The sequence below is a fragment of the Onychomys torridus genome, chromosome 1 (genome assembly GCF_903995425.1).
Source record: "Onychomys torridus chromosome 1, mOncTor1.1, whole genome shotgun sequence".
In the NCBI taxonomy this organism is placed as follows: domain Eukaryota; kingdom Metazoa; phylum Chordata; class Mammalia; order Rodentia; family Cricetidae; genus Onychomys; species Onychomys torridus.
The window spans coordinates 118,761,040-118,900,374 of NC_050443.1; the positions used below are offsets into that span (position 1 = coordinate 118,761,040).

Below are 139,335 nucleotides of genomic sequence, written 5' to 3' on the forward strand. Positions count from 1 at the left end.
CCAGGGCCCCCCAGCTGCCCCAGGACCCCCCAGCTGCCCCAGGGCCTCCCAGCTGCCCCAGGACCCCCCAGCTGCCCCAGGGCCTCCCAGCTGCCCCAGGGCCCCCCAGCTGCCCCAGGACCCCCCAGCTGCCCCAGGACCATTCACTGAAGAATCTACATTCATTTTACACACTACATGCCTCCTGTGTTTGGTTCAGATCTGGATTTACTATGTTCTCTCTGTCCTACTCATCTGTGTCTGCGCAGAGGGCATACCCAGCTGTAGCCAGGCCTCTTCTATGGCCTCCTGCTCTTGCTCAGCACTTGTGTCTTTAACTTGTCCTTGGGCTTTTTCGGTATGAGCCCAATCTGTGGGGGTAGCCTGAGCTGCCTGTGCCTTTCCTTGGTTTTATTGCAATTCTTGGACCCAGGAGCTGCTTCTAGGTATCCCCTGAGAGTTCACTGACCCATCTGTCTCGAGGCCCAGTGTCCAAGAGTCTGGTAACCAAAGCTCTATCCCCATCTTCCACCAGCCCTGAGGAGAAAGGAGTGGGAAGCCAAACCCCTCCCTCCGACCTTCCTATTCAAAGCCAGACAGTGGGCCCCAGGGAGGGATAGTTCCTGGAAGCCAGCTGCTCCAGAGTGGATTTGAGGGAGGAACAGTCTGTTCTTCCCAACTCTGGACTGACCAGAGCCTTTCCCTTCCTGGGCCCTCCTCTCCTTCATAGCCCCCAGGACCTGAGGAACTCTGGCTTTTTTCCTGAAAGGTCCCTTCCAAACTGTGTTTGTAAACTTACTGACACGAAACTTATCTCATCCAAGTAACTCTTTAACCTTTTCAAAAGAGACTTTGGATCTGTTGATATTGCCAGAGGGTCTCAAGCCCCACCTCCCCCAGCAGGGACTAAAAGCCAGTGCTCAGGGCAACCTTGGCTGAGGCAGGACACATAAAACACTGAGAAAGATTTCTAAACAAAACAAACAGAAACCCAGGCTTCCTGACTGTTGGAGTCTCACAGTAAAGCAGGCTTCCAGGCTGCCGTCCAGACTTGCTGCCAAGAAACCAACTCCAGGGCCCTGCCTGCTGTTCCAACTCTCCAGGGCAGGAAACCATCTCTTCTGTGCACATACCAATGAGTCCACCCTGCCAGGGCCCTGTGCCAGCCCTGCTGGAATATGCTTCAGTATGGCATAAGACACTTCATACTGAGTAGAATAGTGACTGTAGACTGTGCTTTACCTTGGGTGACTACATTTTACAAAGCAGCGTTAGGCTTCACTCAGAGTGCAGAGGCAGGACAATTTCACACACACACCCTGTCCAGCATCAGTCATGATGTACAGACTGATTAAAACTTATTCATACAAGTTAAGGAGTACCACCCATGACCTCACCAAAACAGAGACTATGGGACATATTAAAAGCATCTCAGAAAAGCCAGGCTTGTTGACTTACTAAACATACCAGACCAACCAAAGGATGACACTCTCTCACCTAGCTCATGGAAAATGGGGAACATGTAACATTGGGGTGGTGGTAGCCCCATCAGCCAGTCACTCAACCACCCAATTGCTGCACCAAGGAGCGGACAGGCAGAGAACTTCAGTGTACCCTCTATTGCAGGTATGCCTATCTCTTGAACTGCCATGTTGACCTGGGTTGGTCCTGAGTTTTCTGTCAACTTACTATGTACCAGCTCAGCTCTGCACCTGGGCTCTGTTGCCTACAGCAGCTCTCTGAGTTCTTTAAAATCTTACCTAACCAGCCAGACATGGTGGTGCACTCTAGAGGCAAAGGCAGGAGGAGCTCTGTGAGTTCAAGGCCAGCCTAGTCTACCTAGTGAGTTCCATGACAGCCAGAGCTATCAGTGAGACCCTATCTCAAAAAATTTAAAAAAAAATTTTTTTTAAAGGAAAAAAAATCTAACCACTGGAACCTTCCTTAGCATTCACGTCAGCTCTCTACCTCTGCCTTCAGGAAGGTGTCTTTGAACTGTGATCTGTATATAGTTGTATACAGTGTAATACATGACCTAGGTTAATATTAGTAAATAAGATTATAAACCAAGCAGTGGTGGTGCACACCTTTAATCCCAGCACTTGAGAGGCAGAGTTAGGCAGATCTCAGGGAGTTCAAAGTCAGCCTGGTCTACAAAGTGAGTTCTAGGACAGCCAGGGCTGTTACACAGAGAAACACAACTCTCCCTTCCCCCCACCCCCGCAAAAAAAAAAAATTAAATAAAGGCTGGGCATGGTGGCACATAACTTTAATCTCACCATTCAGGCAGCAGAGGCAGGTGGAACTCTGTGAGATAGAGGCCAGCTTAGTCTACCGGTGAGTTCCAGGCAAGTCATGGCTACATAGTGAGACCCTGCCTAAAAACAAACAAGCTAATGAATAAATAAATTGGAATAAAGGAACTGTGACCATCATGGTCACACTACTGTCAAGAGAAATCTGGACTACTCTAAATTGTAGCCAATAAAACCAACTAACATAGTTTGTGAACTTTTTTTTTTTTTCAATAAACTCCAACGTCATGGAAAAACATAAAATATGTTCATGTTTCTGATATGTGCTTATTTTGGATCTTAGGAAAGGGGTTTATATTCAAACACAGACATTTCAATTGCTGTCACTGTATGTCCTACAGAATTAATCTAATGCATGAACTATTTTGTTTCCATGCTGGGATGCTAGAGGACAAACATGTTCCCCATATCAGTTGATAGACAATTACATGTTTACATGGTTGGGCTTGCCCGGCGGACTGCCTAACTATTTCCGGTGTAGAATAGCCATCTCTGGGTCAGACATCTTGCGGGACCGGGACTCTGGCCTTACGTGGTTGCGTAAAGTGCGCACGCAGCCATGTAATCTATGCGCATGCGTGAAGTGCCCTCAGGAGTCCCTATACGCATGCGCGGCCCCAACCTTTAAAAAGCCGGCGCCATCTTGCATGACTCTCTCAGGCTCTCAGTCTCTCTCCTCCTCCCCCCCTCCTCCCCCCCCCTTCTCTCCTCACCCACGTGTGTTTCATCCAGGCCTGTCACCTCTATCCTCTTTAATAAAACTCTCCCGTGGTCTTGTCGTGTTCGGGATGTGTTCCTAGCGCCAAATAACTAACATCAGTTTCTCTCTACACCTGACCTGGGCAGCCCCAAGAGCCTCTTGAGGCTTCAGTCTGTTGAGGGAGCTAGAGAGAGGCATACCCACCTGAGGCTTAGGTCTTCACAGTATGGGTGATTCAGCACAAAGTCTAATTGTTTGCCAGAACAAGAGGCTGAGCTTGGAATGGCAGATAAAGATAAATGGCTGTTGGGGAGTCCTCATCATTTTTGGAGAAGCCAGGAGAGTTCTTCCTATCTGGAACAGTGCAGAGATGGTCATGCCCTGTGGCTCCCTTAATCCCTAGATGGGCTTTTTGCTAGATATAAGAACATAGCTAATAGTTGTCTTGTTTTAACAAAAGAAAAGAGCCAGGGGGTGGTGGCGCACGCCTTTAATCCCAGCACTCGGGAGGCAGAGGCAGGTGGATTTCTGTGAGTTCGAGGCCAGCCTGGTCTACCGAGCGAGATCCAGGAAAGGCGCAAAGCTACACAGAGAAACCCTGTCTCCAACCCCCCCCCCAAAAAAAAAAGAAAAGAAAAGGATAAAAGTTTTCTTTACTAACTTTACATACACCTTGTGGGGAAGTTCATGACATAGAACTGTTTTTTTTCTGAGATATTTTGGGTAGATTTGTTTATTTGTTTGGTTTTTTTCAGTAGAAGTCAGACACACTGAGCTGGGATTCAGATCAGTTCCTTTGCTCAGCCATCATCAGAGAAGCATCCTTTTGCAATAGCTGGGAACTAACAGAGACCTACAACTGGACAATACAGAGAGTGAGATTCTGGAACATTCAGTCCTAACTGGGATGTCTTCAACAAACTCCTTCCCTCAGGGCTCAGGAATCTCTGTGGAAGAGGAGCCCGCAGAGAGATTGAAGAGCCAGAGGGCATGGAGGACACCGGGAGGGAATCAGCGTAGCCACAGCAGGACTGACGCACACGTGAACTCACCGAGGAGGCTGCACAGCGTCAAGCCAGATGGAGCCCCAGCACTGAGACAGGAAGTGGACATGAACTCCCATCCCCAACCAAAAAGCTATGTCCACTTGGCATCCACTTTCAAATGAGAAATCAGTTTTCTCCAGTGGAGTCTCACTGGATGTATTAACCACACTTAAGGGGAGGTCCCATGCAGTGCGCATGCACACACACCACAGGAAGAATGTCCACCCTGTTTGCCCAGACCCATAGGCAGTAGATGGCCAACACAAGAACTCAATGGTAGTAGACTTCATCTCAGATTGCCTGTGTGTGTGTGTGTGTGTGTGTGTGTGTGTGCGCGCATTTTTGACCTACTGATCTTTTGCTTATATAATATGATTTATGAATTTGTGTTTTTGTGGGTTTTATTTGTGTGTACATTTATTTTTTAAAATTTGGCCTTTCGCCAGGCAGTGGGGGTGCACACCTTTAATCCTAGCATTTGGGAGGCAGAGGCAGGTGGATCTCTGTGAGTTCAAGGCCAGCCTGGTCTACAGAGTGAGTTCCAGATCTTAGGATTCTGCCCCCACTCCAGCTGCATGACTGCACATGTGCAGTTCAGGAGCTAAGCAAGGGGTCTTTTGTCTTACATCATCAGTGTATACTGGTGATTACATGCGCATGGCATGGTCACGCAATCAGCGCATGCATGGTGTAGCTCCCTAAACCCACCTGTGCATGTTCACGGGAACCCTTAAAAAGCTGGTCACAGACTCCTCCTCCTTCTCTCTGTTCTCTCTTGCCCCCACTCTCTCTCTCTCTCTCTCTCTCTCTCTCTCTCTCTCTCTCTCTCTCTGTTCTCTGCATGGGCTTCTTCCCCAGGCCTGGTTCTTTGTCGTCCCACCCCCACCCCTCCACTCCACCCCAATCCCCAATCCCCACCCCCACCCCCGCCGCTGCCCCCCCACCTTCCTCCTAATAAGGGTCTGATAATGGGTTTTGTCTGGGCTCAGGACCTTTCCATACAGTAACCAGCGCCACTTATCATTTTTAAAAAACAACACCAGAACAGTTAACAGGGCTGTTACACAGAGAATCAATCTCTCTCTCTCTCTCTCTCTCTCTCTCTCTCTCTCTCTCTCTCTCGGGGTTTTTTGTTTGTTTGTTTGTTTGTTTTCTAAACAGGGAGAAAAGGAAAATAGAAACCATGATCAGAAAATATTGTAAGAAAAACATTTTCTCCAACATAAATACATAAATAAGGGGGCTGGAGAGATGGCTCAGAGGTTAAGAGCACTGCTTGCTATTCCAAAGACCCTGAGTTTAATTCCCAGCCACCACATGATGGCTCACAACCATCTGTAATGAGATCTGGTGCCCTCTTCTGGCCTGCAGGGATACGTGCAGACAGAACACTGTATACATAATAAATAAATAAATCTTTAAAAAAAAACATTAAAAAATACATAAATAATATAAAAGTGGAAATCACAGGACGGTTCTCTCCTACCATGTGGGTCATGGGGATCTGTCAGGCCTAAGTGCCCTGACCTTTTGAGCCATCTGGCCAGCCTATGAGAGGGAGAGATTAGAATAAATAACCAAAGTATGATGTGCTCACAAATTATTATTATTTTTATTTTTTAAAAGGCAGAATTGCTGTGGATATCGCTCTGTGTAAATAAAGTTCTGATTGGCCAGTGGCCAGGCAGGAAGTATAGGCGGGACAAGAGAGAAGAGAATTCTGGGAAGTAGAAGGCTGGGGAGAGACACCGCCAGCCGCCGCCATGAAAAGCAACATGTAAAGACACTGGTAAGCCACAAGCCATGTGGCAAAGTATAGACTAACAGAAATGGGTTAATTTAAGTTAGAAAAGGTAGATAACAAGCAGCCTGCCACGGCCATACAGTTTGTAAACAATATAAGTTTTTGTGTGCTTTCTTGGTTGGGTCTGAGCGACTGTGGGACTGGCGGGTAAGAGAGATTTGTCCTGACTGGGCCAGGCAGGAAAACTCTAACTACACAGAATCCAGGATGACTTTGAACTTCTGGCCTCCTGCCCCTACCTCCCAAATGTTAGAATTAAATGTGTGTACTGCCACACCCTCTTTATGCTGTTTTGGTGATCCTACCAAAGGCCTGGTGCATGCTAGGCACACCTTGAGACAAAGAACCGTAAGTCTGTGAAGGAAAGACAAAGATAAACTCGTCTGTGCATAAGGGTGGTGAGGTCTAGGGCCGGCATCAAGAGATGGGGGTGAAGACGGTTAGGACAAGGCATGTGTTCACTTCAGGTTCCAGGCAGTTTGGTCAACTCAGTTAGTTAGCTAGCATAGGTTAGTGGCCACAGCAGTTTTCTGCTTCAATGTGAGAACATATGTTTCCCTAGAGACTCACTCTGTGGCTTCTTGCCTGTGAGGAAGGAGGCCAAACAGCCCTTTCTGAAGTCCCAGCCCTGGAGAGGCCTAGGCCGCAAACAACTGCAGCTCCCCTGTGGGAGCTACCACCTCCCCCACTGCAAGGGCTGGTCCGCTGTGGACCCCAGCCCACTCCATGCTAACAGGGAGTCTGCCACGGTCTTGGAACTGTCAGAAAATGAGAATCTCCAATGAGAGACAAAAGATGTGGCTCCCCCAACCCCAGGAAGAAGGTCACCTGCCTGCAGTGTCACAGTCCAGACTGACCCTTCAGTTGGTGTTAACCTCTTCTTCGGCCTGAGGAACTCTGCCTGCTGTTCAGGGTGGCTGAGCAGAGGAGGGTTCCACCGACAAGACACCCAGAAAGGGTCTCCCCCACCTTCCACCTTAAAGCAACTTTCTCTCTGTGAAAAAACTATCCCCCTAAACTGGGACCTGGAGTGGCCTCCCCAAGTATTTCCCCATCTCTCAGTCCTGAGCTGCTCACTGGACTGTCAGGCCACTCTAAAGTTTATTTGGAGTGTTAGAATACTGCTCAGGACAGAGACCCCGCCACAAGTGGCCTGTTGGGGGGTCACTGCTTCTCTTGAGAGGCTGCCCGCTACAAACTTACAAAGCTGAGGTTTTCCTTCCCCCAGCCTCCCTCCGAAGGGAAACTGGCACTGAGCAGAACCTTGGCAGCACCCCCACTTGGGACTCACGAATTTCTATACTGTGCTGAAACAATTCTAGGACCAAGGGCAGAAGCTGGGTCTGGGCAAATAGGATGGACATTCTTCTCGAGGGTGTGTGTGTGTGTGTGTGTGTGTGTGTGTGTGTGTGTGTGTGTGTGTGTTGTGTGTTGTGTGTGCAGGCGTTGCCTCCCGTATTCTGGGCCCTTCTTTCTCTGTAAAGTCAGAGCTCCAGAGGCCCTCACTCCAGACCTTGCTCTTATTCCTCACCTTCCCAGCTCCGGTGGTGTACTCCCCACAATTCCAGGCCTCTTCCTACCCCTCCCCCCTCTTCGGGGATCTCCCTCCCCCAGGCCTTCATTCGCTGGCTCCCCTCCCCCCATTCTTTGGGAACTCCCTCCCCCGGGCCCCGTTCGCTCGGTCCCCTCCCCAGCCGGCTCTACCCAGCAGTCCCTGTCATTTCTCGGAAGAGAGGAGGCGGGAAGCTGGGAAGCAGCCAGTCTTCTCTGTCCTCCCACGTCCCCACATGCCCGGGTGCATCACAGTTCTCCAGCTCTAGCTCCTCACCCACCCGCCCTTATCCAAACGGGCCTGCTCCCTGTGTGCCCCCTTCCTCTCTCTCCAAGTGTTCCCCAGACATTCCCACGAACCCCTTCTTTGACCTCCAGCGCTACTGGCTGAAGGCCCACGTACTCCCACCCCCCTGCCCTCGGGCTCCCCGGACCCTGTCCCTTCCTGCAGCCTAGAGACTAGGGCCTCTGTATTCGAGGATACTGTGGACATTGCCTCCCGATATTGTGCTCCAAGCACCAAGCACATCAGAAAATGCCACTCATGGGCTGGAGAGATGGCTCAGCGATTAAGAGCACTGACTGCTCTTCCAGAGGTCCTGAGTTCAATTTCAGCAACCACAAGGTGTCTCACAACCACCTGTAATGAGATCTAATGCTCTCTTCTGACCTGCTGGGACGCATGCAGGCAGAATACTGTATACAAAATAAATAAATAAATCTTAGAAAGAAAGAAAGAAAGAAAGAAAGAAAGAAAGAAAGAAAGAAAGAAAGAAAGAAAGAAAGAAAGAAAGAAAGAAAGAAAGAAAGAAAGAAAGAAAGAAAAAGAAAATGCCACTCACTGCCAACAGCCCTCCGGAGCACTCAGGCAGCCCAGGACTTCCTAGGCGCAGCCTGACCCAGATTCCGACCCGGGACAAAGCCCTGAGCACTCTGAGACCCAAACAGCGAGCCTGTGGCGCCACCTGGTGACCGTTCTAACAACACGCGCCTCATGGACAAGAGGGGTGGGGCCCAGGGACGGGTGGGGCCCAGGGACCGGAGCAGGAGGGGAAGTGGGGGATGGGGTGAGGGGTGCGTAGGAGTAGGTGAGGAGGGTGGGCTTCCCCAGAAGCTATCCCTTTCATTTCGGCAGGACCCCAGGCGCCCGCATTTCTTCCAGATGTCCGCCTTAGTTTTCTTCCAGATGTCAAGCATTCCTGGTTATACTGAAGCCAAAAAGCCAGCACAGTCATTGGAGGAAGGTGGAATTATGACATGAAAGAGAGGTCCGAGTCCTGTTGGCCCTAGGGTCTGGAGCAGGATGTACGGAACATAGGGATGGAGAGGATGGGAATCACAAAGGCTGTTTGAGCACAAGTCCCCGAAACGCACTCATCCCGGGGAAAATATACCCACCTCCACAAGAGTTAGAGACAAAACAGAGAATTGGGGCCAATGGCAGGTTCCAGGACAGAAAAGGCCTAAAGATGAGCCTGGAAAATCCCAAAACGCCATAAAGTCAAGAACTCAGACAAACAAAGCCCATAAAGATAGGTTATGTCATAGCAACACAGGAACCAGACAAAAGAGCCCTCTTGTGGTCAAAGCTGAACAATTTGAGCAACTAGAAGAGCAGAGTGGGTGTTGGAATACCCAAAAGCATGAAATGAATGTCCAGGAGTTCAGTCTGCACCACCAAATGGACGAATAGGAGCAGCTCTCACGAAGAATCCTTTAAACCTCGACTCTCCCTCCGCCTTTCCCAGAGCTCGGCAGACATGGTTGTTCTAAAGAGACACAACAAACACACTTCTTCCATGCTCTGTGTCAGTACCAGCGGTGGAGCCACAGAGCAGCAGGGCAGTGAGGACCCCCTGGGAGGTGATCTGGGGACATTGCCTTTGGAGTCTCCCTTCCCAAGCCCCCAGTCTCGGGATTTCCCCGCCCTGAAGAAAACAGCAGGAAGCTATGGATGGGGCAGAGCCCTTGACCAGTCTTGTGCCTTACCACCTGGGACATCAGAGACAGCCTGTTATCACCTGAGGAGGTGTTCTGTAAGACTCTGACAGATATCTGGGGCGGAGGAGAACACTGGGGGAAATATGAGAAAACAGGCAATATGCCAGAGCAGGACCTTCCGTTTAACTAGTGTATCAGCCTGGGGAGATAGTGCAGAGAGTGACAGCGTTGAGTGTGCAAACATTAGGACCTCACTTCCTGGCCCTAAAAGTCGGGCCATGTGGGCCTGTAACCTGAGCACTGAGGGGGGAGGCAGAAACAGAACAGCTGGGTTTGCTGGATAGCCACACTAGCCTAAACCCAGAAGCCTCCAGATTTAGACAGAGATCTTGTCTCAAGATGACAGGACAGAAATGATAGAGAAGGACACTTGATATCTTCCCCTGGCCTCTAAGTCCACGAATACATGCACTTACACACACACACACACACACACACACACACACACACTCCCCCCATGGAGTAATATATTAATATTACAGTAAAAAATACATCACAGAAAAGCAAAATTATGGCTTGAAACTATGTATTATATGTTCTGAATTTCTATAAATGTATATACTGTTCTAAAAAATTATTATTTGGGGGGGTCTATGACTCCTAGGCTGGCCTTGAACTCACTGTCTTCTTCCCTTAGCCTCTTATGCTGAGGTTAAAAGTGTGTACTATACTTTGCCTTGATTCTATTTTATTGTTCTTTGAGACAAGATTTCTCTGTGTAGTCTTGGAACTCACTCTGTAGATCAAGCTGGCCTCAAACTCACAGAAATCCACTTGCCTCGGCCTCTTGAGTGCTGGGATTAAAGACATTCGCCACCACACCTGGCTTTTGATTCCATTTTTTATTGTTTTGAGACAAGGCTTTTTTTTTTTTTTTTTTTTTTTGAGACAGGGCTTGCTGACCTGGAATTCGCTCTGTAGACTAGGCTGATCTTGAACACACAGACATCCATCTGCCTCTGCCTCCCAAGTTCTAAGATTAAAAGCACACTACTGGGGCTGGAGAGATGATTCAGTGGTTAAGAGCACTGGCTGTTCTACCAGAGGTCTTGAGTTCAATTCCCAGCAACCACATAGTGGCTCACAACAATCTGTAATGAGATCTGGTGCCCTCTTCTGGCATAAAGGTATATATACAGATGGGGCACTCATACATAAAATAAAAATTTGTTTGTTTGTTTGGTTGGTTGGTTGGTTTTCAAAACAGGATTTCTCTGTGTAGCTTTTCCAGCCTATCCAGGAACTTGCTCTGTAGACTAGGCTCCAGGTTGGCCTTTAACTCACAGAGATCTGCCTGGCTCTGCCTCTGAGTGCTGGGATTAAAGGCGTGTGCCACCACTGCTATTTTTTCAAACTGCTACACAGCTGGATGTTGTATTTGTTTACTGGGCCCCCAGAAACATTTGGAAGACCCTTCCAATTCAGAGGGCCCTGATACTGATTGACAAGGAGATTCTGAAAGCCTTGGGGACCTGGTAATACCACCACTGAAGTGGGGCTTCACCTCCAAAGATAAGGAGAATGATGGTGATAGTGAGCAGTAGTTAAAGAAACACAGAACCAGGCATGGTGGCGCACACTCAGGAGTGTGCTCTAGGCTAGCCAGGGTTACAGGGAGACAGAGAAGGAGAAGAGGAGCAGGAGGAGGGGGAAAAGGAAGAACTACTCACAGCAGAGGGGGCTGGGGTGAACATTTAGCAGATAGTCTTGCAAGCATGAGGACCTGAGTGGGATCCACTCTAACGGACGTAGCAAAAGCTGGGCATGCCATGCTTATAATCCTAGCTCCAGGGAGGTGGAGACAGGCAGCACTCAATGGCCAGCCACTCCAGACTTCCAGGTGAGTCCCAGGCTAGTGAAAGACTCTCTCTAAAACCAAGGTGGATAGCACCTGAGGAATGACAGCCGAAAGCTGTCTCTAGTCTCTCTACACGTGCACCTAAATGTGCACACACACACACACACTCACAATGCCACAAACATCTTTGCTGCTACCTAGTTTGTAACAGTGTCCAGAGGTACAAAATCAAAAGGCAGTTGTTAAAGTTCACTCTATACAAGCGAGTCAGAGTTATGGTGGGGAACAGGAGGAACTGAAACAAATGTGGTTCACAATTGTAACCTCAGCATGGGAGGAAGCCTATGAGTTCAAGCCCAGAATTGGTGAAAGAGACACGACACCCTCCCCCCACCACCACCACCCCCACCGCCAAATGAACCTTTTTTCTCTCTTTCTTTTCTTCCTTCCTTCCTTCCTTACTTTTTTTTTTTTTTCAAAATTTATGTATAGTGTTCTGCCTGCATGTATGCCTTCAGGCCAGAAGATGGTTGTGAGCCACCATGTGGTTGCTGGGAATTGAACTCAGGATCTCTGAAAAGCAGCCAGTGCTCTTAACCACTGAGCCATCCCTCCAGCCCCAACCTAGTTTCTGTATTCACTTACAGAAATTCAGTAAGTGGAAACTTGCTGGACAGCTAGGACATTCATAACCAAGTACTGAAGAGCTCTGGCCTTAGGGCAAGGGGACAGACCCCAAGAAGTTCAAGACCAGAGAACAGGCAGACACTCCCACAACTGCTGAGTCAAGTTTCTGGAGACTCACTGACCAACGTGTGGTCCTGGGCAGTAGCAATTCCAGTGGATCTCCAAAATTTGAGTCAGAAGAACATGAACCAGACAAAAGTGACCCCATCTAAGCCAGAATGCACTTGGTTTATCTCAAGCTATTATCAATGACATTGCACATATTCTGCACACCCAGCATCCATAACCAGTTATGAAGTGTAGATGTAACCATCTTGTTAAATAAGAAACACAGAGCCAATTGCACATTTAAAAGCCAAGAAGAGGTCAGAGCAATAGCTGAGAGCTGAAAACCTTACCCTTCACTGCTGCTCTGTCTTTCCTCTCCACAAGAGAGCTACTTCCTGGGTCCTGTCTTTTATATAGACTTTTTGTTCTGCCTTCTCATTGGTTGTAAACCCAGCCACATGACCTCCTTGTCACTACCTGTAGAACAGACCTCCAGGTCTTCCATGGTTGGTATTGAGATTAAAGGTGTGTGTCGCCATGCTGGCTGTATCCTTGAACACACAGAGATCCTGCCTAGCTCTGCCTCCCAAGTGCTGGAATTAAAGGTGTGCACCACCACTGCCCAGCTTCTGCTCTGGCTTGCTCTGACCCCAAGGCAACTTTATTAATGTACAAATAAAACCACATTTCAGTACAAATAAAATATCACTATAGTGAAGTAGTACTACCTTAATGGTTTTGCCTATTCATAGTCTGCCAGAAAACTTTGTAGGGAAAAGAAACTAGGGTTACCCAGGACATCATGGCAATTACAACCCACAATGCCTGCAGCCAGGGTAAGTTGGAGCCATACTTAGAGAAAGAAATGAACTGCTCACCGCTCTGGAGGCCAGAAGTCTGAAATCAGGGTGCAAGTATGGCCAGGTCCAGGATCACACTTCCTTCCTTGCTGTCCAGAGATTCCACATTGCTCTGTTCTTAAGAGGGAACTGAGCTCCCTTATAAGAGAACCAGGACCCCTCCATGACTTCACCTAACTCTAGCTATTGCCTCCAAATACCGCTTCATACCATCACACTGGAAGCTAGGACCCCAGCATATGAAGCGGGGACTCTGTGCCTATAAGAGCCAAGTCGGACCATCCCAAGAAGGAATGACTACGCTGCTTGTGTTAATCTGAGCCTGGGAAGGGGAAATAGGCAGACCTTCCAGGGAATTTGGCTCTGAATCGGTGGATTCCTAGAAACCTGAAATCCACCTGTCAAAGGGGCTCATGAAGGACAGGGTATTCATGAGCTCTCAACTAGGCCCAAATCTCAGAAGGGATAGGGGGTTCCTGGACCCATGCTGTGTTTACTCCCCTATGGCCCAGGCATAAAGGAAGAACCTTGTGTGGATTCCCCAGCCCAGGCAGAAGCTGTTGAAATACCTACACCTGGAAACCGGGATAGTACAAGTGTACTGCATCCTGTTGAGATGCTCATACCTGGAAACCGGTACAGTACAAGTATACTACATCCTGTTGAGATGCCTATACCTGGAAACCGGGACAGTACAAGTGTACTGCATCCTGTTGAGATGCCTATACCTGGAAACCGGGACAGTACAAGTGTACTGCCTCCTGTTGAGATGCCCATACCTGGAAACCGGGACAGTACAAGTGTACTGCCTCCTGGAGCATGTGTTCCCATAAAAGACTTGCACTTCACCCATGTTTGGCCTATGGAGAAAACAGTACTTCTTAGAGAATTGAAGATTTGTTATTGTAATGTGATCAGACCATAACTCTTGCAACTGCCTTTCCTGATTAGTTTCAGCACACTTACAACAACATACCTCTACCCTCACCTCCACCCCACAGCTGTACTGATGTGCAAGTGCCCTTTCTCCATACTTGTTATAAAAGTGTGAGGGTGGAAAAGTGAGGATGAAGACATTACTTTCATGGCTCTATCTCCCAGGACCAATGCTCTAGCCCAGAATCGTCTCCTAGTCCATAGGGACCTTCATCACCTTTCCTTCCTGTCACAGTCAGTGACACAATGGTGACTAACTTGGTGGACAGAAAGTAGATGCTACTATCTTAGTAGAATTCACGTGCCGAAGAGTGGATGCCACGGAGCCGGGATGCACTGCCTCTGGAATTCCAGGGTGGAGGCTGGAATGAGAACGGCCCCCATCGGCTCATAGGTTTGAATGCTTGGTCCTCAGTTGGTGACACTGTTTGGGAAGGATCAGGAGGCAGGGCCTCGTTAGAAGAGATGTATCAGGGGTTGGAGAGATGGCTCAGAGGTTAAGAGAACTGGCTGCTCTTCCAGAGGTCCTGAGTTCAATTCCCAAAAACCACATGGTTGGTCACAATCATCTATAATGAGATTTGGTGCCCTCTTCTGGTGGGTAAGCATACATGCCAGAACATTGTATACATAATAAATAAATAAATCTTAAAAAAAAAAAAAAAAAAATCCGGGCGGTGATGGTGCACGCCTTTAATCCCAGCACTTGGGAGGCAGAGGCAGGTGAATCTCTGTGAGTTTAAGGCCGTCCTGGTCTCCAAAGCGAGTTCCAGGAAAGGCGCAAAGCTACACAGAGAAACTCTGTCTCGAAAAACAAAAAACAAAAAAAGAGGCGTGTCACTGGGGGGTGATCTTTGAGGTTCTAAAAGCCTATGCTATTCCTAATTCTCTCTGTGTGTCCAACTTACATGTCTTAGCTACTGCTCCAGTGCCATACCTGCCTGCTTGTTGCCATACTCCTCAACATGGTGATCATGGACTCTAGCCCTTTGGAACCATGAGTCTCAATAAATGTTTTCTTTTAATTTGCTTTAGTCATGGTGTGTCTTCAAAGCAATAGAAAAGTAACTAAGACACTAGGGTCCAGTGCATCCAGTCTCTTCAAACATAAGACAGCATGCCTAGTACATCCCTGTTATCTGAGAGAGTTTTTACCAACCTGCTAAAATTCCTTCCCAGGGAGAGATATAATACATGTCTTTCTCCTAAGGTCCCAGTGATAAACCCAGGCACAATTCCTCCCAAGTTCACTCTGGAGAACCAATGAGCTCATTGGACTTCCTTATAGAGTGTAGGTGAGGGGTTGCTTACAGAGATGCGGATGCTCCTCACTCAACAGGCCATGCCTGAAAAGATTACCCAGCAGGGATAAGAGCTTCCCAAAGCAGCACAGATGGAGAGACCCCACCACCACCATCTCGTTGTCCCCAGCCTATATACTCTAGCTCCTCCTCAAGATCACAGTAATTAAGGTAGAGTTACATCCACTAGATGGTAGAGAACAGCTGGATCCTCAAGGGAGAGTTTCATGATCCTCTCCACCCCTCTATAGGGGTACAAACTGTCAACAAGCCAACTGGGATGATCTTTTGCAAATGGCTCAGTTGAATTTGAAGTTTATTGGCTCAGATGTCAGTCTCTCATGACAGGGTGCTCACTGCAACCCCTTGTTGAGGAATATTATTTTAAGGTGTATTACTTTTGTTTATGTTGCATTTGTTTAATTCTGTAAAGCTATGACAGTTTGCCTGTCTAAAACACCCGATGGTCTAATCAAGAACTGAATGGCCAATAGCAAAACAGGAGAAAGAACAGGCCGGGCTGGCAGGCAGAGAGAATATATAGAAGGAGAGATCTAGGAGGAGAAGTAGCCAGAGGAGGAGGAGGACATCAGGGACCAGCCACCCAGCTACACAGCAAGCCCCAGAGTAAGAGTAAGATTTACAGAAGTAAGAGAATGGGAAAAGCCCAGAGATGAAAGATAGATGGGATAATTTAAGTTAAGGAAAGCTGGCCAGAAACAAGTCAAACTAAGGCCGGGCATTTGTAATTAAGAATAAGCCTCCATGCATGATTTATTTGGGAGCTGATTGTGGGCCCCTCCAAAAAACAAAAACAACCAACTACCCCTCTAACTGAATAACCCCAAACAAAAGAAGGCTTTGCAGTTATGAACACTTACTGCTCTTACACAGGACCAGAGTTTAATTCCCAGCACCCACCTGGTAGCTCACAACCATCTGTAACTCCAGTTCAAACAGACTGCAATGCACTCTTCTGGCTGCAGAGGGTACTGCATGCAAGTGGTACATATACATACATGCAGGCAAAAACTCATACATGTAAACTAAAAATAAATAAAACCGTTAGTTGGAGCGAGGGACAGTAAGTCCAGACTGTTGACAAACTAACCCAATGGAGCCTCTGGCTAGCCCTTCAGATGATTATTGCATTTGGCAAAGTATTACCCTCATCAGAAGAGAACTATTCTGGTTCCAACTGGTGCCCTAGATACTGAGCATCTCTCTTAAGCCACTGTTAGAACATCTGACCCACTAAATCCTGGAGTGGAGCTCATGGTAGCGTCCCTCACTGATGAAATGTGATATATGGTGCTGGCTCGAGGGAGCCCTGGAGGTCCAAGTAGGCAACTCCAGGAAGCAGACCACATTGTTAGGTCCCTCTGAAGCTACCCATACTGATGGCTCAGCGGGAAGTCCCATGTAAACACTGACCCAGGCACCATTTCAGCCAAGCAGACAGGAGACACTGAGAAGAACGTGGATGGCACAGCCCATCTGTGGCATTATCACTTCTCCCCAGCACCCTGCCTCTTATCCAGGAGGGAAAAAAGCCAAGTACTGGGGCAGCGTGAATACATGTTAGACCCAACCTCATGTGCTGGTTATTTTTTTTTTTTTTTTCAACTTTACACAAACTGGAGTCAGCTGGGAAGAGGGGCCCTCAACTGTTGAACTGACTTGCGAATGTGTCTACAGGGCATTTTCTTAATTGCTAATTGATGCAGGAAGGCCCAGCCCACTGTGGGTGGTGCTAACCTCGGGCAAGGTGGGCCTGGGCTGTATAAGAAAAGTAGCTAAGCAAGCCAGTAAGCAGTGTTCCTCCATGGTCTCTGCTTCAGTTCCTGCTTCTAGGTTCCTGTTTGAGCCTGCCCTCGCTTTCCTTAATGATAGACTGTATCCTGTCAACTGAAATAAATCCTTTCCTCCCCAAGCTGCTTCCTGTCCTAATGCTTTATCACAGGAACAGAGAAGCAAACTAATACACACCAGAACCTGGATTTCCCGTCATAGGCTCATTCAGTTATGGCTACTGCTGAGTGCCCAGTTGCCAGCAGCAGAGAATGGCAGCAACCCTTCCATCCTGAAGCGGGCAGAGCTTTGCTCTCCCTGGGATGGTTGCTTACTCTGGTTGTGGATGCACCCTCCCTGGCAGCCTAAGGACTTCTGCCCAAATGGCAATTTATGGACTCAGAGGAAGACCTAGTCCACACAGCATGTCTCTCCAGAGAACTCACTGCCTGGCCATGTTCCCACAGAACAGTAAAATGGCTCCAAAAAGCTGTTTTGGTGCCAGCAGAGTGGCCACACTGTGGGGCTGGGATGTACCCAGGATAGGCCTGATGCTCTGGATCAGTGTCCACACTACACAGACAGGGTCCATGGGTCCAGAGGTCAGGAGAAGAAATAGTGTAATGATCTCGTTTCCTGTCTCTACAACTTTGGCTCTACTGGTCTAGCAATCTCAAATCCCAAGGGACCAAGCAATTCATCTTGGTTCATCCAAGACTCCCCTGGGGTTAAAGCTAAAAGTACTTGGTCTTTTGAGCCCCTTTCAGTCCTGGGCAAATGCAAGAGTGTTCTACCAGGGGACATATCGTACAAAAGGCTGTCGTGGAGGAGATCCATAGAGAGAATGGTCTGTGTGTCGTCCAGGATGCTAGGTCCTGTCAAGGGGAGATCAGGGCCATGTTATAGACAAGATGAGAGATTCAGAAGGCAGGGATTTCTCGAGGGTGTCCCTTAGCACCCGTAAGTCCCATAGGAAACAACTACAGAAACCTAGCTCCATCATGTACAAACAAAACTGTTGAAAAGCACAGACCTTTTGGGAATGCAAACTTAGGTTTTCCCCCACACCAGGGAAAGAAGCTCAGCCTTTTCTGAGGGCAAAGGTATCAGGATGCCCCCTCTAAAAGGGCAGCTGTCAATGCCACTACAGCCCATGACTGAATGGTAAGTGCTCTCCCTTAGCCTCCGGTGAGCCTCCATCTTCCTTCTCCGGTTCCCCTCCCATCTAACTCATGCATTCACAGTGGCTACTGTGTTTCTGTTTGTAGCATTTACCTCTTGGTAAGGGAGTATGACTCAGCTACAGGAATGAACAGCACCCAAAGGTGAACTTGAAATTTTGATCCGGTTCCTCTAGCGATGCAGCTGATTTGGGTTAGGATATTTAATTGTGGTTTTGCTTTGGTTAAACACAGTTGTAGGAGCTGGAGAGATGGCTCGGCAGTTAAGAGCTCTGGTTGCTCTGCAGATGACTCAGGTTGAGTTCCCAGCACTCACATGGCCGCTAATCTCCTGGCAGTCATCCAGGAGATCCAACACCCTTTGCTGGCCTCTGTGGGCACCAGGCCCACAGATGGTGCACCAGGCTTGCACACAGGCTAAACACCCATACACATAAAACAATTAAAAACTTTTCAAGTAAACTTTGTTGTTGTTTTTTTTTTTTTTAAGAGTTCATGCACACTCTCATCATCAAGAGGGCTGTTGTCTTTTTGTCAGCTTGGCTAGACTGGAACACTTCCCTCCGTGGTTGGTTGGGGTGAGATGTGGTCACAGCTAGATGTGTTAGCAAGAGGAACAGCTGACTAGCTGGTCAAAGATTGCCTACTCAATTGCTCTGCCACCACCCTTTACCCTACTTGCTGGATTCCAGATGAACAGAGGAAATTCCCTAGCTGGGGACCAACGAAGGGTCCCACACACTTCTTTGCCAGTACCTGCTTTCCAACATCTGCTTTCTTTAAAGCATTGCTTATTTTGTGTCTGCCAGTAAAACATACTTCCATCCACGGAAGCAGAGACCTTATCTCTTGTTCACTAGTCTTCCAGCTGTAACAATACTGAGTAATGTCTCTTAGCTGGATGACTGTGGAGATACAAAAGCAGCTACAACATGTGACATGGAAGGGGTGTGTGCATGTGTGTGAAAACAGACCGCTGTTTGAGATGTGCAGGCAATAGAAACAGAATAAGGGGCGAGCTGATGAGAACAGCAGCTGATGGTTGGAAGAAAGTTTTTTGGTTTTGTTTTTTTTAAAAAAAACTACTTCCTAAAGATAGAAATGTAACCAATTTGTTTTTATGTCCCAAGGATATACAGTGATGGTAGGGCAATGTTAGAACAAAAGACAAGCCAGGGAAGCATGGTGACACACGCCTTTAATCCCAGCACTCCGGAGGCAGAGGCAGGCAGATAGATGTCTAAGAGCTCCAGGCCAGCTAAGGCAACACAGGGAGACCCTGTCTCAAAACAAAACAAACAACAACAAAGAAAGACAAAAAAAAAAAAAAAAAAAAAAAGCAAAGCAACCTCCCAAACGGGACCAGTGGGTTGACAGTGATGCATGTGGTGTGGGGTAGCTCCACTGCTGAGCTGGAGGCCACCCCTTAGAACAGGCACAGGAAGGTGTTCAGTCATCTCCGCTGGGGCGCAACCACCCCAGGGTGAGAAGGTCTCTAAGTGACTCCATCTTTCCACTGAAGGCCATGACATCCAGGAGGAGGGGAGACTGTTCAAATGCCCAGTCCACGTTCCCAACCCACGAGTTCTGCAGGCTCACAGCAGCTTCTGCTACACCAGCTGAAGTACTGTGGTCAATGGGCTGGAACCTCAAGAAGAACCGACTGGTGGCAAGGTGGAAGAGGGGCGGTAGTCGGGAGGGTTCAGATGCGCCAGCAAGAAAGCAAACCGAGTGCACAACTGAAGCAATCTCGACAGGACCACCCTCCATCCACCTGTCCTCCATCACAGCTAAACGAGAACATCCCAGCCTAGTTCAAGTCCGACTGAGACCTAAGCTGAGCTCCTCTTTGGTCCACAAGCTTTCTCTGCGTGCTCATTATCCCCCAAGGTTTTCCCAGACACATAGCCGTCTTCCCGCAGCACCCCTCACCCCGCTATGGCCTCCATGGTGACAGCGACCTCTTACATCCCTCTCCCTGAACGTCCCTGGTGTCCCTCACCGCGGATTCGGTACCCGCAACCCCCGCATCCCCGGGCGCGCGGCCGGCGCAGACCAGGTGAGTGCGCGCGTCGTGAGGACCACTGGCACACCCTAACGCGCCGCCCCGCCTCCGAGCATCACGGATTGGTTGTACGCAGGCTGGCCGCGGCCGATTGGCTCTAGCCACGCGGCCGCCGGTCCCGTTTCACGGTGGGTAGCACCGCAGCGTGGATGCTGCTCGGTCCCGCGGTGGCCAGAGGAGCTTAAGCAGCCGGGAGGGGCGGGCGGGGGAGCGCCTCAAAGAGCCGCTCCCGCCGCCCACCCCGACCGCGACCCGAACAGCCCGGGCGTCGCGACCGAATCCTGTAGCCCCGGCAGCGGACAAAGGGCCATGCGAGGCTGCAGGCGCTGAGCGGAGCAGGGTGGGCCGGGGGATGTGGGGCGGGGCAGGCGGGGCCGGGGGGCCGCAGCGACGCCTCTGACTGTGGCGTCGCGATGCCGTGGTTCCCGGTGAAGAAGGTCCGCAAGCAGATGAAGCTGCTGCTGCTGTTGCTGCTGCTCACCTGCGCCGCGTGGCTCACGTACGTGCACCGGAGCCTGGTGCGCCCGGGCCGCGCGCTGCGCCAGCGGCTGGGCTACGGGCGAGGTACGCGAGGGCGCGCGGCGTGAGGGCCCGGGCCTCCCAAGGCGCGGGGGTCTGACTGCCCAGAGCCCCCGCTGCCGAGCTCCTCCCAGCTCCGCTATATTGGGGGTGGGGTCGCGGCTCTGTTCGGCGGGACTCCGGATGACGTCGGCAGTAACGCCGGGGACCCTCTTGGGGCGCATCCCTAACCTTTTCTGACCCTGGAATCTGGTTTAGACCCAGTGGTGATGGAGTTAACAGTGGGCTATTGCGGGCACCAGTGCCCTCAGCCAAGAGGCCTGGCAGGCCCTTGCCTACTTAGCAGGGCCTCAGTTTCCTTGTCTGCTGGTGGGGGGCGGGGTAAGGGTGGCATTGAGGGATCCAGCTGCCTAGAGTGGCCAACACAGTTGGAAACCCTGGTACACCTGTGACTGTGGACTGAGATGCCGATGTGCTAGGGACCAGTGCTAACTTGAGTAAATGCTTGTAGTCTGCACATTTAAGTAAGAGTGGGTAGAGGATGTACAAAGCAACTCAGGCCGGGCGAGCCCCGTGGGCTAGAAGCAGGGGAGAACCTCTGGAGATGGTAGCCATTGACCCACACTTCGGTGGAAAAGTTCCAGAGCAGGGTGGGCATCAATAACAGCTAGGTAGAAAAAGACCAGGGGATGGATCTGAGAAGCCCAACCAAGCTGGATAGAGCTCAGCAAGGCTGCCTCTGATCCTTGTGAAGGAGGAAGGTAGCAAGTGTCTGTCCTCTGAAAGACTCAGAGCAGTGACACTGACTTGTGACACTCTGGTCCACTCCACCTAATGGATCCCAAACTCCCTGTTCAGCCCTGCTCCTGTCTCTAACCTGCAGAAGGTCCTCTGCCTCCTCATGCACCTGGCCACCTGTTTCCATACATCTTCCACCAGATCCTGGGCCAAGGATCTGAGACAGATCCCAGCCCCAAAGAAAGTCTATGGGTCATCCCAGTCCATGTACCTTATAACTGTGACAGCTTCAAGATATCCTGGCACATCTCTATCTGTCCCTAAGAGAACCCTTGTCTCAGCTGTGAGCTGATAGGTCTGGACCCAGAGCTGACCTAGTACCCAAAAAACCCACCCCCTATCAGCTCCCCTTGTGGGTTTCTCAACAGCCACAGGCCTCCCTTCCTCCTGACTAACTTCTTGAGCAATGTGATCCTGAGACCAACCAGAAAGGGGTGAAGACAGGGAGGCCCACTGCTGAAGCTTGGATCATTAGGGCAGCTGGCTCTGATTCCTCCTAGGTGGGTAGGATCTCTTCTGGCTCCTGGAAGATCAGTGCTGCCCAGTGCTACTGCTAGAAGCCGCCTGGGCTGCACAGATGGGGCCCCTGACCACATGGACTTTTTACTCTGGGCTGAAGCCCCATCTCCTGTCTGGCCACCTGGGATCCCACCAGGAACTACAAGGCTATGAGAAGCTGAGCAGCTGCATGTGTCTAAGGCTTCCCTGACCATGCAGACAGTCTTCAGTGCAGGCAACATTCAGTGGGTGTCCAGCAGCCTGTGCTTCCAGATTTCTCCAAGTGTGATTGGGGCAGAAGCCTGTCTGCACACCCTCTGTGCTGAGGCTTAGCTCCCGCAAGATGGTGTTAGTGGCCTGGGCTGAAACCCCACTACGGAAAGCTCCCAATGTACGCCAGATGCCTGGACTTAGCTTGATGGGCTGTGGGTATCCAGGCCAGGCTCTGGGAATTTGACCAAGCGAGTCTCAGTTGTTCACTTCCTGGCTGGTCAGGAAAGGATCGAGAACGTGGAGCAAGTGAGAGGTACCACAGGAATTTCAAGAGAAGAGACCACAGGCAGCCCCTCACCTAGAGACAGTTCAGGCCCGTCTGTACCTGGACAAGAGCCTAGCTTCTGAGCTCTGCGCTGAGGGGCCGATGTGGATGCAAAGCCTAGTTTGAAACAGGAAGGGTTCCTGGATCCGGTGTCTCTCACTGGGAGCACCAGGAGAGACAGGACTTCGAGAAAGTGAAACTTCCTGCCTTTGAAGACTCAAGTCCAGAAGAGTGGACACCTAGGAATGACGTGGGTTTGAAGCTTAGGGAGAAGGTTCAGGAAGTGGGACGAAACAAGGTACAGGGGTGTTCTACCCCAAACTGGAGGGGGCAATTGTGGACATGTCTTCATATAGATCTGGGGAGAGTCAGGAGGCAGGCACCCTAGCATGTGGGCAAGGCATTGAGGATACTAGGCCATCTGCAATTCCTCCCAAGGCCAAGCCATTCAGAAGATCACCAGGTGGAGCGGGGCGTGTGTAGTTATAGCCTGAGAGTGTGTAGGGCCCTGCTTCCAGCAGTCATCCAGGACCGGACAAGAGCTGTGAGGGACTCTTGCTTTGCACTTCCCACTCTAGGTGGGTTCTAGAAGGGCCCCAAAGTGAAGGAGCAAGGGCTTCAGCAATTCTTCCTGCCCCCACCCCTCCCAACAACAAAGATGCTGACCTTAGAGAGAGTCTGGGACCTGACACACTTCACATGCTATCTGCAGATAGTGAGAAGCTGACTGGTGTGACAGACAGCAGGGGTGTCCGAGGGGTATCATCCACGCAGAGGGCAGAGGACTCCAGTGAAAGTCATGAAGAGGAGCAGGTGGTAAGCAGTGACCAGAAAAGAAAAACTATGCACAAGAGGCCACTCTCTTGGTTGGATAGCTAGAGCCAAGGTTGTATGTGAGCTTCAGCACCCCAGCCTGGATGCTGTGTCTGGGTAGCAATCGATCTGCTTATGGTGTGCCTCCTGTCAGTACATCATACCTGCCTGGGCAAGCTTGCTGAGGGTGTCTGTGTGGAGAGTACTTAGGTGATGTGCGAAAGGGGGACCATGAAGTTCTGCTTTGCTGTGTGTGTGTGTGTGTGTGTGTGTGTGTGTGTGTGTGTGTACCTAGATGGACTGTGCATTTGTGACACTTCCTGCCTTTAGAACTCTTAACATGGCTACCTTTTCCTGCAGCCTGAGGGGCGGGTCCCAAACATGCTGTTTCCTGGAGGAGCTAGGAGGCCACCACCGCTGAACCTCACTCACCAGACACCTCCATGGCGGGAAGAGGTGAGCTCTGTGGGGTTGGGTGGGGCTGGGCTGGGCTGGGAGGAGGGGTGAAGCAGGCTGCATAACAGCTCAAGTCCCCTCTGGCCCCTAGTTCAAGGGACAGGTGAACCTGCACGTATTTGAGGACTGGTGTGGGGGTGCCGTGGGCCACTTGAGAAGGAACCTGCACTTCCCGCTGTTTCCTCATGTGAGTACCGCGGGAGAGGATGGGTGTGCAAAGTGGGCACGGCGTGTAAGGAGCTGTGAGTCAGTGGTCGCTACTCTACCGGCAGACTCGCACTACTGTGGCAAAGTTAGCTGTGTCCCCTAAGTGGAAGAACTACGGACTCCGGATTTTTGGCTTCATCCACCCAGCCAGAGATGGTGAGCAGGTGAGGTATGCCAGGGGCAAGATGCCTTGACCAGTCCAGCTTACTGATCCTCTGTCCTGTGGCCTAGGAGACATCCAGTTCTCTGTGGCTTCGGATGACAACTCTGAGTTCTGGCTGAGCTTGGACGAGAGCCCAGCAGCTGCTCAGCTTGTAGCCTTTGTGGGCAAGGTAGGTTCTGCCCTCTTACCTTGCTCTCTCTGCACCATATCTGTCTTCCCTGGGGCTCCTGCAGCCTCTTGAAAATACAGACTGAATGTGTCAGGTGCCCACAAGGAAAATGTGACCACTCTTCTACCCCTTCCGTGTATCTCCCCTAGACTGGCTCTGAGTGGACAGCACCTGGAGAATTCACCAAGTTCAGTTCCCAGGTGTCTAAGCCGCGGCGGTGAGTGAAGGGTGCATGCATCGTGTGTGTGTGTGTGTGTGTGTGTGTGTGTGTGTGTGTGTGTGTGTGTGTGCACGCGCGCGCATATATGTTGGCATGTGAGAGGGGGCTGGGTGTCACCCTTGCCCATATTACACAAGCATCCTCCTCCTGAGGGACCATCCCAGAGGGATATGAGAGTCTTCCTTCACTCTCCGGGCTCTTCATCCATTTGGTGGGAGACAACCCCGACTCCTTATGTCCACAGGCTCATGGCCTCCCGAAGATACTACTTCGAACTGCTTCACAAGCAAGACGACAAGGGTTCAGACCATGTGGAAGTGGGTGTGAGTGTGGCCTGCCCTCTGGAGGAGCTCCAAAGACAACAGCTCTCCTCCCATCCACTTCCCATGTCCTTATTGGACAGGCACTGCAGGGTGGTCCACAACCCAAAGGGATTTCCAGTCTAGGAAATAAAGCAGATATTCAGGGACACGGGCCAGGGTCAAGAGGGCACCTTGTGGCTGCTGGATGCTCAGAGTGGCTGCACCAAAAAATGGCCCTTCACCAGGAGACGTGGGGGAGAGAGTGTACAGCAGGAAGCACAGCATGTAAATGCTGTACCTGGAGAACTGGCCCCCATCTTTTAGCATCTTCTGAGACTCCAGAAGTCTGGTAGCCAGGCCAGGCCTGAGCTGTAATGCTGCGCTGAACTGCTCAGACTGTCCTGTGAGAGGGGCAGTGAGGTTTGCCTGCCAGGAGTCCCTCTGGCCTCTGTGGAACAATGGGAAGCCAAGAAGTAGGACATTGGAAAGTGTATTGCTATCTTTTTATTGCCATGATTATCACTGTAACAAAGTACTCGACAAGAAGCAACTTAAGGAAGGGTTTGCTTTAGCTCACAGTTTGAGGGTGCAGCCCATCCCAGAGTGGGGGGAAGGGGTCCTGGCAGCAGTGTGAGGTAGCTGCTTAGATTGCATCTGCAGTCTGGACCAGAGAGAGATGAATGCTGGTGCTCAGCTCACTTTCTCCTTTCTATTCAGTTTTGGACCACAGTCCATGGAATGGTACTGCCCACATTTTAGGGTAGGTCTTCTCCCCCAATTAACCTATCTAGAAAATCCCTCACCGACATGCCCAGAGTTTGCCTCCAGTGATTTTAGATCCTGTCAGGTTGAAAATCAGTATCAACCATCACAGGGAAGAAAGACATGTAGCTGGGAGGTAGGGAGAAGGGTTCCTCAGCAAGATGGAAGAGCCCGGAGGATGAGGTACAGTGACCGGTAGGAGTGGGCGTTCTCAGCCTCAGCACCATGGATATTACATGTCACCCCCAACTCAGTAGAGTAGAGGCTCAGGGTTTTGATGGTCCTAGGGAAGCAGAGGTATTGGTACAAAGGTCTAGGACAAGCTGGCAACTGAAGTGCAGAGTCAGCCCCCCAGGAGCCCCAGATTAACAGAGGAACATATCTGCAAGGAGACTCAGGAGCAGCCATGGAGCTGGGCTATGGGGAAGCCATCTGGCCGCAGATCCTAGGTCTGGGGCTGAGGAAGAGTCCAGCAGAGACCTCAGGAAGGCAACATGCAAAACCAGAGGGAAAATGGGATCATAAGTTATATTCAGCAATCCTTGGAGGAAAGGGGGAGGGAAGGAACGAAGTTGGATGGGGTCTGGATCTGTCCCTTGAACCCCTCAACCTTTTGGGCCTTCTGTCAGAGGCCCCCTCCCTCCCTCTCTACCCACCAAGCTTCTTACATCCTTTGAGGAATTTTGCTCTCTAATCCCTCACCCTCGAACTAAGGAAAACCACCTACCACGACCCAACCTCTTTCCTATCCCCACACCCCCAGTGGCGAGCTTTCCTGCCTGGTCTGAAGTTCGAGATCATTGGCTCTGCTCACATTTCCCTGTACACAGGTGCGGGCTGGGTCCTTCCTCAGGGGAATGGCTGGGTTCTGAGGGCTCAGCATGGGGATGGTGAAGGGTAGGTTGAAGCTCCAGACATCCTTCTACTCTCAGATGAGTCATCTCTGAAGATGGACCACGTGACCCATGTGCCTCAGTCTCCCGCCAGCTATGTAGGGGGATACCCAGCACACGAGGAACCCAGTGCTGACATGCTGCGGCCAGACCCCAGGGACACCTTCTTCCTCAGTGAGAGGAGGCTCCAGAGGAGGGTGAGGATGGAGTGGGGTGAGGCCCAGGCCACCAAGTGACTGACCACCCTCTTCTTCTAGCTCCTCGGATGGAACCTCTGAGCCTGGAGAATGTACTGGAGCCCTGTGCCTATGCGCCTACCTATGTCCTCAAGGATTTTCCCATAGCCAGATACCAAGGACTACAGTTTGTAAGTGCCCAGTGAGAGAGACTTCTTAAAGCAGCCCTTTCCCCCAAGCCCTACCCACTGAGCTCTTGCCCTACTTGCAGGTGTACCTGTCCTTCATCTATCCCAATGACCACACCCGTCTCACTCACATGGAGACAGAGAACAAATGCTTCTACCGTGAGTCCCCACTATACCTGGAAAGGTAGGTTGGGGTGGGGGGTCGTCCTGCGGGAATGAGGAGGAGGGGCCTCCATGAGGAAGGTCTCTGATGCCCTTTCTCCTCCAGGTTTGGGTTCTATAAATACATGAAGATGGACAAGGAGGAAGATGAGGAAGAAGAAGTTCAGCGTAGAGCCTTCCTCTTCCTCAACCCAGATGGTGAGTGCCCTACTCCTGCTGTCCACCCAGCCCATCTGCCAGATACTCGCTTACCAGACACTCTCTACAGACTTCCTGGATGATGAGGATGAGCAGGAACTGTTAGCCAGTCTGGAGCCCACTGACGCATCCCTACGGCAGAGCCACAGGACCCCCACCCCAACAGCCTCCACGGGGACTACAGCCACCTCTGCCCCTCCTACAACCAGTCCTCTGGATGAGCAGACCCCCAGACACTCCCGGGCACTGAATTGGGCCCCACGCCCCCTGCCCCTCTTCTTGGGGAGAGCTCCACCTCCCCGAACTGTGGAGAAGTCTCCCTCAAAGGTGTATGTGACCAGAGTACGACCTGGAGAGCGGGCTTCCCCAAAGGCACTGAGAGACTCGCCCTGGCCACCCTTCCCTGGTGTCTTCCTACGTCCCAAACCTCTGCCCAGAGTGCAGCTGCGGATGCCCCCACATCCACCGCGGACCCAGGGCTATAGGACCAGTGGCCCCAAGATCACAGAACTAAAGCCCCCAGTCAGGGCACAGACCACCCAGGGAGGCCAAGAGGGCCAGTTGCATGGACAGGGACTCATGGTGCCCACAGTGGACTTGAACTCCTCAGTGGAAACACAGCCTGTGACCTCCTTCCTGAGCTTGTCTCAGGTGTCCAGGACACAGCTGCCTGGAGAGGGTGAAGAAGGAGAGGATGATGGGGCCCCTGGTGATGAGGCCACATCAGAAGATAGTGAGGAAGAGGAGGAGCAGGCCGCTGGGCGGCCACTGGGCCGCTGGCGTGAGGATGCCATTGACTGGCAGCGCACATTCAGTGTGGGTGCCATGGACTTCGAGCTGCTGCGCTCTGACTGGAATGACCTGCGCTGCAACGTATCCGGGAACCTGCAGCTTCCTGAGGCTGAGGCGGTGGATGTGGTGGCTCAGTACATGGAGCGACTTAATGCACGCCATGGCGGGTATGGGGCAGGTTGCTGCTTGGAAAGAGGGCATGCTGTTCCCCACAGGAATCTCAGGCCTTCCTCGGCCCTCACCGGTTCTCTGATCCCCTTTCCCTCTCCAGTGATGAGTGTCTGACTGTTCTGCTTTGCCCAGGTTGAAGGGCTCTCTGGAGCCCCACTCAAGACTGGCTCCATACCCCTTCACTGCCAAGCTCCAAATCCGTCACCCTGGACCTAGACTCTAGGATGAATCCAGACTACAGGGAACAGTTGTCAGGATTAGCCGGGTCAAGGGCAGACAGTCTTTTCAGGCACAAGAGACACAGAAGGGTCAAGGTCAGGACCGCCAAACATCTTGTAGAGCGCTGAAGGGTCTGGGGACTCTAACTCAAGGGGGAGGTCCCAGAGACCCTGCCCACTGACCCTCTTGGCCCCCTAGGTCTTAGGAATCCAAGCTGTTTCTACCCCATTTTGAAGGAGAATAGGGCCCTAATTTATCTTTGAGGGAATTCTTATGAGAGTCTGTTCTGTACATTGTCAGCCTTGAGGAAAGGTAGAACCTTCTGTGGACCTCGATGAACACAGGGGCATCAAGACAGGGTGTCTAGCATGGATAGAAAGAGCCAGGCTCAACAGGAAGTTTTGGACGGGTTAGGGATTGTACTGCTATTCCAGAGGACAAGAGCATGATAGTCCTCAAATAGGGCAGTGATGAGGTGGCCTAAGACTCTGCCCTCATTGGTGGTACAGGACGGTCCCAGGTGGTTCAGAGGACAGGTTTCCTGAAAGCAGTTTGTAAGGACAGTCCCATGGCCTCTTTAGGGAACTGTCCACCGTGAGTGGTCAAGGCGTGACCTTGTTTTGCACATCTGGGTGCTAGGGTGTGGGTAGCCCCAAGGAGTAACCTAGAGTGTTTGGTTGTGAGGGCAGAGGTTCCTGACCTGGGGTGGGGGGAAGCAGTGAGTCACACCTATGAGTCTGGGCCCATCTGAAGTCACACTGCCTGGTTCCTATAGAGAAGCACTAGCTGTCACCGGGAGGTAGGAAGCAGAATGAATAGCCTGAGAACTCTTGCCTGAGACAAAATAGAGAAGTCTGCTGGAGGTGCAGGGTGGCAGGGGAGGACCAACATCCTCCTGATGGCTCCATAGGAAGCTGGCCATAGCAGGAGAGGACTGAAACAGCACCCCAGGACAAAGGAAATCAGGCAAAGGAAGTCATCTAGGAGAACACGACAATCCTGGGCTCACAGCACCTCCTAGTGTAGCCTTCTCTACTTCCTGCTGGTCTGGGGAAGTGAGATGTGGGATGGTCAACTTGCCTCTGGGATGAAAGCAGCAGGTTGCAGGTGTTATGCAGTCTGAGGAGTGTAGCTACGTGGTTCTCGGGGTGAAGTGGGGGGCGTGCAGGTATGTTAAGTAGAATTGCGGCCCTTGGCTAATCAGCCCTGCCTCGCAGGCGCTTCTCGCTTCTGCGCATCGTGAACGTGGAGAAGCGCCGCGACTCTGCACGAGGAAGCCGCTTCCTCCTGGAATTGGAATTGCAAGAGCGCGGAGGAGGCCGCCAGCGCCTATCAGAATATGTCTTCCTGCGACTGCCTGGAGCACGTGTCGGGGACGAGGATGGAGAAAGTCCTGAGCCCCCTCCTGCCCCCTCCATCCGCTCAGACAGTCGCCCAGAGCTCTGCCGGCCCTTGCATCTGGCCTGGCGTCAGGATGTCATGGTTCACTTTATTGTGCCAGGTATGTGCGCCTCAGTGGTGGCGGGGGCATGCAAATGCCAAGGGTATGGGTGACTGGAAAGGGTCTTCCAAATGAGAAACCATGCTGTTCAGTCATGCTGGCTCCGTGGCACCCTCTCTTCCAGTGAAGAATCAGGCTCGCTGGGTAGTGCAGTTCCTGGCAGATATGACGGCGCTGCACGTGCATACTGGGGACTCGCACTTCAACATCATCTTAGTGGACTTTGAGAGCGAGGACATGGATGTGGAGAGGGCCTTACGTGTGGCTCAGCTACCTCGGTAATGATGATCACTACCACCACCTAGTGAGGCCAAAGATCTTTTCTTTTGTGGGAGGTGGGTTGTGATGATTCCTGTGATTCCTTCACTTCCTCAGGTACCTGTACCTGAGACGAACTGGAAACTTCGAACGCTCTGCGGGCCTGCAAGCTGGAGTGGACGCAGTAGAGGTCTGTCAAGGGCTTCGGGGAGAGGAATGAGGGTGCTGAGCTCACCTCGGGGAGGTGGGCAGGGCTCAGACCTCCCAACCTGCAGGATCCCAGTAGCATCGTTTTCCTCTGTGACCTGCACATCCACTTCCCACCTAACATCCTGGACAGCATCCGAAAGCACTGTGTGGAGGGCAAGCTGGCCTTCGCCCCTGTGGTCATGCGTCTGGGCTGCGGGAGTTCACCGTGGAACCCACATGGTAAGGATCTAAGTGTTCCCTCCAGGTTCTCACAACCACCAGGGCAAAATCTAAGCCTAACCTCCTGGGTAAGAGGACCCAGAAGTGCAGGGTCATGCAGAGTTCATAAGACCCTTTCCTCTGTGGACCTGTGAGTTCGTGGGTTATGATCACATACCAAGCCCCTTAAGAGACTCCAAAATAAGGAGGCTTCTTGGAATTCCTCCTGGGGTCCTTCAGTCTTCCCTGGGAGAAAATGTTAAGGACTGCGGTCTGGTGATCATCCTCCCTGCTCCAAGGTTACTGGGAAGTGAATGGATTTGGCCTCTTTGGGATCTATAAGTCAGACTTCGACAGAGTGGGAGGCATGAACACTGAGGAGTTCCGTGACCAGTGGGGAGGCGAGGACTGGGAACTTCTGGACAGGTGACTGCCCTCCCTACACTGAGACGCCTCATCTTCCCCCAAACCCCTCCCATCTGCCCCACGCCCGAGAACCCTCCCCACCCCCAGGCTCCTGCAGTGTCTGGGCAGCCCTGAGTCACCTGAACCAGGGCTCTGACTTCCCACCCACCCATCCCAGGGTCCTGCAGGCAGGGCTGGAGGTGGAGAGGCTTCGGCTGCGGCACTTTTATCACCACTACCACTCAAAGCGGGGCATGTGGGCCACACGCAGCCGCAAAGGTGCCCGCACACCGCGATCCTGAAGACCTGGCTGAGGCAGCGGCTAGAAGCTGCACCCTGAGCCTGATTCAGGCTCTGCTACCACCTGTGCTGGCCCCATAAAGCCTCCTCCGTGACTCCAGATAGGCAGCCTTCAATGGCAGGGCTGGTACCTTGGTCCCCACACTCCCTGATGATTTCTGTGAAATTTTCCGTAGCAATGACATTGTTTTCAGAATTTACAAGAGTTCTGTCTGTTCTGTTTTTTATTCAGAATGAAATGAAATATTTTTTTTAGTTCTGACTTGTTCTCTGTGACTGTTCTCTTGTGAGGCAGAGCCCTGGTTAGCAGGGGTGGCTGTGAGCAATGCAGCCCCCCCCCTCCCCGCCCCATACCCACTTCCTGCCTTTAGCGGCTGTGTTTCCACCTGGTTTCTGTGGAGTCTGGCTACTCAGAACAGACATTGCATGAGACCTTCCCACACAGGAACTGTTGCTGAACCAGCATATGTGGAGACACCAAGTCTCCTGTATGACCTCGATCTGTCATTCTGCAGGGGAGGACCCACTCAGCCAGAGCAGACACACTGAAACCCCCAGTTACCCACATTGCCTTCTCTAGATCTAGTTCAGAAGAAGTGCCCCTGCTTACAGATGTTTTACAAGAAAAGCATTGGGTTTAAGAATAGATGTGCTAGGAGCTGGAGAGACAGCTCAGTGGTGAAGAACACTTGTTGCTCTTGCAGAAGACCTGGGTTCAGTTTCCAGCACCAACATGGTGGCTCACAATTATCCCCAACCCAGTTCCAGGGGATCCAACACCCTCTTAATATCTCAGGTCACCTGGTACACACATATGTATGTGAAGGCAAAACACTCATATATAGCCAGGCAGTGGTGGCACACTCCTTTAACCCAGCACTTGGGAGGCAGAGCCAGGCGGATCTCTGTGAGTTCAAGGCCAGCCTGGTCTACAGAGAAAAATCCAGGACTGAACCAAAACTACACAGAGAAACCGTGTCCTGAAAAGAAAACAAAACAAAAAAAACAAAAAAAAAAACCACAAAACTTTATATATATATATAAGGATCTTAAAAACACACACATTAAAAGAAGAAGGTGTGGTGGCATATACCTTTAATCTCAGAAGCTGGGAGAAAGACTGTCATATCTCTGTGGCTCAGATACATAGTGAGACCCTATCAAAAAATAAAATAAAAAAGGCAGCATGCTACCAAGGCTGGCAAGATGAGTCAGTAGCCAAATCTGGTGACCCAAGGACCCACATAATAGAGAGAACTAACTCCTACAAGTTGTCCCCCGACCTCCACAGGCATGCCATGGCACATGCACCCAGAAATACATAATTTTTTTAAAAGTACTGCAAGTTAAAAGAACTTCCTCTCAAAAAATAAAATAAAATGATGTGGGCTGGGCTGGAGAGCTGGCTCAGCGCTAACATTTGCTGTTCTTGCAGAGGATAGTATTCAGTTCCCAGCTCACATGGTACCTCACAACCATTCAGGACTCTGGTTCCAAGATATCCAACACCCTCTTCCTATCTCCTTACACACCAGGCATGTATACACATGTGGTACAATACATACATACAGGCTGGCAAGACACTCATCCACACATACATGCACAGTCGTAAACACATACACACAAAATGTGAGCTGGGGAAACAGCTCAGCACTTAGCACTGCTGCTCTTCCAGAGAAGCTGACTTATGTTCCTGGCATCCACATCAGGCAGGTCACAATTTCCTGTAACTTTCAGATCCAGGGATCCAACATTCTCCTCTGGTCTCTGTGAACACTAGTACACAGATGGCATACACACATACACAGATATATACACATACGCATAAATAAAAATAAAATTATTTTAAGGCCGGGTGGTGGTGGCACATGCCTTTAACCCCAGCACTTGGGAGGCAGAACCTGGTGGATCTCTGTGAGTTTGAGGCCAGCCTGGTCTATAGAGAACCAAAACTACACAGAGAAACCCTGTCTCGAAAAGACAAACAAACAAAAAATAATTTTAAATTAAAACAACAAAAACTAGGTGTGATCATGCACACATGCAAGCCCCACCACTCAGGAGACTATGCAGGAAGGTCTCAAGTTTGAGGCCAACATGGACTATTTAGCAAGACTTTGTCAAAGCGGGGTGGAGAATATATGATACCAAGAAAGAAACATTCTTTTTTCTTTCTTTTTTTTTCAGATTTTTATTTATGTACATTGGTATTTTGCCTGCATGTATACCTGTATGAGGTGTTGGGTACCCTAGAACTGGAGTTACAGACAGTTGTAAGCTGCCATATGGTTGCTGGGAATTGAACTCAGTTCCTCTGGAAGAACAGCCAGTGCTCTTAACCGCTGAGAGATCTCTCCAGCCCCAAAGGAAACATTCATAAAAGATAAGGAAAGGAAAAAGGAGCCATAAGTAAAAGCAAAATGAAGAGGATTAATATCAGAAGCCCAAGTCAGCAGGCTACGCTCACACCATAAATTCACATTAACACATTAAGGAGTTCTCTCTCTCTCTCTCTCTCTCTCTCTCTCTCTCTCTCTCTCTCTCCTTCCCTCCTTCTTCCCCTCCCTCCTCCCTCCCTAACCCCCTTGGGTCTCTCTACATAACCCTGGCTGTCCTAGTTCTCACCATATAGACCAGGCTGGCCTCTAACTCACAGAGATCCACCTTCCTCTGCCTCCCAGTGCTGGGGGATCAAAGGTGTGTGCTACCACCGCCCTGATATGTTAAGGTGTTTTCGATGAGCACCAGCCAAAGGACAGGACTTGTCCTTGGTGGACTTACATCCTAGCACAGTACTGGGTGGTGCTGTTGGGTGCTACACCTATAGACACACTAGTATAATGTCTCACATCAGAGTGCCAGTTAATGACAAGTACTATAATGAATAAGGCCAGAAAAGAAAGTAATACATCTGAACGGTGCTACATTTGTAGAGGGCAGGAGAAGCAAGCCTGCAGAGGTCTTCCTGGAGAACAAGCAGATATTTGAGGGGAATTTAGAAAATTGATGATGGAAACAAAGGAAATAGAAATTATTAATAGCACTTAGGTAGAAAAATTTTTTAAAGGTAAATAAGAAGCTGGGCAGTGGTGGTGCATATCTTTAATCCCAGTACTCAGGAGACAGAGGCAAGCAGATCTCTGTGAGTTCAAGGCCAGCCTGGTCTAGAGAGTGAGTTCCAGGACAGCCAAACTGTTACACAAAGAAACCCTGTTTCAAAAAAGAAAAAAAAAGTTAAATAAGATCTTTGCAGAAATAAAGGCACTTTAGCATTTTGGATATAGCTGAGTGGTAGAACACTTCACTGGTATACAAAAATCCCTGGATGGATTTGTTCCCCAGAACCCACCCAGAACTATTAATAATAATAATAATAATAATAATAATAATAATAATAATAATAATGAAGAAGAACATACAGAATGAAATGCTAAATAACACAGATGAAAGAGAGCCAGGCATAGTGGTACACGGTTGTAATCCCAGGATTCGGAGGCTGAGGCAGGATGATGGGCACAAGTTAGAAGCCAGCCTGTTCTACAGAGTGAGTTCTAGCCAGCCAGAACTATGAAATGAGATCCTGCCCCAGACAGAGAAAAGAACAACAAAAGTGACTCATGAAAAGACAGTAGCTGGCAAAGCTCAAATAGAGAAGCCGTAAGAGGTGAAAAGGGGGAAATATGTGATAAAACAAAAGAAAACTTTCCCAAAGTAGAGGCCAGAGTCGAAGGAAGCCCCAGCCAAGAGTGATCAGTACATACGCAAAGGAAGCTGCCGGATTTCCAGTGAGACCGCCAGGACACAAAGCAGGCTGGTGGAAGGTTCTGCTAACCTGGAGGTAGCCAGCTGGGGAACTCAGCAAGATCTCTGATAAATCCCATCTATAGGAGTGGGCCTCAAGTGGTCGGGCGTGGTAGTGCACGCCTTTAGTCCCAGCTCTCTGGAGACAAAGGCAGATGGATCTCTGTGAGTTTAAGGCCAGCCTGGTCTACATGGTAAGTTCCAGGACAGCCGGGGTAGGTAAAGAGGCCCTGTCTCAAAAAAAAAAAAAAGAAAAGAAAAGAAAAGAAAAGGGGGTTCGGGGAGCCTCAGGCAAGTACTAGGGCTAGCCAAGAACTCCATAGAGGCAGTAGCCTTAGAAGAGAACTAACAGAACCAAAGAAACAGTCTTCAAGACAGAATAAAACCCCCGCCACTAAGCGAAACAGACTGTCCCCTTGGAGGAAGTGTCCAGGAAGTGGTCCAGACAGAGGTGACTCTCAAGAACTCTACCAAGACCCTCATTCTGCCAGTGAACAACACCCCATCACCCATGTTCTGCTGCTCCTCAAAGTTAGAAATGTTTCTAGATGCTGCATGTGATGGTGCATGTCTTCATTCCCAGCACTCAGGAAGCAGAGGCAGGAAGATCTCTGTGAGTTCAAAGCCAGCCTGGTCTACATAGAGAGTTCTAAACCAGTCAGAGCTACACAGAGAAACCCTGAAACTCTAGCTAAAAAAGAGAGGCAGAGACGGATTCTGGCTTGCTTTACAGTTTATGTGATTAACAGAAACCCATTGAGCCTTATGGAGCCTCAGTTTCACCATCTATAAATGGAGGTAGTCATAGCCCCACTCTTCTGGAGTTCCTGTGAGGATTAAGGGCAGAGTATGAACTAAGACTTCATCACCCTGCCTGGTACATCATCACTGGGGTCAGCATTCGCCACACTCTAGGGACAACTCACTGCCATGCAGCAGTGCTTCCCATCACCACACCTTCTGCAGGATGCCACCCCCGTCCTTTCTCTCCTAATTCCTTCTCTACAAAGGCTACCTACACACACACACACACACACACACACACACACACACACACACAGGCACGCATGTGCGCACATAGGCACAGGACCTCCCATTTTTACCTTATTGCTGTGCTGCTGTCTTTGGTCCTGGGTTCTGCTTTGGTACTTTTGCTCTGCCACGGACTGGCCATTACCCTGCATGGCCCTCCTACCACAAATCCAGGAGGGAATACTAAGGGAGAAGTCCTGGGTGTCATGGCACAGGAGTCTCCTTCAGAAGTGCCTGGTACACAGGGTAAGGTGAACTTGACCAGTGAATGGATTAATGGGGATGGACTGACAGGCAGGTGGACGTGTTCTCACATGTGTTGGTGACCTGGCACTCGTCAGCTACCTTCCACCCCTGGGGTGTAAGTCTGGGATTGGAGCATGGGCAATGATGGTGAAACCAGGATAACCGTGGGCCCAGGATGGGATAGGGGCCATAATGTCTGAGGACGTATAGAGTGGCATCCATGGGACAAGTCTTTTGTGAAAGAGGTGGTCTTTGGGCAGGCACGATGACGCTCAGGCTTCTGGACATCACCAGCACAAGGATGTGCACCACAGGTCTCTCAGGTCAGGCTACTGCACCCAGCCAGTTCATCAACTCATCCCAAAGCAATGCTGGCCTGCCCTCACCCTGCCCCTCGGGCTTCATGAGCACCAGGAACCTCCTTAACCTGTCTGTGCCCCAGCATACTCCTAACATTTGTGTTTGGAAGAGTCTGCTGTTACGATCCTAACACACTCCTAGGCATTTAACTTCCACTCCTTAGTAAACCCGTCCCTCACCCCTGTATTAGTCAGGCTCCCGCCATAGGCTCACTCTCTGTGTCCCTCCCCCAGACTTCCTCACGTGCCCACCCACATGTAGCAAGCAAAATTCTCCCACTCCTTCCCTCCCCGAAGTTTGCACTCCTCTCTGGGAGGTAACAGCCACTGGGAGGGTGGCAGAGAGGGTGACTGACAGAGAGGGTGACTGACAGAGAGGGTGGCAGCCCACCAACTGCTTTACTCTTCACGATCCTGAGTTCCAGGTTCTAGGCCTGATTATAGCAGAAATTCAACCATCCATCTCTATGCTCCCTGAGTAAACTTTCTTTATGCATCAGACCACCTCCTCCTGGAAGCCCTGCTGCATCCTTCCCATCCTCTCTCCAAGAAAAGGAAGAGGGACACTCACTGAAGTTGAGGGGAAACTGGTCACAGGGGTCAGATACAGATCTAAACACGGGGCTCAGAGGAACAGACTCAGTGAGTATTACTGATCCTCTGAGTGATACAGCCAGTAAAGGAGTCCAAGCTTTTTAGGGACACTGAGCCCCAGAGGTGGATACAGCTCTCAGTCCCCATGTCCTTAAGGAGGCTGGTCAAGCTGGGCGGTGGTGACGCACACCTTTAATCCCAGCACTCCGGAGGCAGAGGCAGGCAGATCTATGTGAGTTCGAGGCTAGCCTGGGCTACCAAGTGAGTTCCAGGAAAGGCGCAAAGCTACACAGAGAAACCTTGTCTCGAAAAACCAAAAAAAAAAAAAAAAAAAAGAAAGAAAGAAAGAAAGAAAGAAAAGAAAAGAAAGAAAGGAGGCTGGTCATAGCTGTGGCACCTACAGCTCTCTGCCAAGTGAACCCCCAGAGCTGACTCTGGCTTGCCATTCATGCTCACCAGGTACCTCCTTATCTGGCTACAGCCAGACCTAAGCCCCCTGCAGCCATGTGTAATTATGGCCCTCCTCTTTGCACTCTCCCGGAGCCCTCTGTCCCCTCTGCCCCCCAGCCTGGCTGCTATAGGGCTCTGGGTGGACCTAACATACAGGGCGGGCCTCTTCAGACCAGGCGTGTGCCTCCAGGCCGCACGGCGCCGCACAAACTTGTCTCCCAGGATTTTTCCACACGAAACACGTCTCCCAGGGAAGCAACCGGTCTGATGAGATGGGTGTGCAATGTTCCCACCCCACCCTCGGGTGCCCCCACGGAACCATCTCCAAGCAGAAGCTGTTGCCCACAGGAGCTGGGCCCTGATGGAGCCCACCACCGGCTCTCGGACCCGGATGGAGCCCAGGAGGAGCTGTCCTACAGCCATGACCTCTAGAATGAGCCAAGGGGCCAGTGGGATCCAGGCCAGCAGCAAGGTAGGTTGCCTAGCCCTTGCCTCCACCCATGACCAGTAGACCCAAGCCAGACTATCCTGGAGGGGCTTCACTCTCCACACGATCTCCCCAACAACCTCTGGCCTCTGACTCCCATCCTCCAGCCCTTCCTACTCACTGTGAGCTTGTCCCTGATTCTATTTTCTCTGAAGCACTCTCCACTTCCAAGCTTCTGCTCCTAGCCATCCGCTGTTAAAGCAAATGTCTTTAAGACACCAGGACCCAAGACTAAGGGCCTGGTGTGGGAGAGAGAGCTCAGGCTGAGCCCAGGGACTAGGTTCTGGGAAAAGACAGAGCCTCAGGATAGAGTCCCAGGAATGCTTAAGAAGCACATGGAGCACATACTTGTCCCCATACTCCAGTTCTCCTAGCTTTTCCCTTTAACCCTCCAATCTACCTGGATGCCAAGCCTAACTCGCAAGCTAGCCTACCTGATAGGGGTTCTTGGGAGACCTTCTAGGGACAAGCTCTGATGCCCCTCACTTCCAGCCCTCCCCCCAAGCTCCTGGCCCCCCAGCCTGGCAAGTGCTGACATGAGCCTAGGCCCCTCTGAGTCAACCCCTTGGGGCGGCTCCGCCTGCCTGCCCTGACTCATATGTTGGGAACGGGCCTCCCACCCCAGGCCTGGGGGGCAGAAGCTAGGGAGAGGTGCCAGAGAGGGCCAGGCAGCCCTTCTGAAGCCTCTGTAGAGGTGGAGGCTGGGTGAGTTTCTAGGTCTACAGGTCATGGGGTGGCCATTTGTCTACCTCACTGGGCAGTCTTACTGAGTTGTAAGGCCCAGATTTAGAGCCTTCATGGGGCTGCTTTTGACCTTAAAACTCCAGCACCCAAGTTCTTTATCATCTACCAGGACTCTATAAACATGAAACTATCTCTGGATGCCAACCCTGCCTGGACCTCACCAAGCCCAGGCCCAGCTGTCTTGGAGGCTGCCTGGTCTTTGATGCTCTAGAACTCCCAACCCCCAGGCTGGGACACTCCTCATATGGCTTGGAGTGACAGGCCCCCACAGGCTTCCTGTCCTATTCTCGTACTTAGAACGCGGGCACCCACGGGGCTTGGGGCTGGGCTTGGAAGGCTGAGAGCAAGTAGAACCCAAGTCCCGTGGCCCTGTTCTGGGATAGGAGAAAAGGGAAGGCCAGGCCATGACTCGAGGACGCGCTGGGCCTGTTCTTCCGCCCAAATTCCACCTTAAGCAGGCAGAGGCCCCTCCTTCCCACCTGGCCCAGGTGTCCCCGCCCCCAGCCAAGCTCTGGGCTGGGCGGGCGCGTCTGTCTACGAGAGCCAGCCAGGAAGAGACTTCTGGAACCCGGCCTTGAGGGACAAGACCGGGAAGAGGCCCAGGACAGGTGGGGTGGCTAGTCGCCCCTGTCACTATGCAAGAGGGTAACTTCCTGCTGTCTGCCCTGCAGCCTGAGGCCGGTGTTTGCTCCCTGGCGCTGCCCTCAGACCTGCAGCTGGATCGTCGGGGTGCTGAGGGGCCGGAGGCTGACAGGCTTCGAGCCGCCAGAGTCCAGGAGCAAGTCCGAGCCCGCCTCCTGCAGCTGGGCCAGCAGTCGCGCTACAATGGGTCTACTGAGCTTGATGGCGCCACCGAGACCGCCAGAGGTAGGCCAACTTGGGCATGGTAGGCAACAGAGGGGGATGAAGGCGGTGGTGGTGGCCAGGGCAGGTAGAGGTGGCCAGGGCAGGTGTGGTGGTGCCAGGGACAGAGGCCATTCAAGCTCGGGGTTCAGGCCTTGACTCACCTCACTGAGGCCTGCTCTGAGTCACTACCCCGCCCCAGAGGGCATGAGGAGCAGCCTGGGTGGGGCATCCCTCCTCCCCAGCCAGGACAGGGGTCTTGGGGCTGAGCCCACCCACCCCCTAAGTTGGGAAGACCCAGGGAGGCAACATTGAGAGCAGCCAGGCCCACCTGTCGGCCGTCACCCCCATCCCAACACATTCCCTCCCATCACCACAGAACGCAGGCTCACTTGAGGTCTCAGACAGAGGCCAGAGTGCCTTCCAACCAGATGGGAGTGACTCTAACAGCGGTAGTATGAGAGAGCGATGATCCTGGATAGAGCCCAGGTCTGTCTGGAGCAGGGGCTCCCTGAGGAATTACAGAACTGGGCCTACCAGGAGTGACCCAGATACTCTACATGAGAATAGCTTGCAGGGTACTCTTCAGGGGCTCTCTCTCTCTCTCTCTCTCTCTCTCTGTGTGTGTGTGTGTGTGTGTGTGTGAGAGAGAGAGAGAGAGAGAGAGAGAGCACCTCAGACATGCTGGGCTCAAGGTAGTCATTCCAAAAATATTATTTCCCTACCTGCCAGGCTACAGCAATAAGGATTAAATGTAGACAGTACAATGAACCTCTGTTCGGAGGTCCAGACCCCAGGTCACAGTGGTCCACATGATGTTTAGCCTCTAGCTACTGGCCAGCAGGAGAGGGTTGTCTAGAAAAAGGGCTGGTCAGGAATTGGATTTCTGCCTGAAATCTTTCTGAGCCTAACCCTCACTGGAGCCAAGTTGATGCCCAGGGGTCATGGGGTGGGGGAGGACACAAGGAGGGGTTAATTAACACCTGGCTATCCTGCCAATTAGGGGGAGGAGGATAGTAATTTGGGGGTGGGCGTAAGTTCCCCAGGCTGGGGTGTGCCCCCCTAGGCTGGCCCTCACTAGCGTCAAAGGGTTAACAGCCCCTGCCTAGAAGCCTCATTAACCTGGGTGGATCTGGGGAACACCAGACTGTCCACCCCCTGGGCAGGGTTAGGAGGAGTGAAGGCCCCTTCCCCATATCCATACAGACCTCTGTAGTAATAGCTTTGCTCAGGGAGCCCTTCCCAACAGCAGAGGACCCTTGGCAGAGACTGAGACCACTGGAGACCTGCCCACCATCACCATCAACTCTTGGGGTGATGTTTCCTGGGTGGCCTCACCTCTTTCACCTCTGCACCCACTATCTCTCTGTTGCCCATTTTCTACCCACCTATGAGATCCTCTTTCTCCTCCCTTCCCCACCAATTCGTTCATCTCCATATCATTCCAAGCTTCTGACCAGGCCTCCCCGCCCACTCACCTACCTTTCTGTCCACTGACCACGGAGCTGGGCTGACGCCCTGTCCTCAGCTAATGTGCAGCTGGATGGGGTAGGTGTGGTCCCTGCTTCAGGCTCTACCAGGTGGCTCTCTCACTGTCCATCAGAGCAGATGGATCCAGAGAGACTACTACATCCTTGGTCTGCATAGTGTCACTGCCTTATGGCTGTAGTACAGATGGAGTCTAGACACAAGGGGAGCTCAAAGGAGGTCATTGTGGGTTGGGGCATATTGGGCTGGCTTCCTGGAGGGGGCCGATGCTGTGCTCTGGCGGGGACTGGACAGCTGATGGAGATCCTAGCGCATTCTCCAGGCAGGCCAGAGATCAACAGGATGAGTTGTCTGACTTCCTTTGAGCAGAGGAGGAACTTTGGAGTTCCAGGGAATGGGGGCCTACCAGAACAGATTGGATGAAACCAAGCTGCAGCCATGGCAGAGCCATGGGCAAGGCATGAGCCCTAAAGCCCACTTGGCCTCCCTGCCCTGGGTCTGACGTCACTCTCAGGGTTGTGATCAGAGACCTCTGGCAGAAGGGAGCAGAAAAGTCAGCACTTTGCTATCTGTCATGGTCAGGCCGGCACTGTTTCTGTCCACAGGCATGCCCAGGGGTCAATACCATACTATGCAGGCTGGCTTCAGCTCCCGATCCCAGGGTCTGAGTGGAGACAAGACCTCGGTGAGTTAGGGAGTCAGCTCTGAGTCCACACTGAGAGGGAGGCTCCACAGGGAAGGCTGGGAGCTCTGGATCAGAAGGGGTGGGAGCCAGGTAAACCCCAGGTATCCTTTCTCTGTGCCCTCCCCTCCCATAGACCTTCCGACCCATCGCCAAGCCAGCCTACAGCCCAGCCTCCTGGTCCTCCCGCTCAGCTGTGGACCTAAGTTGTAGTCGGAGGCTGAGCTCTGCCCACAATGGGGGCAGTGCCTTTGGTGCTGTGGGATATGGGGGTGCCCAGCCCACTCCACCTATGCCCACCCGGCCAGTGTCCTTCCATGAGCGAGGTGGGGCAGCCAGCAGAGCCGACTATGACACATTGTCCCTGCGCTCACTGAGGCTGGGGCCTGGGGGCCTGGACGACCGTTACAGCGTGGTATCTGAGCAACTGGAGCCTGCAGCTGCCTCCACCTACAGAGCCTATGCTTACGAGCGCCAGGCCAGCTCTGGCTCTAGCCGGGCAGGAGGCCTGGACTGGCCAGAGACCTCTGAGGGCCCACCCAGCCGGACCATCCGTGCACCTGCCATGCGAACCCTGCAGAGATTTCAAAGCAGCCACCGAAGCCGTGGGGGTACTGGATCCGTGTCTGGTACTGGCCTGGAACCCGTGGCCCGAGCCCCATCTGTGCGCAGTCTTAGTCTTAGCCTGGCTGATTCAGGCCACCTGCCAGATGTACGTGGATTGGACAGCTACACAGGCCATCGCACCCTGCAGAGGCTCAGCAGTGGGTGAGGAGCTGGGTTTGAAGAGGGAGGGGACTGTACTACACAGTCTGGCCCAGTCCTAAGGTCTGCCTGACCACTGACTAACCCCTGGTTCTACAGCTTTGATGACATTGACCTGCCCTCAGCTGTCAAGTACCTCATGGCCTCAGACCCCAACCTGCAGGTGCTGGGAGCAGCTTACATCCAGCACAGGTGCTACAGTGATGCAGCAGCCAAGAAGCAGGTGACATATCCCACTGACTGTCCCCTGTTATCTCTTAAAGATTTATTTATTTATTTATTATGTATACAGCATGTATGACTGCAGGCCAGAAGAGGGCACCAGATCTCGTTACAGATGGTTGTGAGCCACCATGTGGCTGCTGGGAACCGAACTCAGGACCTCTGGAGAAGCAGTCAGTGTGCTTAACCTCTGAGCCATCTCCAGCCCCCCTGTTATCTCTTGATGACTGCCCCACTGACCCTGGGTGCCCTTAATGACTATTCTTACCAGTCCCCAACCCTCCTTGACTTCTGGTCCTTGGCCCTCCTTGCTGATCACTAGGCTGGCTGGGCAAACCTCACCTGTCCATATCCTCAGCAGAGAAAGGGCAGAAACGTTCTGTCTGTATATACCTGCATCACCTATATACACCAAATACATATACATATACCTGTGTCACAGAGATGCATCATTGCCATGTACTTGGATGACTTCCATATACCTGAATATACATGCACAGTCCTGCATACACCTGTGTAACATATATAGTCACCATTTCCATGCACCTGTACCCCCAAAATACATTTGCATATGTTATGTACAAACTTGCATATCACCTGCAACCATCTGGATCACCTACATACATATGCACTATTTCCATGTATGTGGACACGTCGGCATGCATTTTCAGTCCACATGTGCCCACATACATCTCTACATATGTGCCGCAGGCTCGCAGCCTTCAGGCGGTGCCTAGACTGGTGAAGCTCTTTAACCACGCCAACCAAGAGGTGCAACGCCATGCCACGGGTGCCATGCGCAACCTCATTTATGACAATGCAGACAACAAGCTGGCGCTAGTGGAAGAAAATGGCATTTTTGAGCTGTTGCGGACACTTCGAGAGCAGGACGACGAGCTTCGCAAAAATGTCACAGGTACCCTTGTCCCCGGCCTCTTCATTCTGTCCCCTCCTCTGCCGCCTCCTGTCTTGTCCCTGCTCCTCTCTCACTGTACCCCCTCTTTCCCTTCCTTATTCTCAACACTCCATCTTTATCTTATGCCTTCCCTGTCCCAGATTGAACTTTGGGGGGGGGAGGGGTTATTGTTTGAATTTTTTGTTGTTTATCTTACTTATTATTATTTTGTGTATATGCATGCATGCCACAAGCATACATGTAGAGGTCAGAGGACAACTTTGGGGGTCAGTTCTCTCCTTCAGCCGTGGGTTCTGGGGAATTGGACTCAAGTAATTGGGCTTCTGCAGAAAGCACCTTTAGCGGCTGAGCCGTTTGCCAGTCTATTTATTTATTATTTCTCTTGAGACAGGCACTCACTATGTAGCCTTGGCTGTCTTTTAACTCATCATGTAGCAAATTCATAGAGATCTGCCTGCCTCTGCCTCCTGAGTGCTAGGTTTAAAGGTATGTGCCATTACACCCAGCTTATTTTATTATTTTTTAAAGATTCCTTTGTTTTTATTTTTTATGTATATGAAGTTTTTGCCTGCATGTATGTTCATTTACCACATACACACCTGGTACCTACACACATCAGAAGAGGACATTGGATTCCCTGAAACTAGGGTCACAGACAGTTATTAAAAGCCATGAGGAGGGGCTGGAGAGATAGCTCAGAGGTTAAGAACACTGACTGTTCTTCCAGAGGCCCTGAGTTCAATTCCCAGCACCCATATGGTGGCTCACAACCATCTGTAATGAGATCTGGCTCCTTCTGACATGCAGGGATACATGCAAACAGAACACTGTATACATAATAAATAAATAAATCTTTAAAAAAAAAAAAAAAAAGCCATGTGGAAGCCGGGCAGTGGTTGTGCACACCTTTAATCCCAGCACTCGGGAGGCAGAGGCAGGCGGATCTTTGTGAGTTCAAGGCCAGCCTGGTCTATGGAGCGAGCTCTAGGAAAGGCGCAAAGCTACACAGAGAAACCCTGTCTTGAAAAAACAAAAAAACAACAAACAAAAGAGCCACGTGGGTAGTGGGAACCAAATCTGTGTACGCTACAAGAGCAGCAAATGCTCTTATCAACTAAGCTATTTCTCTAGCCCCTGATATATAGATATATATTCAATTTATTTATTTACTTTATTTTATGTGTATGAATGTTTTGCTTGCATAAATGTCTGTACACCACATGCATGCCCAGTACCATAGAGGTCAGAAGAGGGCATTAAATCTCCTGGAACTAGAGTTACAGATGAGTGTGAGCCATCATGTAGGTACTGGGAGATGAACCCAGGTCTTCTGGAAGAACAGCCTGCTCTTAACCACTGAGCCATGTCTCCAGCCTACCACACCCCATTTGTATTGTCCCAACGAATTGTATTAGCACACCAAACTGGCTTCCATCTCACTATGTATCAGACACTGGCCATAAACTCATGGCAACCCTTCTACCTAGATCTTATTGTAATGGCCCATGCCTGTCATGAGCCATCGCAATAAACCCAACTTATTGCTGTTGGTGTTTGCTGTCATTGTTGTGTGTATTGTCTGTTTTCCAGACAAGGTCTCACTATGTAGTTCTGACTGACCTGGAACTCATATAGACCAGGTTGGCCTCAGATTCACAGAAATCTACTTGCCCGTATTTCCCAAAAGCTGGGATGAAAGGCATGTACCACTATTGTTTATGAGAGAGGGTCTCTCCATGCAGCCCCAGGGTGGCCTCAGACTCATGGCAGTTCTCCTATCTTAGCTCCCTACATTCTGGGGTTACAAGTGTCATACCCACAAAACTCTATTTTTGTGTCTTATCCTGTTTATCTGTGGTGTTAGGTGTGGTACTTACGGCTTCATGCACACAAGCAGGGCATGCAAGTGCTCTGCCTCTGGCTCTGTCTTTCCAGTCACCTCCACTCCCAGGCCTTCAGGTCCCCACACACCTTGTTTGTCTCTCCTGCTTTGCTCCTGCCCTGTGCTTCCGAAGGTCACACTGAGGACCTCTCCAGTGGAGAGTAAGGCCAAGAGAGTGTGGGGCCAGGAGCTGAAGTGATGGCTTGGTGATAAGAGTGTTTGCTGCTCTTCCAAGGGACCCACATTCTGTTCCCAGCACCTACCTCAGGCAGCACATAACTGCATGTAACTCCAGCTCCAGGTGATCTGACACGCTCTTCTGGACTCTGCGGGTACCTGTTCTCGTGTGCTTATAATATACCCATGCATGGACACACACATAATGTAGAGAGCCTTCTCTGCGCCATCCCCAGAGGAAGCAGAAGGGCCAGGGAGCTGACCCTGACCACAGCCTTGGCCCTTCTTGTGCAGGGATTCTATGGAATCTGTCCTCCAGTGACCACCTGAAAGATCGTCTAGCCCGAGATACACTGGAGCAGCTCACAGACCTGGTGCTAAGTCCCCTGTCTGGGGCGGGGGGTCCCCCCCTCATCCAGCAGAATGCCTCTGAGGCAGAGATCTTCTACAATGCTACCGGCTTTCTCAGGTGTGCTAAGTGGAGGCACTGGGCCAGGAGATGCTGAAGAGAATGAGCCATGTGCCAGAGAAGGATCAGGGAAGCTTCTAGAAGAAGAATGCTCATTTGCCACCTAAATGACAAGGACAGTTAGTCAAGCCTGCAGGGAGAAGTAAACAGCAGGGAAAAGTTTAGGGGCTGAGGCAAGAATGAGATAGGCCAGGTGTGGCTACCAGGTATAGATGTCAGGACACTCTGGAGCTTTGTGATTCATTAAATCAAGTCCCTTGTTCTGATATCCATCTTCCAAAACTTTGAGGAGTTGATTTGGAGATGGGTAACTTGAAGGGCAGAGCCAGAAGTGTGTGGTAGGATCCAGGAACAGGAAGGCACAGGGGCCAGTCCCAACTCAGGATGCAAAGATCAGTGCCTGATGATTTCATCGCCAGGACAGGGGCTTCAAGTTAAGGGTCCCTGAAGCAGCACTTCTAGGGTCCCTGGGGGAACTGGGTTGGTATCGCTGTGGGAGCTCTGATCTGCCTCCATCCCCAGGAACCTCAGCTCAGCCTCCCAGGCCACTCGCCAGAAGATGCGTGAGTGCCATGGGCTAGTGGATGCTCTGGTCACCTACATCAACCATGCCCTGGACGTGGGCAAGTGTGAGGACAAGGTGAGGGGCAGCTGGTGAGCCAAGGGGGCCCAGGGGCTTCGGCCCACTCTGACCACCCTCTATTCCCTGCAGAGTGTGGAAAATGCTGTATGTGTGCTGAGGAACTTGTCCTACCGCCTCTATGATGAGATGCCACCGTCAGCACTACAGCGGCTTGAAGGCCGGGGCCGCAGGGATGTGACTGGCGCACCACCTGGTGAAGTGGTGGGCTGCTTCACACCACAGAGTAGGCGGCTGCGGGAGGTGAGCACAGACCTGGCAGGCCAGGAACGGAGTGCCAAGCCTGACACCCTGACCTCAGTTGCAGCCTTGGCCCTGGATGACTCCTGTTTCCTCCCACTCAGCTTCCGCTTACAGCTGATGCACTCACCTTTGCGGAAGTGTCTAAGGACCCCAAGGGCCTTGAGTGGCTGTGGAGCCCCCAGATCGTGGGCCTGTACAACCGACTGCTGCAGCGCTGTGAGCTTAACCGGCATACCACAGAGGCGGCTGCAGGGGCACTACAGAATATCACTGCCGGTGACCGCAGGGTCAGTGGGCTGACAAGCCCCACTTTTGGGCTTGTGCTGGGCACTAGGACACATGGATGGGAGCCACACCCTAGGAGTTCATGGTCTATTGGGGGAAGGAACCCCAAGAGTAAGATATATAATGAGACGCGTGCTGAGCCTGAGGAATGGGGCCCTATGTGGATTTGGGTTCTGATATTCTGAGCAGAAGGGTTACCTGGTCATGTCCTGAGTTGGTAGAGTGGGCAGAGGTAGCAGACAAGAAGTAAAGTTGTTCTGCCTCAATCTTGAACAGGGCTGGCTAGGGATGGCTGGGGTGCTGCTGGGCTTTACCACATTCCCTACCTTTCCCTGCAGTGGGCGGGTGTGCTGAGCCGCCTGGCCCTGGAACAGGAGCGCATCCTGAACCCCTTGCTGGACCGAGTTCGTACCGCTGACCACAACCAACTGCGCTCACTGACTGGCCTCATCCGAAACCTGTCTCGGAATGCCAGGAACAAGGATGAGATGTGTGAGTTGTTCTGTCCCTGGCCCGGCACACAGCCCATGTCTCCCAAGGAGCTGGCTTCCGGCTAGCAAGTCAGATAGAGTGGGCAGGTGTGTGTGCCAGCCCCCAGGGGAGGTAGGGGTTCTGGGTGCCAAGGCAGTGGGGACTACGTCAGACTGACCCTAACCTCTTATCAGCCACAAAGGTAGTGAGCCACCTGATTGAGAAACTCCCTGGCAGTGTGGGTGAGAAGTGTCCCCCTGCCGAGGTGCTGGTCAACATCCTCGCTGTGCTCAACAACCTGGTAGTAGCCAGCCCCATTGCTGCCCGGGACCTGCTCTACTTTGACGGGCTTCGAAAGCTGGTCTTCATCAAAAAAAAGAGGGATAGGTGAGGAACAACCCAAGCCACAGCAACATGGCCCAGGTATGGCCTACCGTCCTACCTCCTAACCTTGACCCTGACCTCTTGAACGCCCCCAGCCCTGACAGTGAGAAGTCTTCCCGGGCAGCCTCCAGTCTCTTGGCCAACCTCTGGCAGTACAGCAAGCTCCACCGTGACTTCAGGGCGGTATGTTCTACAGAGCCTGGGAGCAGGGTCTTGGGGCATGGAGTCCAGTGCAAGGTGCAGATCACCAGGGGGGGGGACACAAGCCTGGAATACAGAGACAAGAGGCCCAGGCTATGCCCAGAACATTATGGGGAAGGCAGGATTTCAGGGACAGCAAAGGCAGTCCTGATCTCTCTGTCCCCTCTCCCCTGCAGAAGGGGTATCGAAAGGAGGACTTCCTGGGCCCATAGGTGAAGCCTCCTGGAGGTGAAGTGATTCAGCTTCCAAGAGACAGACTCAGCTCCTAATGTTCCACAACCCATGGAAGGGGAGCTGATAGCCACCGGACCTCCCTATCTCTGGAGTCCTGTGTGTACCCTTGAGGGACCAGGACCACCAGGAAAGAATGGGGGCTTGCAACTGGGGATTGACTGGCTTCTGCAGGGCAGGGGAAGGGGGCAGGGCTTAGCTGCTCTGGTGCTCGGGGTGGGGATTTAGTCACAATGGCAAGGGTGGGACTGCCTGTGGCCTGACAGCCTTGTGACAGCTGGGAATAAAGGTGGTTTTGAACAGAACCCCAGGTCTGTGTTTCCATAGCTGGCCACAGACACTCAAGTGTGCATTGTCCCCAAAACATGCCTATTTGTCCCAGAAGTCGCAACTCCAGGCTCACACACAGGCCTCCCACGGCAGAGGACACAGGACAGGGAAGGAGTAGACAGCAGGGATAGCCAGCCTTACTGTTATCCAAGGCATAGGCACAGCAGAGCAGAGGACATCATGAGCAGCATCCATACCATAAACACATCCAACACCCTCTATCCACCCTGAGCTGATGCTAGGAGGTACCCAAGGCTTGAAGTCCAGGAGTATCAGGAGCAAGGCTACCCATTTTTCCTTGTAAAATTATCAACAGTAGCTTCCTACTGAAGGACCTGTCCCAGTGAGATGGGGCTAGGGACAGTCACATTCCCAACCAAGAACCAAGAAGGGATACTAGGGGTGGCCGAGAAGGCAGATTTGGTTTGAGTGGGAACCCGGTGCAGGTGGTGATGAAAGGAAAGGATCAGGGTGTGGTAGAAGAGATAAGAGACACAGCAGGCACCACCCAGAAGAGAAACAGGCCCAGGCAGGAGCAAAGACAAGTTTATTTTGTGACACCCTGGAGCCACACTCCTTCCCCGAGAGGTTCAGAGCTACAGGCAAGGGTTGTGGTCCTAGGGAGAAGAGGTGCCTGCCTCGACCCTGGAAGCTGCCACCATGACCCTATGATCCGGGCTGCTAGGATAAGGGCTACACATCATCCTCAGACACAAGGCAGTAGAAGTCTGTTCGTGCACTGTAGTTCCGAGAGCCAAGGTCCGAGACATCCACTTCACTGCTGGGACCCTCTCCCACAGAGACCCTGCTTGCATGTAGTGGAGTTGGTGGCTCCCCAAAGACAGGTCCTCGGACACCTGCAGGACACCATAAGGCCTGAAGCTGTATGTCCACAGCCAGTCTTCTACTAGGATCTGTGACAAGGAGGGGTTACTCCATGCTCACCCGCCACTCACAATGATACTAGAAACCCTGGAAGTTTCCCCCACAGAGGCCAAGGGGCAAAACACCTCCCCAGTAGGAGGCAGTTAGGGGCACTGCCAGTGGAGGTCAAACTTCTACAGGAGGCAAGATCTCTCCATCATCCCAGACTAGGACACTGGAGCTGTGTCTGACCCCTAGATCTGCAGTGAGGCCAGGTGAGCATACCCAGGTCTCCCTCAGGGTCTGGATCCAGCTCCGACTCCATGCCCCGGCCCTGGGCAGCTCGTCCTCTCACGATTAGCATGGGATCTTTGTCATCCTGTAGTCGGGTCTGGGGGTCTCCCTCCACCGGCCTGTATTGCATCTTCCGCGGCAGTGCCAGGTATAGCTCTTTCCAAAAATCGGAGGAAGGCGTCTGGGGGGGGGGGGGGGGAGGCAGATTTGGAAGGTCAGTTTAAACACACGGGGATCTATGAACTGGATGGAAGCCTCTAGCCACCCAAATCCAAAGAGCACACTGATGGTGCCTGACTTGCAGGTCCCCTAGCAAGGTGCCCTCCAGCACCTCAAGCACCCACTCACAAACCCCCAGCCCTCGCACCACGGAGCCAGGCTTCCAAAGCAGCAGGGTCACAAGGTGGCGGTGCTGGCGCAGGAGCCGGAGAGCAGGATGCATGGGCTCACGCCTCTGGCCCTCGAAGGTGATGAAGATAGGTCTGCGCGTGAGCTCCAGTAGGCGGCACAGTCCCTCCCTGCGGGGACCGGACCGTCAGGCGGGGCAGGACCAGGCCTCCCGGTCCCCCACCCCAAGCCAAGCGCCCGACGCACCGGAAGCTCTGGCTACACCAGGCCCGGCCCAGGAAGGCGTCTGAAAGAACCACGATGAGGCGCCGACAGCGGCTCAGGTTCACCAGGAGGTCGGCAGAGGGCTCTGTGGGCAAGGGCGTGGGCCGGCGGATGAGAGGCGGGGCCGGTGACAAGGGTGGGACTCAGGGAACAGGGTGGGGATCAGGAGGCCGGGCAAGGGCGGTACCAGCGCGCGGCAAGAGATCTCGGTCCTCCAGGAAGAGCTTGTATCCCCGACGCCGCTCCAGCTGAGGCTTCAGAATAAAATTCACAAATTTGCGGTCCTCCGGGCAGTCGCTATAGGACACGTAGGCATCGTATAACTTCCCATCTGCAGAGGAGGCCATTCAGTGCGGCCAGTTATAGAGATACTCCTACCCGATGTCCGGCACTTCTCTGAACAAGTGAACCAGACCCCAGGACTCTTCCTTCTGTTGACCCTTGTCTTGTGCCCTTCTGAGACACCTAGAGGCCTCCTGAGCTACAACTCCCTCCTCCCAGGCTTGAACCCAGCATGCAGCCGGCATCTCAGTAAGGCCGTTGGCCGAACACTGTGCCCTAATCCATGCGGGGACCCCACGCACCGTTCATCTCCACCTCCCCGTAGGTGTCTTGGTACCAAAGCAGCACATTCAGACGACACTTAACGTAGAGCAGGGCCACCAGCAGCAGAACCAGCAGGACAAGGAGGGAGGCCAGCACTGCAACCACGTGGCCAGCAGGGCCTGCAGACAGGGAGAATCACTATTCCTTCAGCCTTAGGACTTCAGGAAACCCTTGCCCTCCACCACCTTGAACTCCCTCACCAGCTCTCCAAAGAGTGAAGGAGTGGGAGCTGACATTCCAGACCGAGCAGGTGAAACTTCCATAGTCCTCAGCATTGGTCAAGTTCAGTACCAGAACACTGGACACAACCTCTGAGAAGTTGGCGCTGACCCTGGGAAAACCAGGCCATACCCTCACCTGGGGACCAAGAACATCAGTGGATGCCCAAGTCCCACCTGTCTGGGATTCATCCAGGGAGATTGCAGATTTTTGGCTAGGTGATCAGAATTTGGGCCTGGGCCCTGGGAACCCTCTGGTTACAGGAGTTAAGATTCTATCCCCAGACAGTCTACAAGATATACACAGGGGTCATGAAGAAACTTTGGACCTGCCCTTAAAGTCAACCCTCTATCTCTGTCCATGGGAACATTTTGCCATGCCAGGTTTGCACGGGTACTACATAGCCCTTGTCCAAGTTGTTATGATTTGGGGTGTAGGTCAGAACGGCTACTAGCTATGGTGTACCCTGGCAGTTACTCCAATCCTGGACACCCCAGTCTCTTACCAAAAGTCCTGATGTAGGTTGAAGTGGCTTCCATTGCCCAATGGAAGACCATCTTTTAGCCACTGTACTGAGGGCTGGGGACACTGGGGTATAGAGACCACCCAAGCTGTGCAATTCAAAGCAACGGTACTGCCAAGGGCAGGTCCCAAGGCCTGGTTTTCAGATGGCGAGAAGAAATTAGGGGCCCTGTCACAGACCTCTAAAGGAAAGAAAACAACGGGTCAGTCATGCTGGGATGCCTTCTCTGATTCTGTTTATAGATGCTCTGCAATCAAGGACAACAAGACAATAAGGAAGTGGTGTCAGTGATCACACTACATCCATCCATGGGTCCTGTAGGCCAGAGCCCAGGCTTGCATTCTTCACTCAGTAGTGGCCTGTTGTGTTCTTCTGGCCCTCATGTGACAGCTTTGTGCTCAGGGGGAACATTACCAGGCAGAGGAGTATTTGAGCTGAGCCAGCGCAGCCACAGGGGCCTATCTGTTGGCTTGTCCCTGCTGGATGAGTCCAGCCTCCACAGGACCCTCTCAGAGCAGGGTCAGCTCCTGCCCCGCTCAGCCTGGCTGGCTTCTACTGCAGAGCTGGCTGCAGGGACTATGAGCTCCAAATGTGGGAAGAATACATATACCAGCATCTTTCACAGGAACAGGGCAAGCTGGAGCCTGGGCTTCCGGGATCCCCTCCACTAACCACAAGACCTGCCCTCCCACTTCTCTGAGGCCTAAAGGTTTTCATCTTCAAGTGGAGATAATGAATGACCCTATGTCACCTCATTTAACACCCACACCCCAAGATCCCCCCCCCATTGAGATTCCTAGGCTTACTGATTCTTTTTTAGGGTGGGGATGGGAGTTTGAGATAAGGTTTCTCTGTGTAACAGCCCTGGCTATCCTGGAACTCGCTTTGGCTCTGCCTCCCAAGTGCTGGGGTTAAAGGCGTGCGCCACCATGCCCGGCAGGCTTACCGATTCTTGTATGCCTCTTCTGTAGGCCCTGGGCAGGAGAGAAGCAGAAGCTCTCACTATCCCTGCCTGCCCTGAGCTCACTCAGAACCAACTGTTAGAGAGAAGGGATGAGCATAGGTCTTGACCTCTGGCATGTATCCAAGCACAGAGCTCAGCAGAGAGTGCAATGTGTCAGCGCCAACCTGTCAGGCAGAAACTGGACTGGAGACTTGGTCAGGCCCCTCTCTGATCTACCTACCTGCCATGGCTCTTCCAGGGCCTCTGCAGGCCGAACACTGGTTCCACCCCTGGCTCCACTGGGGCTCCTTAAGCAAGCAGATGGGTCCACTGAAGCCTGAGAAGGACTCCTTTCTGTCTATTCAGCCAGCTGGACAGGGTCCCTGGAGGTCAGAGGTTGTCACTGTCCCCAGGGGACAAGTTAAACAGGAACAGGGTGAGTTAACCAGTAACTGTCAGCCAGCAGCAGTACTTACTGGCTGCACAACAGACAGCGTCCTTGCAATTTCAGCCAGTCTCAGAGTGCTGTGTGAGCGCCTACATATCACAAGGCCAGAGCAGACTCTGCCTCACACAGCTTGGGAGGGGTAGTCCTATGGACCGCTCTCATTTGTCCTGAAGCCATTGTGATGACTCAGGGCTACAACAGACATGCGCCAAGAAGGATGTGACCTCAGAAGACAGCAGTTAGCCTCATTCCTGGCTGTCCCCTGTAATGGACTGCAGCTGTATGCAGGTGGGTGCGTGGGTGCTTGTCACCTGGCCAGGACCTAGGGATTAAGGGGATATGAGCCATAAGTGAAACCTAACTGTGAGATTTTGCTCTGGATGCACTCACGCATGCACATGGGAATGGACACATCACACTTGCAGACACCTTGAGGCTCATCTGGGCCAGGAAAGGTAAATGGGGACCAGGCTACTATAGAGACCACGCTGAAGGGCCTTGGGAAGCCCTTCTGGGTACTCCCCAAACAGATGACTCTTATCTGGGGTCCTGGGTCATTCTTAGCCCATAGCAATTATACACACCTGGGTCCCAAAAAGCTCCGTAATGGCATGACTGCAGGAAACATTCAGGATGCCCTTCCTTAGCAGCCCAGGGCCCTAGGTGACCCCTCTTTCCTTGGTGCCCCAAGCCCACTCTCTTAATACATTTAATTGAGTTTCCTATCTCCTCCATTCTCACAGACACATGGGCAGCAGGAACATGGGGTCAAGCCCTGGGCCTGGCCTGCCGCAGATGCCCCAGAGACTTTGATGAGAATTAGTCTCTTATACTCTCTCCCTTTGTTCTGCACTGGGTAATGCTCGGCCAGAAATCTCAGACTTGGCTAGACATCAGTCTCCTTGGGAGCTAGTTCAGGAAGAGGCACATTACTGTCAAGGGTAGCAAGGTGATCCTTCCAGAAACCCTTTGGGGTAAAGAGCAGTCCTACTACAATACTGGAAGCAGAATCACTTACCAAGGGCCTGTAGAAGACAGACTTCTCAATTGACCCCTCAGAGTGACCAGAAGTGGATACCCCAACCCAGCAGGTCCCAGAGCAATGTCCTGCAACAGCCCTCAACCTCCTCAAGCTCAGAAGACCTTGACCCCTGCAAAGGCAGCAGCAGACACCGCCAGAAATCAAGACCAACCCTCCAGGATGTGACTCACGGAGGGAGCAGGTACCCTCTTCCCTTTCCCATTCTACGCATGCACAGTCCCTCAGGCCCCCAGTCAGCCTTACTGAGTTCACCTTAGCCAATGTACATGTATCTTCCATACAACACTGCCCTTCACACAAGGTTTGGGCTGCACACACTTCACAGGATTACTCCCAAATACCTCAGGGGCCACAAGCACACCCATACATGCAAGTGTGCACAAACACACACACACACACACACACACACACACACACACACACACACACACACACAGAGTGTGCCCTCATGCACCTCAGCACCATGGACCTCTCCTCAACCAAGCCTACCTCCAAGGACAGACCACAAGGCCACAGGATCCCTCAGCAGTAGGGAGGCACAGTCACCTCATTTCCGGATCTTTTCCTCCAGAGGGGAGATGGTCATTGTTGTCAGTAACATACACTTATGAGCAAATTATCCCCTCTGCTGGGCCCCAGAGAGGTGCCACAATGTTGTGGCTACCCACGATGCATCACCAAACTTGGGCGAGGACCTGGCTTTTGTTGATATATATTTTAGTCAGAACTTTCCCCCTTAGTTTCCTGGCCTTACAGTCACATCCTCTCCTAAACCTAAACCCCACCCAGGTACCCACCCCTTCCCCTGGCGGGGCGGGCTGTTGGCAGTCCTTGCCACGCCTTGCCTGGCTCTTCCTGTAACTTAAGAGGCCCCTTCCTCCCAGGACTGCCCCAGTCCCTAAGTACTACATTTGCTTCAACGCTAGAGCATAGGAGGTTACTTCAAGTGGCAGAGGTTGGGGCGATGTGCAGAGATCCCGGCAAGGAGATCTCCAGCCAGAATAGTCCTAAACATACACTGGGTAGGAGGCGTGCCTTCTAGATTCCATCCCCCACCCCACCTCACCCCTGTTTGACACGAGGTCTTGCTGTGTAGTCCTGGCTGACCTGGAACAGTCTGTGTAGACCAAGCTGGCCTGGAACTCACAGAGCTCCACCTGCCTCTTTCTCTTGAGTGCTGGGATTAAAGGCATGCTCCAAGCCTGGCAACATTCTCATTTTTTTTTTTATACTATACTCAGGAATGGAGAGGAAGAATTATATGCCCCACCCCCCAAAAAGCCTCAGGCATGACTCACCTCTGACCTACTGTAACAAAGGGGATCTCTCCGAAACTGGTGACCAATAATGAAACAATAGAGCATATCTCTCTGGTCCTTACCCTGTCCACCTTCCAGGCAATAGACTCCAATCCAATGAATGAACAGTTGTGACGGGCTATGGTATCTCATAGATGCTAGCTTAGGGCTGGGGTGAGAGAGCAGAGCCCCCATTCAAGGTAAAGTGCCAAACACAAGAGCCACAAGCCTCTGGCTCTGAGGTGGGTGGGGGAAGGGGGAACACAGCTGGTTTCTCCTATTGTTACCACTGACTCCAGATTGACTTGAGCCTTGGGGGCCAGTGGCATTATTTACAGAATTGGAAAAGGGTCTTCTCCAGTTCCTGTCCCTCTCTCCTCTCAGAGTTGCAGGGGTTAGGTCCTGGATACTCTCCTGTGGTCTTCCTGCCCTTGGTTCAGGCTACCCAGGAGTATCTTCAATTCAGGAGCAGGCTTTCCTGCCACCTTACCTGATGATGACCCAGCCTGGTTCAAGCCCCTGTGGCCTGGCATTCATGACCTCTGGATGATGGTGCCCCTTAGGCTCAGGGCTGGAAAGGCTGAAGGGAACAGTCCCCCTTCCTCTACACTTGTGGAGCTGCTTGCTACCTGAAGCTGCCTCATAGGCCTCCTGAGTATCCCATGCACAGTAACTAGCTGACCTTGCCAGAGGCAGTTCTGTGCTTTCCCACATTGTGAGGAAAGAAACTGAAATGTGGAGCTGGAGAGTTAAGGGCACTGGAAGCTCTTCCAGAGGACCCGGGTTCAATTCCCAGCACCGACATGGCAGCTCACAGCTGTCTGTGACTCCAGTTCCAGGGAATCCACCATCCTCACATAGACATACACACAGGCAAACACCAATGCACATAAAATAAAAAAATAAACTAAAAAAGAAAGAAGCTGAAATGCAGCAAAGCTCAAGAGCACCCAGGTCGGAAACGAAGAGGTGGGTGCCCAGCACTGAGGTTAGCGCTCCCAAACACCTTCGCCCCTAAAACGCCTGGCATAATGTTCGAGCCCCCTGCTCCCAGTCTCTGTCACCCTCTCAGGGTCTTGAGTAGATACCATTCTCCTTTCTTGTCTGCTAACATCTACCAACCCCTGTCCCACCCTCAGCCCAGGGGTCGGGACCCTCTTTTGGCGGCAAACGACCCTTTCACAGAAGTCACCTAAGACCATCAGAAAAGACAGATATTCACACCACGATCCCTAACAGTGGCAAGATTACAGTTATAAAGTAGCAATGAAAGTAATTTTATGGTTGGGGGTCACCACAACATGAGGAACTGTATTAACTGGTCACAGCATTAGGGAAGGTTGAGAAGCAAGGCTCTATCCAGTAGCCCAGCCTCAGGCCAATCTTGCATAAAATCCCAGATTGCCCTTTGGAGGCGCTCCAGGGCCTCGGAATTTAAATCCCAACCTGGACCCTCGCATCACTCAGCATTGCCTCCACATTATGAGGTTCTTGGTGAGCCCAGGTCCTTCTCCCGCCAGGCCCAGTCCTTGAGCTCTACTGGCACCCGGTGTTACCGGAATAGTTAGTACTCTGGGGCTGCGGACCCAGAAGTCAGATCCCGCTCCCCTCTTGCGGATCTGTTTCGCTGCCTAGCATCCCGCAGTCTGGGTGCTGCTCCTGCTCAATTCTTGACGTGTGCAGCCCCTGGTTTTAGGGTGTGCTGGGTCCCCAAATATCTTTTTGTTGAAGGAAGGAGTGTGCATAAAAGGCCCCAAGGAGACCATCATGCTCCTACATCTTGCCCTTCGTTTTCTGTGGGTGGCGCATGACCAGTTTCCCCGGACCCAACAGGTGCTGCAAGCAGATCTATCAGGCACGCGTGCAGGAGCCGGGGACGCGCACTGAGAGCGGAAGCGCGCCGACAGCTAGTCTGGGCGAGGACCGGGTGGTGGTGCTTGCTGAAGGCGGAAGCTCTGCTGGGGTCCCCGCGAGCCGGGGCCCCAGCCAGCCTCTCAATCTGCCCAGTGTGTCCTAAAATTGCTCAGGGTTGAGATAAGCTCGTGGGAGCGAAGGTGGGATCTTGCGCCCCTGGCCCGCCTCTGTAGACCTGCACTGAAGTCAAGAGGAGGCTATTGACCACGTCGGGCAGAGTGAAAAGAGAAAAGCCAGGGAAGGAGACTGGACGCAGCGCTCTCGAGCTTCCGGGCTGCTCGGGGAAACCCGCCTGGTTCAGAGCTACTTCCTGCGGGACCATGGCCCTGAGGCTCCTCGGAGCAAAGTACTCCCAGGTTCCCAACCCTAGAACTGGAGCGGCTCCAGGAACCACAACCTCTACTCACCTCCACGCGTCTGAGTTACGACTGTCGCCCACCTGCTTTCAGACCTGGGACTCGCGGGGAGGCTGGCAGTTTACCTGGCCTAGGTGCGCAGCAGCGACAGACCCAGCGGCAGGTGCAGCCCCGCCCCGCAGGCAGGGCGAGGGCGGACCCTAGTGTCCCGCTTTGTGCCTGAGGCTAGTGCTGGAGTTCAGCCCCCGGATCCTCAGCCTTCCCCGCTTTGGGGCAGTGGCCAAACCAGCCCAGCCAGCCCAGCCCGCTATGGGCCACCCAGCCGACCTTCATGGTGTTCTGCCTCTCTAGCCTGAGCTCTTCCATTTCGTCCAGGAAGTCTGTCTTGATCCACACCCCACCCATAACTGACCCTATGTCTTCTCTTGCCACCCCAAAAATCCAGATATTAGGAAAGGAGAACCTTCTTAATAAGGTGTGCCTCATAGATGAGGAGATAAAGTAAACCAGAGAAAAGCCAGGGGGTCCGAGGCTATCACAGTTCAGACTTGTTCGACAGTGGGCCTCCTTCCTTTGCATAGCCCAGGGCAGAAATAATCCCTAGAAACTGGATCTACATAATGAGGCTCAGAAATCAATACACACAGGTTTATTTTGTTTGTAAAAAGTTTTATCGGTGGTGAGGATCCAGCTAAGGGGCGGTGGGGGGGGGGGTGCCAGAAGTTAATTTCTGGGCCTTCCACCAAGCAGGAGGCCACAGAAAATGATCTGGGGCCCAGAAGCCAGGAGGTCAGTGGAACTTGGGCTGATTTTACTGCAGTGGGATTTTGTGAGCAGCCTGAAATTCTATGGGTACTAAGGTCACTCAAGAGTTTTAAGTCAGGTCTGTGCCACGTTTGAACCCTAGGAAAGTTGGAGCAAACCCCACAGGCACATCTGTGCTGCTCATAAATACCCTAAATATACCAGTGACCCCCTACATATACATACACACTCATATATATATATATATATATATATATATATATATATATACATATATATATATATTGGTTGACATATATACATGGGCTTCCTGGAGTGCTCATATATGCCTACATATAATCAAGGCCTCCTATGATCTTCATTCACTGACATATATGTAGACCACCCAGGACCCTACATATGCATGGACCATTTTACAGCCTCCCTCAACGCATGGATACATGTTGTCATAGACAGGGGCAAGCTGTAGAGATGAGGACTCCTTCCTAGTCCGGGCTCCTGGAAATCAGCATTTCTCCACCTGCCCCGGATTGTCTATACATCTGTGCTCCTAGAACTGAAGCTACAGGAAGAATGAAGTTGGTATGGGTTAGAGACATGGCCTGTCCCCAGGCACAGACCTGCCCCCAACCAAGTAAGACACTGCATCCCTACCACATTTTCTCCCGAAGTATCCGGTATTTCTCCTCCAGAACCTTGTTCTTCACTGACTGGGGCACATCGGGCACAAACCATGCAGCAATGAGCTTGATGCACAAGGCAACATGCTGGGGGTAGGAGGGAGGAGAAAGGCCCGGCAAAGTCAGTGGCTAAGAAAAACTTTTAGGATTTGGGGGCTGGGAAAGAAAAGAGAGAGAGCTGCCTTTACCTGGGCTCTCAATTCTACCCACCTCAAAGAGGATGACAAAGGCGAGCCGGATGGCCAGAATGAACCAGAACTGCTCAGAGAAATTGTAGTCACGGTCGTTTCTGTAGTCCCGGTACCTGGGGTAGGGAAGTAGCTAAAGTCAGGAATCAGGAATTTAGAGGGCATTTATGGGGGAATAAGAGGTTCCAAACCTGCATGTGGTCACATTTTCTTGGCCTTCCATCCTGCCATGGTCCTGGAAATCCTTGGTGTAGAAGACAGACAAGCTGTGGTTGACATAGCCCTTGAGGCAGCTGAGGAGAGAGAAATGTGGGACTCTCATGGCCTGAGGCCCCTCCTGAGAACTCATGTGCATCTAGGGGGCATGAAGGGAAGGGCTTACCATGGAAGGCCTCCTCCATTTCCCTTCATGTGCCTGCTGTCCAAGCACAAGGCCACTTGGGAGGGGTGAAAGAGACCGAGAGGCCACCAACTGTCTACCCTACCAGGCTGGATGAATGCTCCTAGGGCTGATCCAAAGACCCCCAGTCTGCAGGTGCAGTGGGAGCTAGACATATCTGCCTTTCCATGCCAGAAGCATAACTTCATAGGAAAGCCATTTAGGCACTGCCTGCCTGTTACCAAATGGGCCTGGTACTTCTCTCCCCACCAAGGGTCCATTAGTTATTCCTGGGATCCAGCCAAGGTATGTAGGTCATATAGGCAGTTCAGGGAGGAGCCGAGTCCCAAGCTCAGTGCAGCCCCAGCTAACACCGGCAGCACCCACATATACCCAGGAGAGTCCCAGGTCCGGACTCCAAGGGCTTAACTGGAAGGGCCAGTCTCTCGGGGAGGGCTTGACAGTTTAATGCCTTACTCTTCTGTGAAGTTCCTGTTCTGCCGGCATGGGCCGTAACGGTACTTGTAGACAACTCTGGGAATGAACTCAGAGGTGAAGGCGATGACCATCCCATTGGCAATGACCGCCAGCACTCCAATGGTCTCCAGTACCTGCAGCCAGGTCCCTGAACCACAGCAGCACAGTAAAGCAGCCTGTCCTGATCACTGGTAGTCCTCCACCCTAAAAGCTTAGCACCTGATTGGTCAAGGAACCTTGTGACAGCTCTGTTCACGCCCCATTGTCGCTATGTGGGCCAAATCATCTACAAGGAAACCCCCAGCTAAGACAGGCATAGTATGACTGCACCCTCTTCTCCTTGACACGAGCATTGCAGGACTCAGTTTCCCCATCCCCATTCTTCCTGGAACTTTTCAACAGGTTGTTTATCTCCTGGACCCCACCCAAGTGAGGATTCCTAAACCTGGGCCCCAGCCTGGGGTTCTTCCTAATGTTTCTCCAACATCTAGCCGCTAAACCCTCTGTTTCCCTGACACCTGTCATCCTCACTAGGGAAAGTCAGGATGACTGAGGGCTTGGGCTCTCTGTTCCCTCCCATGTGATCAGACTCAGGCTCTTCCATTTGGTCCCCTTGGAGGTTGCAAGACCTTCAGCCACATGCTGGAGGCTCAGGGGAGGACCTTGTCAGGTGTACTCAAGCCTGCCTTTTTCTAGGGATTGAGCCCATGAGGCTTCGTCCCCATCTGGGACACCTGGGGCTGTCTCTGGAGTAGGAGGGAAGGGCCCCAGTTATTACAAGTTGCTTCAATGTGGCCTGGCATGGACAGGTGAAAAACCTGGGTTGGAGGTCACTCCTCCCAGTGCCCTGGCTCCTTTCCCCCACTGTACAATTTGTGTGTCCTCTGACCTATGTCCTTGGCCTTGCGAGGAACCAGGCGCCGCTGCAGTCTGACCATCTTGATGGCGTCCAGGCGGATCTCCACAAGGTTGCTGAAGAGGGCCAAGAGCGGTGCCAGGGGGAAGGCAGCCACAAAGATGGTGGTGAAGCCGTACTGGATCACTGCGGAGCGGAAGTGTCACCCTGGGTCCAGGACAGCCAAACCCACTTTTCACCCTGCGTCCCCACCCCATCTGCTCAGCCCACTGGAGCTTCACGCACTCATCTCCATGAATTCGTCAAACAGGCTGAAGGTGTTGACTGGATTCATGCGGTAGTTACGCTGCCACTCCTCCAGATCTGGGTCTCTCGACTCACGACCATGTTCATGAGCCCGCATTAAGCGGCATTTCAGGGCCAACCACCTGTGGGCACCAAGAATGTGTGGAGCATACAAGAAGACTGCAGGGCACGGGGGACGGCACTGTGGGCACTGGAGGGGGTAGGAAGAGGTCCTCACGGGCGCAGATACTCGACGCAGTTGCTCAGGGTTTGCTTCAGTCCCATGATGATGGCCATCTGGATGAACAGGTCCATCATGCAGCCACTGAGATGGCACTGTGGGGCCAATGTAAAGGTCAGGGATGGAGCTCCAGGGAGGAGAGGGGCTCAAGAACTAGGCAGTGGGGTCTGAGGACAGACTGACCTCCTCTAGCTTCCACAGCCCAGCCAGGCGCGTGGACTTCCCAGGGTGACCGTTGATCCTAGGGAGAAACCCAAGGCCTGTGAGGAAGTTGAATAGCACCCTGGCTCTTGGGACCCCAGGAAGGCAGAGTAACAGTGTGGTGGTGTGAATGAGAATACCCTCCTCCACAGGCTCATATGTTGGAATGCTTCATCCTCAGGGTATGAGATGGTTTGGGAAGGATTAGGAGGTGTGGCTTTGTTGCAAGAGGTAAGTCACTGGGGTTGGGCTTTGAAGTTTCAAAAGACTCATGCAGGGGAGGGGAAAACATAGTCAAAATAGATTATATGAAAAAGTTGGCCGGGCAGTGGTGGCTCACGCCTGTACCAGCACCCCGGAGGCAGAGCCAGGCGGATCTCTGTGAGTTCGAGGCCAGCCTGGTCTACGGAGCTAGTCCAGGACAGGCTCCAAAGCTACAGAGAAACCCTGTCTCAAAAAAAAAAAAAAAAAGAAAAAGAAAAGAAAAGAAAAAAAAGTTGGTTTTTTTTTTCCAGCCCAGCAGTGGTGGCACACGCCTGTAATCCCAGCACCCCGGAGGCAGAGCCAGGCGGATCTCTGTGAGTTTGAGGCCACCCTAGGCTACAGAGGGAGTTCCTGGACAGCCAGGGCAACACAGAGAAACCCTGTCTCAAAAAGCCAATAAATAAATAAAAATGTTCTTTTTTTTTTTTTTTCAATTAAAAACACGTGAGTCCCAGTACTCTCTCTGCCTCAAGGGCTGTAGATCAAGAGGTCAGCTCTCAACTGTTCCTTCACTTCACCATCACAGATTCCAACCCTCTGAAACTAAGCCAAATTAAGCACTTTCTTTTTTTAAAAAAATCTTTTTTTTTTTAGATTTATTTATTTATTTATTATGTATACAGAAGAGGGCGCCAGATCTCATTATAGATGGTTGTGAGCCACCATGTGGTTGCTGGGAATTGAACTCAGGACCTCTGGAAGAGCAGTTGGTGCTCTTAACCTCTGAGCCATCTCTCCAGCGCACTTTCTTTTATAAATTGCCTTGGTTATGGTGTTTTTATCACAGTAACAGAAAAGTAACTAAGACACGAGGTGGTACCAGGGAGTGTGCTGTTGCTGAAAGATCTCACTGTGTTGTTTTTGGAGAAACGTGGAAGACTTTAGACTAGATAAATGGCTGAATGCTGTAGGCAGAGTTTAATGAGTCTTCGTAGGAACTTGGGAGACAGAGTACTGAGAGCCACGTGAACTATGGAGGTCCGGCTCAAGAGGTCTCACAAAAGATAACATGAGCAACTTGGCTAGAGACAATTCTTGAGAGATTTGGGAGGGGAGGGGGGGTAGGGTGAGGTAGTGGTGGGGGTGGCTGCCTTCTGCCCTAGGTCTAAGAATTTGCCTGAGGCTAAATTGAAAAGTATTGAACTAATTTTCTTGGTGGAAGAGATTTCAAGACAGCCTAATATTGATTCTGTCATGTAGTTATTAGTAATTACTCTTACGTAGGTCTACAGTGAAAAAGAGGGGGTTGGGGATTTAGCTCAGTGGTAGAGTGCTTGCCTAGCAAGTGCAAGGTCCTGGGTTCAATCCTCAGCTTAAAAAAAAAAAAAAAAAGAAGTACAAAATATTCACTTTAAAGAGAAAAAGAGTACCAGAAAATTTAATGTTGGATTCTATACTGTGCTGAAAGAGATAAGGGGATTCAAAAAGACCTGATCCGAAATGGGGTAAAGGAAGGGGGCACTCAGAACAAGACCCACCCAGCTAAGCTTCCAGTTTGTGGAAAGAAAAGGCCCAAAGAATTTTCTGCTTTTAAAAAACAACAATCAGCCAGCCACTGATGGCACACGCATTTAATCACAGCACTCCGGAGTCAGAGGCAGGTGGATCTCTGAATTCAACACCAGCCTGGTCTACAGAGCAGGGGTCGGAAAAAAAGATAAAGAAAGGAAGGAAACCAAACCACTGGGATATAGGGCTTGAGAAAATATCAGTAGTAGCCAGGGTTAATGGCAGAGGCCTGTAATTCTAGCACTCTGCACACTGAAGCTAGAAGATTAAAGATGGTGAAAGCTTGTGAGAGAGAGAGAGAGAGAGAGAGAGAGAGGGAGAGAGAGAGAGGGAGGGAGAGAGGTGAAATAGCGAGAATGAAGTGAAATTCACAAGGAATCTATAGGACCTATGTGAAGACTGCTACATCCTGTAGAGTCCAATATGAAGACAGCTAGACTCTGCTAAGGAGCATAAAGACTTGAGTAGAAAAGGAAAGCTGTTCTTTACTGAGAGGGCTCGGGCTTGACCTGGTACAGCAGGATGAAGGACAAAATGCTGGGAATGATCTCCAAGGACAGGGCAGGTTAAGGGACCCCACGTCTTTGAACACGCTAGGAGGTTTGGTGTGGGTAGGGGAGGGTTAGTTGGAAGCTTGTGATTATTGGTAATATTTAAATGCCTTATAAAATTTAAGCACAGCTGGGCGTCAGTAGCGCACGCCTTTAATTTCAGCACTTGGGAGGCCGAGGCAGGTGGATCTCTGTGAGTTTGAGGCCAGCCTGGTCTACAGAGCGAGATCCAGGACAGGCACCAAAACTACACAGAGAAACCCTGTCTGGGAACCCCCCCCCCCCCGAAAAAAATTTAAGCACGTATACAAAGCAGCAATTATTTTCATCAGAGAAAGCAGAAAGGTGTACATTGACCGCATCGAAAGTAGTTCATTCAAACCAGGAAGGTGAGGTGATATTCATGTGGCTTCTTCATGAAGCACAGCACCCCACAAAGGGTGTGTAGAATATGGGACACTCGGCAGAGACACCTGGATGTTTCCATGTAAAAAGTAAGTCTGAACAGGTAAAGCCACAGAACATATGGCAACATACAGATGAACAGAAATGGGCTGAGTATAAGTATAAGAGTTAGACAATGATAGGCCTGAGCTAATGGCCAAGCAGTTTAAATTAAAAAAATAAAAAATAAAAAAAGTAAGTCTGGTTGCTGACATGGCAAAACCATCTAACCAATGGGTGTCTGTGTGCAGATACACATGTACAAACAAGAAAAGCCACCCGTCTGGGCTATGTCACCTCTGGGGCCTAGGGTCACAAAAGGTGTTGCTCTATACTGAGTTGCTAAGTATTCTGGGCATGAACTATTTTTTAAGCTAGAAGAACAGATCTGATCAGGCAGTGGTGGTGCATGTCTTTAGTTCCAGCACTCAGGGAGGCAGAGAAGGTAGATCTTGCTGAGTTCAAGGCCAGCCTGGTCTAGAGAGTGAGTTCCAGGACAGCCAGAGCACACAGAGAAACCCTGTGTCAAAAAAATTAAGAAGAAAGAAGGAGGAGGAGAAGGAGGAGGAGGAGGAGGAGGAGGAGAAGGAGGAGAAGGAGAAGAAAAAGAAAGAGAAGAAGAAGAGAACATTTGAATGTTGTCCTTGTGCAGGGCCATGCTAATCTTCTCTGTATTTTAAATCCAATTTTGGCTTCGAAAAATGAGCACTTTTTTTTTTTTTAAATTCAGGGTCTTGGGTTGGGGATTTAGCTCAGTGGCAGAGCGCTTGCCTAGCAAGCACAAGGACCAGGGTTCAATCCTCAGCTTAAAAAAAAAAAAAAATTCAGGGTCTTATGTAACCTATGTGGTGCTAGAGGTCAAAGGCAGGGCTTCATTCATGCTAGACAGGCACACCAACTGAACTACATCCCCAGCCTCAAGATCTGGCCACTTTTATTTTTCATTTTTATATATTTACTTAGTTTTTTGAGACAGAGTCTCTCTATTTAGCCTTGGCTGTCCTGGAGCTTGATATGTAGACCAGGCTGGCCTCAAATTCAGAGTTCCACCTGCCTTTGCCCCCCACCTCCTCCATTCCCCCTATCCTACCTCCCCTCCCCACCCCCACCACCAGTGCAGGGATTAAAGGTATGTGGCTAAGATCTGGCCACTTTTAAAAGCAAGAAAGCCAGGAGGGCTGAGGCTGAAGGAGCTGGGGCCTGGGGTGGAGGGCATATCTGCCCAGGGTGGAGGGCGGGCATATGGGACGGGGCTGGGTACGTAGGTGGGGGCTTACCTGCCCAGAATGAAGGCAATGTAGATGAGAGAGGAGAAGTGAGCAAAGAACTGCAGGGTGAAAAATTTGACGGTGAACTTGCTCTCTCGCTCTGAGAAGGTCCTGGGATCCTCTGGAATGAGACATGGCCATCCTGTCTTTCCCTAGACCAACAGGACAGCATGACCTACACCTCTCAAGTGAGAGTCCCAGAAGAACAGGAAACCCCCACCCCATGTCGGATCACAGCTCCATGACTCTCAGCCCTGAGTCCTCCCCAGCTCCCAGAGAGAGGCTGGCCTCTTCTCACCAAAGTTACAAAGCTTCTGGGCTACCCATTTGTTGACCTGAGGGAAGAAGGAACCAAGTGGGATGTACCTAGAACTTCAGTCAAGCCCCCCAGTGCCTCCCCTGCCTGACCTCTACCTTAGTCATGATGACTATGATTACATAGTGTACCACGGCCCCGGTCACCACCACGACAGTGGTCACCTGCTGCTCCAGGAAGCTGCTGAAGAGAGCCGCGGCCAGCACACGGTAGACAACCAGCACATGGGCCATGCCAATCATGAAACAGATCTGCAAAGGGTTGGGGGTGGCCATGAAGGGTAGGGACAGCTGGATCTCCAGCCCTTGCCACAGTTCCCAGCAGTACCATGAACACGGACAGGATCAGAATAATAGTGCTGTTCAGGTAGGAATGATGATGTGTTCTCAGCTTGTAGTCCGGACAGTTAATGAGCTCAAGGGCCATCTCTTCCTAGGAAGGTCACCAGACACACCTCAGATACAAGGTATGAGCCACACGGGCCACGAGAAACAACCAGCCTTGTGGCCACTGGCCCCTTCTTACCTCTTCCTCATCCCATCCATACAAGTCCCAGTGCAGGACCACGCGGGCACGCTGCCGCTTCCAGATCTCCAGAAACACTGTGGCTGCAGTGAGCACAGGGAGGTGTCACAGCACACCTGGGATGAGCCAGGGTGGCTGAAGAGCTCAGGTTGGCTATCCCCAGGGCCCTCCAGGGATGCCCAGCAGCAACTCACCCCACAGAGCCATGAATATGGCAAATATCACAGTGCCCTCGTTGTCGAAGAGATGAGTGAGCTGAGGAGAGGAGCAGACGGTTCAGGCTGAGCCTCCTACCCATGTCCCCTAGTGGGGAAGGAAGAGCCCGGCCCGTCAGGGCATCCAAGTGCCTTGCCCTCCCTACTTCTAGACGGACATACTGTGCCAACCCTTGCATAAGCCCTGGAAAGACTTCAGTAGCATCAAACCTTCGCAAAGGTGCACATTTCTGAGAGCGGCTGGTATCTGCGACTGTTGTCACCAAGGGGGCACATGAAGATGTCCTTGGCCGCACAGATCTCTTTGCTGTAAGTATAGAGACAAAAGCAGTGATTGTCAGGTGCAGGGTCCACCCAGGCTCCCACCTCCATTCCGGGCCCACAAGGAGACTGCAGGCCTCAAGCCCTAACCCACCTGATCTGGCTGGAATCAAACAAGGCAAAGCCACTCAGGAAGATGATGAGGCCCGCCAAAGCAGCAGGTACGAGCATGTAGGTGTACCAGCCAAGCCAGACGAAATACAGAGCCACCTTCTCACCAAAGTAGTTCCTGTGGGAAAGCTTTTCCCCATCAAGGCCACCCTCCCCAGTGGCCTCAGTACCTAGTAGGGTATGGGCATATAAGGAGAGGGTAGGAGGGGGAGGGTACTGCTAGCATCAGTGTGAGTGGGGTCTGTATGTGTCACTGAGGACTGGATGTGCTGGTGATTTGAGCACAGACGTGTCTGTGGCCCACAGGTGAGCTGCTTGGTGTAGTTTTACCTAATGTCATCAATCGGCTGTTTCCGGAACATGTTTCTCCACCGGGCCCATTTTTTCTTCAAGTCTTTTTCTCCCTGTGTCACGAGAGACAGATGAGAACTTGGCTGGCTTCCTACCTCAGCTTCCCACCCTCAGGCCCATTCTGAAATTGTCACCCCCCTCACCTCGTGCAGAGGAAACATGGTCTCAAAAACCCCATCCTTCACCAGGTCCTCAAAGGTCTCTAGGGGTTACAGGGAGCCTCAGTCAGAGAGCAATGGAGGGCAGGAGAATCCAGCCCACAGCAGCACCCTCTTAGGCCACCTGTCCATCTGTGCTTACCACCAGGTTTCATCTTGTTGTTCACGACAAAGCTCACAATTCGGATTCTGAAACCCAAGAATCTAAGGATCAGAATGGCCCCACGATGGCCTAGTGGACCTTGCCTGTTAAAGCCCTGTTCTCCACACACCTGGCCCTCTCTGTTCTAGAAAAGACATCCCACCAATACTGACCAGAACCCAGAGTCCATAAATCACCCTGAAAGCCTGCCCGGGTCAGGTTTGCCTGACCTCCAGGATGGGGTCTGTCCTTACTCTCAGGTTTCCACAGCTCTCCCAGGTTCAGGGTCAAGAGCCCCCACCTCTGACCACACTTGCCTGCACATGCTGGGTGTTAATGTGCACAAATCATCTTACATGGTTATGAATCATTCTGCTTATGTGGAAACTGATGTTCGGAGGCTAGGGTACCTTACCTAAGGCCACACAGGCATTTGTTCGGAGGTTAGGGTAACTTGCCCAAGGCCACACAGGGATTTATAGAGCCATATTCAGACATATCTTAAGTGTCTGAGACACAGTCACCTTATGAACACATGGAAATCCCCTCCACCCACCCTGAGTCTTTCTTTGTCCTCATCAAGGTGTCTCTAGTCTTCTGATTTTCCCCTCAGTCCTCCCTAGTACCAAAAAACTCTGTGTTCACAGGACTCTGTTGCCTGGTACCTACTTCTCTGACTGCCCTTTGCCAGGGTCAACTAGTCAGGCCCCCAGATAGGTCTGGCTGGAGGTGGGTAGGTGACACAGAAGGACCAGGAAGGGGTGTGTGAGTGTTCCTGGAGGAGCGGGTAACTGGGGACACAGGGGGCTGTCCCTGTCAATAGCTAGGACCTGATGTCCAGAGAGAGGGTCTTGAGCCGATGAGGACGGGATCTATGGGAGATAAAGACCTCAGAACCCAGAAGGGGTGTCTGTTCACTTCACTGCTGACTTTGATTCAAGGAAAACCATGACAAGGAGTTCTCACAGGATGTCAAGAAGTGAGCTGCTGTTGTGGAATATTACTTTAACTGGGCACAGATGTGTTAATTTGTTTATGCTACACAATATTACATTAACCGTGTAAAGGTGTGTTACATTTGTTTAGGCTGCATTTGTTTAACGATGTAAGGAAGTGTGTTTTGTTTGTTTGTTTGTTTGTTCAGTTTTTTGAGACAGGGTTTCTCCGTGTAGTTTTGGTGCCTATCCTGGATCTCACTCTGTAGACCAGGCTGGCCTTGAACTCACAGAGATCCACCTGCCTCTGCCTCCCAAGTGCTGGGATGAAAGGTGAGTGCCACCACCGCCCGGCTGGAATGTGTTTAATTATGTAAAGATGTGTTGGTGTTTCACCTTGCCCGCCTAAGGCACCTGATCGGTCTAATAAAGAGCTGAACAGCCAACAGCTAGACAGAGAAAGGCTAGGTGGGGCTGCTGGGCAAAGGGAATAAATATGAAGAGAAATCTAGGTGTGGGGAGAACAAGAGGAAGAAGAGAGGAGAGAACAAGGGAGATACCTGGGGCCAGAAGCCAGGCAGCCTCCAGCCAGCCAGCCAGGAGAAGCGTGAAAGATTTACAGAAGGAACAAAAGGTAAAAAGCCACGCGGCAAAGGATAGATAAAGAGAAACAGGTTAATTTAAGTAAAAAGAGCTAGCCAGAAACAAGCCTGAGCCAGACCGAGCATTCAAAACTAATGATAAGTCTCCAGGTCATGATTCGGAAGCTGGTTGGTGGCCTAAAAGAAAAAGCCTGGTACAAGCTGTCGTTATTACTATCACAAAATGAAAACTGGGCACAGAGCCTTGCTCCAAGAGTGGGGTCTGATCCCCTGTGACATCCACAATAAGACTGTATAGAGCTGTGTTGTCCTGCCTCAGGTGGAATGTGGCCCTTGTTCTGCCTGGACAAGAGCAAGGGTTCTCTTGCTCTGGACTCTGGATACATCCTCACCTTGTGGTAGCTGGGATGCAGTTCATCTTGTTCAGTTTGGCTCTGGGGCCAGGATCTTCAGGCTTCATGAGAAGAGTCCGGTACAGGTCAAAGATCCCACTGTCAGCTCGGATCCCAAAGAACACCTTCTTCCGGTCCTTTATCACCTTGGGAGCCACAGGGGAACTAACTCATCCACAGCCACTATCCTGTCCCCTGTTCCTGGGGCATATGTCAAGGCATGCCCATGACACTCTGGCCCATGATTTTGGCCCCTGATACAAACTAGCCCACCTTGAATTGGAAGCCTTTGCTCTCCAGCTTCTCCAGGAACTGTTGTTGCCTCTGAACCTTCTTCTGGATTTTCTGGGTCTGGAGATCAGCCACCAGGACACAGTCCCATTGATGAGAGGTCTCAAGCTGGAGGAAGAAGGCGTGGGGTAGAAACAGAACACTGGATACACAGGGAGGAAATGTAGATGTGAACACGGGATGGGAAAAGGTGTGGGGCAGGAACCCAGCATAGGACATGGCTATGGGAGGAGGTGAGAACCATAACCAAGCACGGGATACACAGGGTAGGTGAGGGGTCGGTGGGATCAAGCCTGGGAGGCCTGATCAGACTCACCTTACAAGTACCCATTTCCATCAGGGGCAAGTTGTCCCCATCTGACCCCACCAAGATCTGGAGGCTCTCATCACCCTGGGGAACAGAGAAAATGGGGAGAGGAGCATGTAAGCCCCTCACAAACTGCCTCTTCCTCCATGCTCTGAGCAGGTACACAGGCACACAAAGAAGCAAGACTCCCCACTCTACACCAAGCTAGTTGGGAAATAGGTAATTCCTGGTGGAGGTGAGGCTGAGGATGTCACAAGGTAAGGTAGCAGAAGGTGACAACAGCGAGCACAGTCTGTGTGGAAACACCAAGGGGCTCCTTCAGGGCTTTGTTGTTGTTGTTATTGTTTTTGGGGGGGGTTGTTTTGTTTTTCGAGACAGGGTTTCTCTGTGTAGTTTTGGAGCCTGTCCTGGATCTTGCTCTGTAGACCAGGCTGGCCTCAAACTCACAGAGATCCAGCTGGCTCTGCCTCCCGAGTGCTGGGATGAAAGGCGTGTGCCACCACCACCCGGCTCCTTCAGGGCTGTAAGGAAAGTCAGACAGCCCCATTCCTCCATGGCAGGCAGACAGTGGCTCACAGGGATGTCACTGAAAGGAGTCCCAGTGAGCACTTGATGGGTGAAGAAATGGCAACCTCAGGAGGATCAGGGAGGGGCAGGTCTGAAGATGCCAAAGTCACTTGTGTACTGCTGGTGGTTCACACAAACTTGGGGAACATTTTGCACTGGATTTTTAACTGGGCAGTACTAGGGCCTGTGGCCTGGCCATCCTTGAGGACACCAACAAGAACTTCAAGATATACATATGCCCCATTGCTGAGAACCACTAGCGGAATCTGGAGGATTTGAGTTTTTTCTGACTTGTTCACTACTGGACCACAGTGAGCATCCCAGATCTTCTCCACTCTGGGCTAGGTTCAGTGCCTAGAGAAAGCTGTGAGCATGGGAAACACAATGGGTACCAGTACTACCCCAATCCATATGAGGAAGGTTGTGGTTGCCCCTTGTATCCCTGGGAGTCAGAGATGCACAACAGGAGGTGGAAGTGAGTGATGGTCCTGCTGCCTGAAGCCTATCATCCATCCCACCCTAAGTCCTAGAGAAGTTCAGAGGGACATGTGAAGGGTGTCTGTCTAGGAGTCATGTCACCAAGACAAGGGGAAGATGTGCCTTAAGGGGAAGCTAAGAAGATGGTGACTAAAAACTACACCGAATCCTGAGGGACAAGAACAGGTGAATAGTGACAAGAAAAGACACAAGGGTGTGTGGCTGCAAGTGCTGGGCAGGCGTGTCCTGAGACTTAGTCATGGGAAGCTAACAGAGGCCTGGGGGACACCACAATGACCTTCTAGCTCTGTAACTAACCAAAATCTCAAACAAGCTTGTTTTTAAGAAAACAAACCTTAGGAATCTGCATCTAGCATGATATCCTTTTTTTTTTTTAAACATGCATAGAATAGGTATTTTTGCAGGTTAAGTCTGTGTATCATTTGTCTGCCCGGTGCCCATGGAAACCAGAAGAGGGCATTACATCTGCTGGAACTGGGGAGGTAACACAGAAGGACCAGAGGAGTTACAGATTTTGATGAGCCACCATGTGGGTATCTGGAATTGAACCAGGGTCCTCTGGAAGAGCAGCCAGTGCTCTTAATCACTGAGCCATCTCTCTAGTCCCTAGCACGGTATACTTTTTTATAAAATGAGAGAAAGTAGCAAGTAAAGCCCTGCCTTTTAACTTTTTATTTATTTTTTGTGTGTGGGTGTTTGGCCTGCATGTATGTCTGTGCACCGTGTTTGACCCTTGTGCCCATAGAAGTCAAAAGAGGTGTCAGGTCTCCCGGAGCTGGAGTTACAGAAGTTTGTGAGCCACTGTGTGGGTGCTGGGAATCAAACCCAGATCCTCTGGAAGAGCAGCCAGTGCACTTAACCACTAATCCATTTCTCTAATCTGTTTTTCTTTTTCTTTCTTTCTTTCTTTCTCTCTCTCTCTCTCTCTCTCTCTCTCTCTCTCTCTCTCTCTCTCTTTCTATTCTATTCTTTTTTTTTTTTTCCTGATAGGGTCTCACACTGTAGCCCTGGCTAGCCTGGACCTCACTATGTAGACCAGGCTGTCCTCAAATTCAGAGATCCATTTGCCTCTGCCTACACAGTTCTGAGATTAAATGGGGCCACTACACCTGGTCCCATTCTGTTTTGTACATTTTTTTTATATCTTTATTTTTTTATTGTACAAATGTTTTTCTTTCATGCATGTGTGTTTGCCACATGTATGTGCCTGGTCCCAGTGGAGGTAAAAAGAGGGTATAAGATCTTCTGGAACAGGAATTACATGCAGTTGTGGGCCACTGCATGAGTGCTGAGAATTGAACCCATGTCTTCTGCAATTTTGTTTTATTTTTTGAAGCAGAGTTTCATACAGCCCAGATTAATTTAACTTCACTATGTAGCCCAGGATGAACTGCTAATCCTCTATGTCCCCAGCCCTGGAATTGCTGGCAGACACTACCAAGCCTCATTTGTGTGGTACTAAGGATTGAACCCAGGGTTTCATGTGTGCTATGCTGGCTTTCTTCTAATTGAGCTACATACCCAATCCAGCACGTTTAGTTTTAATTTTTTGACCCAGTTTTAATTTTTTGACCCAGGGCCTTGTATCCCAGGCCTCAAATTGGCTAGGAGGGAGGATGACCTTGAATTTTTGATCACCCTGCCTCTACCTTCTGAGTGCTGGGATTACAGACATGGGACATCATGCCTGAGTTTTTGTTGGTTTGTTTTTCTTAAATAGGGTTTTAATATGAATCCCAGGCTGCTCTCAAGCTTTTCATCTTCCTGCCTCAGCCTCACAAGTAAAGTGGTACATTTTAGGAATACTCACAGTTGGAATAAAACTATACCACCATCTGGGTGGTGGTAGCGCACACCTTTGATCCCAGCACTTGGGAGGCAGAGGCAGGTGGATCTTTGTGACTTAGAGGCCAGCCTGGTCTACAGAGCGAGTTCCAGGACAGCCAAGACTACACAGAGAAACCCTGTCTTGAAAAATAAATAAAACAAACAAAACTAGACTACCAAGGGAGGGGGCAGAGTCAGGGCAGTGGGTGCTGTGGTCTCTGTCTCCGTGGGTGCTGGGTCCGGGGTTCTTGAGACTTCATTTACTTTCAACAAACAAGGTGCCTGAGGACTGAAGTGAAGTGGCAGTCAGGGCTTCTTTCCTGAGGGTGTGGGCTATAGGAAGCAGGGAGAAAGAACTGGGGAGGTGGGGGCTGCCCGGCAGGTTGGAGCAGGTTACGCTTTCCCAAACCTGATGGAGTAAAGGCCGAGGGAGGGGTTGAATGGGCAGATGCACTGGCTAAGGAGACAGCATTTGGCAGATGCTGAGGATGCCAGTTTTGTAATGCATTATGTGTAATGTATGCTCTGTGCACATGGGTGACATAGTCCAGTCCATGTCCCTAAGAGCAACACACAGGGGTTGATGGAGGAACTTCAGAGGGACTCCAGAGTGACAAGGACCTTTGGCTCCAATGTCCCAGAAGTAGGTACACTTAGGTCCCCTCTAGGCACCTGAGCCAAATGAAGCTGTTTTTCTGGCTGTCTAGCAGCCTGGGATGCTCTTCTCATATCCCATGGCCTAGATACTGAGTCTTGCTTAAACTGTTACCAATTCCAAATGCCCATCCTCAATGGTCCCTGCTTCTATCCTCACCCTCTACATCTTACCATCCCTGAAGTCACTCCAATGCCAGGTCTGGCTCCTGCTTCCCCTGCCCAAACACATTCCTCCCACCTCCTCCAGAGAGTCTCACCATACTGCTCCAACAGGCCAGCTCAAGAGCTGCCAGGTAAAATACAGGCCACCCAGTCATGTAGGAATTTCAGATAGACAAACAGGCTTTGGGATGGGCATGGTGGCACAAGCCAGCAATTTGGAGGTTTGTGGTGAGTTTGTGGCCAGCCTGATCTACATAGCAAGATCTTGTCCCAAAGCAAAACAAAATGAAGGGGTTTTGTTTGTTTGTTTTTAAGTATAAGTGTATCCCAGTGTTGCCCAGGTATACTTATACTGAGGGGAAAAAGGTTGTTTATCTGAAGTTCAATTTAACCTAAGGTTCTTTGTTTTATTTGTCTGGTTGTTTGTCTTGCTGCTGAATCCACATCCTACTGTATCCCTGTGAGTGCACAGACACACACTCACACATACCCAAGGAGTTTCTGGATGGGCTGGTGTTGCCCCATCTAGCTGCTGGAGGGAGTACAGGCCTCAGAACTTCATCTCCCTGTCTGGTGTACATCCTGTGTGCTATATTTCCCTGTCCCCCTGGGCTCCCACCCTCCCGCTCTGACAACATCCCCCAGACTCCTGGGCTTTTGTGGGCTTCCCATCCACTGCCCACAGACACCTGCACCTGGTATTGTGGGCAGTGACTGAAACTTCTCCAGGAGAGAAACCTACACCTAGAGCTGTAAGACAGGGTGAGCACCCATGTCTCAACTTGGGAAGAAGTTGACATCTCAACCACAGGATAGGTAGCCAGGGGACCCTTATGTCCCCAGCACCCAGTCTAGTAATCCACCCACCACGAAAGCTCAGCAAGTGTCATGTAGAATGAATTGGGGAGTGAAATGTGTTTGACTTTGGACCTGAGCAGACGTCCTCTCATGCCTTCCCTCCCCATAAGCCACAATCAGTCAGCGTGGGACCAAAGCGTTAAAACGTGTGGAATAAATTAGAGTGGAGATAAGACCTAGGGGAGAACCAGGAACCTGTAGGACTTTGGAATCCAAACCGAAAGGGGTCCTAGGAAGAGGAGACTGTCCACAAAGTATACATTTGAAGGCTGGGCTAGGAGGCTGTCTCTAGTCATCCCCAAAATTAGACTAGAAAGCCCCTTCCCACTAGAGATGTGTGTCGCTTTGGAACAATTACCTGGAGCCTCGTGGGGCTGGGGATGTCACTTCAGCCAGTGTAGGTAGGCTGAAGCCACTCTGGGCAGGACCATTATTTAAATAAACATGGCAAAGCAATATACACATAGCCGGGAGCTGCACCAGCTTTTAGCTGCCACCATAGCACAGGGACAGTGGCCAATCTATCAGCTAGGCCAGAGATTCCCCTGGCTAAGCCCTGGTTCATCCATTCCTAACCCACAGCAAGACAGGTCCAGCCACTAAGTCCTACATTCATGCATGCTGGGTTTACCAACCCATCCACAGTCACAGCACCCAGATCTCAAGGTCAGGCAGTCCAGGGCCAGTGTGTACAGGGCCCCACCTTACTGTTCCCCAATGGATAATGATACCCGGTGTTGCCCTTGGGTCGTTCATGGTGGGACCAGCTAGTGAAGCTGTCTCTATCTCCAGCCAAGCCACTTTCTCAGTGTTCCTGAAATATTCAAAACTTCTAGGTCCTAATCCATTGGGTGCCACCTCCAAGAAGCTGTGTGGGCTTCTGAAACTCCAAGATACCCAAGGCAGGGACAGGGCTGTCCCCACACACTCAGCTGGGGCCTTGGACCTTCAGTTCTGATCTTGCCATATATAGCCAGCCTAGGATTCAAGCTCAGGCAGACAGACTCCCTGGCTCCGATGTGATCAGCCCTCTCAGAAACTCAGTTTCCTCACCTATAGAATCTAAAGATATCACCTCCACAACAAAGAAACCTAACAGTATCCATGGGCAGGAAAAGAGTGAAGAAAATCATGTGCCCAGGCAGGCACTTAGGTTCCTGCCATTTTCCCCAGTCCTTCCCACCCCAAATCCTACAGGCCATACACGGTGGGCTGGGGCTCAGGGTTCAGGGCTCAGCTAGGGCCCCTAACTCCAGTGAGTGGGGCACCATAGCACCTAAGGAATCCTCCCTTTGGAGGATCAAGAATGCAGGGAGCCAGCACTGGGCAGTCCTGTTCCCTACTGTCCATCTCCTCTCCATCCTCCTGGTCAGTGCAGGCCGAGGGACAGTTGTGCATACAGCTGCCATCCGTCTCCAAAGCAAGCCTGACCTGTGGGTACACAGTACACATACTGACTGCATCCCAGCCATATACAAAAGACGTGTGGACCTCACTCCCCACCCCATTTGTGGCCCACCTTGCCCTAAGGTCATGTTTACCTCCCTTACTAGTGCTCTGAGGCCTACCACACCCTTCAGTTTCATTAGCCATAGGGGGATGCACCTGCTGCACCACAGTGTACAACATAGAGGCCACCTCTGCTGCCCAGGACTCTGTTTTCCCAAACCCACTGCCTTCTGGGCACCAACTCTGCTTCCTCTGCCTCCTAGGAACTCCCGAGGCCTCTGTCTCTCTTCCCATCTTTCCTTGAGTGGTCTGTAACCATCTGTCTTCCATTGGTCCATCCTTTTGTGTACCTGCCCATCTGTTCATCCCTAGACGCTAAACAGGCAATTCATTCAGTGTACTTGGTGCTAAGTCCTGGAGGGTGGTGCATGGTGTGGGTGCACATAGGGACTGAAGTCATATCTTCCCAGTAGGAGAGATAGTCCCAGTCTTACCTCAGAAGGTAAGAGATTAGCAAGAGGAGAAAAGGATTTGGAGCAGCATTTCTGGGAGAGGGAGATGTATGTGGATTAGTTCTGAGAGGCAGGTTGCCCCTGGAATTTACACTCAGTTCTCAACCCTTCAGAGACTCAGTCCTTACCATCTCAGAGGAGTCAATAGCTATTGCTCTCAAGAACTCAGTCCTGGACCAGTGAGATAGCTCAGCAGGTAAAGACACCTGCCAGCAAAGCCTCGTGTTGATCCCTAGGACCACATGGTCAAAGGAGAGAACCGACTCCAAAGAGTTGTCCTCTGACCAGCCACATGCATGTCCTAAATGGACTCAGTCCTCAGCACCCCTGGGAACTTAGTAGTCACTACTCCCGGTGACAGTCCTCAGCACTTCAACTTTGAAGGAGTATAAAGGGCAAGGACAGGGCCACCAGGTGAGGCTAACAGTTCACAGAAGCCAGGTCAAGGAAGATTTCCTGGACTTCACCAAAAACAATGAAGGGCCATGGCAGAAATTTAAACCATGAAGGACAGATCCAACCAGGAGCTGGGACCACCAAGTCCTCCGTGGGCCTAAAGGCTCGTGCTCTCTCTCTATCACCAGTTTGGAAAAGAGGCAGCAAGGGGGTGTTGGGGCCAGGCTGGGTTCTGGAAAGCCCAGTGAGAGTACTGAGTAACAGCAGAGGGAGCAGCCACCCACACAGCCCACATCGGGAGGCCTGGTGCCTGAGTGGGAAGTTGGTTTCACTCTCCACCTCGCCCTTCGCTCCTCGCTGGGGATGCCAGTGCTGGCCTCTGCCACAGGTGAGCTTTTTGGTTGACAAGAGGAGAAATAATGCTTTCTAAAAAGTTACCCTACACACACACATATGCACACACACATACACACACACACACACACACACACACACACACACACATACACGCGCGTGCGCGCGCACACATGCACATGCACATTTCACCTTCTGCTTCAATTCAGCATTAGAGCTAGCCTCCTCCTGGAGCAGGATCCAGAGAGCGTGGCACATAGCTGCCCAGGCCAATCTATGTAGTGCCCATAGTCCCTCCCCCTCAATGCAAGTTGCAGGTCTGGGGATTCCACCACAGCATCTCTGTCCTCACCTTGCACAGACAACTCTGGCAGAAAACCCTAAGTCACACACTCATAGGAGCCCAGTTCTGGGGTCTCCAGAATTCCAAGATAGGGCTACAAGGCAACTTCATACCCTGTGATCCAAGTCTAGCCACATTCTCCCTGGATGGCAGGTCCTGATCCAAGTCTAGCCACATTCTCCCTGGATGGCAGGTTGTTGGGAACTGCCTGCCACCAAACCTTCCAGGGAAGGGTGGCAGTGGCGGGGGTTGAAGGCATGTACCTTTTGAACCCAGGCTCACCTGCATGCTGGTGGCTGGTCCCGAGTCAATGTGGGGCTCTGGATGCTGGTGCGGGCAGGTATGAGAGTGGCTGCCAGGCTGCCGGCTGTTACCTGACTTCCGTGTGTGATTTGCCCCGCCCTCTACTCTGATAGCTTGCCCAAGTGTGCTGAGGCGGAGCCAGGAGAAGCCCGCCAAGAAAATCCCTTCCAGTGTCCAGCAACTCCAATACCTTCCTTTTAGGGGTGAGGGTGGGGCAAGAGGGCAGAAGAGCACTGGAGCTCTGTCCTGGGTTCCCTATTATCCTCCCTGCAGGGTGCATTGACTATGAGGTGGGGTCCATGGCACCCCCCCTTCCAGAGAAAACAGTGACATAGATGACCTTATCAGACAGGTGCTCAGTAGCACCTGTCCCCAAGACATCTGCAGAGTTCATTTCTGACCCTCCAAATGTACTGTTGACACCATAGATAGAGGAGAAAGAGGCCAGGGGATGGCAAGACGGATCCCCAAAGGAACTGTCTTCTCACACCTGAGCTTCTGAAGCCTTGAAGTCTTGGGTGACCCTGAGATCACGAGCCCCGCTATGCAGCCTGCACTGGGGCAGCTGTTGGAGAAGGCTATGGGGCATCCAACACGTGGGAGCAGCCTGAGGATGCTGAAGCTGGCAGGGGTGGATGGCCTCCATCAGAGAACACAGGACACTGATTATAAATGCCATTACACACATGACAGGGGCCACATCTGAAAACCAATGTGAAGCTGGGGATACAGGGACAAAGCTGATAGTCAGGACAGGAATCTCTCTGACAGGGTGGCTGTCAGCCTGGAAGCACCCAGTGTCACCTGATCAACATGTATCACTCTCCTACAGTTCAGGCACTGAGTTGGTGTATACTTGCTCTGGTTTCTTGGAAGAGTGGCATGCCCTTACTTCTGCTTAGGGGCAGTAGCAGGCTCCAGGGCTGAATGGTGATTGGTCAAAGAGAAAACAGAAAACAGAGGAAGGAAAGTGAGAGAGAGAGAGAGAGAGAGAGAGAGAGAGAGAGAGAGAACTGTGTAATTGTGTCTTAGTCACTGCTGTGAAGAGACACCATGACCAAGGCAACTCTTAGAAAAGGAAGCATTTTAGAGGCACTGGCTTATAGTCTCAAAGGTTTAGTCCATTGTCGTCATGGCAGGGAGCATGGCACTGGTACAGTAGCTGAGAACTATGTCTTGATCCCAAGGCAGAAAGAGAGAGAGAACCCCCAGAGACACACTTCCTTCAACAAGGCCGTACCTAATCCTGCTAATCCTATCAAAGAGCCAAATCCCTGGTGGCTAAGCATTCAGATATATGAGCCTTTCCTTGTAAAACCACCACACTGTGTAAGCAATGAAGTCAACCCAGGACATACTGGTATATGGGCAACAAATGGAAATGGTAGTGGCTTAAACACATTTCTGGATGTTCTTTCCTAAAAAGGAAGTCTGGAGGTGGACAGTGAGGACTAACATGTTCAATCCATAATCATCAAGGGCCCATATTTTCTTTACTGTGCTTTGCCACCTTAAACACTTGGTCTTTATTCCCTTTGTTAGATTTTTTTCTTTTCTTTTCCCCAAGACAGGGTTTCTCTGTGTAGCTTTGCACCTTTCCTGGATCTCGCTCTGTAGTCCAGCTGGCCTCCAACTCACAGAGATCTGCCTGGCTCTGCCTCCGGAGTTGCTGGGATTAAAGGTGTGTGGCGCCACCACTGCCCGGCTTTGTTAGATTATTTTAAAAGGCCACTGTTAGGAGACAGAAGGCAGAAAGAACAGAGGGTAGCTCACCACCACCACACCCCCGATCCCCACCCCGCACGTCTGGTTACATAACCATACAAAGGCAAAGACGCTTGGAGAATGTGGCCTCTTCTTCTTCTAAGGAAGAAAGTAGGACCCTTCGTTACCTAACAGCTTCAATCCATGGACATCCAGTCTCAAACACCCAGTAAGATAGTCAGCAAGGGCCGAATCCAAACTAAGACCCACACTACAGCTGTTTGTCTTTCTGCCAGCTCCCACTTCAACCTGCCCAGGACACTGGCTCCCCACTCCCATCCTCTCTGTTTCTTTCCTCTTTCGTTGTTTTGAGATGAGGTCTCACTAAAATTTATTCCATAGCCCACACTGGACTGGAACTTGCAGTATCCCTCCTGCACTAGCTTCCTGAACTCTGGGCTTTCCAATATGTACCACCAACATAAGTTTTGTTTTTGTTTGTTTGGGGTCTCTTTTTGTTTTGTTTTGTTTTGGTTTGGTTTTTTGGTTTTTTGAGACAGGGTTTCTCCGCATAGTTTTGGTGACTGTCCTGGAACTCAGTCTGTAGACCAGACTGACCTTGAACTCACACTGATCTACCTGCCTCTGCCTCCCGAGTGCTGGGATTAAAGGCGTGTGCCACTGCCACCTGGCTGAGAAGCATAAGTTTTAGTGGGTGAAATAAACTATGTTTACTCAGATTTTTCCTGTTATTGAACATCTAGATGGCTTACAGTCCTGGATACACAGGCATCTCTCTCTGTCTTCATTATTTTGAATTCTCCCCTCTCAGAACAGTCATAGGAAGCAAGGTTAATGGGCATCACCAGAAACAGTTCTAAGGCTGTTATCAGTCTTGGGGATCGATGTCTAGAAAGATTGACTCAACTTCTCTCCAGATGGGGTGCTAAGAAAGGCTCTGGCCGTACTCACTCCCCTGAATGTGTGCCCTTCTATGAGACAGGTAAGGCTAGAGTAAGATCTGTCTCTAAGAAATACACAAAATTATGCTTTAGGGCTGGAGTTTAAGTCAACAGGAGAGTGTGTGCATAGCAAACTAGAGGTCAGGGCTTCATCCCACACACTATACAAAAAAAAAAAAGAATACAGTCCATGAGAATAAGGAAAAATGCTTAGAACGCAAAACAAAGAAATTAAAACATGAAATTTCAACTAAGCTGAAAACTATGAAACTATGAAAATGCTGGAAAAGCAGGTTCACAAGCCGATACTTGTGTCTGTGATTGTCACTCATGTTTCTTTCTTTTACATTTTCTATTTGATGTTTACTGTTAAATTACTTTATTAGCATATCATGATCTAGTATTACAAACCTTATTTTCCCAGACTTGCTGTATTCTTTGGCCTCTGTTCTGGGTGCAGCTGAGGTGGAAGTGATAGCGTCATGGATGAGGCCCTGCTGTGGTATGGCCCGGCCTCCTTGGCTGTTGGCTGTGCTGCCCTGCCTTTCTAGGTAGAGAACTTTGGCCCAGGCCACATGGGGCTCTGGCTCTTCCCTGTGGACCATGGACCTTTCCACTCCTTCCTTATTTCTCCAGCTACACATCTTGGCTCCTTCCAAGGGCCAAAGTGCATTGAGAGGCATCTGTTGCTAACCAGGACCCAGTGGCCTCACTGTGGGTCAGGATGACAAGGACAACTAGAGCTCCAGGGAGCAGTGACAGGAGTGAGCACTGTCTTCCTTACCCCTTGACCTAGGACCTCCAGCGCTTCAGGCATGTGTCTCTCAGTCCTGATGGCTTGGATGTGGATAGATATACTCTGACGTTTTGACCAACATGCCTCTAAGTGAGTAGAAGTGGATGCTTCCAAGAACCTGCTTCCCATCTTCTCTCCAGGTGGGTTCCCAACCTTGTTCCATGTAAGGGGAGCCCGAACCATCCCTCCTATCAGGTTGTTTGCCTATCAGGTCTCTCTTTCTGAAGCTGGCCTAGTATTTTCCACACATAGGGTGGGGCCTCCCTACAGGGACTACTTGGTTTCTCTGCTTTGCTCCTTTAAAAAAAAAACTCTCGGGTGGCAGGTGTGCTGGGAATGAGTTTTCTGTAACCCATTCAGCTTTGTAGATTTACCACACCAGTAGAAACAAGCCATTGTTCCTTCGCACAGGCTTTCTCTTCTTTCATTGTAAGGGTATTTTTAGATAACATTTCCGTCAGTGTTCCACTATTTCCCACCATCAATGTGATTCCCTGGGCCTAAGGAAGCCTTGGCCTCTGATGCCAGGCCAGGTCACGCCCATGTGAGCTTTGGCGCCCTCCTTCCCAGGGTAAGGCCGGAACTGGCCATTTCCTTTAAGCCCCTGCCTGGCTCCAGAACCTTGAGTCTCTGATATTGGGCTTCACAGCTGAGAAAAGGCCACTCTGAGAAAAGTCCCACTCCCTAGGGGCTAGGGTGAGGGCTTTCCGCAGCCTGCAGACAAGATGGAGTGAGACACTGGTGTGAACCTACAAACGGAGGGAGCGCCTGCAGAATCCTAGGGTTCAGGTAGAGGCTTCGTGAGCCTGTATTTCCGCGGTTCAGCATCTCTGTTTCTTTTCTTCTCTTTGTTTTAATTAAGAAATTTTCTATTCACTTTACATACCAACCACAGATCCCCGCATCTGTTTCTAAACAAGGCGCAAAGATAAAACTCAACAGTTGTGAAGACTAAAATCACTTGTAAAACATTGGAAACTTGGGAGAATTCCCCACAACACGTCGCCAGACCGGGGCAGTGATTACTAACATTTGTACAGAGCAGCGTGGTCCGACTAAAAGGTGGGCACGCCCTCCCAGACCACGCCCTTTCCGGGGCTTGCTCTACCTACCGTCCACGAGCTGCCGGCCCGGCCCCTGAGCAATTCAGCTCCGCCCCCCGGAGCAGTCCTCTCCAGGCCGGACCTTTAAGTCTTGGCTCCGCCCTCGAACCGCCCGCCCACCCGCCGCTCAGAACCTGGCTACGCCATTCACCCCGCCCTGTCAGCCCCGCCCACAGGCCGTCATGTCAGTCCACCCGAAACCCCGCCTCTTGACCCTGGACCGGCCCCAAACTGCCCTTCCAGAGGTCTGAGGTCCGCCCCAGACGACGCCTCCGATCCCGCCAGCCTTTGGCTCCGCCCCTCGCCGAACAGTCCCGGATTGATGCTGCCTTTGCTCTTTGAAAAGGCTGCGCCACTCCAACCATGCTTGGGAAGGAGGAGCCTGGTCTTTGCTCAGGAGAAACACCCACAGTAGGAAAGCTTTCTCTCTCTCTCTCTCCACCAAGGGAGCTCCGAAGGGAGGTACAAAAAGAGGGCGCTGAAGGTTGCCTCGGAGGGAGCCGCCCTTGGGCACTGCTACAGGGTAAGCCGGAGCCTGCCGCCAGGCGCTGGACTCGACCTCGCGTGGTATGACATCACTTCCTCGCCAAGTATATGTTGGTACATGCCCATTGTCATAGTCCCAGACAATGCAGTCGTGGTGCCGCCGACCCCATCACGCTTTCAGTAAGGCCCATTACAGGATGGAAACAGGCCCAGCCCTGTCTTTGTAGCCCCATATTGTCCACTCGCACACCCAAGGATAACACAAGGCTGACACAATGTGTGGGGCCATACCCGACCAGAGCAATGGGCGGGCGACGGCGTGCCCAGAGGCAAGCACTAAGCTTGCCAGAACCCTCATACATCTGTGCATAGGGCAAGGTTCTGTATTCCTGTGTTGAGTATTTTAACAAACTGTGGAAGTTGTAAACATTGAGGCAGGCTACAAAGACCAGGGAAAAAGTAAGGAGACGTGGGAAGGGAAAGGAGCCCCTCCCCAGCTGAAAGTCAAGAATTCCAGCACAACAGATTTGCTGTGAAGACTGGCAACATAGACAACATACATCTTTTATACAGAAGTACTTTCAAATAATAATGTTACAACAGCAATGAACGACGCTTAAGCCCTGAGTGTATATAACCTTAGAATATGGACTCACTTCTTTCTCACATTGGAACCTGAAAACTTGTGAGAGTTTCACAAACAGAAGTTTACAGTAAAAGCTCCAAGCAACTGGGCGTGGTAGTGCACACCTTTGATCCCAGCACTCAGGCAGAGGCAGGCAGATCTCTGTGAGTTCAAGGCCTGCCTGGTCGACAAAGTGGGTTCAGGACAGCCAGGGCTGTTACACAGAGAAACTCTGTCTCGAAAACCCAAACAAACAAAAACCTCCATGCAATCTTTGTGACTTAACGTTTTACCTTATCAACTGCAATCCTCTCCAGTGTACATCAGGAACTGCTTTATGACCACATTTAAATTCTTTAGCAACCCTTTGAGATGTAACTTTCAGATGATACCAACATTTTATATGGCTAATGTAATGATACTTATGAGGGATCTCCACTTTCCCACTTGGGTGTGTCTTATTCTATTCCCTATAAGTCTGTTACCCACCCCCACCGTGTATAAATCTGTGTTAAACTCTTCTTTTTTTTAAAGATTTATTTATTTATGATGTAGACAGAAGAGGGCACCAGATCTCATTGCAGAGGGTTGTGAGCCACCATGTGGTTGCTGGGAATTGAACTCAGGACCTCTGGAAGAGCAGTCAGTGCTCTTAACCTCTGAGCCATCTCTCCAGCCCAAACTCTCTTCTTAATTAACTCCAACTTTACTTCATACTGACTCATCCTGAAGTGTCCTAGGGTGTATAGTCAAGAAGTCCAGTTTTGAAGGCCGAAGCATGGGGCTGTGTCTTCAGCCCACACTCCAACTACTCCTGACAGCATCCAAATGGAATCTCTTTGTCAAAACCCTAATCAAATGAAGCTAAGTATGGCGATAAGTGCCTGTAATCTCAACACTTGGGAGTCTGTGCCATTAGGATTGCTGTAGGTCTCGAGCCAGCCTGGACTACACGGTGAGTTGCGGGGCAGTTGAGGGTACCTAGGGAGACCATGTCATAATAAAAACCTACCTAGGGCCAGGGAGATGGCTCAGAAGGTAAACATGCTGGCTGCACTAACACACACACACACACACACACACACACACACACACACACGATCTTAACATCACAAATAAATGACATCAAATTTCACACAGTTGCTTTTACTTAAAATTCAAATGCTTTGTGCATTTTTTGAAGTTGCCAATTGACACTTTTTCCGCCAGGGATTGCTACTGCATTTTCTAAATACACTGATGGGGGCCACGGTTAAGCAGGCCACTGCAAAGCAGGCCAGTCTGTTAAGATGGGTTTGTGAGAGGATAGTGATTGACAAAGAATACATTCCCCCGGTTTTACCCAATAGTCAAAAAGGATGTTAGGTTGAATACAGAGGTAGGGAATGAGTGGCTATTAAAGATACTAAAGGCAGCTCAAGGATATTTGGATTGGGACCTGAAACATTGTAATTCTCCTCAATCATGAAGTTTTACAGGTGTAGCCTTTTTTTTTTTTTTTTTTAAATGCTGAGTTTTACAGAACCATGTGTTGGGTCCTCTTGTTCTTACAATAAAATAGTTCATCCTAGAAACATGTCTCTGAGTTTCCTTTTTCACATGTAACTTTCTTTCTTTTCTTTTTTTGGAGACAAAGTCTCACTTTGTAGCCTGGCCTCTGGCTGTCCTTCCTGCTTCTGCCTCCTGAGTGCAAAGACTAAAGGTAAATCACCGTGCCTAGCTGTAACTTTATTTTCTTGAAACCTAAACATTGTCAGTTTGAGAAGAAATTCACTGAATCCACAGTGCTCTTGCCTTTAAATTCTAAAGTAGGTAGTACATTCACAAGATTGCTTAAATTTCTTTTTCCAATTTATAATCCTAATTTTCCCCAAGTAAGTGTAATTTGTTGTTGTTGTTGTTGTTGTTGTAGTAAAAAAAAAAAAAAAGATTATATGATGGTTTATGGGCTTTGTTTTAATTCTTTTTTTAATTCTTAATTAAAATAATATTTAAAAATCTGGGAGAAACATGAACCTCTGAGAATGAAATCAAATGCCTGCAGTTGTGGTGACCTTTGTTTACAGCTCAAAAATAAAAGGATAAAGGGACTATGGTTCTGCCTCTCTTTGAGATAACTGGTGATTGATTGATTGATTGATTGGAGACAGGGTTTCTCTGTGTAACAGTCTTAGCTGTCCTAGAACTCACTTTGTAGGCCAGGCTGGCCTTGAACTCACAAACTATGAACTCTCAGAGATCTACCTGCCTCTGCCTCCCAAGTGCTGGGATTAAAGGCTTGCATCACCACCACTGCCCAGCTTATGATTTTTTGTTCGTTTGTTTGATTGCTTGCTTATTTGTTCTTGTTTTGTTGTTGTTATTGTTGTTGTTGTTTTTTCCAGACAGGGTTTCTCTATAGCCTTGACTGTCTTGGAACTCACTCTGTAGACCAGGCTGGCCTCGAACTCACAGAAATCCACCTGCCTCTGCCTCCAGAGTGCTGAGATTAAAGGCATGCACCACCAAAGCCGGACTTGGTTTTTTGTTTTTTTGTTTTTGTTTTTGAACTGAGGACTGAACCCAGGGCTTGGGCAAGCACTCTACCACTGAGCTAAATCCCCAACCCCCCCACTTGGTTTTTAAGATGGGGGGTCTCCTGTAGCCCAGGCTGACCTCAATCTGGCAATGTAGCCAAGAGTTCTATGTTCTTTTCTCTGCCAGTTAAAGAATTAAAAGGCATAAGCAGCAGAAGAGGAAATCTGAGATACAACAGGCAGAATCAGTGGGTAAAGACAGGCTTTTATTAGGGTGAGGAAGCACACTGGGCACTTAGGAAGACCCTTTGCAAAACTCAGGCACTCGGGAATGGCAAACCCAGTCTTTCTTCAAAGGCTGGGTAGTTGTTTGAGATAAGATCCCACTATATAGCCAAGGGTGGTCTGGAACTCACATGGTCCCAGAACCCACATGGTGACTCACAACTGTCTGCAACTCCAATTCCAAAGGATCTGACACTTTCACACCAATGCACATAAGATAAACTTAAATAAATTATTTAAAAAAAAAAAAAAAACAAAGACAAACAAAAAAGATGGCCAACTTTGAGGCATCCAAACTCACAGAGATCTTCCTGCCTCTGGGTCCTGGGATTAAAGGTTTGGACCACTGTGGCCATACCAGTAACCTAGGCAGAAGGCTTTAAGGATCTTGAAGGGGTCTTGTAGCTGGAGTTTTCTCCAGTCCTGCCCAGCCCCATGGACCCCACAACCACTTATAAAATAATCACTCAGAAGCTCATATTAATTAAACTGCTTGGCCATTAGCTCAGGCCTACCACTGTCTAGCTCTTACACTTAAACTCAGCCCATTTCTATTAATCTATATTTTGCCACGTGGCTTGTGGCTTACCAGTACCTTACATCTTGCTACTCATCAAGGCGGCTGGCAGCATCTCCTCACTCAGCCTTCTTCCACTCAGCATTCTCCTCTCCCCTTGTCCTGCCTACACTATCCTTCCTGCCTGGCTACTGGCCAATCAGCGTGTTATTTATCAATCAATCATAGCAACATATATTCACAGCATACAGGACTTCGCACAGCAGGGTCTCCCTCCCTAATTCATGCTTTGTCAGTTTGAACAAAAGCAGGGAGGCTAATAGGCCCACAACAGGATCACAACTTTTAGGCAAACATGTCCTTATCTGACCTTGAATTTGTCAGGCTGGTCTGTAGACTGGGGCTCCTACAGCCAGAGAATAAGCCCACCATGACCTTTCTTTTAAGCTGCCAGAATTTTGTCTCAATTCAGGAGGGTGAAGAAGATACCAGAAGTTGGCTATCTTTTTTGTTTGTCTTTGTTTTTTTTTTTTTTAATAATTTATTTAAGTTTATCTTATGTGCATTGGTGTGAAAGTGTCAGATCCCTTGGAATTGGAGTTGCAGACAGTTGTGAGTCACCATGTGGGTTCTGGGAATTGAACTCAGGTCCTCTGGATGAGCAGCCAGTGCTCTTAACCTCTGAGCCATCTCTCCAACCCCTTATCTTTGTTTTTTTTTTTTTTTTGTTTCTTTACTTTTTTGGGGTTTTGTTTATTTGTTTTTGAGACAGAGTTTCTCTTTGTAGCCTTGGCTTACCTGGAACTCACTCTGTAGATCAGGTTGGCCTTGAACTCAAGGAGATAAACCTACCTCTGCCTCTGGATTATTGGGATTAAAGGCATGTGCCACCATTCCCCTGCTGAAATTTGCCACCTTAATATCTATTTGTAGGTTCTCTTCCTATATGTCTACCTATCAGGGACTGTAATTCCTAGTCCCACAGAAGGATGACCATGAACTTCCTGATCTACCCACCTCCACCTCAAAGTGCTTGGATTTCAGGCCTGTGGCACCACATGCCAACACAACTGATAAAACTGAAAAAGAACCTACATCCTCATACACGTTTAGGTAATCAACCCATTCTCGATGGCAGAAATGTATTTTTAGCAACTATCCGTACACATTTCAACTTTCTAACATGACTCATTCAGTTATTTTAAAGAAGTAATAAATAAATGAATAAGTAGATAATAATAATAATAATAATAATAATAATAATAATAATAAAACCTTTAGGGAATTGAGATAAAGTCTCACTGTACTGTAGCCTTGGCTGATCTGGAGCTCACTATGTAGACCAGATTATCTTCAAACACATACAGATCTTCCTGCCTCTGCTTCCTGAGTAGCTGGGATTACAGCCATTTGCCACCACGTCTGGCTAAAATTTTAATTTTTAAAAAATGTGTACAGGTGTTTTGTCTGCACTACCAGTGTGCAGTGCATGCGAGGTCAGAAGAGGGCGTTGGGTTTGCTGGAATTGAAGTTACAATAGATTGTGAGCTGCCACGTGGGTGTGAACTGTCCCGGTCGTCTAAAAGTGCAGCCAGTGTTCTTAACTGCTAAGCCATCTCTCCAGGACACCCACCCCCTTCTTAAAACAAGGTTTGTCTATGTAACCCAGGGTGCAATCATCCTGCCTCAGCCTCTCCAGTGCTTAGTTCGTTTGCTTGGGCCACCACAACAGCTTAAGCTGGTTCTCTCTTTGCGTCCCCAGACACCTGTCTTCGGAACTCTGTCAACACCAAGCACTGCCACACGCTAGAACTGTCTCCCAGCGAGGCGGAGCACGCGGCCGGTCTCCTAGCAACCGGACCGCGTCCCTCCCTGGGTAGCTGCTCAGGACCCGGGCCGCCAGCGCCCAGCATGCCCTGCGGCTCGGCGCGCACTACGCGTCCCACAATGCTTCACGGCCCCGCCCCACTCCCGCGGAGACCCCGCCGGGCGGCAGCGCGACCCCTGCCCGCGCCCGCAGCCTGGCGGGCTGCGCAGGCCGGGCGCCATGCGGAAGGGTGAGCGCAGAGTCTCCGGAGGCTCGGAGTCCGGGTCTCCGCTGCTCGAGGGCCGCCGCAGCACCGAGTCCGAGGTCTACGACGATGGCACCAACACCTTCTTTTGGTGAGGGGCTCCCCGCGTCCGGGTCCGGGCTTGGGACAGGCGGTTTGGGTTGGAGTCGGGGACCATCAAGGCCAGGATCAGTCGGGGGAGCGGCGCACCGGTGCTCAGAGGCCCGCAGGCCGATGGAACACCCCCCTCCCGCCCCCGTGGTCGTCTGCGTGTGAGATGGCGAGTGTTTTTCGGGTCGGGGGAGCCCCGGAATGAGCTCTGGAAGGCCTTGCCACCACACATTAGTAACATGCAGGCTTCCCCTTCGTTGGACAGTTGGCGTCCCCTGCTCCTCCCCGGTGGCATTGCCTTAAACTGGCCTGATGGGTATGGCATGCCTGTGTGCTAGGTTTTGCTCATTGCTACCTTTTTCAGTGACTCTGGCCTACACAGCTCAGCCCCTGACAAGTTTTGGAGTTGGGCTGCCTCCTCTGCCTTTAGTGGAGTGAGTGCTAGGAATTGGAGGTGCTTTGCTCCTTTAAAGGGCCATGTCACCGCCCTGGCTGACCAGCCAAATGTGTGATCCTATGACCTTGGGCTAACCCTTTACCTTTCCTCATTTGTGAGAAATGACAAAACTCATAAACCAGAGAGCATGCTTCATGAGAGGACTGTTTTGCCGTGTGTGTGTGTGTGTGTGTGTGTGTGTGTGTGTGTGTGTGTGTTTCGAGACAGGGTTTTTCTGTGTGATAGTTCTTGCTGTGAGAACTCGGTAGATCAGGCTGACCTCGAACTCATAGAGATCTGCCTGCCTCTTCCTCCTGAGTGCTGGGATTAAAGGCGTGCACCGTCATTGTTCAGAAGCTTTACCGGCCTTTACTTCAGATGGCTGAGTTTCTACCCACCTATGCAATACTGGAGTCCCAGGGTGGGTCCTGTAGATAAGTGGGACCCATGTTCGGGGAGACAGATGCATACCCACTGGGGATGCTAAGTGGAAGTAGCTTTGAGAGAACAGTAGTAGGCAGTGCTGAGAGCACATTTAATCAGAGGGAGAGAAGCCTGGCTGAAAGTGATTGGATAATTCAGAAGGTGCCATTCCACAGATAGGATTCTCTGAGGGACTCTGGCTTGTATCTCTGGCTTGCAAGAGGGAGTGGTAGCTGAGGCTCTAGTGAGATATTGAAGTAGCAGGAAGGTGGGTGGGTGTAGGAGATAGCTTTGCATCTTATGTTATTAACACTTTCTCAGGGTTATGGACAGCTTCTGCAAGGGGGTCCAACCAGTACTTCTTTTCCATATGATGCCCTCTGGTGACTGTGAAAACATTAGAAGGGAAAGAAGCAATCCCAACACTGAGGAGGCAGACGCAGGTGGATCTCTGTGAGTTTGAGGCCAGCCTGGGCTACACAATGAGTTCTGGGACAGCCAGAACTACATAGTGAAACCCAGGGTGGGGGCTGGGGGAGAGAAAGCATGGAGCAGCTGAAGTTGTGAGTATGGGGCCAGAGCTAGTGCCCGATGGACTTCTCTGACCTTTGAGGTCCTTTGGACATTGAAATGACCCAGAAGTCAGGCTGTCCTGACCCCAGAACTGACCTCAGGACTAACCCCATACCTCATCCTGCTTGACAGGACACATGGTTTCTAATCCCATAACTGACCCCACACTAGCTCTATCACATCCTGACAGGACAAAGGATTCCTCTTCCCTTGCAGGGAAATTATTCTTGTAAAATCCTTGGCCCACACCTGGGTTTTGTTTTTATAAACTCTCTTACCTTCAGGGCCAAGAGTTCTTTGTGGCAGGAGCCTACTTTTGGTCCCCTGCTTAAATAAAGGGCTCTAATTGGCCTTCTATTCATGATGGACAATACATCACCCAAGTGGATATTTCAACATCATTCTCTGTCAGGTAGCCCTCACCATGCCTCTTTGGCAGGAGGGAGGCACCACCCTCCCCCAAAACAGTTGATGGCCACTGAAGAGAAAGTCCTGGAGTGGGCAGCTGCCTTGCCTTTCTTGTTTTATATTCATTTATTCATCCAGTCATTTTTCAGTGTATATTTTGGAGACCTCTACTGAGTGCCATTACTGTCTTAGGGGATATGTCAGGAAACTACACAAGAGCTCAGACTCTAGCACAGTCCTGGAACTTTACTTAAAATTGTATTTTGTCTGTTCTGATGTTCTGCCTGATGTGTACTGTGTGCGTGTGTGCGTGCATGTGCAAAGTGCCCCTGGAAGCCAGAAGAGAGCGTGGGATCTAATAGTTAGTCCTTGGGATTAATAGTTCCAGACTGATGAGTATGGGTGTCAGGGATCCAATCTGGATCCTCTGGAAGAGCGGCTGGTGTGTTTGTTTGTTTGTTTGTTTGTTTGTTTGTTTGTTGAGACAGGGTTTCTCTGTGTAACAGTCCTGGCTGTCCTAGAACTCACTTTGTAGACCAGACTGGCCTTGAACTCACTGAGATCCATCTGCCTGTGCCTCCTGAGTGCTGGGATTAAAGGCGTGCGCCACTACTGCCCAGTACAGCCAGTGTTCTTAACCTCAGGGCCATCTCTCCAGACCCCCATTATCACTTTCTAACCTACTCCCACCAGCATGGAATCTGTGACAGTTTGAGAATTGGTAGTCTATGCTTGAATCTTAGAGCTCTGGTGAGCCTTCTAAGTGAGCTGAGACAGATATCACCAGTGTATCCTCGGTAGTTCTGTATTTCTGCAGCTTCGGGTGTGTGTAGATAATCACTGTGGACTAGGGTTTGCTGAGGTTTGCCCACATCTAGCAAACATGATTTGACAACTCATACCTGTTTAACTGATCAGCAGGCCAGGAAGGCCAGTGTAACAGGCTCGGAGCCTCTTGCAGACCAGGGGCAAGCCCTCTCCCTTTCTTGGCAACACCCTCATGTTTCCCTGGTTGATTCTGGCAGGGCTGCCTTCCTACCCACTCAGCATGAGGAGCATGGTCATCTCTAGGGAGGAACAACAACTGGGTATTTTCCACTCACAGCAAGGAACCAGTTTGTCCTTGTGCTTGCCCCATGCAGTGACTGAAGTCCCAAGATTTACATAGGTCAGCTCTCATCCTAGGCCTAGTCATGGGACCCAGACCATCCCAGTGTCTGCCCACACTAGAAGGAGAAAGAGCACCATTGCACAAAGCTGACATTCTGCAAGGGGAAAGATGACCTGCCTTTGGAATCTGTTGAGCACACATGAGTGTGCTTGCGTGCGTGTGTGCGTGCATGCAGTGAATTAGACAGGGTGCAGCAAGGTAGAGATACATTCTGAAGTCTTACCTGCTGTGAGTTTGTCTGGCTGATGCGCTGCCTCTGGATCCCCCATCCTGCTGCTTCACTTTTCCCAGGTGAGGGGAGGCCAGGTACTTGGTAACTATGTGAACAATAGGCAAACAGTTACCTCAGGGGAAAGGTGTTACTTCTTTTTCAGATATTCCTGGTATATTTAAGAGAAGTTAGAAATAGTACTCCCGGCCAGGCGGTGGTGGCCCACACTTTTAATCCCAGCACTTGGGAGGCAGAGGCAGGTGGATCTCTGTGAGTTGGAGGCCAGCCTGGTCTACAGAGTAAGTTCCAGGACAGCCAAAGCTACACAGAGAAACCCTGTCTTGAAAAACCAAAAAGAAAAAGTCAAGGAATCCTCAGCTTACTGGCTACTTCAAAAACTATGAGAAGATCAGTGTACTAGTAAAAAATAACAGTAAGCCGGGCGGTGGTGGCACATGCCTTTAATCCCAGCACTCAAGAGGCAGAACTAGGCAGATCTCTGTGAGTTCAAGGCCAGCTTGGGCTACCAAGTGAGTTCCAGGAAAGGCGCAAAACTACACAGAGAAACCCTGTCTCGAAAAACCAAAAACAAAACAAAAAAACAAACAACAGCAACAACAAAAACAAAAACAGTAAAGTAACCAAGGAGCTGAAGTAACTTATTAAGCTCTGTGGAAAAGAGCTGGGTGATACCTGAGTGGCAGAGTACTTGTCTGGCACATGTAAGGCCATAGGCTCACTCCTCAGTACTAGCGGGAAAATGGGGAAAGCCTTCCATGTTTAACTTGTGTTTGTTACATGAGCCTGTCTACCTGTGCTATAGGCAGTACATTCCAACCCCCTGGTACCCATGGGACTGGTCAGTCAGCTCAGGAGTGCAGGTCAGACCCTCTCCTGTCCTGGGTGAGTAGGTATCATGAGTACTTGGTAACCCTCTCTCTGCTCTGACACTACCTGTGTGTTTTGGATTCAGGCGTGCCCACACCTTAACTGTGCTGTTCATCCTCACCTGTGCACTGGGCTATGTGACTCTCCTGGAAGAAACACCTCAGGATACAGCCTATAACACTAAGAGGTAATTGCTTATGTGCGGAGGGTGTGGTGTTCTCTGGTGCTCTGGCCAGCCCAGGATCCAAGTTCTCCTTGTACATCAAAGTGACTAGCTTCTGCACCTTCCCTTGGAACTGTGTAGTAGTTCTTGCCCAGGACCCTGGGTACACATCACCTTTATGTAATAGGGATGTTTTGCAGCAGCCTTCAGGGTAATCCCCCTAGTTGGTGTGCTTCTGTGGTGGTGTTGATGCCAGCACTTTCTAAATATTTAAACAAAGTGCATAAGAGGAGGTCAGGTAGCCATTCGATGACCACCTGTGACCTTGCTTCCCCACGTTCTCCGGAGCAGCAGGTCACAAGCACTGTCTGAGGCCAGTCCCCAGCATACAGAGTACTGACAGGCTTCCCTGTTGCTCCTCTAATTCTCCAGCCTGCAGATCTGCCTGGAATGCTGCCTGGCAAGGCAGGTCCTTCTCGCTCTGGGAGGGCTAGAGAGGAGACAGGATTCAGTGGGGCAGAGGCACAGGCAGATGTCAGAGGTCTCTTAAAGTATCAGTACCACCTTAGTTGCTTGTCCTCCACACTTTTGGAACCTCCATGGTCCTGACTCTTGTAGGCCAAAATTTTGTTTTTGGAAAATGGAAGTCTTAGTATTTACTATAAGAATTGAATGGGGTAATAGTGAGTATGGTGTGAACATGTGGATGTAGTCATTCCCTCCTCCCCAATCTCTGTGGGTCTTGTGAGAGTGACATCACACCAAACAGCTCACCATCAATGTGGAAAACTCTAGGAAATAAGGATACCCAGCCTGTCTGGGGTGTAGAGCCACCAGCAGCGAACCTTTGTAATTAATGGAGTTTATGCCCTTGGGTACAGCTGGGCTCTTATGGTAAAACACTGCCATCAGGCTGCTGGACCCACAGCTCCCATCTGCGTTTCTTGGGCAATACAGGTACCTTCTCTCTAGCTGGTTTCCCAGCTATTCCTGGCCCATTTTCTGTGAGTTTTCTTTACTGTTTAGTAACTTCCGACTCACAGTCAGCCTCTCAGGAGGTTCCTCATTTTTTCTGAGCTTGAGATGGCTTGATTCCAGGCCCACCAGCCTTTCTCTAGTCCATCATGTCTGCTGGGCCTATACTGATACTTGCTGCTCATTCTTTGAGCAGGCCTGCCTGTTTCTCCCCACTTTCTTGGAAAAAGCTTCCATCACACTCTTAAGTCCCTAGCTAGGCCTGTAAGCTCAACGTGCTTTTACGGAGATGAGCTAACACTGAGAGAAGAACCTGTGCTTCCTGGGCCACGAGGTAGGGTCTGCTTTGCCCTTCCTGTCCTGGTCCTGGCAGAGGGCCATCTGCACATACTCTTGGTTGAGCCCACATCTGCTCAGAGGGAATTTCCAAATAGAACTGATCTTAACTAGGTATGATTGCTCATACATGTAAACCTAGCACTTGGGAAACAGAGGCAGAAGGATCAGGAGGAGTTCAAGGACAGTCTTAGCTATGTGGTGAGTTCAAGACCAGACTGGTTTACATGAGACTGTTTCGAAAAACAACCAAAAAGGACATGGTGGTACATACCTCTCTGGCACTGGGAAGCAGTTCCAGGACAGCTGTTGCTACATAGTGAGGCCCTGTCTCCAAAACAAAACAAAATTGGGTCTGGGTCTGCTGGATTTCTCTGAATTCATTTCTGTGTACCTGGGCATAGAGGGTCAGTTGCTGCAGGCCACAGGAATATATCATAAGAACTCAGCTGGTTATGGCAAAGTCACTACCTGGAGGGATCAGAGAATTCCTCCAGAGGAAGCCAAATCCCAAGGAATTTTTGGTGTTACTTGGCTTGTTATATATCAGCTATCTTCTGTTATAAAAATCATGTGTACCTTCATAGTTTTCCCAATTGATTTCCCTAAGAAGGGCTAACAGTGTGGACTGATCACTCTCTGGACATACACATTCCAGGAATTTGGAGAACAGCCTCAGGAAAGGCTTCCTCTGGAATCAGATATCTCCCTTAGCCACTTTCAAGGACTACAGGAAGCACCACCCAGGTGGGTGCCCAACTTCCGAGGACTAACAATGATAACAGCCCAGTGCCAGTCTCCTGACTTAATATAAATTCCACAAGGAGACACCGCCCAGGTGGGCACCCAACTTTCAAGGACTAACAGTGATAGCAGCCCACATACAAGTCTCCTGACTTAAGGTAAATTCCAGAAGAAGACACCGTCTAGGTCAGGTGGACATTAAGTAATAGCTTTACACAATTTAGCTCGGACCCTCCCTTTTTTATACTGGGACTTCTAGGGCACGGGACGGAGAAGAGAAAAGAGAATGGAAGAACTAGATGGGTAAGAACTTGAGAGGAACAAACTGAGATGGGGAAGAACTTGATTGAAGGGCTGGAAGAGAGTACTAGAGGAACGAGATGGAAGATGAGGAAGAGCCAGGTGGGGAAGAGCCAGATGAGAGAGAAGGAGACGGGAGAGGAGCTGATAGGGGAAAGATCTAGATGGATGAGAACCTAGAAGGGACAGAACTAGATGAAGGAATTAAGATAGATGGATGAGAATCTAGAAGGGACAGAACTAGATAAAGGAAGATAGAACCTAGAGGGAGCAATAGATAAGTAAAGGAGCTAGGCACGAGAACAGAACTGAAGCTGTGTATATAGGGTGTTATGCCAGAGGAATTAAAGCAAGTGGACTATGGAGCTTGGTGTGCTGAGATTCTGTTTCCCAAAAATAGTCCTCGCCGTTAGTAGTCCTCTCTCCTGAAACCCTGGGATGTAGAATATTAAGGCTGGTCCCTCTAATATTATACAAGAGTCAGTAGCATTCTGAAAGGCTAGTAAGAAGTTCAAAGAGATGGGACATAGCTACACCTCAGGTGTTCTCCATGGGCTGAATGTATGGCTTAGGGGCCTAGAATTTAATCCTTAGCATCACACCCTGTATGCCCAAAAAGGTTTCTCTATATGAGAAGTAAAATTAGCTAAAGATGCCCATCTCTGAGGTCACTGGAAAAGAGTTGTCTCAAGGAAGAGCAGGAACATGCAAAGGTGTTCTGGAATGGTCACCAAGCACCTGCCAGAGCAGTTACAGAGCTGTTGTCCACCCAGTATGTTGGTCCTGTTGTCAATACTAGGTGACCTAGACCCTGGAGAGTCCAAGAGCTCAGAGCCCCAAGCTTAAGGAGGGTGGCACTGTGGACCTGTGTGGGTGAGGCCACTCTTCCTCCAGCACTGACCTCAGGGAGCTGCCTCACTGCTCCTCCAGGGGACACTAGACACTCATTCCTCATGTTCTTTATCTCCCTCTTTCATCTTTAAGAGCACGGAGAAGCTAACCTTTCTGGCCTCTAATTCTTTTGATAGAGCCTGGAATCTGCTATTTTCTCCTCCCTGGGAGTTTGTGGGAGCCTTATGCCCTAAGGGTAGCCTTCATGTGGAAAAATACTTTTTTCATTACATTTGTTTCATTTGTGTATATGTACATGTGTGTTCAAGTGTATACAATGCACACGTGCACAAGTGTCAGAGGACAACTTATAGGAGTTAATTTTCTCCTTCTAGCATGCAGATCCCAGGGATTGAACTCAAATTGTCAGGCTTAGTGACAATTACCTGCTGAGCCATCTTACCAGCCTTATAGAAAATATTTTATAATTTTTGCAGTGTTGTGGATGGAACTCAGACACTCACATATAACAAGCAAGCACTCTTGCTTGCTCAGAGACACAACCCCAAGACTTGCTTATTTTTCATTTAAACAAATATTTTTATTTATGTGAATTATGTGTTAGGATGGGTGAGTGTTCTCAGAGGCCAGAAGAGAGTGTCGAATCCCCTGGAGCTATAGACAGCTGTGAGTTGCCTTATGGGTGCTGGAATCTGAATCTGGGTTCTCTGTAAGAGCAGCAAATGTTCTTAACCACTGAGCTATCTCTTCAGCTCCCCAAGATTTATTTATTTATTCATATATTTTTTATAATTATTTTTATTTTATATGGTATTGGTATTTTTGCCTTCATATATGTCTGTGGAAGGGTGTCAGATCCCTTGGAACTGGAGTCACAGACAGTTGTGAACTGACATGTGGGTGCTGGGAATCGAGCCCAGGTCTTCTGGAAGAGCAATCAGTGCTTGGTTAAGCCATCTCTCCAGCCCCCCCCAGCATTTGTTTGTTTGTTTGTTTGTTTTAGATTTTTATTTATTATATATACAGCATGTATGACTGTAGGCCAGAAGAGGGCACCAGATCTCATTACAAATGGTTGTAAGCCACCATGTGGTTGCTGAGAATTGAACTCAGGACCTCTGGAAGAGCAGTCAGTGCTCTTAACCTCTGAATCATCTCTCCAGCCCTCCCAGCATTTATTTTTAGCATTTTTCTTTTTTGTTTCTCAAGATAGGGTTTCTCTGTGTAGTCTTAGATGTCCTGAAGCTTGCTCTGTAGACCAGGCTAGCCTCAAACTCAGAAAGCTGCCTGCCTCTGCCTCCAAGTGCTGGGATTAAAGGTGTGTGCCCAGCTATTTTTAAAGTTTTTCTAAAGATTTAATTAACTTTTTATGTGTATATATGTGTGCCTGTGTGAGTTATGTGTGCATATAAGTGCCCACAGATATCAGAGGCATTGGATCCTTTGTAACTGGAGTTACAGGCAGTTACAGTGAGCCTTCTGATTCAGGTGCTAAAAACTGAACCCAGGTCCTCTACAAGAGTAGCCAATGCTCTTAAGTACTGTGCTATCTCTCCAGCCCCTTTTGGGAAGTCTTTAATTTCAACTTGTGTATCATTGTTTTTGAGATGTGGGAGGAGGGGGTGGTCACTGTATTGCCAGTCTGGGCTTTTGATTTTTGGATTGTGTGTGTGTGTGTATGTGTGTGTGTGTGTGTGTGTGTGTGTGTTGTTTTTTTTCCGGACAAGGCTCTGTCCTGGAATTCACTATTTATGTGGACCAAGATGACTTGGAACTCACAGAGATCCACTCACCTCTGCCTCCCAAGTGTTGGGATTAAAGGTGTGCTTTACCACGCCCAGCTACCAGTCTGTTCTTGATCCAGGGCTCAAGTAATCCTTTTATGTCAGCCTCCTGAAGAGCCAGGACTCCAGGCACAGACCACTGTTTAGTTTTTTTTTTTTTTTTTTTTTCCTTAAATCAACCTTATTGGCATATATATTTATATATTTATATTTATTAATTAACTTTTTAGACAGGGTTTCTCTGAGTAACGGTCAGTCCTGGCTGTCCTGGAACTCGCTTTGTAGACCAGGCTAGGCTCGAACTCACAGAGATTTACTTGCCTCTGCCTCCTGAGTGCTGGGATTAAAGGCGTGCACCATCACTGTGGCCTATAATTTAATGCATTTCTAGTAAAGTTACAACTTAGTAAGCTGAAGTCCATATACCTGTGTGCCTGCTGCTGGCCCAGGAGTGGAGTTGCTGTGTTACTCTTCTGTGTCTAGCTTCTTCACGACAGTGGAAGTGTGTTTTTGTGGACTGTCGGACTGCTGTGCTGTGCCACATAGATGCTCATGATTTATCATCTGCGTGTGGCACTTACGGCTCTCTCACCTCAGTTAGTGAAATGTCCATTCCATCTACAATTTGAAAAGTTGTACAAATTTAAAGGCCAGGCATAATGGCACACACCTGTAATCTCAGAACTCAGGAGTTTGAAGCAGGTGAACCCTAAGTTCAAGGCCAGTCAGGGCTACATAGCAAGAACCTGCTTCTTTTCTCAAAAACAAAACAAAAACCCATCCACATTTTTAAAGGGGCAAACACAATTAAAATCTGTTGATATACACATGTACTCCCAGCTACTCTGGAGGCTGAGGTAGGGATTGCTTGAACCCAGCCTGGACAGCATGAGAAGTCTGTTCTCTAGAAAGTAAGGTAAGGACCTGAGTAAAAGACCTGGACATCAGGAAGGGCACAAAGCTACACAGAGAAACCCTGTCTCAGGAAGAAAAAAAAAAGACCTGGACAGAAGGCTGGAGAGTCGGCTCAGCTGTTGAGAGTGCATTCTGTTCTTGTGGGGAACCAAAGTCAGTTCTCAGTACCCATCTCCAGCTCTAGCAGATCTAACAACTTCTTGGCACCTGCACTTATGTGCACATACATACATTTAATTAAAAGGAATAAAAATAAAGCACTTGTGAGGCAGAGGCAGGTGGATCTCTGTGAGTTTGATGCCAGCCTGGTCCACAAAGTGAGTTCCAGGACAGCCAGGGCTGCTAAATGGAGAAATCCTATCTTGGAAAAACCAAATAAATCTCGGAGGGGGAAAGGCCTGAACAGATACCTTACCAAGGAGGAAGCAGAGGGAAACAGCATATGAAGTGTACACCACTTGACGTCACAGGGCATCTCAGACTTAAAACCACACATTTGCAAGGAGGACTGAAATGTAAAAACTGATAAGGATTTGAAACAACAGCAGCTCATTCATTACTAATGGGGATGCAGAGTGGCCTGTCCACATTGGAAAGCAGCTTAGGGAACAAGTATCTCTTTCTCAATTTTATGTGTGTGTGTGTTGTGTCTGTGCACCATTTGTGTGTCTGGTGCTCATGACAGATCTGGAACTGAAGTTAAAGATGGTTGTAAGCTGTCTTGTGGGTGCTGGAAATCAAACCGAAGTCCTGGGCAAGCATCCAGAGCTCTTAACCACTGAGCCATCTCTGCAGCTCCGCTGTGCTCACGTGTGGTCCAGCATCAAGCTTCTAAGGGTGAAGTCAATGGTAGAGCATTAGAGCATATGTGGTTGCATTGTCGAGGCTCTGAGTTCCATTCCAAGTGCCCCCCCCCCACACACACACACAAGAAAACGATCTTAGATGGCCTTGGCGACTAGGACCCTAAGAAGGAAGGCATACTGACAAGAGAATCAATTTGTAGATGCACTGAGACTCCTGAAGTGCCAGGAGCTGAAGTCTTTAAGAACAGAGGCAGAGGCTGCAAGAGCCCATGTACTGGCTGACAGCTGAGCCTATGAGTACCTGTACAGTTGCTGCTGCTGCTGCTGTGTCTTTGATTGCCTTTGTGACAGATGCCAGAAACCAGGAGAGTTTTTATGTCACCAAGGACAGAGGTCAGAACTGTCCCCACTGGGAGATGTCAGAAACAAACTCAAGTTTAGCTCAATAGAGCTAACAGGTGGTTATAAGTAGTGTATGTTCTCTGTAACAATACTTCAGTTTCCCGTATCCACCAGCTTCATCTCTGAGGCTTCAACCAAACTTTGAAAACATTTGAAAGGGGACTGGAGAGATGGCGAAGTGGCAAGAGCACTAGCTACTCCCAAAACCCCAGATTCATTTCTGCATCTACATGGTAGCTCACAACCCCAGCTCTGACTGAGTCCTTCTTCTGGACTCTGTAAACACTGCATACATGTGGTGCAGACATTCCTGCAGGCCAAACACCCATGCACATAAAATAAATTTTGTTTGTTTTGTTTTATTTTTCGAGACAGGGTTTTTCTGTGTAGCCTTGGCTGTCCTGTGACTCATTCTTTTGACCAGGCTGGTCTTGAACTCAAGAGTGTCTTCCAAGTGCTGGAATCAAAGGCATGCGCCACCATACCTTGTTGCTTGCTGCTCAGTTTGACTAAGGCCATTGATGTAAAGTGACCTAAGAACACTGCAGGCTTTTCTGAGTTTCAAACACACCAGGAACCTCTGGGCCTATTGTGGGTCTTTTCTGCCGCAGTCCTGGCCTTACAATGACTCCATGGAGTCTGGGTCTCTCACTGCAGAACACTAGAAGCCAAGATCTGGTGCTGGGTGTACTTGTTGCCACTAGAGTAAGGCTAGCTTTAGGCTCTGAGTTCAGAGAATGGCATGCACTTACCTTCACCAACCTATATGTCCACATGTACAATTACCCTGATATCTGTGGGTGTTGGTTTTAGGATCCTCCAGAGATAATGAAATGTGCGGACACTTAAATCCTTTACATGCAGTGCTCTCGGTGTATAGCACATAAATCTCCCATTTACTAAAATCATCTCTAAATTGTATATACTAGCTAATATGAAATGTGGCTGCTACATACAGAGCTGATTCAGTGCATGATGGACAATGACAAGGAAAAAGTCTATACATGTTCAGTGTAGATGTGGTTTATTTTCGAATATTTTCTTTTTGTGGGGGTAGAGGGAATAGGTTTTGAGACAGGGTTTCTTTCTTTGTGTAGCCGTGGCTGTCCTGAAACTAGCTCTGTAGACCAGGCTGCCCTTGAACTCATAGAGATCTGCTTGCCTCTATATCAAGTGCTGGGTTTAAAGGTGTGTGCCCCCCCCCAAAAAAAAAATGTTTTCTTTTAAAAAAAAAAAAATTGTAGTGGTGTATCTTTGGTCTCAGCACTCAGAAGCAGAGACAGAGGCAGGTGGATCTCTCCGAGTTTCAAGCCAACCTGATCTACAGAACAAGTTCCAGGACAGCCAGGGCTATACATAGAAACCTTATGGGGGTGGGGGGTGGGGCAGAAAACAAAAGACTGAGCAACAAAATCAGTAAAGTGATGTTGGAATATTACCCAAAGCATGAAATCTCATATGCAGGAGTCCATAGTGAGATAAGCGATTAAATCATTAAACAGGAGCAAGAGGCATAGTTGCTATGCAGAAAAATCCCACGTGGACGGGCTCTACCTGAGGAAGCTGTAAGCCCTGCACCTTTCCTGCTCCTTCCCCAGAGTTCATCAAGGGGTGGAGGATTGCTCTGTAGAGAATAGCTGTGCTCAGGGTCAGCATCAGAGTCCTAAGAAACAGATCAGGTAGATAGTGGGACTATAGTTGGTGACCAAGGGGTGTTTGACCCCTGGGCCTTCCTCCCTAAGCCTACAGCCGTGTTCTTACTGTGAGGAAAGCAGCAGGGAAGTCCTCAGACAGGCTGAGCGTCCTGCTTACGTCCAGCTGGATCACCAAAACCAGCCTGTCACCACCTGAGGAGCCTACAGCGATGTGAAGACCATCATCATTTGGGCTTTATGAGGGCTAATCATCATGTGCCACGTGGATGAGTGGTGTCACTGTAAATGACACGAGAAGCCTAACCCAAGGACATCTGAGAGGGAAGTGAATCTTTGTGCATCAGCCGAGTAGCTGCCAGACTGAGTGTGGGCTACTGCTCACACCTGATCCTGTGTGCCAGGGACTGGCTAACATGGGTGTCCTCTGGGGTCCCTGCTACCTCCCACCTCTGCCTGGAAGAAGCTTGCACACACTGAGGGGCTGTTTGTTCTTTATTTGCAGAGGTATTGTGGCCAGTATTTTGGTTTTCTTATGTTTTGGAGTCACACAAGCCAAAGACGGGCCATTTTCCAGACCTCATCCAGGTAACTCGCCATTTCTTTCTCCGTGTGTGCTCCGTAGCCCTTCTGTTCTGAGCAGCTGCTGTGTCTGTGCTGCTGGATGTCCTGTCCCCGCTCCTCCTGTGGCTGCTATCTTCATGGCAGGGGTAGCTGACTATACGTCCTCCACTTGTTCCCCAACTGTTCTACGACTCTCACCTCCTTCCTGCAAGACCAGGGTGCCCTAGGACCATAGGAGGGCTGGAGACCTAGGGGTAGCTGTTGGGTACTGTCTCCATCACCCCTTCTCCAAGTTCTCACAAATCCATGGCATCAAGTTGCCCCATGTGAACCTCTGCTGGAGGTCACAGGCCACCACCCCCTTTTCTCCTAAGTTGGCCAGAGCTCAGACTAGGAGACCCCTGAGGCTACAACTTGGTTGATGTGACTTAAGGGTCTCATCGTATGTTTAAAAACATGTTTCTTTGTCTGTCTCAACTGCGGGAGTATATAAACTGTGGAAATACAGAAACTATTTTTTAGACATTTTAAAAAATAAACACTTAAATTTGGATGTGTTGTGTATATTTATTTACTTATTTTTAAGAGTCTCACTATTACTCAGGCTATTCTCCAATTTCTGGCTTCAAGGAATTCCCTTGCCTCCCTTCCTGAAAACTAGGACCACAAGTGAGTGCCACAACACTGCTGGTTCCTAGGTTTTGATTGATTATGGGTTTTTGATGTTTTTGTATTGTTTTGTAAATTAGGCAGTCTTGGGATTTTGCCCGTATGTCTCTGTGTACTTACCTGATTGTGTAGCAAACCACTGTAGGAGCAGAGATAAGGAATTATCCCTGAGCTTGTTAGCCTTCAAGGTGGGGCATGTCGGCCAAGACTAAGTCAGTTCTGAGCTGTGAACAAGAAGCTCTGAGCTGGGCCCTTCAGGGATCTGAGGAGGCTGTGTGGTCTGTGATTGCTGCTACATTACTGAGTTGCCTCAGAGTCTTAGTGAACTTATGCCCTCTGAGCCTATCCAGCCTTGCCTCAGTAGGGTTTGGAGCAGAGCCCCAGAAAAGCAAAATAATTAAAAAGTGCCCAGTTTGCTTTGTCTCTTCTTTGACATGTTTAATTGTGATGTTTTTAGATGGCACTTCTGAAATAAGTCTCTCTCCTAATGATGACTTGAGCTCTACCACACAGTGGGAAAATCAACAGAACCTATAGAATTTTATTTGGAGTTGACATTCTCTGTTTTGTAACTTAATTATGATTATTACACACACGTATATTTGGTTTTCACTGGAAAGGAAAGAAGCTCAATTTTAGGTGTTAACGTTGTACACATTGCTTCGTTAAAATAAAACTACATGTGTACAAGGGGGTAGGACTGATTGCTAAATGCTTGTCCTGTGTTTGGAAGAAGAGTAAGCCCATCCGGGAAGGCATACGTCCTCCCTCTTGATGATGCCGCATCTCAGTGAACATGACAGATGGGACCAGGCTGGATACTGCAAGTGTCTTTAAGATGCTCTAGTCCAGGGACACAAGCTCTCTACGTTGGCAAGCTCAAGTCATTGTGTCTGGAAGGGTTTAGAGCTTTCGGAGGCTCTCACTGGACTCTGAGCCAAGTGACTATTGCGATAGTTCCCAGTACTTGGATGCTGTTCTTTTCCCTTTTGTTTTTTTTGACAGAGTCTCACTGTGTAGCGCTGGCTGCCCAGAACTCACCCTGTAGACCAGTCCGGTCTTCATCTCAGTATCTGTCTGTCTCCCGAATGCTGAGATTAAAGACCTGTGTTACCATGCCCAGGAGTCCTCTCCCTCTTAACATGCATGCTCACCTGTGCATTACTTTGAGAGTTCTGCTCTGCCTTCTCTCGCTCCAGTGTAGTTGCTTTGCATAAGCTCCACGCTTCTTCACCATTCCTTGTCTTACTTACGCAGGAAGTCTGTCCTCAGCCATCTCCCCCCTCCCCCTCATTTTTTGTTAATATACTGAGCATGGAACCATCAGAGCCACCAGTCAAAGGCATGTGACGTAGCTAAGTGAGACATCAACAAGTAGCACCGTGGGAGGGACAGCTCAAATGTGTTCCACTCTAGGGAGGGTTTCCTGCAGGGCTCTGCCCTCGACCCTACCTCGTGGTCTGCTCTTAGGAGGGCCCAGTCAGGCTGCCTCAGCTGAGACCATTATTTGCCTGGCCTCATTAGAGCAGCAAAATGAGGTTTCATCTGACCTGTCTGGGGAGTTGCTTTATTTGGAAACTTTAATTGGCTGTGATTGCAAGTGAACACCTTGAAATAGGTCCTGGTTCTTTTGAAACAGCCTCCCTCCTTGGTTCAATTTTTTTGTTTGTTTTTGTTTTGTCTGTGTGCTAGGAGGTGAACCCTGGGCCTCTTGCTTACGAGACAAGTGTGCCACCACTGAGCTACAACCCTAGCTCCTTTCCTAGTTCTTTTATCTGTGCCTGTGTCCAAAGCTAGGGTTCAGATGTCATCCCTGGCACTGCTAAACTGCCTGTGTTCTCTCTCGGCTTTTATATTTGGGTGGACAGGGGACACTGGCATCAAACCCACCAGAGATTAGAAGATTGGGAGGGACTGTATAGAGGCAGCTGGATATTTAGGGATGGGCCTAAAGGAGGCAAGGATTCAGGTGGTTCAGCTTCTGATTTGGGCTCTTCCTTGAAAAGAATATGGGAAAGACGGGAAACAGCAATAGCAAAGAGATGATGTCAGCCTCAGAATTGATGACATAAGATGTTCCTGTTGGACTGGGTGGTGGTGGTGCACGCCTTTAATCCCAGCACTCGAGACACAGAGGCAGGCAGATCTCTGTGAGTTTGAGGCCAGCCTGGTCTACAAAGTGAGTTCCAGGACAGCCATGGCTGTTATACAGAGAAAACCTTGTCTTGAAAAACTTAAAAAAAAAAAAAAGATTCCTGTTGGAATGTGTGGCTTTAGGTATCTGACCCTTCTTTAAGTCCCCCAGGCCTCTGCCCATTACACAAACTCCAGTAATGTAGGTCACCCTGTCGCCTTCAGCTGCCATTGCACCTCTAGAGCTGGTGAAGGTTTTTACACAGGCTCTTCCCCCACTTCAGGTGGGAAGACATGCTTAACCTCCATCTGTATCCCAGAGAAACATGAGCAAATCCATTAGGAGCTTTCTGCCATGTTTCCATCGGGTTGGTCATTCTCAATCAAATAGATAGGTCACACACCCTGATGCCTCCCTGGCTTCTCAGTCCCATGGTGGTGTTGGGAGTGAAGGGTATTTGGATATCAGAAGTCTGCGGATCCTTCCTAAATGAAGAAGACCAAAACTTTATACTTACTCATGACTAAAAAATGAAAATATTAGAATTACAAAGTTTTCATCCCTGAAAAAGGTGTCCAGCAGAACCTGGTGCAGGTCAGCTACATGAGTAGTAGATAAAAGAACAGGATGCTGTCATCACCTCTTCTACCCAACATTATAGGCCTCTGTACCTCTGTGGGAAGGCAACCAACTCCTCAGGACTGGAGTAGAGGAAACATTACAGAGAGAAAATCTCCATGTAAATTTATTTAGGCCTTGCTTATAAAAATTCTAAGAAGGACACCTGACCACTGCCCCCCTCCAGAAAAATACTGTCTGTGATCAAGAACTTCCTGGGGCTGGGTGGGGCCTAGAGCCCCAGAGCAGAGCCCCTGACATTGTGTTGTCTTGTTATAGCTTACTGGCGGTTTTGGCTGTGTGTTAGTGTGGTCTACGAGTTGTTTCTCATCTTCATCCTCTTCCAGGTAAGCAGTTTTCCTTGGTTGATAAAATAGGAATAGATAGTAGAGGAGGCCTTGACTGGTCAGTTCCCAGAGTCCTGGCAAGAAGCCAGGCAGGACCAGCTTAGGGAGATACAAACTGTCTCACTCCAGGAGGCCCACATGGAGGACTGTCTTATGTAGGTGCCCGCAGAGGCTGCTGCCGTGTCTGTACCAGCAGGGACAGACATAGAGAAGACAGCTCATCAGATTTCAAGACAGGAAATGTGCAGGTTTGCCCCTGGCCTGTAGCTGAGGAACTTTGGCCTACCTGGGACCCACAAGGCCGCTAGGGCTGGCAACTCACCAGCGGGTGGGGTGGGGATGGAGTGTTACACTATGTGTTCACTGATGGTTCACTCACTGAACTCTGAGCTTCCTGGGTGAGTGGCCGGGTTTGTTACTGTGCGTCTGTGGAAGTTATTTAGGGCTGAGTCCCTGTGCATGTACAAACATCCCAGTAGGGCCCAGAACAGTTCTATCTCTAGAAAACTCACTCAGATCCCTTGATAGTCTCTTCTGCCCTGCACTCACCTGCCATCTGTCAAGACCTGTCTCAGAGCAGCCCATGACTGGAGCTACCTAGTGGGCCATGTGAGCTTATCATACCTCTGAGGTCCACCCAGCTGTATCATCGGCACAGTGCCTCTTCCTGTGGCTGAGAGACATTTCAGGATGGCATTCTTCCCATTCAGCAGACCTGAGAGGCATTTGGTTTCCCATTTGGAGCTGATATGAATCAAACTGCTTTCAGCACTCCTGCCAGGCTTTGTATGGACACAGATTTCCATTTCTGTCCTAGACAGGCCCTAGTGGTCTCACTGGCCACATCACACATGCGCCTTCAGCGGTTGGAGGAGCTGCCAGGCTGCTTTCCAGCATGGCTGTGCCATCTTGCATCCCACCAGCACTGACTTAGAATTCCAGCTGCTCTGTACCCTTTCTTTCAGTTCTGTTGTGTGGGTGCTCAGAGTGTAATTGCTGCTGGTGAATGGAATTATATCCTTCCTAATGGGTATACGGTGGCATTTCTTGGTTTTGTCTTTTTCCTAGGATCCAGGGGTCCACTTGGAAACACCACAGCACACCTAGGTTCACATCTTCTGGGCTCCTCTGGACTGTGTAGTTCTCATGAGCTGGCAGCTCTGCAGAGCTGGTGGGTGCCTCGGTGGTGGCAATGCAGTCTTCCACACTCTGTTCTTCTCTTTCAAGATTGCCCTGTGTCGGCCTATCTGCACTTCCAAATGAGGGATAGGCTCACTCTCCGGCCACGTAAAAGCCCGTGAGATTTCTTTTTCTTTCTTTGCAGTGCTGGGGATGGAACCCAGGCCTCCTGCATGCTAGGCAAGTGCTCTACTATTGAGCCACACCCAGCCCTAGTAGGTGAGATGTTGACAGGGGTTGCATTGATCGGTTTAGAATATTACCATCACTACGTCATTAAGTCTTGTGATCCATGAACACAGGATGTCTTTCCATTCCATATTTAGGTCCTTAATTTCTTCCTACTATGTTTTATAGTTTCCATATTGTAAGTTTTGTACTTCCTTTGTTAAACTATTCCCAAGTATTTTACTCAATTCTGATGCTTTTCTTAAGTGGAATTGTTTTCTCAGTTTTGTTTTGGATTGCTTGTTAATAGTGTGTAGAAGTACAGTTTATTTTCATGTCAATTCGAGCCCTGTGGCCTTGCTGAACTTATTAGCTCCTGTACTTCTGTAGGATTTGCTGGTTTTTGGTTCTTGCCATCTGCCTTCTTCCTAGGGCTCTGTTCCTTTCCTGAAGGATGGAGGAAATTCTTAGGAGACTGCAGTCTGGGTTTGCTGGTCAGGTGTCCAGCCCTCAGCTACAGAAAGCAGCTCCATTTGTGTTGACATGTGTGTGACACTTCTTTGCTGTCTGGTGCCTTCTGTTTCCTACTCTTGCCTGCCTCCCCTAGCTGGGCCTTCCAGCAATGTAGTGAGTACAAGCATGGATGTCCTTAACTGGTTCTTGATCTTAGAGGGCTATCTAGCCTGGCTGTCATGAGTATACTGAGAACTCTGACTTTTCCCAGAAGCCTTCACCAAGTGGAAGCAGTTCAATTGTAGCTGGTTGACTGTTTTTATTATTAGATTTTAGGATATTAGATTTTGTCAAATGCATTTCCTGTATTAAATGAGTTTTTCATTTATTGATGATGGTATTTATGTTGATTAATTTTTTAAAAATTATTTATTACTTATAGAGTCTGATGCCTGCATGTATCCCTGCAGGCCAGAAGAGGGCATCACCAGATCTCATTATAGATGGTTGTGAGCCACCATATGCTTGCTGGGAATTGAACTCAGGGCCTCTGGAAGAGCAGCCAGTGCTCTTAACCTCTGAGCCATCTCCTGGGCCTTATATTGGTTAATGTTTTAAATGTGGTTCAATTGGGGTGTCCTGTTCTGCTTTGTTTTTGAGACAGGGACTTGTGTAGCCCAGGCTGGCCCTGAGCTTGCAGTAGTAGGCCTCCGGCTTCTACTTCCAAGTGTTTGGTCAGAGGTGTGCACCCCATACTTCCCGAGATGCGGTGGTGGTGTGTGACCCTGTCTGTAGTCTAGATTCAGCCTCCTAGGATTTTTGCAAATATATTCAAGAGACACATGTCTTTGATTTCCTGGAACTGTTTTTTCTGGCTTTGGCATCAGAGTTAATTAGAATTTGTCTGATGTGTTTCTTAGGATTTGACCAGGGTTAGGGTATATGTCATCTGTCTTTCATGGGACGTCTGCCTGGTAAGACTGGCCTTGATTGTGGATATGCAACACCTCCCAGTGTCCCTCCATATGGTGCCCTTTTACTGCCTATTTCTGTCTGCTCTCTAGAAGGAAGTTTCTGTGTGCTATGGGGGGGGGGGGGGGGGGAGGACTTGAGCTCCCCTACCTCAGAGTTGTGTGTCTGTGTGCTATTGGAATTCCTCTTAAGGAAAAGCTGCCTCTTTTCTACCATGTCTTAAGTATCTGATACTTTGTTGGGATCAATGTGACTCCAGGTTACTTTGTTTCAGGTTGTAATCAAACTTTTTCACTCAAGTGCTTTCGGCCATCGCAGCTCTCATTTAGTTTCTATCTTGCTTGACACACTCCCTTCTTTAAGGGTTTTTTTTTGTTTGTTGAAGCCCTTCTTGACTCATACCATAGGATGCTCCAATTGTATGTACCCCCTACCTGAGACCTGGACTCAGCCTTTTCCCATGGCCCTGTTCCTTTCCTGAAGGATGGAGGAGATTCTTAGGAGACTGTAGTCTGGGAACTGGGTTTGCTGGTCAGGTGTCCAGCCCGTGGCTACAGAAAGCAGCTCCATTTGTGTTGGCCTGTGTGTGACACATGACTGATCATAGCAGTTTAGTGCTCTCTTGAAGGCCCTTCTGTAGTCTGGCTGCTTCCTGTTTGCTCACCTGCCCTCTACAAGAGAGCCATGGGGTAAGAGGGTTTCTGCATGTTGATCAGGTGCAGCAGGGGTTTTGTACCTAGGGACAGGTACCCCTTGATTCTAAACTTCTGCCAAGCCCAGAACTCGCCTTTTCTGACTTCATTTGAGGCCTCAGGACCTTAGCTGGAAGGTGGTTTCAAGAACATTCTTGCCTCAACGTTTCCTCAAGTCTTGCTAGCTTTCAGGACACGTGGCTTTAGCAAGATGGCCATCTGTGGGGTCTGCACCAGGAACAGGTGAACCCTGATCTTCCCATCAGGGGCTAGACTCACAGCTGGTCCTATCTGGCATGTTTTCACGTCCACCTCCTCTGGACCTCGGCTGTATCTTTGAGCCTCCTTTTGTCCTAGCTTGTGCTTTCCTCTAGGCCCTCCTTTGCATCCCAAGTGCTTCCTCCACTGAGAGGACAGAATTCTTACCAGCTGCTGCATATCCAGAGAGAGGGGGTTGTGCCTGGCAGTGGCCTTGGCATGGCCCTGGCCTGTGGAAAGGCAGCAGTGTAGCCTGCCTCTTCTGGATAGGGATCTATTCCTGTATCCCCTGGGAGAAGTGTGTAGGGGTTGGCTGGCATTTGTGCCTTGATGGCTCACTGGGACTCAAGGCACCCCCAGGTCTCCAGCCCTCGCTGGAGTGGAAGGCCATGCTGACCAAGACAGAGATCACACCACAGACCCCTCCATCCGGGCTGCCCTGCTAAGCCTGACCACACTAACGGTTCTGCTTTGTAGACAGTCCAGGATGGCCGACAGTTTCTGAAGTATGTGGACCCCAGGCTGGGAGTCCCGTTGCCAGAGAGGGACTACGGGGGTAACTGCCTCATCTATGACGCTGACAACAAGACCGACCCCTTCCACAACATCTGGGTAGGGTGTTCTCCACGGCAGGACTTCAGTAACCCCAGGGCTATCCTTCACTGTATAGGATCAGGCAGGGTACCCTGCAGGACTGCCCACCCTCCTGCTTTTCCACACTGCTCCTTCAGAGCAGTGTGGTATAGCTCTGCACATGGGTCCAGGCCCATGGCCCTGTTCATGTTAGATGAGGATCCAGCAGAGAGGCATCCTGCTCTCTGTTACCAGCATGCTCATCTGAAGGTGTCCACATAATAACATACTTGCCAGACTCTGATTTGGCATCAGCCTGAAGTGGGGAGGAGGGGATGACCCTAGGCCTCTGCACAGCATGAGGTTGTATGGTCCCTGGAAACTTGCCCAAGATACCACAGGGGAGGAGACTGCCTGAAGGGGGGCTGCCTGAGGTGGGAGCTGTGCCTCAGGGTCACAACCTTGTTACCTACAGGACAAGCTGGATGGCTTTGTTCCTGCACACTTCATTGGCTGGTATCTGAAGGTAGGGTGACCTAGCTGGCCTGACACCCTGGTTCTTTCTAGTTGCCCTTCCTCCATGTTCCAGACCATTTGGGGCCACAGTTGACCTGAGTGGTAGGGGGGTGAGCCCTGGTCAGGAAGCACTGCCGTCCTGGAGAGTGTGCACAGTACTGGAAGTTTCTCAGTTTCTCAGTAGGACTCAAGTGTTAGTGCTGACCCTGCTGCTCAGATCTGTGCCCTGTCCCATTAGGAAGGGGATGGAGGGAGATGGCAAGGCAGGAGCCCAGGTCAGCCTGCATTCCTGATGCACTCCACAACAGTGCTGCCTACCAGTTAACAGCACACAGCTTGAACCAGGCCTCCTGGCAGAGCTCAGTGCCAAACCTCTGGGCCCCTCCATGTTAACCAACAGTCTTAAAGTTAGAAGGGTAGCTGCCCATCTAGTACACATACCAGGGACCCCCCACGCTGGGGGCCAGAGTCAGAAACATGGGTAGTTTGTTTGAAGGGCACAATGTAGGGGGTGAATGGCAAAGCCTGATGGGGTGCTTTCTGGCACCTCACAGACACTCATGATCCGTGACTGGTGGATGTGCATGATCATCAGCGTGATGTTCGAGTTCCTGGAGTACAGCCTGGAGCACCAGCTGCCCAACTTCAGCGAGTGCTGGTGGGACCATGTGGGTGCAGCGGGCAAGGCACAGCCTGGGGGGCTGGGCCTGTCGTCTCAGGCCCAGGGGCTAACACCTCTCCTTTCCTGACCCAGTGGATCATGGACGTACTCATCTGCAACGGGCTGGGCATCTACTGTGGCATGAAGACCCTCGAGTGGCTGTCCTTGAAGACATATAAGTGGCAGGGCCTCTGGAACATTCCAACCTACAAGTACATCTTGGGAGTTGTAGAGGGAACCACAGAGTTTTGGGCCCCCACGCACAAGGCCTTGCTACTCAGGAGGGTGGCAGGCAAGATGGTCTTTGTCCTCCAGACATTAGAGTGGTGGAGAGTCAACTGTTACTCCTCCATCTGGCCCCTGGCCTGCTTCTCTCAAGAGGCCGTGGGCATGTTCAGTCACCTCTCATACAGCCCCGGTTAGCCACAGCTTTGCTGTGTCATCTAGGGTGGCTCTTGCCCCCACCTCCCAACTCCTGGGAGGACTAGTGTGTATCTCTATACCCAGTTTCTCTGCTACTTAGGAGATTTTAAAAAAAGAAATGATACCAGAAATGGTGGCATACACTGATAGATTTACTGCTTCGGGGAGCTGATGCAGGAGAATTCTTTGAGCACAAAAGTTTGAGGCTAGTCTAGGCAGTCCAGTGAGACTTTGTCTCTAAGCCAAGAAAAAGTGGGGGCTGAGAATGTAGCTCAGCTCAGTAGAGTGCTTACCTACCATACTCAAAGCCCCAAAACCACATAAACCAAATGCGCTGTAATCCCAGCACTTGGGTGGTAAAAGCAGATCAGGAGTTCACAGTCATCCTTGGGTATATAGTAAATTTGAGGCTAGCCTTCGCTTCATGAAACCTAGTTTCAAAAAATAAAACTAAAAGTTAGCCAGGTACAGTGGCACATACCTTGAATCCCAGGAAGGCAGGAAGAATTCTGTGAATTGGAAGCCAGCCTAGTCTATATAGTAAGACCTCGTCTCAACAACAAAGGTGAGGTGCACGACTGTAATCCCAGCACTCAGGAGGCAGAGGCAGATAGGTAGTTCTGAGTTTAAGGTCAGCCTGGTCTACATAGCAAGTTCCAGGACAGCCTGCACTACATAACAGAGAAACCCTGCCTCAAAAAGATAGATAGATAGGTAGGTAGGTAGGTAGGTAGGTAGGTAGGTAGGTAGGTAGGTAAAAAATAAAATAAGAATAAAAAAGCTGGAGGAGCTAGGCAAGACAGTCCCAGCACCGGAAAGGTAGAGGACAAGAGGATTGAGACCCTGGGCCCAAGCACCTCAAAAGAGAAACAAACTGGGGGACAATAAGGAATGAGGTTCCCCTCCTGTCTGTGTGCCTCGGGCATGGGAATAGCCCCTGAGTAGCTGTGGGATTTTGGACAGGACGGAGCCTGTGTCTGCTGAGGGGAGTATGCAATGGCTCTTGAGCTCTGGCAGTACCTCCGTGACCTGCCCATTGTCCTCAGGCTTCTGGCTTTCTGCTTCCCAGGGGCAAGATGAAGAGGATTGCCTTTCAGTTCACACCCTACAGCTGGGTACGCTTTGAGTGGAAGCCAGCCTCCAGCCTGCACCGCTGGCTGGCCGTGTGTGGCATCATCTTGGTGGTAAGTCCCAGCAGCCTGGTGACTGTATTCACACACCATCGATGGTTACTTCTCAAACTGATGAACTGACCTTCTCCCTTCCCTAGTTCCTGCTAGCAGAGCTGAACACATTCTACCTGAAGTTTGTGCTATGGATGCCCCCTGAACACTACCTGGTCCTCCTGCGGCTGGTCTTCTTCGTGAACGTGGGTGGTGTGGCCATGCGTGAGATCTATGACTTCATGGATGAACTGTGAGGGCCGCCCATAAGGCCTAGGGGGTGGGAGGCAGGAGCCTGGGAGCCCCAAGGGCATTTGGGGTGCTGAGCAAGCCAGGCAGCTGCTGCCTCTCTGCAGGAAGCCCCACAGGAAGCTGGGCCAGCAGGCCTGGCTGGTGGCAGCCATCACAGTCACAGAGCTGCTCATCGTGGTGAAGTATGACCCGCATACACTCACCCTGTCACTGCCCTTCTACATCTCCCAGTGCTGGACTCTTGGCTCCATCCTGGTGCTTACATGGACTGTCTGGCGCTTCTTTTTGCGGTGAGTGGGGATGGGACCCTAGGCCATCAGGCTTCACTGTGAGTGGAGTCGGACCCCCTCTTTGGTTGAATACAGACAAGGCTCCATTCGTCACCCTTGTCTTGTGGCTCTAGCTGCCTTGGTCCCTGTACTCTCTTTGAGTCTCTGTGGCTCTGCCTGGTAGATCCAGGTTCTTGAAGTCAAGGTAGCCGGCCTTGCCCGTAGCTGGCACTCCAACTTAACCTCTACTCAGCCATCCCTAGAATTGTAGCAGGTGTAACCTCTTGCGGAGCCAAGTATCCAGGTGTCTATGGGCCATGTGCTGGGGGCTGCTGCAAGGACAGGTGCTAAGGTGGCCCTGCTGCCCCACAGGGACATCACCATGAGATACAAGGAGACCCGGCGACAGAAGCAGCAGAGTCACCAGGGCAGAGCCGTCAACAATAGGGATGGGCACCCAGGGCCGGATGATGACCTGCTGGGGACTGGGACTGCAGAGGAAGAAGGGGCCATCAATGACGACAGTGTACCTGCTGAAAAGGAGGGAGCCTCGGCTGCCTCATGATCCTCCTCTCTTCACTGGCCCTGTGCCATAGGACTGTCCCATTTCTCCCATTCTTATGCTCCCTGCATCAGAGGAGGTGGGGCCCCGTCCCCACTCCACCAGGGGCACCTGAGTGTACATGTTTGTGTGCAGGTAGGTGTGTGCACATGTTGGCTCCTGACACTTCTCCAGGGCTGTGAGCTGACCAGTGAGCCTGGAGCTTGCTCTAGAGCAAGGGTCCTGCCCTATCCTGGTCAGCCAAGGCCCTGGCCCATGGTTTCCCTTGTGCTCAGTCTCAGCATAGGCCAGGAGAGGCATCTCAGCACTCTTTCTCTGCCCTCTGTGGGGTAGGCAGAAGCCCCGTGAGACCCTGTGGCCCCACCCAGCTTGCAGCAGCAGAAGTGAAGGATGTCACAACACCAAGATGTCTACAAAGTGTGGGTCTGGAGTCAGTACTGAGCCATTTCCTCTGGAGCCTTCCTTTATCCGGACTCTAAGCTGAAGGGTGTGTACACGGAGGGAGGTCACCAGACTGGTCCTTGAGGGGTATCAAGTCAGAGAGTCCAACTTGGGGGCCTGTAGCCCAGGTGCCAGGGTTTGTTGTCCCCATGGCTCCCGAGTTTATAGTTGTACTCTTGAGCAAACAGAACAAATAAAGTGGTGAAAGCTCACAGCCTCTGGCCGCCTTCTCTGCCCCATGCTCCCAGGGGCCTTGCGGGGGAGGGCTACTCCATCCCTTTGGAGTTGGGTATGTGTGTAGTTCTCACTGGGCTTTGAGGGCTGGGGACACAGCTCTCCATGGGCAGGCATAGCTGCTCAGGACATGCCCCTGCCTGCCACATTGTCTCTCACGGGGTGGGCTGGTGATCACTGAAGAGTGACTATGGGAGATGGCTGAAGCTAGCTTGACAGTTGCAGCCATTGGGAACCCAGTAACAAACCATTTGTCTTCTGTCAAGTTCAGTTGTCCCACACATGCAAATGTGCAAGTCTTGTCTCTCAGTCTACTCAGGCAACATGTTGATTCTTGCGGTTCTTGAGACAGGGTTTTGCTGCGTAGCTCAGACTGGCACAGAACTCCATATACAGCCCAGACTGGCCTCAGATTCTTACCAGTCTTCCTGCTTCAGCCTCCCAGTTTCTGGAATTACAGGTTTGTGCTTCTATGCCTGACTAAAAAGTTCTTTTAAAATTTATTTAATTTTTTTTCTTATTTTTAATTAAGTATATGAGTGCAGATGCCCATGGAGGCCAGAAGAGGGCATCAGATCCCCTGGAGCTAGAGTTAGAGGTTGTTAGCGCCCATCTCTCCAGCTCCATGTACTACTCACCCACCCCTTTACTTTTTTTTTTCTGAGACAGGGTTTCTCTGTGTAGCTTTGGACCCTGTCCTGGAACAACTCACTCTGAAGACCAGGCTATCCTGAAACTCAGAGATCCACCTGCCTCTGCCTCCCGAATGCTAGGATTAAAGGTGTGCACCACCACCGTTCGGCCTTCCCCACTTTCTTCCTGCTGTGACCACTACTATAGTGATCAAGGCAGTACAGCTGTCTCTGACAAACTGATTTAGTTTGTTTTGTGTGTGCATCTGATAGTGCAACTCCTGGGTCATACCATAGCTCCATTTGATTTGATTTAGTTTGTTTTGTGTGTGCATCTGATAGTGCAACTCCTGGGTCATACCATAGCTCCATTTGATTTGATTTAGTTTTGTTTGATTTGGGGGTTTTTTGTTTGTTGTTTTGTTTTGTTTTTTAAATATACTTAGGTTTCATTTTTTTCTTTTTTTATTACTGTTAAGAGATTTTGATTCATTTTACATACCAACCATAGATTCCCCTCACCACCCTCCTCTCACCCCCAGCCTTCCCCGCCAGCCTACCCCCATTCCCATCTCCTCCAAGGCAAGGTCTCCCATGGGGAGTCAGCAGAGCCTGGCACACTCAGCTGAGGCAGGCCCCTCAGCCCTGCAACAAGGCTGCACAAAGTGTCCCACCATAGGTACTAGGCTCCAAAAGGCCTGTTCATGCACCAGGGACAGGTCCTGATTCCACTGCCTGGAGCCCCCCTAAGCAGTTCAAGCTAAACAACTATCTTGCCTATCCAGAGGGCCTAGTCCAGTTCCCCGGGGGCTCAGCTACTGGTCCACAGTTCAGGTGTTTCCACTAGTTTGGTTGGCTGTCTCTGTACATTTTCCCATCATGATCTCTATGTCTCTTGCTCATAGAATCCCTCCTCTCTCATCAATTGGACTCCTGGAGCTCGGCTTGGCACCCAGCTCTATATCTGCTTCCATCAGTCACTGGATGAGGGATCTATGATGACAGTTAGGATATTCAGCCATCTGATCAACAGAGTAGGCCAGTTCAGGCACCCTGTTTCTCCCTATTTGCATGGTGTCTTCTCAATCATACCACAAGGACACACGGTCAACTATGTTCATAGCAGCACTGTTCGTAATAGCTAGAACCTGAAAACAACTTAGATGCCCCTCAACTGAAGAATGGATTAAGAAAATGTGGTACATATACATAGTGGAGTACTACTCAGCAGAGAAAAACAATGACTTAAAATATGCAGGCAAATGGATGGAACTAGAAAATATCCTGAATGAGGTAACCCAGACTCAGAAGGACAAACATGGTATGATTTTTGGTTTTTTGAGACAGGGTTTCTTTTTGTAGCCCTGACTGTCCTGGAACTTGCCCTGTGGAGCAGGCTGGCCTCAAATTCAGAGATCTGCCTGCCGCTGCATCCAGAGTGCTGGGATTAAAGGTGTGTACCACCACTACCTGGCATGGTTTTTTTAGAGCAGAGACAGGCAGATCTCTGTAAGTCCCAGGAAAGGCGCAGAGCTACACAAAGAAACCTTGTCTCGAAAAACCAAAAAAAAAAAAAAAAAAAAAAAAGTGATTTTAAAAATACTCTTAATCCCAGCATTTAGGAGGCAAGCAGGTATCTGTGAGTTTGAGGCCAGCCTGGTCTATATAGCAATTTCAGGCAAGCCAAAACTACAACGTGAGACCCTGCTTCTAAAACGTCAAGTAAGTAAATAATGGCTGAAGACGTGAATCAGTGGTTAAGAGCACTAGCTGCTCTTACTAAAGACCTGGGTTTGGTTCTCAGTATCCACATGACAGTTCACAATTGTTACTCACACTACATAAAATACAAATCTTAAAAATAGCTAGACGGTGGTGACACTCAGGAGGCAGAGGCCGACAGATCGCTTGAGTTCCAGGACAGCCACAGAGAAAGTTCCAGGACACAGAGAAACCTTGTCTCAAAAAAACAGAATAAGTAAGTAAATAAATAAATAAAAATAAAACCTCAAAGCTTTCACATTTGCCGCACCACACAGCCAGTCTCTTCTCTAGAATTTGACCAGCCACCCTTCTCTCAAGCACTTTTAGTCATGGAAATTATTTTGTCAATTTCACTTTGAAGATTTCAACCTTTTATAATTTGGGGTGTTTTTCGTTTGTTTGTTTGTTTGTTTTTTGAGAAAGGGTTTCTCTGTAGCTTTGGAGCCTGTCCTGGACTAGCTCTGTAGCCCAGGCTGGCCTTGAACTCACAGAGATCCACCTGGCTCTGCCTCCCGAGTGCTGGGATTACAGGCGTGCGCCATGGCCCGGCGTCGGTAGGGGTTTTAAACTTTAGAGATTTTGGTCTCTTGGGGTTGGTTTTGTTTTCAGCCCTTTTTGTACTAGGAAGAGCTCCACCACTGAGCCTTTCCCCTCTCCTGAGATTTCAGGTGCGACTCTTCCAAAGTCATGCTTGACCACTGCAAGCAGAGATCATCCTCACTCACACTACTCAGTGTGGGCAGGAGGAAGATTACACTTTGAAAGCCCCTTTAAGACTTGTCTTGGCGCAAAGTGTAATGGCACACAGCTTTACGATGCCTGTAGTCCCAACATGCAGGCAGTAGAGTATGGCCAAGGTTCCAGGCTGTCCAGGGCTACAGTAGCAAGACCCTGGTTTTTTGGAAGGCCATATTAGAGATTGACTAAGGACCCCCTGCAGGACTGAGCATGTGAATGAACTGCCCCATACACAGGAAGCAGTCTAGCATCATGGGTTCATAGAACAGCTACACCACAAGGAATGACAAGGACCTTTCTTGCCAACAAAGTATTTTAATAGTTATAAAGTGTCTATAAAGTTGTCTGCTGAAACAAGATTACAATGCTTATCTCCCTCCGGTCAACACTAGGGCACCTAGAGCCAGAGATCCTGCTGGCTGCCCCTGGGGCTGGATTAATGTTGTGTGTCCAGAGAAGTGCACATCTCAGGAGATGATCCTTAAGGATGGCCTTTGTTCCTCCAGGGCCCGCAGCTGGTCTTCCACCTCCCCCGTCCAGTAAATGTCATACAGGCTGTCACAGGCAGGCAGGAAAGAGTGAGTTGGGGCACTCCTGTTTACTCCTCCATTCCCACCTTCCTGCCTGACTGCTCTGAGCTCGGGGCACCCCTGTCCCACCACCTTCAGCACATCCACTTACACTAGCTGCTGGAGGGCACAGCTGGGCTGTTTGAGGCTCTCCATCAGCTGCAGGACTCCTGAGTCACCCATGCAGTTGTTACTGAGGTCCAGTTCCTGCAGGCTGCGGTTGGTCAGCAGGACTGAGGCAAGGCTGCCGCAACCACTGTCTGTCACGTCGCAGTCCCCCAGCCTGGGTGGAGAGGGCAGAGCTGTCCTCCATATCTGGGCCTTGGCAGGAAGGCAGTCCCTCCATTCTTCAAATGCAGCTAAGCTTCCCTCAGTTGGATACAATGGACGGAACCCTAGCTTCCCCTGACAGGAACGGCACCCAGCCTCAGAGGGCACATGCATCTCTTAAGAGTGCCAAGAGCCTGGCTAGGTCAGAACCCCTGTGCACCAAGGCCAAGAACATCAGGGTGCCTATAGGAAGTGACAGGGTTGACGGGTTCCAGACTGAGTAAGATGGGGGTACAGACCAAAGGAAGAACAAGTGTGCAGGGCCAGTACCCATGCTCATCAGATGGAACCTGAGGAAGCCAGAGGTACTGGGAGTTAAGGTACAAGCAGACCAGGTGACATCAAGAAGCTGCTATGACTTGCCTCCCCAAGGTGGGTCTGAAATCTACAGGACCCCATCTGTAAGTGACTGCAGCAGGCCCCAAGACTCCTGGGACAGGACCCACACTCCTTTCCTCACACTCCAGAGTGTCCTGCAGCCCTGGCGTCCCTACAGTGGCCTGGTCCACCCTTCAGCTAGTGCCCAGTCCAGAATGACCAGGGGTCACTATGACCACCACACAAGGCAGGCCTGAGATAAACGGTAAATGAGACTCTGGACTGGGTAGAAGTGGGCAATGTCTAGAAAGGCGAACAAAAACTTGAGAAAGAAGTGAGGACAGGAATGGAACTGCCCTTAAGACCCAACGACTGACTCCAGGACCCTGCAGACACAGGAAAGGAGAAGGACGGAGAGGGTGCACGACTCCTTGGGACCAAGGCCCACACAGGCAAATCGATAGCCCAGAGCACAATGGACAGAAAACTGTAAAAGCTGCCAAAGAAGGCTGGGCTCACTTGCTGCCAAGTTCAACAACCTGAGTTCCACACTTGGAACTTACCTTCTGACCTTGACATGCATGCATGGTATAAGCTTGGGGCACACACACACACAGAAATGTGAAATAACTTAAAAATCTGCTGAAGACACTAAGGAGGCACGTAGGGAATTTGGGACAGCAGACTCCTCCCTAGAACCAGAAAGAAATGGAACAAGTGGCTCAGATTCCACATCTAGCTTAATGACCAGGATACACGAGGTTCTGTAGAAGAAGAGTTTCTAGTACTCATGGAAGCTGCTAGAATGTGACTAAGAAAATGAAAGAACCCAGGCTCAGTGGTGCATGCCTTATCCGAAACACTCAGGAGGCAGAGGCAGGCAGATCTCTGTGAGTTTGAATCCAGCCTGGTCTACACAGTGAGTACCAGGCTACATAAAGAAACACTATCAAGGAGACAGGATGTGGGAAAACCCTAGGACATCCATCCCTACCTGGGGTTCCTCACAGGAGGAAGGTGGCCAGACTTGGAGCTGTACCTACCTCCCAGCACATGCCCACCTGCACACTCACCAAAGCACACGCAGCACAGTGTCTGGCTGGCCCAGGGCCTTGCAAAGCTCCAGGACTCCCAAGTCCCCCAGGGGATTGCTGCTCATTTGCAGCTCCAGCAGAGAACGGTTCTTGGTCAACACAGAGCAGAAGTGGGAACAACAGGCAGCTGTGAGGCTACAGGTCTTTACCCTGTGGGAACAGAAAGGCTGGAGCCAGTAGCTCCAACTAGCCCTTCCCTAGGAGGTCCATAAGGAACCCAGGTGTCGCACCCACTTCCCCATCCCTCCCTCATCCTCTGTGGACCTGCACCTCAGCACTGCCCTCTTCCTGAATCCAGCAGCAGCCCCCAGACCTCACTCCACCCTAGCCTTTCTGCACACCTGCCTAGCCCCCATTCTGTCCTAGAAGAACCTCAGGTCCCTCACCACAGTGACTCCAGCTGACAGCCAGGCTCCAGCAGGCTCTCACACAGCAGCTGGGCACCTTCGTCCCTCAGCTCATTGCCAGCTAAGCTGAGTTCCTTCAGGCTCTGCTTGGCCCTGAGGACACGGCACAGGTCCTTGCAGCCCTCTGCAGTGATATCACACTCCCACAGCCTGTGGGACATCAACACTCTTGAAGGATGATCCTCACTCACCATGTCCTCCATCCCCATGCAAGGAGGCTGGGAGCTGACTCACTCACCATAGAGTCCTGAGCCTGCAGCTGGGGAGCAGCAGTCCTGAGCACAGAGCTGCAATGCCAGCATTACCCAGCTTGTTGCTGCCCAGGTCCAGTTGCCGCAGTGAGGCTTTGGAGGCCACGACATCACACAGATCCCTGCAGTTGGCTGATGTGATACCACAGCTCTCCAGCCTAGAGACATAGGACATAATAAGAGGAGTACTGGTGCCTGCCCCTACCCCTTTGCCTCTGTGGTCTAGTACATACTTGAGTGACTCCAGTTGACAGGCAGAGTCTTTCAAGCCCTGGCACAGCATCTGGACACCAGCCTCTTGGAGGTCGTTGTTGCTCAACACTATCTCCTTAAAGTCAGGTTTCACCCTGAGCACTGAAGCCAGGGGCTCGCAGCTGGTAGCTGTGAGGTTACAGTATTCCAACCTGAGGGCAGGCAGGGATCTCAGGTACATCAAAAGGATTAAGGATGGGCCTAGAAATTTGGCATCAGGGAAACAAGGGATTGCTGGTATCTCATTTCCCATTGTAACCTTAGGCCTCGTCTGGTCAGGCACAGTGAGAACCTAGAGCCTCCAGGAGGACACCAACCTCACTCAGGAAGCCTTTACTGGAGAGAGCCCCACCTCAAATTCTGAGGTCCTCCCAGAACCAGCGCAAAGAAACAAGTTCCTACTGGAGAGTATCTTCAGCTCATCTGGGGTCACACTACAGAATCAAGCCAGACTACCAGCATCAGTTCCTCCTCTCAGAGGCTCGGCCAGCTGCCAGCACCTAGCAGAGGAGAGCCCTTCAAATCTTAGGAGTCCCCCCAAAGTTCTTATCCACTGTGCTGGTGCGAGGCTTACTGAGGATGGCTGGATGGCTGGATGGCTGGGCTCTGGGCTGGGGGCGGCAAAGAGCTCAGGGACCCTGGCAAGATAGACACTCACTGAAGCTTCTCAAGGCGGCACTGGGGGTCCATAAGTCCTTCACAGAGCAGCTTCAGGCCTGCATCCCCCAGAAGGTTGTCACTGAGATGTAGCTCACGCAGGGTAGGCAAAGAGCGCAGCACGTTAGGCAGGACCCCACAGCCAGCCTCTGTCAAGCTGCAGTTCTGGAGGCTGAAACACATGCCATTAGCAGCAGTGATGGACAGACTCAGCCCATGCCTGCCAGAGCTCTAACCACACCCTACAGGTTAGGACACTACTTTCCCTCTAGATGGGGTTCCAGGCCAAAGGAGGACACAGTGTGGCTTGTCCCAGCACCGCACACTGCACCTGTGTTCTTCTGGATGGAGCTGTGAGTGCCTAGTACCACAGCCTGTCCCTTCCTATGTCACCAATGTCTCAGTGGCTTTCTACATCACAGCTGCCTATCTGCCAATTTGAGGTTCTGCCCTCAACAGGCTGGGCTGAGCCCCTGGACTTACCTCAGCTTCTGGATCTTACAGGCAGGCTTCTGTAGGCCCTGGAGCACCAGGCACACACCAGCATCCCCCAGCTCATTGGTGCAGAGGCTGAGCTCTGTTAGGGTAGGGTTGGCCTGGATCGCTGAGCTGATGTCTTTGCACCGCAGCTCAGTGAGGCCACAGTCATCCAACCTGCAGACAGGACCCCTGGGTCAGCATGGCGCTGGCCTCAGACCCAACCACACAACAGGAGCCAAGAAATCCAAATGTGGATTCTAACTACAATGTTTAAACTTGAAACAGGCATTTATGGTGACAGGTGGATCACCAAGCTCCAACTCAGTCTAGGCTACACAGTGGAAGAAAGCTTTCTCAAACAAACAAGAACTGGAATTGCTTGCCTTGCTTGCACCAAGCTTCAGCACTGAGAGTTGGGGTGGGGACAGCAGGACCGGATGTTGAGAGCAGGCAGAGGAACTCAGACCTGGTCACGGCTGCAGCAGCATGAGGACATGCTGAACCATAGCAAGTTATGACTCAGTTATGTCCACATGGACACAGTGTGGGAGTCCACACCCAGTCTCTCCACACTCTCCAAAAGCACATGACCAGCATGAAAAGCCCTCAGACCAGCCAAGGGGACATGTGCAATGCATCCAGACTCAAAACTCAGGTCACTAGGACAAGAGGAAGAGGAACCAACCCTACAGAAGGGGCTATGAGCTGATCAGTAGAAGTCACGTGGGATCCTAAGCAACTAAGGATGGGAACGTCACAGGGCAAAGCCGGGAACCCATATCTGACTAAAAGTGCTAGGCAGCGTGAGAGTCTTAGCACATGGTCATGGGAAGCTGATGGAGGGCTGGGATGCCTCAATGACTTTTGGAGTCTGTGGCAAACCTAAAACTATCTTGGGGAAGATGAGGATGAAGCAGGTTCCTATCTCTTGCCTGGGAACCTGAGAGCCTAGTGAGGAGGGCTGGTACCAACTCCCTTTCTCAGTCAGAGATGGACAGACAGGGACAGGGGTGGACAGGCACCACCAACTCCTGAAAAGCCTCCTCTGTCTCCAGAGAAGGGAAAGCTGAGTAGTAAGGGTCCAAACTGCCAGATTTGAGGTGCCCACCGCCTGCCACAGTCTCCACATCAAGCCCGCCCCCACTGAGCCTGCAGTGGTTCACATATGCTTCTCATACATGATACATGCTAGTCAAGTTCTACCACTTAGCTACATGCCTAGTTGTCAGTTTGGAAACTCTTGTATCTCAGGCTAATTTGTTATGTTATGCTCACTATGTAGCAAAAAAAATGACCTTGGGCTTCTGCTCCTCCTGCCTCCACCTCCCCAGTGCTGGGAGTATAGGCTTGTACCATCATGCTCACTCATATTTTGTTGGAAGTCAATTGAACTCAAGACCTTGGGCAGGCTAGGCAACAACCGAGCTATGTCCCTGTAGCCCAATTCCTGGCCAGTACTGAGTGACACCCTGTCTGATAACAAACAAACAAAAACGTTGAAGTAACATCATGAAGATTATGCAAAATGTCTTTGTGTCCATGAACAGCATGCTTTTGGAACACAGCAAACCCACCAGGTGGCCACAAGCTGCAAGAACCACCCATCTCCACAACTGAGCACTACCCTCCCAGCCAAACCCAACGGTCCCCACAAGGTCCCCAAGGCTGCCTCTACCTGACCACTTGGTATTGCTGGATCAAGGGAATGAGCTCTGTCCACCTGGCATCACTCAGGTGCTCACACTGGATGTTAAGACTCATGGTGGGTGCACAATGTAATCTGGGCAAAAGAAGAAGAAAGAAGGATGAGAACTCTTGAGGAAATCTTCATAGCTTGACAGGGTGGAATCCGTAAGAGGATGAGTCCAAAAGCCAAGAGTACATTTTTTTTTCAGTAGGGGCCCAGCCTCTCCCCAGAAGTGTGTCCACACATTGAGTCTCTAGAAGTAAACAAGGTACCAGGAGAGGCTGCCTACATGGGTCCCCTAGCAAATACCACTAAGAGAAGCAGAACATAAGGGCCAGCACTATGAAACAGTCTGAAGGAACCCAGCCATCTGGGGACCTCCTTCTTGCTGAAGACAGCATCGGGACACTAAGTCTGGCCTAGAACTCTCCTGCCTCGTATGTGCCTGAGCATGGCTATGTCTGGAAACCCCAGCAGGGGGGTTTCCTGCTCACTCAGCTCATGTTCTTGGAACAAACTAGGTGGAAGGCAGCACCATACTCTACTGTTGCCAAGCCATCCACAAAGATGCCAGGGAGCCAGGATCCTAGACAGAAGCAACCAGCTGAAGGGTGGGAAGGCACAGGACTCTGGGAGAAAGGGGAGTATTGAAGGGGCGGTCACTGAGGCACTTGCTCCCATGATTTCCCTCTGAGGCTAGGGGCTCAGACCAGGCCAGGACTATCTTCTGCAAAACCCAGTTCAGGCCCTACCCACAGAGGATCCAGGCTGTCCATCGGGCTGAGAAAAATGAGACCTATATCCAGGAAAGCTGGGACAAACTGGTCACAGGCTCTGACAGGGATGGGCACAGAGCCTGATAAACAAGGCTGGCACTGGCTGTGGAAGGATGTTCCTGAGAACTGGGGGACAGATACCCATGTCCCCACACTCCCTGAGCATCTGTTAAGCAAACTAGTTTGGCCAGCATGTAAGTATCCTGGAGGGCTCCTTGGAAGAAGTGATCTGTGCTATGCTGCTAGCACAGAGGTGGGAGAGGGGAACCGGGTTCTGTTTAAGAGCAACAGACATTCACACCAGCTGCCCTCTATGACGGTCATGACAATGACCACAGTTCTGTGGGAGGGTCCAGTGCCTGGCACACCATGGCCTTGCCAACGGGGCCTTCCCTTTCCTTCTCAGAGCTGGGAGAATAATCCTGTAATGCCAACCAGGGGAAAAAGATTCACTTTATACACCTTGACACAGGGTTAGTGACAGGGGAAACTAATGCAAGGCATGGATACCTCACTGCAGTCCTAACAGCCACCACACGGAGCAACCAGTTATCCCCACCCTCATGAGCCAGTGAGTAAAACCAGCCCTGCCTGGATTGCAGGGTGTGTCATCCAAACACAGTCATTGCTGGAGCACTAAAGGTGGGGTGGGGCTGCTACCGGCCTTCTCTCACAGCACCATCCCCAGGCCCTGGCCCACAAGTCCTGTTCTCTTTTGCGCTATAAACTAGGGGATCCTAGAGTGTGTCTATCTTTAGGGAAAGTACAGGGCTGGGCTTTGAGGCAGGTGAGGCAGCCAGTTCTGACTGATTATCTGAGGTCAGGGTCAAAGGATGTGAAAGTACCCAGGCAGCTGGCTCTCCTCCCACACGCCTCCCCTGGCTTGGCCTTGGGACTAGGCCCTTGATCCTTTGGCTGTAGGCCCTGGGAATGCTCACAGGTGACGTCGGGAAGCCCCACAAGCCTGGTTTGGAGGCAATATTTGGACCTCAGCTTAACTGTGACTAGGGATTGCTAGCTAGTTGCTCCTAATTAATTCTGGGATCTGAAGACAGCCTCCTTTGGGCCAATAGACCGCTGGCGACGGAGACATGAGCTCTGCCTTCAAGCACCGATTAAGGATCCTCCTGGGCACATCTGTGCCTCCCTACGAACAGGCCTCAGAAGTTCGCCCGGCCGGCGATCCCGCCCCCGCCCTATTTTTTGGTCCCTCGAACCTTCTGGTCCAGACGCTCTGCCACGTATTAAGAGGGCCAGGAGGGAACTCGAGAAAAACTCTCAGAGCCAGCCGGGCCCCCCGAAGCATGGCCCTAGCTCACCTGGCTCTGCTGCTGGAGGTCCCAGACGTTCCGTTCCTTCCGCCCAGGGCGGGGCCTCGAGACTCTCGCCGGTCCGCTCTGGCCCCAGCTAGCCTTTCACTTTGCCTTCAGGAAACCGCCCACCGAGTCTGCCCCTCCCACATGCAAGCAGCACTTTGGGAACGGACCTAAACAAACCTGAGTCACTTCTTTTGGACTTGACTAAAAATATATAAAATGATCCACAGCTGCCGCGAAATGGGTGTGACTGCGATGAGAGATTCTGGTACAAAAAAGAGCACACAGCCGCGTCTCTGGCGAGCCGACAACGTTTGCACGCATAGAACAGTGTTCAAAACATCCTTTATAAACCAGGCGTGGTGACGTACACTTTAATCCCTGGGCTCGGGAGGCAGAAGGCAGGAGGAATCTTTCTCCCTGGTTGGCATTACAGGCTTATTCTCTGTGAGTTTGAAGCCAGCCTGGTCTACAGAGCGAACTCAGGACAGCCAAGGCTCTATTAGACAGAAAAACCCTGTCTCAAATCATGGGTTGGGGATTTAGCTCAGTGGTAGAGCCCTTGTTAGGAGAGCACTTGTTAGGCAAGCGCAAGGCCCCGGGTTCGATCCTCAGCTCCAAAAAATAAAAAAATGTCCCCACCCCCCAAAAAAGAAGTCCTTTATGGCCCAGGGATGTGGCTGGGGGTGGTAAATAGACCTTATCTTATACATGAGGCTCTTGACACCCCAAAAGGGCATTTTGTCACTGTCTAATCACTTCTTCAGTATTAGTTTTATCAACTTCATTTATGTATATGAATGCTTCATTTGCATAGATGTCTGTGCATCATGCCCAAGAAGGACAGAAGAGAGTATCAGATTCCCTGGGAGTTATAGATGGTTGTGAGCCACCATTCAGGTGCTGGGAACTGAACCTGGGACCTCTGGAAGAGCAGCCAGTGCTCTTAACTGCTGACCATCTCTCCAGCCCATGTTTAAACTTTGTAACATACTCCCACATTGTGGGAATTGTTTTTGGTGTTTGCATTTTGAAACAAGGTCTTGATGTGTAGCTGGCCTCCAGTTTCCAGATTTGCCTCTTGACGGCTGGAATTCTAGCCCTTTGGAAAAGGTCAGGAAAGAGAGTTTCGACTGTCACTCAGGAGCCCTGTTCTCTGCATAGATATATAGCCACACACTTGTCAAGGAACCAGCATTCAGCCACCTATTCATTGAGCACCTACTGTGTGCCAGGCACTGTACCAAGTCCCAGGCCTCGTGGGGCTTAAGTAACACCAGAAAAGGGGACTCCAGCATAGGAGGTCAGGGATTGTCTTCCCCAAAACACCTGGGGCAGGGCGCCCTGAAAAGGGAAAGGGAGGCAAAGGAGCAGGCAAGAGGTAGACTGGAATTCAGCTTCATAAACCCTGCATAGTGGTCACTACAGACCTAGCTTAATCTTCTTGACGGCAGGAGCCATGAGAACTCAAGACCCCAGCAACTGTGAATTAGGATTCCACTCTATGGGGAAGGTAAAGGCTGCCCAACTAGAGGGAGCTTTGCCAGGCCAGCCCTTTCTTGTTGCTGATGGGAGAGCCCCTGAGAAGAAGCTGCATCTACAGAGACTGACTGATCAGAATCTCAGTGCTGTGGAAAGACTGGAATGGTGACGTTCCAGAGCCCAATTACCTTATCTTGGGCTAGTTCTAGCCCTCCCAGGCAGCCTTTTCTTGCCCATCTCTGTTGGAACTAACACCGGTGACTGATAGATAGAAACCTTTTAGAATCTTTTAATTTAGCAGACCAATAGCTTCCACTAACCCCAAAGCTGAGAATGTCATCAGATAACATCCTGGACCTATAGAAAAGCTTCCCCCATCTTGCTGTACCTGTCTCTCTGATGTACCCACCAATGTCATTTAAACTTGCCTTGATTTATGACTTTTTTTCTGCAAAACTACAAAACTTCATGACACCTCTTCCATGTTGGAACATGGAATTTGGGGCAACCTAAATCTATGTTCCCAGGTCATAATCACTAACAATAACTCCAGAATAAACTATCTCTTATTCCCTGTAAGATGAGAGCTGTGTTTTTTGCATGGATACTCTGTACGCACATAGGGCAGGGGCTACCAACTTGGGGTCCTGGATTCCAGGCAGGTGTGTTTCTAATACTTCACCAGGACCTCAGGACAAACTGTGAAGACAGTGAGCACCTCTCTTCCTGCCACATGCATGAAAGTGGGCGTTTCTATAGAGACCACTTCCACTGAGGGAGGGTGAGAAAGGGGAGAAAGAGGGTGCATGGGCTCCCTGGGTATGCTGAGTTTCCACCAACTACTGGATGCTGTAAGGGAAAACTAACAGGGGTGGGTCTGGTGTGATCATGAGGATCCTCTTTTGGGGGGGGGGGGTTGAGACAGGGCTTCTCTGTGTAGCTTTGCACCTTTCCTGGAACTCACAGAGATCTGCCTGTCTCTCCTGAGTGCTGGAGGTCACATGAGGATCCTCTTAAGGAAATGGCAGAGATAATGTGTGGAAGGGCAAAGAAACATTTGTCTTTTGGAGCCTCCAGAAGGAACCACCCACAGACACTTGATTTTTAACTCATTTTGGACTTCTCTCCAGAACTGTAAAGTGACAAATGTAAAGTAACCAACAGATTTGCAATTTTGCTACAGCGGATATAAAACTGGTATTTTTACAACTATTACAATTCTGGGTGTTTTGTTTTCCTTCTAGACGGTCTCACTGTGTAGTTCTGGCTGTCCTGAAACTCACTATGTAAACCAGGCTGTCCTCGAGTTTACAGAGATCCACTTTCCTCTGTCTCCTGAGTCCTAGGACTAAAGGCATGCACACTACACATGGCTCTGTTTTGTTTTGTTTTGTTTTTTTCTTTTTTTAAGCTGTGGTCTTGCAGCAGGACGTGGGCTGTCTTTAATCCCAGCACTCTACCCCAGAGGCCCAGGCAGGTGAATCTCTGCGTTCCAAACCAGCCTGGTCTACATAGTGAGATCTTGTCTCAAAAAACAAAACAAAACAAAACAAAACAAAAGACACAGCCTTGCTATGTACTGCAGTCCAGGCTCACCTTGAACCACATATATAACCTCATCGTCCTTCACGCTGAGCTTGGAAGCCTGTGTCACCACACATAACCTACTTTTTCTGTGTACAAACACGGTGAGGCAGCCCAACCTTTACGTTAATCCCAGCACTTCATCCAAAAGGCTGAGCCAGAGTATCAGCATGAGACTTCTAGTTTGTGTTACATAGTGAGTTCCAGGCTAGGCTGGGCTACAGTGTGAAACTTTGTATTTAAAAAGAAAAAAAAAATCATATATACAATGGCCAGACTACTGAGCAAGACCCTGTCTCAAAAATGTATTTAAAAAAACAAAAACGTGTATACAATGCAACTTTCCTCTGAGTACAATTATCTGTTTATGTGGCTGAATCAACCATCCCTATGGTGGACTGTTTTCAAATTTTTCACTACCCTGTAAGTAAGATCTAGCCGGTTCTAAGGTCCTTCCCAAACACGGCCAACATGACAAAAGCTGCTGCAGAAATCTAGCTGTCTGCAAAACAACTCTCACGAGGTGCGGAACCAGTTACTAGGCCTCCCACGGGAGCGGCTTCCACTTCCCCTGGCGTCCTGGAGGCCTAGGGGTAGCCCGGCTGCCTGTTTCAGGCCCCACTGTGAGTCCGCAGTTCTCGGAGGACCTGGGCGATCGAGCGATCCTCCAGGTCAGACGTCGCTGCATCCAGGCCCTCCACCTACTCCTCGAAGTGCTGCGGGGTGGGGATGAAGGCCAAGGGCTGCTCGGCAAACGAAAGCAACTCTAACTGGGCGGGTCCTTGCTTAGGTGACCTGAAGGAGACTGCGCACGCGTATACTGACGCGCTAGGACCCACCCCACCCCACCCCACCCCCAAGGGCGACCGCGGGCGGGGGGGGGGGAATGTAACATGGTGCGCTGACGTCATCCACGTGCGCAGACATCGCCTCGTTCGTCCCTCCCCCTTCCTCCGGGCCCCGCCCTGCCCCGCCCGGGAGCGCCCGTCTCGCTTCCGGCTCTTCACCCGCTGAGCGGGGCACGGACAGCTGAGTGACCGCAAGCGAAGAGAGCGTGTGAAACTGACCTCGCGAAGACGGCGGCCTGGAGACCCGGGGAGTGATGGCGGCCTTCTGAGTGGAGTGGGCGGGGCCCAGCGAGGCGTGTCAGCTTTGTGGGGGCGGGGTTTGTTGTGGAGGCGGGGCCTAGCGCGTGGTACTTTGGGCTGGTGAAAGGATGCTTGGAACCCGCTAGCGAGTGGTGGGCTGTGGAGCAGTGATGCTCCAGGGGTGGTTGTCGCCGGGGCTGGAGCTCACGCCCTTATTGTGACAGCTGTTGCTGGCCGATTTCTGGACCTTCACGATAAATATTTCCCGAATTTTGCCAAAATGTGTTGGAGAGTTTTTTGGTTTGTTTGCTTGCTTGCTTCTTTGTTTTAGAATCAAGTCTCCTTGTATAGCTATTGATGGCTGGAAACAATTCTGTGTAGCCAAGGTGGCCTCGAAGTCAAATCCATCCTGCCTCAGCCTCTCTGGGTTCTGGGATTACTATGACTAACTTGATATATATATATATATATTTCTTTTTAAACAAACTCTTGACTATGTGGCCACCACACCTGACCTCAGGGTTATATTATTACCATCATCACCATCATTTGTGTGTGTAGTTTATGTATACTTATCCAGTGCTTGGGAGGAGGATATCCAGTGTCCTGCTCTATCACATTCCACCCTATTCCCATCTGACACGGTCTCTCACTGTCTTTCTACAGCTGTGAGACATCATGTCTAAGGCAATTTATAACAGAAAGCTTTTAATTTGTTGTGTTCCAGAGGTGAATTCATTCATAACCATCATAGTGGGGAGCAGGGCAGCAGGCAGGCAGGCCTGACTCTGACATAGTGGCTGAAAGCTTATATCCTCATCTGCAGGAGAATTTATAAGACTTCAGAAAGAAAGGTGATGGCTCAGTTAGTGAAGCCACTTGTCAAGTGTGATACCTTAGTTCTATTCCAACACCCACATGCTGGAGGGAAGAGACCAGTTCCCCCATTATCTCTGACTTCCACTCACAGGCTGTGGCATGCCCACGACCATACACATCCAAACACAAATAAATACATGTTAAAAGGGAACTAAGAAGAAACAGGAGAAAACTCCTCTTTATTCAAGTCAGTATGTCAAAAACGCCATTTCAGCATGTAATCGGTATCTTATAAATTGAACATGATTGGTCACATTCTTTAGTACTCAGCACTTGAGGCCCTATGGTTATTTTGTTCATGGACATCTCAGTTCAGGTGAGCCCTATTTCCAATACACAGAAGCTCATAGGACTTTTTTCTTTTTCTTGTATTTTTTTTTCTTTCTTCTGGTTTTTCTAGACAGGGTTTCTAGTCCTGGCTGTCCTGAACTCATTCTGTAGACCAAGCTGGGCTCAAACTCAGATCACCTGCCTCTGCCTTCTGAGTGCTGGGATAAAGGCGTGTGTCACCACCACACAGTGGACTGTTTTCTTGGTGTGTATGTGTATGCACATGCATCTCACACATAGAAAACGTTTATTTTTAAATTCTATATCATCTGTTATTCTCATCATTTGAGGAAGTAGATATGTGTGGGCAGATGCAACAGTTAGAATCCAGAAATGAGAGAGGCTGCTGCAGTGTCCTGCTCTGGGATTAGTGAAAGCATTTCACCAGCAGGGCCAGCTGTGCAGGGTTCTGGCTCCCTCTAGTGGACACAAGCTGGCAAATGCACCTGGCTGCCCAGGGAAGTGGTAATGCTAGGAAGAAGCCATGAAGTTACCTCCACTGATTGACCAGAACCACAGAGGATCCACAGCCAGCAGGTGAGTGCTACACAGAGGCCCAGGCAGTACTTACCAGCTGGCCTACAGATGGCTGAGCCCGAGTGATGTTTGCTATAGAGAGGATGGGGAATTCTAGAGATGAGGGAAGATTTCCTTCAGGAAAGCAGAACATACCTGCCCTCAACTCTGTGGGGCTATTACCTCCTGAACATCTTATAAAATTACTTTCTTTCTTCCTTCCTTCCTCCCTCCCTCCCTCCCTCCCTCCCTCCCTCCCTTCCTTCTCTCTCTCTCTCTCTCTCTCTCTCTCTCTCTCTCTCTCTCTCTCTTTTTGTTTTTCGAGACGGTTTCTCTGGCTGGCCTCGAAACTCACAGAGATTGCCTGCCTCTGCCTCCCAAGTGCTAGGATTAAAGGCGTGTGCTGCCACCGCCACCACCACCACCACCAGGAATGACTTTTTTTTTTTTTTAACTATTATTATTATATTTGTGTTTTAATTTTACACATCAGCCATGGGTGCGGAATGACTTTCTTAAAAATCACTTTGTTGTTATTTTGTTGAGACAGGGTTTCTTTGTGTGCCCTGGCTGTCCTGGATCTCAATCTATAGACCAAGCTGGGCTTGAATTCAGAGATTCACCTGCCTCTGCTGGGATTAAAGGCATGTGCTACCACTGACCAGCTCCTTAAACATGAATTCTGTAAATTTTTTCCCTCAGGTAGAAATGATACACATGCTACAATAAATCTTACAGCACACAAGTACAAATAATAAAAATAGGAGCCGGAGAGATGGCTCAGCTGTTAAGAGTGATTCCTTCTCTTGCAGAGGACCCAACTTCAGTTCCCAGCACCCACTGAGGGCAGGGCAGCTCACAACCATCTGTACCCCCAGCTCAGCTACCCCATACCCTCTTCTGACTTCGAAGGACACCTACACACATGTGCTATACAGTCACATAGGCACACACACACACACACACAGACAAATATAAATAAAAATAAGGGGCTAAAGAGATGACTCAGGGCTAAAAGTGCCTACTGTTTTTCCAGAGGACTGAAGTTGGTTCCAGCACCCATGTCAGACAGCTCACAGCTGCCTAAAAGTCTAGCTCCAGGGAATCCTGACACTTGAGACTTCTTCAGACACCCGCACCTATATGCACATACCCACAGGAACACACATATTTACAAATAATAAAAATAAATCTTTTTTTTCCCCCAAGACAGGGTTTCTCTGTGTAACAGCTCTTACTGTCCTGGAACTGTCTTTGTAGACCAGGCTGGCCTCAAACTCACAGAAATCATCCTGCCTCTGCTTCCTGAGTGCTGGGATTACATCGTGCTAGAAATAAATCTTTAAAAGTTAAAGTTACAGGCTGGAGAGATGGCTCAGAGGCTAGGAGTACTTTTTGCTCTTCCAGAGAATAAGGGTTTGATGGTGGGTCACAGCCATCTGTAACTCCAGTCCTAGGGGTTCAGATGCCCTCTTCTGACCTTAGGCACCAAGCATGCATGTGATGCACAAACATATAACATGCACATAAAACACCCACACACAGGATTGGAAAGATGACTCAGAGGTTAAGAGCATTGGCTGCTCTTCCAGAGGACCCCAGTTCAATTCCCAGCACCCACATGGCAGCTCACAACTGTAACTCTAGTTCCAGGGGATCTGTCTGGCACTCTCACACAAACATACATTCAAGTAAAACACCAATGCACATAAAAATAAATCTTTTAAAAAATCCATACACTGGGCCAGAGAGATGGCTCAGCAGTTAAGAACACTGGCTGCTCTTCCAGAGGTCCTGGGTTCAATTCCCAGCAACTACATGGTAGCTCACAACCCTCTGTAATAAGATCTGGCACCCCCTTCTGGTATGCAGGCAGAACACTGTATGCATAACAAATAAAATCCTTTTTAAAAGTCCATACACATAAAATAAATCTAAAAATATTTTTTAAAATGAGTAAAGTTTTAAAAAGAAAAATAAAAAAAATCAACCAGTCTCATTATTCTATAGGATATCTCCTCCTTCTCCTCCTCCTCTTCCTCCTCCTTCTTTTCTTCTTTTTGAGACAGTGTCTCTCTACATATCATGACTGTCACTCTGTAGACCAGGCTGGCCTCCAACTCACTGCCTCTGCTTCCTGAGCACTGGGATTAAAGGTATGCACCACCATGCCTTACTCCATATGTTAGGTTCTTAAGTTTTGGTGTATTAAGGTCAAACAGGGTGATGAAGCCTTTAATCTCAGCACTGGGAGACAAGAGGTAGGCCAATTTCTGTGAGTGCAAGGCAACCCAAAGCTACATAGGGAGATCTTGACTCAAAGATACATTTTTTCAAAGAAAACAATTGAGGGCAGGCACACATATAAGCTTTGTTGTATATTTTAAACATGTAAAACTTATGCATATGTTTATATGTTTGTGTAAACATGTATGCTCACATACATGTGAGACTGGAGGACAGCCTTGGTGTCATCCTCAGGAACACCATCAATCCCAGGTCCTTGCATTAATAAAGCAAGTGCTGAGCCAGGCAGTGGTGGCCCACGCCTTTGATACATGCTAGGTAAGCACTCTACCAACTGAACTATATCCTTAGCCATTTCTGCTAATTTTTATTATCTTGTTCAGAAAATCCCTACCTAAGGGATTTCTCCCAGTTTTCATGTCTGTCTGTCTGTATGGGTGAGATGTTCATGGGTATGCATGTTTTTGCATGTGTATGTATGTATATACACATGTGTACATGTGCATGAGGAAGCCTGAGGTTGCAGTCAGGAATTGTCCTCCATTGCTCTTCCACCTTATTTACTGCAGGCAGGCTCTCTCAATCAAACCCAGAGACCTTGGATGTAGCTAATCTCACTAGCCATCTTGCTGGGGATCCCATCTCTGCTTTCTGAGGCTGGGATTACAGGCAAGACGCTACACCGCCTAGAATTTAGGTGTGTTTCTGGGGATCCAAACTACAGTCCTCACACTTGAGCAGCAAAGGCTTTAACTGATGAGCCATCTCTCTAGCCCTGAAAAGATATCTTATTCTATTTTTAAAATGTGATTTGTATAGTCAGGTTTTCCACCCACATAGACTTGAGTTTGGAAGGAATGGCTGCAAGTAGAAATGCAAGAATACAAGTCCTAGAGCAACAGCTCTTTATATGAAGAAGTACTGAAAATGCCACCTTTCTGTGCTGGAGAGATGACTCAGTGGTTAAGAGCACCGGCTGCTCTTCCAGAGGACCTGGATTCAGTTCTCAGCACCTACATGGTAGCTCAAAACTGTCTGTAACTCCAGTTCTAGGGGATCTAATGCCCTCTTCTGACCTCCTCAGACACCATGAACACATGTAGTGCACATACTTACATGCAGGCAAAACATCCATACACATAAAATAAAAATAAATTTTATGTGCATTGGTGTGAGAGTGTCAGGTTCCCTAGAACTGGAGTTACAGACAGTTGTGAGCTGCCATGAGGATAGTGGGAATTGAACCGGGGTTCTCTGGAAGAGCAGCCAATGCTCTTAACCTCTGAGCCATTTCTCCAACCCAAAATAAATATTTTTTGAAGATACAAGTTAGAGGGCTGGCAAGGTGGCTCAGCCAGTAAGTGTGCTGGCCATCTAGCCTGATGGCCTGGGCTTAATCCTTGGGTTCCACATGGTAGAAGGAGAAATAAGTAAATGTAAAAAAAAATAACTTTAGCGGGGTATGGTGGCGCACGACTTTAATCCAGCACTCGGGAAGCAGAGGCGGGTGGATCTCTGTGAGTTAGAGACCAGCCTGGTCTACAAAGCGAGTTCCAGAACAGCTAGGGCTTTTATACAGAGAAATCCTGTTTTGAAAAAATGAAAAAGTTAAAAAAAAATACACAAATTTAACACAATTTGGGAACTGGCAAGATGGCTCAGTGAGTAAAAGCATTTGATGCCAAGTCTGACAACTTGAGTCCAATCCTTAGAACCCAGTAGAAGGAGAAAACCAATTCCCACAAGTTGTTCTTTACCTCTATACATACACTGCCATGGCACATGCACACAGCCTCCAGTAAATAAATGAATGAATGAATGAATGAATGAATGGATGGATGGATGGATGGATGAATGAATGAATGAATGAATGAATGAATAAATAAATAAATATTAGAAGCATTAAAAAATTAGAATATCCATGCATGGAAAAGAAAAAAAATAGAATATCCAAAATGTTTCACATAACCCAAATGAAGGCAGGAAATGGTAAGTGGATCCAGCTTATTTTGAGCACAGGCATCTCAAGTGTAGCCACCATGATGCTCTGGGTAACCCTCGTCTGCTTTCTCCGCCAGTTTCCCAGCAAACTATAAACATATAAGCCCACTACAGAGGTGTACTTTCCTCCTGGACCCTGCCTGCTCTAGTGACACACCTGACTTTGCTATTACCTTAACATAAACCAGGCATATTCTAGCAAAATGAAGTCATCTCTTTCTCACCAATATGCACACTTGGCCTTTGACCCTGATCACAAGGAGCCAAGGGCCTTGCTGCTGCCCAGCACCACCCTTCTATCAGTGAGTACTGTATAGCCTTTACCCTATGCAATCCTTGATCTGTCTTTGTTTTGAAGCACCTTGGAACCAGTCTCTAGACCCTGGGACCAGACTGTTATGCAACAAAGTGGAAACAGAGAAATTAGAAACAGCAGGAACAGAAAGCAGTAAGATACTAGAACTAAAGACAACATCTCAATAGTTACATTAAATTAAAACAGCACATTAATCAAGAGAAAGACTGGCAGGATGTTTCCAAAACTGTGTAGTAACTGAGCATGACAGCACACACTGCAATCCCAGCACTCCAGAGGCTGAGGCAGGGGGATGTCAAGTTCTAGGGCATGGGTAGTCTTTGGTGGGAGGGTCACTGAGCAGGACTCCATCCCCAGGGACCATTTATGCAGCTCAGGAATTGCTGCCTGCTGCCTCCTAAGATCCAGTTGGATCCCAATATTCTATGGCCTGAAGAATGGAAGGTGTGTCCCATTCCATGAAATGAAGCCACCAGCATGACCTGGCCAGGGTCTGTGCCTTTCCTGCTTTTTTCCAGCTTGGTCGCCTCAGTGCTCTAAGCAAGAGGGCAAAGCAGTGTCCTAGGTCCTCCCCAAGAAGGAACAACTCAGCTAATGTGATCATTTCTCATGTTCTAGCAAAACTGACAGAAGTTCAGGTACAAGGAAAATAGCTAAGAACTGGAGTCGGTACAGGAACAGCAAAGGGTGAGGTGCTGAGCTGAGATTCCCTCAGACCACCTGTTGCTGTTGGGGGGTGGGGGGGTATTACTTCTATGGCTCTTAGAAAAGGAAGTACGGGGTTGGGGATTTAGCTCAGTGGTAGAGCGCTTGCCTAGCAAGCACAAGGCCCTGGGTTCGATCCTCAGCTCCAAAAAAAAAAAAAAAAAAAAAAAAGGAAGTAATTGTTTTGACCTTGAGTGCATAGGTCTTGGTTCCCAGGTTTCTGCCATTCCTGCAATGTCCCTTGATGAGGAAGAACCTGATACCAAAGTGTGGGCCACTCCAGTTCAGGGGCAGTGGTGCCACCTGGTGGAAAGGAGGAATCAAAGTTCAACTCTGAGCCCTTGTCCACTCTTTAACTATAGGAGGCAAAGTCCAGTTTCAGGAGGACTGACCTCTGGTGAGAGCCATGAGTCAGTATGATCCCTAACCCCCACACTCTGGTCCTTCCATGATCACCCTAGACCTGCCACTCAGGATTATTATTCTCCCCACATACTTCTCCACGGGTCTGCTGAAGACCCACTGAGGGTTCTGCAAGAGGTATGGTCTCTTCTGCTAGGGATCCAGAAAGCCAAGAACCAACGGAAACACCAGACACTATCTTTGTATCCTAGGCAGGAACAGCATGAATAG

The 139,335-nt window shown here is 50.1% G+C and overlaps 6 protein-coding genes and 1 non-coding gene across 18 annotated transcripts; 3 read left to right on the top strand and 4 right to left on the bottom strand.

The window, feature by feature from the left end:
• The first annotated feature begins 20,181 nt into the window (after positions 1-20,181).
• B4galnt4 (beta-1,4-N-acetyl-galactosaminyltransferase 4) lies at positions 20,182-31,434 on the top strand. The gene is made up of 20 exons (XM_036198685.1): positions 20,182-20,627; positions 23,129-23,232; positions 23,590-23,685; positions 23,777-23,872; positions 23,958-24,048; positions 24,124-24,224; positions 24,374-24,441; positions 24,689-24,767; positions 26,272-26,338; positions 26,441-26,575; positions 26,659-26,768; positions 26,849-26,949; positions 27,034-27,125; positions 27,196-28,084; positions 29,525-29,808; positions 29,933-30,086; positions 30,184-30,256; positions 30,342-30,495; positions 30,774-30,900; positions 31,058-31,434. Exons 1-20 carry the CDS (start codon positions 20,477-20,479, stop codon positions 31,179-31,181), a joined length of 3,096 nt encoding a protein of 1,031 aa, XP_036054578.1. The 5' UTR covers positions 20,182-20,476; the 3' UTR covers positions 31,182-31,434.
• A 6,419-nt stretch (positions 31,435-37,853) lies between these two features.
• On the top strand, positions 37,854-49,093 carry Pkp3 (plakophilin 3). Its single transcript, XM_036208510.1, has 14 exons — positions 37,854-38,133; positions 39,564-39,759; positions 41,829-41,908; positions 42,042-42,673; positions 42,770-42,893; positions 43,604-43,808; positions 46,162-46,336; positions 46,859-46,976; positions 47,049-47,219; positions 47,321-47,506; positions 47,843-47,996; positions 48,170-48,362; positions 48,455-48,542; positions 48,737-49,093. The coding sequence occupies exons 1-14, from the start codon at positions 37,945-37,947 to the stop codon at positions 48,770-48,772; spliced, it is 2,547 nt and encodes an 848-aa protein (XP_036064403.1). The 5' UTR covers positions 37,854-37,944; the 3' UTR covers positions 48,773-49,093.
• Positions 49,094-49,653: 560 nt separating this feature from the next.
• Positions 49,654-58,339, bottom strand: Sigirr (single Ig and TIR domain containing). 10 transcript variants are annotated; one of them, XM_036192776.1, is made up of 12 exons: positions 55,162-55,394; positions 54,649-54,781; positions 53,659-53,952; positions 53,424-53,585; positions 52,222-52,420; positions 51,698-51,828; positions 51,476-51,616; positions 51,079-51,222; positions 50,874-50,976; positions 50,647-50,797; positions 50,271-50,460; positions 49,654-49,978 (listed from the first exon to the last, which is right to left on the bottom strand). In XM_036192776.1, the coding sequence occupies exons 4-12, from the start codon at positions 53,428-53,430 to the stop codon at positions 49,815-49,817; spliced, it is 1,230 nt and encodes a 409-aa protein (XP_036048669.1). In that variant the 5' UTR covers positions 53,431-53,585; positions 53,659-53,952; positions 54,649-54,781; positions 55,162-55,394; the 3' UTR covers positions 49,654-49,814. The 10 variants fall into 10 exon arrangements, with proteins under 10 accessions (XP_036048669.1, XP_036048688.1, XP_036048678.1 ...); XM_036192795.1 differs by lacking the exon at positions 53,659-53,952 and having other exon boundaries at positions 53,424-53,565; XM_036192785.1 differs by lacking the exon at positions 53,659-53,952.
• A 1,176-nt stretch (positions 58,340-59,515) lies between these two features.
• Positions 59,516-89,983, bottom strand: Ano9 (anoctamin 9). The gene is made up of 24 exons (XM_036177736.1): positions 89,855-89,983; positions 71,024-71,098; positions 70,690-70,815; positions 70,417-70,562; positions 68,488-68,534; positions 68,331-68,389; positions 68,167-68,240; positions 67,820-67,954; positions 67,615-67,711; positions 67,384-67,444; positions 67,190-67,272; positions 66,992-67,096; positions 66,763-66,915; positions 66,647-66,683; positions 66,358-66,469; positions 62,295-62,352; positions 62,109-62,206; positions 61,871-62,013; positions 61,619-61,771; positions 60,730-60,877; positions 60,065-60,166; positions 59,896-59,989; positions 59,660-59,772; positions 59,516-59,567 (listed from the first exon to the last, which is right to left on the bottom strand). The coding sequence occupies exons 1-24, from the start codon at positions 89,981-89,983 to the stop codon at positions 59,540-59,542; spliced, it is 2,376 nt and encodes a 791-aa protein (XP_036033629.1). The 3' UTR covers positions 59,516-59,539.
• Positions 65,687-65,794, bottom strand: LOC118576853. Its single transcript, XR_004944053.1, has one exon. It is a non-coding gene; the product is annotated as a U6 spliceosomal RNA (small nuclear RNA).
• Ptdss2 (phosphatidylserine synthase 2) lies at positions 89,851-116,263 on the top strand. The gene is made up of 12 exons (XM_036198773.1): positions 89,851-90,097; positions 94,292-94,393; positions 103,641-103,723; positions 107,400-107,467; positions 111,667-111,801; positions 112,238-112,288; positions 112,833-112,946; positions 113,033-113,151; positions 114,432-114,546; positions 114,633-114,778; positions 114,882-115,067; positions 115,419-116,263. Exons 1-12 carry the CDS (start codon positions 89,982-89,984, stop codon positions 115,609-115,611), a joined length of 1,428 nt encoding a protein of 475 aa, XP_036054666.1. The 5' UTR covers positions 89,851-89,981; the 3' UTR covers positions 115,612-116,263.
• Positions 116,264-119,689: 3,426 nt separating this feature from the next.
• Positions 119,690-131,745, bottom strand: Rnh1 (ribonuclease/angiogenin inhibitor 1). 3 transcript variants are annotated; one of them, XM_036168256.1, is made up of 10 exons: positions 127,456-127,548; positions 125,451-125,555; positions 123,779-123,949; positions 123,297-123,467; positions 122,620-122,790; positions 122,374-122,544; positions 122,115-122,285; positions 121,708-121,878; positions 120,099-120,269; positions 119,690-119,972 (listed from the first exon to the last, which is right to left on the bottom strand). In XM_036168256.1, the coding sequence occupies exons 1-10, from the start codon at positions 127,542-127,544 to the stop codon at positions 119,885-119,887; spliced, it is 1,479 nt and encodes a 492-aa protein (XP_036024149.1). In that variant the 5' UTR covers positions 127,545-127,548; the 3' UTR covers positions 119,690-119,884. The 3 variants fall into 3 exon arrangements, with proteins under 3 accessions (XP_036024149.1, XP_036024134.1, XP_036024141.1); XM_036168241.1 differs by lacking the exon at positions 127,456-127,548 and adding an exon at positions 131,688-131,745 and having other exon boundaries at positions 119,691-119,972; XM_036168248.1 differs by lacking the exon at positions 127,456-127,548 and adding an exon at positions 127,558-128,014 and having other exon boundaries at positions 119,691-119,972.
• Positions 131,746-139,335: the final 7,590 nt, after the last annotated feature.

What these genes read in the sequence shown, in the direction of transcription:
- B4galnt4 (XM_036198685.1), top strand. Translation starts at nt 20,477, where the DNA reads ATGCCGTGGTTCCCGGTGAAGAAGGTCCGCAAGCAGATGAAGCTGCTG. An exon ending in CTGGAGTGGACGCAGTAGAG is followed by an intron (nt 30,257 to 30,341) that starts GTCTGTCAAGGG and finishes CCCAACCTGCAG; the next exon opens with GATCCCAGTAGCATCGTTTT. An exon ending in GACTGGGAACTTCTGGACAG is followed by an intron (nt 30,901 to 31,057) that starts GTGACTGCCCTC and finishes CACCCATCCCAG; the next exon opens with GGTCCTGCAGGCAGGGCTGG.
- Pkp3 (XM_036208510.1), top strand. Translation starts at nt 37,945, where the DNA reads ATGTTCCCACCCCACCCTCGGGTGCCCCCACGGAACCATCTCCAAGCA. An exon ending in AATGCTACCGGCTTTCTCAG is followed by an intron (nt 46,337 to 46,858) that starts GTGTGCTAAGTG and finishes CTCCATCCCCAG; the next exon opens with GAACCTCAGCTCAGCCTCCC. An exon ending in AGAGTAGGCGGCTGCGGGAG is followed by an intron (nt 47,220 to 47,320) that starts GTGAGCACAGAC and finishes CCTCCCACTCAG; the next exon opens with CTTCCGCTTACAGCTGATGC.
- Sigirr (XM_036192832.1), bottom strand. An exon ending in AACCTACATCAGGACTTTTG is followed by an intron (nt 51,829 to 52,221) that starts GTAAGAGACTGG and finishes TGGTTTTCCCAG; the next exon opens with GGTCAGCGCCAACTTCTCAG. An exon ending in TTTGGAAGCCTGGCTCCGTG is followed by an intron (nt 50,461 to 50,646) that starts GTGCGAGGGCTG and finishes CCCCCCCCCCAG; the next exon opens with ACGCCTTCCTCCGATTTTTG.
- Ptdss2 (XM_036198773.1), top strand. Translation starts at nt 89,982, where the DNA reads ATGCGGAAGGGTGAGCGCAGAGTCTCCGGAGGCTCGGAGTCCGGGTCT. An exon ending in ATTTTCCAGACCTCATCCAG is followed by an intron (nt 103,724 to 107,399) that starts GTAACTCGCCAT and finishes GTCTTGTTATAG; the next exon opens with CTTACTGGCGGTTTTGGCTG. An exon ending in TCATTGGCTGGTATCTGAAG is followed by an intron (nt 112,289 to 112,832) that starts GTAGGGTGACCT and finishes GGCACCTCACAG; the next exon opens with ACACTCATGATCCGTGACTG.
- Ano9 (XM_036177736.1), bottom strand. Translation starts at nt 89,983, where the DNA reads ATGGCGCCCGGCCTGCGCAGCCCGCCAGGCTGCGGGCGCGGGCAGGGG. An exon ending in TCGCAAGGCCAAGGACATAG is followed by an intron (nt 60,878 to 61,618) that starts GTCAGAGGACAC and finishes GCTGTGGTTCAG; the next exon opens with GGACCTGGCTGCAGGTACTG. An exon ending in AACAGGAACTTCACAGAAGA is followed by an intron (nt 60,167 to 60,729) that starts GTAAGGCATTAA and finishes CTCTCTCCTCAG; the next exon opens with CTGCCTCAAGGGCTATGTCA.
- Rnh1 (XM_036168256.1), bottom strand. Translation starts at nt 127,544, where the DNA reads ATGCTTCGGGGGGCCCGGCTGGCTCTGAGAGTTTTTCTCGAGTTCCCT. An exon ending in ACTGTGCTGCGTGTGCTTTG is followed by an intron (nt 120,270 to 121,707) that starts GTGAGTGTGCAG and finishes CTCTCCACCCAG; the next exon opens with GCTGGGGGACTGCGACGTGA. An exon ending in TGTGCCCTCCAGCAGCTAGT is followed by an intron (nt 119,973 to 120,098) that starts GTAAGTGGATGT and finishes TGCCTGTGACAG; the next exon opens with CCTGTATGACATTTACTGGA.